The sequence below is a fragment of the Mangifera indica genome, chromosome 13 (genome assembly GCF_011075055.1).
Source record: "Mangifera indica cultivar Alphonso chromosome 13, CATAS_Mindica_2.1, whole genome shotgun sequence".
In the NCBI taxonomy this organism is placed as follows: domain Eukaryota; kingdom Viridiplantae; phylum Streptophyta; class Magnoliopsida; order Sapindales; family Anacardiaceae; genus Mangifera; species Mangifera indica.
The window spans coordinates 496,159-625,094 of record NC_058149.1 but is presented as its reverse complement, the minus strand read 5'-3'; the positions used below and the strand labels follow the sequence as shown (position 1 = coordinate 625,094).

Sequence of the window (128,936 nt, the reverse complement as noted above, 5' to 3'; positions counted from 1 at the left end):
TAATAACTATATTTAGTAAAACTGATATATAAAAATAATTATAATATTTAGTTGGCAATAATAAAATAATATCAAAATATTATTTTATTTAAATACCCTTAAAATATTGTTATGTATATATTTATATTATGTTTGGTTAAACTAATATATCATACATTAAAATTTTTGTTTTTTTGTTTTTTCTAAAATATTTTTCATGATAGTAATATATTAGAATTTTTTTATATTGTCAAATTATGAAATTAATTGATTAAATTATTTTTTTTCAAGTTGGCTCATCATTGCTAATATATTTTTCTAAAATATTCTCTATATTATTTGTTAATTTAATTGAAATAAAGGTATTTTTTTCTTTTAAAAATTTAATAAATAAAAATAAAATTATAACAAAAATAAAATTATCTTATATTAATATCTAAGTATTGATATATTGTTTGTCATGTCACTTTTTTAATAGTAAATTTTTGAAATTTTATTACCAAATAAATCATATAAAATAATATTAGTAATAAAAAATAACTTATCAAATTAATCAAATATTACCCCAAACTAGACACTACTACGTGAAATGAATATAAACTAAGCTCGGTAGCAATCTCAAATGGAGTTACACATTAAAAAAAAAATTGTTTTATATATATAAAATTTCAAAATAACTCATAAAATTTTATATTAACCTTTTAAATTTCATTATTCTTTCATTGACTCCGTTATCCTGCATGTTTATTATTTAATCTTTTACTCTTTTATTATTTATTTTAAAATTTTAATATCCAAAAATTAATGACTAATTTTCCATTGAAGACTTTGTGTTATTTCTCGTGATCTAAAACTCGGCTTAGATCAATCGAGGATTAGTGGTTTATATAGTTTTAGTTAAGATTAAAACTTGTTTTAATCAATTAGATTAGACGGATTTGAGATTAAATCACACGAATCATTGTTTCAAGTCAAGGCTATAACTCATTTTAACTATCAAACTAAATTGATTCAAAGTTAAACTGAATAAAATCACATCATATTAGATTGATTCGACTATCATGCGGGCACCAAAACAAATTGATATTAAGGATGAATAGATGTTTCTAAACACATTATTTAGGCATATACACCATGGTTCAATGTTATCAAATACATATATTTAATAAATTTGATTTAAAATTTTAATTATATCATGTTGACGTTATCAATCTGTTTGATTATTTAACCCATAGGTCTAACTATCTAGCTAGGTTAACACCTGAGCCAGGTAAAACATTGGTTATTTCTAGAAGAGGCGAAGAACTTCTTTAATTTAACATATAGTTTCGGGTGTTGTTATAGTTGAACCTACGGCAGTTGACCTTTTTAAGAAAAAAATTTAAGTGGGAGAGGTGGGTACCTAACAAAAAAACGAAAACTATCACCACCAACCCCAAATTGTTTACTATGATCAATTTCCTCAAAATTTAGAAACTAAAACATCCCCAAAACCAATGTTTTGAGAAATGTATTAGTCCTCAGACCCAATCAAAAGTCCAATTGATCTATGGGTCAATCAATTTGACCAAGCAAGCGAATCATAGACATCAATATGATATAATTAAATATTTAAATCAGATCTTAGTCAGACTATCAACTATATGATGGTCAAATCAATTTGACTCTACAGTTAAATTACGGTTTAACACAATTTACCTTATTCAATCTTAGTTTACTTTGATCAGATGGTTAAAACAGATTTTAGTCATAATCCGAATTAAAGTTGTCATTAATTCTTGATCTGACTAACTAGTCTAATTTTAAAAACAGTACCTAGAACTTAATTACTCAGTGTATCATGGAAATTAATTATTTCTTTCTATTTTTTATTTTCGAGAGAGGTGTGGGTTAATATCTTACATTTATGATGACTAACTTCATTTATTATATATTTTATAACAATTCATTTGAAAATATCTAAGGCTAGATGCGATCTAAGCCAATTCAAGTTTGGATTATGAGTCAAGTCAAATGATTTGAGTTTGAACAGAGATAGCGAGGCCTGGATATGTTCTAAGCCTGCAAAAGTTGATTTCGCTTGATTTAATTCGATTCAAATTTGAATTAAACTTGAATTAAAATATTTATCTTATTTTTTAATTCAAATCGAATTCGAGTTAAATGGTGTTCGATTTGATTTGACCCAAATCTAACTCAAATTCAAAACTCGAATTAACCGTTCAAATTTGTGGCTCGAATCAGCTCTAATTAAGTAGTTTGAATTTGTTGGCTTGGTTCGGCTCGAATAAAAACTTTTGAATATTATTTAAATAAAATGATATCATTTTGTTAATGAACCACAAACTCAAACCACAAATCGAGTTATAATTTCAAACTATTAATTCAAACTGAACTAAGCTATAAATTTAAACCATTTATTCGAGCTACAAAATCAAGCCAAACTCTAATCAAACGAAACTGAGCCATTTTTCATCCTAGTAGAACTTGAGCCGATTTAATTTTAGCTCAACAAACTCGAGCCGAAACATTTTCTATTTGAACCGAACTCGAGTCAAGAGATGTTCGGGCTCAGTCCAACCTGAATCCACCCCTAGGGATAGCCTCATCTAGAGATTGTGTTGAGCCAACTCGACTAAATAAAGTCATCGATAATTTCATATTCTCTAACAACTTTTTTTTTCTTTGACAATTTTTTTTTGTTAGATGACTTTTTTGGCGAGTTAATTGTCAATTGAGTAATCCAAACTCAATCTTAAACCCACTATTATGGCTTTGAGTTGGCCCTTATTCAAACTCAATTTAAATCAACTCCTATTTTTGTCATGTCATATCACTTTGTATGTTAATAGATATATATATACACTTTGTATGTATAGGATTATTACATTATTAAACTGTAGCGGTTGTTGATATGTATATTTTATAAATAATTGTTGCGTTTGGTTTGGAAGAATAAAAAATAATGATAATTTATTTTTTATAAATTATATTATCTTATTTGGTTTGTTAATAACGAAATATTACAAATTATAATAATATTTTATTATTAAGTCCACATGAATGGTAATGTAAAAAATTATCTGGTTATCTATCCCTTTAGGTATTACAAGATTACCAACTTAATCTTAGTCATGTCACAAATTTACCTTATTTAATAAATTTAGTTGATATATTAATTATATTTAAGTAAAATAATATATCATTGTTCAATTATTAGTATGGGCGTTTGGTTAACGTCTTTTAACATTACCTTGGTAATTTATCTTTTATTCTCTTGTTTGGTTTATCAATAATAAAAGATTACAGTAATCTTTTATTACAAATGCTGATGTGACAGGTAATATAGGTGATAATCTGATTATCATCTTCACCTTAGGTATTTAAAGATTACTGAGGTAATCTTGAGTTTATTATAATTATATTATTATTTATTAATTTTTTGAGATAAAAATAAATTTATTTTTAATTAATATGACAAATAATATAAAAAATATTTAAAAATAATTATATTTAAGGGCATTTAAGTAAAATAATTTACTAGTAATTTTTTATTACCTTTAACCAAACACAATAATTATTTATACCTACCAAATTTTATCAAACATAGTAATCATTTATACCCAGTAATCTTCTAAGTAATCTATCTTTAAGGTAATATTTCTATTTTGGTAATAAAATATTATCCAAACCAAACGCCCCCTAAAGACAATAATTATTTAACATCCCAATTTATGCAAACACATTATTAATTTATAAAATCTTATAGTTTTAGTAATTAATTTATGCTAAGGGAATGGTTGGTATAAGCAATATTTTATTACCATAAAGATAATATTTTATTAAAAAATTATTAAAATTAATAATTATTATATTTATGTAAAAATAATAAAAGAATAATAATATATTATTTTATTTATTATATGAAAAATTAATGGTTATAAAAACATTTTCCATATTGCATATTATTTTAATTGAAAATATAAGACATTTTTATCCAAAAACTTTTATAAGTAAAAGTAAAATAGTAACATAAATAATATTATCTTAATAACATTTTAATAACTAAGGTAAATATTGTAACAATAAAAATAGTTTATAAAGATAATAAAAAAAATCCAACCAAATATCCCGTAAAGTGAGTAATGTTTTATTACAAAAAACAAAAGATTATCTCAAAAATAAATTATTTAAAAGATAAGTGGATATAACGTATTACTATGTTTGATAACGTGATATAACAAATAATATAAGAGGTAATTTATTACCAATTCTATTTTAGACATTAAAAAAATTATCGATGTAATTTTGATTTTGTTATAATTATATTTTTATTTATTAATATTTTAAGAAAAAAATATCTTCATTTTTAATTAATAAGTAACATAAAAAATATTTTAGAATAATGGTATATAGATATATTTTTGTAATTTTTTTATGCATCCTTTTTACACCTATTTATACATTTTTTATACCTTACTTAAATCCTAAAATAATATTTCGATGATCTTTATTGAACTCAATTGTAATTAATAATTAATTATATTTACTAATTTTTAATTTATATTTATTAATTTTATAAATATTATATATTTATGGTAATCTTTCAATTTTTTTTTAAATAAAACATTACACAACCAAAGGCACACTAAAATCATAAAATATTAGCATCAATTTTGAGGTACGTTTGGCTATTTTTAAACTTGTTAGGGTTTCTTAATATAATGCAAAACATTAGGGGTGTAAAAATCTGCGAAACTTACAAAGTATGGAACCCCTGTCTTTCCTGGGATGACAAATTACTTGTCTTCCTCTCTCTCCTGTCAGATGCAAATAAATAAACGATTAACAGGAAACCCCCTACGCCCACAGAGAGAGATAAAGGAGAGAGGTCAAGAAATGGACCACACAACGACGGGAAAGAAGGTGGGCAGCGACGGATCCGGCTCCGACACCAGCAGCGGCGGTCATAGCCGTCGTAAGAGTGTTGGTGGTGGTGGAGCAGCCAACGTTGGAAGTGTTGGTGGTGATAAGGAGCCGAAATTGTTTGAGTACTTTGGGTGGGTTTATCATCTGGGCGTCAATTCAATTGGGCATGAATATTGCCACCTCCGGTTTCTCTTCATCCGCGGCAAATATGTTCAGATGTATAAACGTGATCCTCATGAAAATCCTGGCATTGTATGTTTTTATTTCAATTTTTTGCTAAAGTTTTAATTTTTGATGATCAAGTTTGAGTTTTTAGATTTGGTTTTGTTCATTTCTATTACTGGATTTATTTGCTGCTTGTTTTATAGCAATGTGGAGTTAGACAAAATCTTAATGGTTGGATATTATAGTTGGTTCTGTAGCATCGATATTTGTAACCTTGGCATCGTATTAGTGACATTCAACTTTTACCTTCATGGAATAGAATACTTATTTTTTTTCCGTGTAGGGATAAGATCTAAACGAATATTTGGCGGGAAACAACTTATGCCAGATTCTCAATGCTTTTATGTTTTTATTAGTGCTGTAATTTTATGTAGTGTTACTAGGATGCTTCGGAACTGATAATGATAACAGATATTTCATTGTTGCTAATATGAAGGTTGTAATCCATTACCAAAGATGTTATTCTGGTAAAATTTCTGGGGTTTTACTCCTGTTAATCCAGCCCTTTTTAATTTATTTTTTATTTAGGATTGAGACTTCTAGGATGTTTGGAAACAGAGACTTATGCCCTTCAAAAAATTACAATAACTACTCTTGATTAGGAAATTTGAATCCTAAGTCTAGCTTGTTTGTCGCATACTATGATTTGTTAGTTGTGGTCATATTATAAGAGAATTATATATAGAATGATACTCTGAGCAAGAAGCTGGGAATTGTGGATTTTTAGTGTCGGGGATTTTTCAAGACTTGAGCATGTGGCAGTCCAGCTTGATTCTGCAGAAAGATTTATGGTGTTATTTCAAGCTGAAACATGCAGGGAGCGGTTTGGTTTTACTTGACACTGTAATTTTGGATTTGGCAATTTTGTTTTTTTCCTATATAAAACGGCTATATACCATTTTAGTTTGGACTCATGTAAAAGAAAAGTGTATTACATGTTGATTTATCTTGGTTTAAATGCAAAGTAACCTCTCCCATTTACTTTTCAGAAGCCTATTAGGAGGGGAGCAGTAGGGCCTTCACTCATGGTGGAGGAGCTAGGGCGTCGGAGGGTCAATCATGTGGTAAGTTCTAAAAATGATCTGTGATATTTACTTTTATTAATGCAGTATTGGATTGATTTTCTTATCAGCTCACCTATTATAATTATTTTATGAGTCTTTCTTTGAAAAAATCATTATTCTAATAAAGTTGATTCTTTCCATGGGTAGCCTTTGGATTCTACTCTTTTGAGTAAATAGCTGGAGAAGCTAACTAATCATTTATAAAATTTCTTTTGTGATCTTTTTGTAGGATGTTTATGTTATACGGCTTTACAATCGATTAGATGAGTCACAAAAGGGAGAGGTAAATTGTACTTTCTTATACTTCACTCCTGCAATTATCACTAGGTAGTTATATCTTTTTAGTTTTGACATGTAATAACTTACAATGCGTGTAACAATGTAGAAGTTGTAGAAGATTGTTGGTCATCACTTAGAATCTTATGACTAGTTATATGCTGTTGGACTGTTGGTTGACATCCTCGGCTGGCCCATAGTCCCCCATTAGGACTTTTGAAATAACTATAGATTATTGCACATTTGTAAAGCTACCAAAGGAAGCAAATGCTAAACAGAAAATAGGTGGTTTCTAAAATGACTTAGTTGATTTGAAACACTTTCAGGGTCTTATTATTATTATTTTTTCAAACAGCATATTTATAAATGCGTTGAATTATTCAAAATTAGTCCACAGGAAGATACAAGAATCATGAGGAGATTTCACTTTCAGAATTTTGATAAAGGGGGAGAACAAATATAAATCTAGTTTGTGATTTACTATCTTGTAAACAGGAAGGATGATTATTAACTACAAATCAGTGTATAGATCTGTTTCTCTCTCTTGGCTTTTAGATTCTTGGTGCCACCTAGTCCAAAGTTGTTTCTTATCACCTAAATTAAACAGTGTTTAAGGTTTCTTGTAAAAAAGAAAGTAAATCAAATTTGTGAGTCAATTTTCTATTTGCTGATGCTTGGTTTTCTTTTCTGCAATGCCAAAGGGTCTCTCAAATTAATGAATTTTCTTTTTCCCTTCTAGATTGCTTGTGCCGCAGCTGGAGAAGCTCAGAAATGGATGGAGGCATTTGATCATGCGAAGCAACAGGTACAAGTAAATTAGATAAATTGATGTGCCTAATGCTGTTGCTTCATATAGTATGTTGGGGCTGCATCTTCTTGTACAATCAGTAATTTAGTGTTTGAATGTCGTTCTGTTAAGTCCTTAATCTTTATCCACGTTTTCTTTTTTCTTAGTTTATTGTACTATGGATCTTATGATTAATTTGAATCACCTTCATAGTTAACACAATTTTTACAGGTATTATGCTTAAAGTTTATGTGTTATAAATTTTGATAGGTTGAATTGGAGCTTTCAAGGGGAGGCAGCAACAGAAACAAATTGAACATGGAGGAAGAGTATGCTTACTATTTTTGGTTTATCTTGCATTTGGGGAGATTTTTACAAATGAGCCTGATGGATAGATTGTACCTTTCAATTATGTTGATTAAGTTGTGGTGCAAATTTTCTAAAAGATAGAACTTCATTGTGGTTGTCAACCAGCTTACTTGTTTCTCACAAAGTGAACTAGGATCATATCTCAGTAACACTAGAGACAGGGCTTTTATGGGATAGGAGAGAGAAACTCCCTGATCTATGCTCTGTAGAATCAATGAGGCCCCACCCAAACATTATTGAGCTCATCATTTAAATTGAGGGATGTTTAGTGTTGCATTTGATTTGAAAGAAATATTTTGACCTAATCAAGGAAGGAGATTTCAGTTTAGTTATGATCTTGATCTATGCAATATCATATTATGTGATAGAAGGGTACATTAAGTGTTTTTATGTAACTAGTTATACTTGAATTATGATCTTCTCATGTTTTGTTGTTGAAGGATCAATTTGGATGGGCATCGACCTAGAGTGAGGAGATATGCTCATGGATTGAGAAATCTCATAAGAATCGGGCATGGTAAGTTGGTGTTGCTTATTTTTTGTTTTTGATTTTTACATGATTTCTAGGTAAATTTTATGACCTCCCCTAAAGTTTTGCTAAAATACAGATGGATCCCTTTTTTTTTAGTGTGTTTTTATATATGTATGTATGTAGTCATTGATCTTTGTTGATCCAACAGTGATGTTGGGATATTGTGACCAATTTTTTGACTTAATCTTTTACATTCCTTGTGAGTCATTGATCTTTGTTGATCCAACAATGATAATATAAAGATTCAAGGTAGCTACATTTAATGCCAAATCCCCATTTTTCATCACCATTGGTTCAACACAGATGAAGAGTTCACCAAGGATGTGTCATCCTGACCCTATTATATATATATATATATATATATATTTATCTTTGTTACTATTATTAAAAGCATCACTATCCTCCATTACACTTCACTGGTTACTTACTTAAAGTTTCTTAGAATGTCTTATAAGCCATTGTTGTTGATGTCTCCAAAGAAAAACAAAACTAAAGAAGTCTTTCTTTATTCAACAAAACTTGAGGAAAGGTCAAGAAACCATAATTTTCTTGTGCTTTCCACATCTTTTATTGTCTGGTGGAAAGCATATTTGTGTTTTTAACTCATAGCACTTGTAAGTTTCTACATACTGTACATTGTCCACTTCTGAATTACACAAGTTAAAAAGAATGGGCTTTCCCTTTGTTTATCGTACTAATTCTTGAACAGAAAGTGATGGCATTACATCATGATGCATTTTTCTTTTCATTATCTAGGTAATGATAGTAGCTTCTTCTCATCATGCATTTCATTAAACATTCTAGACTTGGTTCTTCTGTGAGGCTTATTTGTCAGTCTGTTTGGAATGTATTGTGAGAATCTGGTTAATGCATGGCTTGTGATTTTTGTGATCCACTATAATTACATTTTCTTTTTTTGGGGGTCTGTAACTCTTTTAGGGACCTTTTTTTCCCTCAAAAGAAGGTTTAATGCCCTTGGAGGTTTTCATTGGTAGTTTGTGTTTATGATATTTGCTAACATGTTTTCATTTCACTTGGATTGAACATAAATTTAATCATTTTTCATTATTTTCAATCTTGAAATGGTGACAGGTCCAGAGACACTTTTGCGGCAATCCGCAGAATTGAGTAGTAGGGCAAATAGGTACTTTGAAGGGGATAGTGGAGATGCAATTGAAGCACATGAATGGAAATGTGTTCGTACAGTAAATGGTATATTTCTCTCAACCATTTTATGTATGGAAGTTTTTTTGACTGTCATTTATGATTAGTTACCCTTCCCAAAAATGAACAAAATTTTAGGCAATACATATATTGAAACACGAGATTCAAGTGTAAAATTAGAAAGCATTATAAGATTATAATTTGACAGTTCGTATGTTGAAAGAGGGATATGTTGCTAGTGATAGACCACTGAACAGGGCAAGACAGGTTTTGGATTATCTTCTCGGGATGCCTAATTTGTGTGAGCAATGAAACTCGCCAATTCTTGTTGGTTAAGCATAGAAATACTCTGCCAGCTGTTTGTAAGGCTATTTTGTGGCTTTAGTAGGCTAATAGACAGTATGAAGAAATTGGTCTATGCTCATAGATTTTATTGGCTGTAAATTTATGTTATATGGCCTGATATGCAAGTTAAAATTTTCCTTTCTGTGTTTGAAATTAGAAGAAAATTTTCATTAGTTCAAGTAATATTTGATAAGTTTATAGATGAACTAATTAAGATGTTGAGAATTTAGTGTTAATGGAGAAAAGTTTCTATTTTCCTTCCTGCTTGAGACATTTTCTTTTTGGTTTCAGGTGTTAGAATCTTTGAGGATATTTCTGACACTAAGGTATTTATTTATATACCATATCATCTTCCTTTTCTATTTTACAATATGGTTCCATCTCTGTGTGGAATTGAAATTGCACAGTTTTTATCAATTTGATAAATGGCCTCAGGTTCTCCTCTCATTGCTATTTTCTTATTGTAGAGTGGTAAAGGTGTTATTGTGAAAGCCGTTGGTGTTATTGATGCAGATGCAGATACTGTTTTTGAGGTGGTCCTAAACCTTGACCGGCGCCAAAGATACGAGTAAGTTTCTTGATTCTGTGTTGTGGAGTTATTTTATGTGGTTATACCACTTCATCTCTCTAATAGTTATCTTTCCAGGTGGGATATGTTGACAGGTGACTTGGAGCTGATAGATTCTTATGATGGACACTATGATGTTGTGTATGGCACATTTGACCCAAAGCACCTCACTCGGTAATGTTCTTAGAGAAAATTATAGGTTTTTTCCCTCATCATTTCTTCTTCTCCATCTTTTTTTTTTTGTTTGGGCTGACTAGTTGTAGCTCTTCACTTCTCTTCGGGCTATTTCTAAAACCTAAACCTTGATAGTCTGGACACTTGTGAGATATCCTGCCCAATTTATTGGCTCCTGAGGTAGTTCAATTCTTGACCTTTTTTACTAAACCCTTGGGGTTAGCCAAGGGTAAGAGCTTTAAATTAGATCAATTTAGTTCACAAATTTAGAAGTTCTTATTTTCATATCAATTTATAGGTCCAAATGATTCATTCTTTATATCATAAAATTCTCTTCCTCCTTTGGTGCTCATACAGGATTTTTTTTTTTTTTTATTTGATGTGTTTTACAGTTGGCAGTCCAAGAGAGATTTTGTCTTCTCTAGGCAATGGTTTCGTTGTCAAGATGGAACATACAGTAAGAGTTATAATTATCATGTTTAGCTGACTAGAGTTCATAAAATTATTAATTGAGATGTTATAGAATTAGTAAAACCAATTGCTTTGTTAAGACCATTTTTTCACATTAGGAATCAATGCGACTGTATTTATAAAGCCAGCCCCTGCTAAGTTTGACATTATTTTATATTGTTCAAGTCAAGAAGTTGAAGATAGTGCTTGCCTCTGTACTTGGCACTGACATAATTTTGTTTATGCAGCAATTTTGCAATTTCCTGCCACACACAAGAAGAAACCTCCAAGATCTGGATACGAACGTACAAAAATTAATCGTAAGTGATTTTATTTTCTAAAATTGGAGAACTTCTGAATATGTGGGTCATTCTTTATTTTATATGGCTTGACTGACGTGTCCGCCTTTCTTCTTGTTTTTTGCATGTTGATTGGCTGTTATTTAGTTGCATATTACTATTTCTGACTAGAATAGAGTTAATGGGATGCCTTATGCATTAAGCCTGTGGAATTCATGTTATCTGTTTTCATTGTACCAAATCTTGCTTTCGGACAATAAATTTAGTTCTTTTGAAATTTATATGCACATTACTAGTATGCCTCTCAAATGTTGAAAAAGAAACTTATTTACTGTTCCAGTTATATGTTCCTAATCTTTGGTGCAGATTCTGTCCCCTACCTTGCTAGTTTCTTATTTATGTACATTGGTGATTGATATGAACTTTAGGAGAACCACACCTCAAAAGGTAGCTATTGAGATGGGAGAGTCTAAGGCTATATAAACCCTACACTAGTTGCCTATACTTTTCAATGTAGGATTTCAGTCTCATACCTTGCACTTAGGATCATAATATACCACCACACTTCGCAACTATGACGCCTACGCGTGCTAGCTGTGCGCTAGCTCTCTACTAGCCCTGGGGGAACATTGCAATGTCGGCATTACCACCCGTGCTGCACGATTGCAACTGGGAGACATGATGATGACTCTGACACCAAATGATACAAATCTTAGGAGAATCACACCTCAAAAGCTAGCTATTGAGATGGGAGAGCCCAAGGCTATATAAACCCCACACTAGTTGCTCATACTTTCCAATGTGGGATCCAAGTCCCATACCTTGCACTTAGGATCATAACAGTAATATGAAATTTATGATGCAAGTTTCCACTGGTCATGTGCACCTCTCAATGGCATTTTTTTTAGTTTTGCATTTCTTCCAGGATATATTTGTATCTACTTTTGAAATTAGATAACAGATACCATGTATAAAACGAGTGAACATTCGTTGACTGATTATTTTATTTGTTCAACTTATGAATTGTAGCATCAACTTGGGAGATTAGAAGTTTAAATACACCAATGGGTTCAAGTGGTGCAAAGTGTCTTGTGACACAAATGTTAGAGATACAGTCAAATGGCTGGTGTAAATGGAAGACAAATACCAGCACAAAGTTTGAAAAGACTACCCATTTTGCATTATTAAGCCAAGTGGCAGGTTAGTTAATTATTTTCTTTTCTAATCTATGATCTAAATGGTTTAATAGCTCTAATACCATCACGCATATGTAACTCAACTGATAAGGTCTATGATCCGCATTAGAGAAAGCTGGTTTAACAGACCATGACACCTATATTCTTGATCACATTAGGCAATTGCCTTCAATGGTCTAAGGAATATCAGCATTTTGTTCAAGCAAAGTGAATGTAAAAACAATGATGTTCTGCTGCAGAGATTGTTTAGATTTTATTATTGCAGTGCCAGTTACTTTTCCAGTTCATCATTATTCAGGTCTAAAGGAATATATTGGAGCAAATCCAAATCTCAAAACTGGATCTTCGAGTATGGTTGTTCAGTCAAAGTTTTCAGATGCCTCATCTTCCATTGGTGATTATGAGGATGAAGAAGATGTGCAGGACCAGTTTTATGATGCAATTGCTGCTGACTCAGCATCCTCGGAAGATGAAGAGAGTGATGATGACAATGAAGTTGATAATAAGGTTTTTTTCCCTACTCTATTTGTGCTGTCTAAAAGTTTCAGAAAATGGACAAGAAAATGTTGTTCTCTATCATAGAATTTAAGTTGTTTGTTTGAATCCATGTTGTTAAAAAGTTGTAGAATTGATATTATTCTCTCATCTTGCTCAGGAAATGAAAGTGAAGCTAAAGAATGTCTCCTGGGCCATCACAGGCATCTGTTTGAAGCGAACTTCAGGTCCTCTCTTTGCTTAAAACTCATCTTTGGGAATGTTTATTATCCAATAATGCAATGGTTTTAATTTTTATTGTCAGGAGTCAAAGAGATTCTATTGTTTTACATTGGTAATTTGCTATTCTATTTACTTAAAAGCTGAATATTATAGATTAGATTCTACCACCTGTTTCTAGGTAAGACATGGCAAAATATAGTATTCTTGGAAAGTTCATTATTGTATGAAATAATTTTGATCATCCAACTCATGAAACTGTTGAGTCATCCCTTTTTTGTATAATTACGCAAATGTCTGTTTTTAACAAAAACTTCTGTACTTATTTTCCAGCTGCTTTACTGCAAATAGCTAAAAGCTGATTAAATTTTTTTCCCTCCTCTTTTGACTGTTGAATACTTAGTACTGACATATTAAGACATGGTTAATGCAGTTCCAGATGCAAATAAGGAATTAGATTGTAGAATACCTCCTGTTGTCATTGATCCAAGCCAGTTCCATGGTTCCCTGCAAAAAGCAAAGGATGGGACTGACTCTAATTGTTGGGCTTCTCCTACTGGCAAGGGTTTTATGATCCGAGGAAAGACTTACCTAAAAGACAATTCCAAGGTGATTTTCCTTTCCTTATACATATTCTATTCGCATTAATTCTGCAGAATGTTGAATTGTTGATAAGTGAATATAAATGTATATTTATATATATATACATATCCTATTCTCATTAATTCGCATTATATATATGTGTGTGTGTGTGTGTGTATTTTCAGGTAATGGGTGGAGACCCCTTGCTCAATCTCATTGCAGTTGATTGGTTCAAAGTTGAAAAAACTGCAGATAGGGTTGCATTGCATCCGAAGTGTCTAGTTCAGGTAGAATTTGATTCTCATTTCTGCTTTCTTTTCATTTCATTTTTTTTTTTTTTTTAATCTTATGGGCAAAAGATCTCCACAAATGAAGAGTCACTGGAGTTTGGAAGCACCTACAACATATCTTTCTGTAATTTCTGCTTTGCTGGAAATTTACGTTTCAGTTTCTGCCAGTGGCTGCTGGTTGACCTTAATTTGTAGCTTATTTCCATATATCATTAATGGAATTTGTTTCAGTTCCTATTCAACAAAATGCATTCATACTTTTGGCCTATACTGTCCTGACTTCTTTGTCACCATTCTCAATTTTGAACTTTGTTTAAGGGATGAAAAAGGATCTTTCTCTTGTAATAAATTTGCTTTTGTAATTGGAAGAGTTAAACTTGTACTTCACTTGGTTACCCATTGTAATTGTTGAGAGTTGCCTGATCAGTGATATTTGATGATTGCACATTAACTTTGTTTTTTTTCCTCTACATTCAATGTTAATTCTTTACAGTAAATTTTAATTTTCTTAAGCAATGTCTTTGATGCATAAAGAAACTTGTCTTTTCATGCTAGCTTCTAGAAAAATAACGGGAAGAATGTCTAAAATTTGAGACAATAGGCATTTCATTTAGACTTGTAGAGCATCTGAACATGTTTGAGTTTGCTGGTTACAGATTTTTTGGAATAAATTATTCTTCTATAATCTAACTGCTTTTTCCCCAATTTCAGTCTGAAGCAGGGAAAAAGCTTCCATTTATCTTAGTCATTAATCTCCAGGTACATGCTCGATATTTTGTTATTAACTAATATTTTATAATTACGATGATAGCATTGATTTTCTGGTGCTATGAATGTCATTGCTACCTTGCAAAGAATAATTTATTTTGTGTCAGGTTCCAGCAAAACCAAATTATAGTTTGGTGCTCTACTATGCATCAGAAAGGCCAGTAAATAAAAATTCATTGTTAGGTCAGTTTGTGGATGGGACTGACATGTTTCGAGAAGCAAGGTTTAAACTAATTCCTAGCATTGTTGAGGTATGAAATGCTTAAGAAGTATGAAGATCAAGTAAAAGTTTAATAACTTTTATCTGATTTGCCTTCAGGATACTGAGTACAGAATTTTATAATTGTTTCAGGGGTATTGGATGGTCAAACGTGCTGTTGGAACAAAAGCTTGTCTGTTGGGAAAGGCTGTAACGTGCAAATACCTCCGACAAGACAATTTTCTAGAGGTATCCTTGCATTTTTTTTCTTACCTTTGTTTACCTACGCCAGTGGTCAATTCTGTGATGTATATTGAAGCACAATCACTTTGGAAGGGACAATCAATATCAAATTATTTATGTCTATTTATGCATATCGGAAACTTGAAATGTTTCTTTGCTACCTTGACCCTAATCTAAATTCCCCTTTATGCAAAGAATTCTCGTGTTTTCACTTCTCTCTTAGTGTGGCATAATTATTTCTAAGTGCGTACTTTGTGCTTGGTTTAAAAGCAAAAGTTTTTTAAGATAGATTATGTTAAATTGGTACTGAACTTAATTAACGATCTCCCAAAGTTCTATCATGCAGATTGATGTTGATATTGGATCATCATCTGTAGCAAGAAGTGTCATTGGCCTTGTCCTTGGATATGTAACAAGCTTGGTCGTCGATCTTGCAATTCTAATAGAGGTATGTGCTTCTGCGTTGGTAATTAAAACAGTCTATATCATAAGAGCTGAGTTTTACTATGGCATTGTCAATTCTTGTTTCTCAATACTGTTTTCTAATTATCTCATATCTATTATATCCTATTGTATCGACAAGTTTCAGTTACTTTATAATTTGATCCGAATGACTTGGATTCTTTCAAGTTGACCCTGAGGGCTTGCACGTTGCGCAAAACTTGATGTTGACTGCTACTGCATTTGCAGGCAAAGGAAGAGTCAGAATTACCTGAGTATATTCTTGGGACAGTTCAGTTGAATCGCTTGAAGCCCGATTCTGCAGTGCCCTTGGAGGTTTGAGGATTTTTTATGTCAACTTCCTTTTTCTTTCATCATCGTGTACACAACAGTAGTGCCATTATTTTAAGTGCACTCTCATTGGGCTAAATCTTCCATGGTTTAGCGAGGCATTTTATCGTGTATTTAGATTTGACCTTCAAAATTTATGGACATACATAGCATTCCTATGCAGTTAAATTTCAAGGTTGATAAGTAGTTCATTGTGCCACTTCTTTGATGAATCCCTTAAGAATATTGGTTTAAGATCACATACTTAACATCTGTAGACAAATCTCATATCACTTGCAGATGATAAAAGAAGAGTAGTTAAATAGCTTTTGATCTCTTAAACCATCAAAACAGGTTTTGGATTGCAAAACCCAAAATTAAAATTATGATGAACTGTATTCAAAGTAGATAATGTCTTAATGGTGGGTTAAACCATTAGACCGAGATATTGTACATACAGATTGAATCATGATTAGTTGGACGTTCCATTAAAAGGAGTAAATGGCATTAAGGACCCATTTGCAGGCTACTAATATAGAAAAGAGAGTAGGAATTTTCTAAGAGAGAGAATGCATACAGTAGTAAAGTTAGAAATTATTCTGAAGAAAAAAGAATGATGAAAATGTGTCCGATTAGTATGCGAAAGAAAAAGGTTTCTAGAGAAGGAAGAAGAAGAGACATAAATGGTTTTCAATTCTTATTTTGTGAGACTTCTTCTGGAAAATGGGTTTTGCATTTTCCAAATGGCTTCTGAACTTTCGTCTGTTGAAAGAGTTCATGAAATCTTCAAAACAAATTCATTACATTTTTGAACTTGTGTTTATCTATCATGCATTCTGTTAGGACTTTGTTTTTTTTGAACACACGTTTTAATTCTAAATGTTAGGATTTAGTATATAAATAATAGTTAAGGTTGTAAATGGGGAAGGGAGGAATATGATTAGGGTTTGGGCAGCTTAGGCAGTTGGCAGCCTTCTAAAACTCGGAGGTTCTAACTCCTTGAATTGCCGATTCATCTACTGTAGATCCTCATTTATCGATAAAATAGTTTCTATCACATTCAGATCATCCTTTCCATCTATTTTCTCCAATTAACTTAATGTCCATTGTCTTTTAGGATGCTTAAGCTCTCACTCAAGGTATCGGCAACTCCAGTCCCCACCCAGTCAGCTCAATGCGCATTTCCACGACAATGATAAAACAATGCTTGCCTTGCCATGCATTTGTTATAGAGGTATACATGCAAGTTGCAAAATCTTTGATCTCTAAAGCAAACAAACAATTTCGTAGCTTGAAATGAAAGTGGTGGCCCTTTGATCTTCAATAGCTTACCTACTCCACCCGCTTTGTCTAACCTTCACTATTTGTTTATACATATGCTTTATGGATGATTGATTTTCTTGTTTGTAAAATGTTTGATTGATTTTTGTTTCTTGGCTCATTTTTTTCAGCACCAAACAACTCCTCCTTCTTTAATAATCTCTTTGTAAAATTCAAAATTACCCTTTGACCACATCTAGTTTGGTCTAGGGTTTAACCTAATCGAACAGTGTTGGATTTGAGTTTAGCTTGATTGAGTATAAATCAAGCTCAAGTTCAAGACTTTAAGTTTGAACTTGAGCTCGAGATAAGAATAGTTGTCTTGAGCTTGGTTAAGAAAACTATAGTTAAGTCATATAACTTATATATTTATCAATTATCTCTTGTATTCAAAGTAGAGGAATGAAATTTTAAGGGTGTATATGATGATTTTAAAAAATTATGAGTTTATTGATATTATATTTAAGTTGCAAGCTCATTGAGTCATGCAACAACCAACTTTGTTGGACAATAATCTTACAATTTGGCTTGTTTGCGGTCTTAGTTTGGTCATAAGGATTGACCTAACCTACCTTGAAAAAATTTAAGACCCCTAATATTATCTTGTTCATGTTATAAATCAATTTAATGTTTGATTTGAAAGAAGTTAAACTTGAGTCGAAGTGGTCACAATTCGAGTTCAAGTTTGGTCAACTCAATTTGAAAGTCGTTAATATATATATTTTTTTACAATTTTTCTTCTTTTTCAAAGATTTTTATTCGTTTTCATTTTTGACGACTGTTCTTATTCTCTAACAGTTTAAATGTTTTAGATTCAAATTGAATTCAAACATATCATTGTTCAAACATAAATTAAATCCACTCTTAATTATAACGCGAATAATTATAACTCTTAAACTCTTTGGTGTACAAGTTATATAATGTCTATATTTATACTATAGGTTTAACGTTATTCGATTGTAACTCTCTTAGAATTCAATGTTCGTTGTCATTAGCTCGATATGAATGAAATCTACATAATAAAATTGCAATAGATGACGTGAGTAAACCTAAATCTTTTGACTGAAATGGGAAGGAATCCTTTCCTTTAATTTTCCTAAAAAGAAGAGTTATAACTTTCCCAGCACACACGGCCGCATGGTTGGTGCCAAGTCCTTTTCAAAGGTGTCTCGGGGAAATTTCTGTCAAACTGTAAAAGTTTCACCATTTTTGGCCGTTGTTTGTTGTCATAACATAACTATCCGTTAATGGTCAGCCTTTTTGCCTTTTCCTCTGTTCTGGCTATTTTCGTTTGAGGTTTAATTTTTTACCTCTAGTAAAAATGTGAATTTATCTCATGATACGTGTCATGTTTAAAATTTAAGACTTACATATAAGTTTGTAATTAAGTTATTTTGAACTAAGTATTGGTCGGTTTGAGTTCAATTCGATTAAGTTTATGTAGAGCTCAAGTTCAAAAGTTACAGGTTTGAGCTTGAGATAGGAACCACTATCTCAAGCTTGGTTTAAAAAGTTACAGTTAAACTTTATAACTTGTATATTTATTAATTACTTTTATATTCAAAGTCATAACTATTGGGTAATAGTCTTTTCCCTTTTTTTTTCTATGTTTTCGGTATTTGTTTGAGGTTCAAATCTCTTGTAAAAAAGTAAATTTACCTCACAATACATATAATCTTTAAATTTAGAGAAATAGTATATACATAAATAAATTTTACAAATTTATCAATATAAACTAATGTAACGATACATAATTGAATATTTTTAAAGTAAGAGAAAAAATAAATAATTATATAACTTCATTACATATTATTGCAGTAGTTAATAAAATTTGCCTATATAAATACTTTTATTTTTAAATTTACGACATAAGGGGTTAGTGTAGCGAAAAAGAATCCAAATGTGTGGAGTATGTCTCGGTTTCTTATTTACACACTTTTAAAATCTTGAGATCCTCTATGTACAAGGCATAACTTAATTTGATTTGAGTACACATCAAATGAGTCAAGTTGGAATAAAAAAATGAGTTTGTTTTCATAAAATAAGCTAATTTTGAGTCAATCCGAACATTCGAGTTTGAATTGAATCGAAATTTAAATTATTTCTTAATTGAATTTCATTATCAATTTGTCACTCTTAAACTAAATCTTATTCAGATTCAACTCAAATTGAATCCAATCCTAATACAAGATTTAATATTTATTGTAAAATGAAAAAGATTCAAAAAATGCCAAGGGCATCTCATTTACTGTTAACACCTGCATGTTGCCAATCCTTTTCATCCCTAGAAAGGTATTACACTTTAGCAGGATTCATTCAGAATTTTAACTTTCTCAGCAACTTTTCTCTTACACAACATTAAGGGAACCCTAATTTTAACACACATTTGGACTGATTGAGCCAAACATTTTCTTCGCAGGCAAGCTTTCGAGAGTAACTTGAATGACAAAGGTGAGGATATTCGAATACGAGGGTGTAAATTCATTGTTTCCTATAAATGAACCCTAATTGCAAATTGAAAAGCACAATAGTTGTTTCAAGGTAATAAGAACAAAAGACAAAGTATTTTATGTCCACTGCAATTGAATTTTCATCATAACTTTTTAACCCTATTGTCTCGGACGATTTTGTTTCATTGTAGCCACTTCATGATTATGTTTTTAAAATACGGGTAAAATGAAAATGAAACTAGAAATCAAAATTAATTACACAAAATAAGATAGATTTATATATTTTAATTAATAATGTTTATGTTCATAAACGTTAAAAAATTATAAGGGATTGTATCTAAAATTACTTCTGATCAATTTTATGAATATATCTTTTAGGTATGATCAGACTCTATACTCTGATCTATTTGAGAGTTGGGTTTTATTTAGATTGACTTTTTATAATCCAAATACAACTTGTATATAGGTTTCATATTGTTTCGTGTCAAAATAAGTAAGGTTAAGTGAAATTGGGTCGTGGATATGTCATTTTGGGTCAAATAGGTAGTGATTTAATATAATATAACTAGCTTCTTCATTGGATTAATTCAGATCTTGTCATGTTAATATGTTCATAATTCGGATTATATTTTAGGTTGAGTGTTTTTAAGATGAATCTAATTGAAATAGAGTTTGGGTTAAAGGTCCTTTCACAGGGACATGACCCAAAGATTTTAACTGCAAGTAGCCTTTTCTATTCTTCAAGAACACAAAAGGCAAGGAAAAAGGGAATTGCTTTTATCAAAACCATTGTCTTTTACCCTTGAGCTTCCATGCGCTTGCAACTGTCACTTCAAAGCCTCGCCATTCTTCACTTTAAATTGATTCATGCAAGGTAAACCTAATTTTCTTTTCTTGGTCAAAACCCTAATTTCTAACTCCTAACCACCAGCCTCCTCCATCTTTTGCACATTATAGATATGTATTTTTTTAAATAATAGTTAATCTTAGGTAGGACTAGATTTAATCTAGTTAAATGTGAACAAGATTTAATTTCAGATCAGATCAAATCCAAAAGAATCTATTTAAAATCAATAAAATACGATTCAAACTCGTTTAAAAAATAATTTAATTTTAAATTTGATTTAAATCGACTCAAACTCAAATATTTGAATAAACTCAAAACCAATTTTTAGCTCAAAATTAACATATTCGATCTGAACTCAAATGCAAGCTCAAACAATTCATATCCAAACCAACTCTAATCTTAGGCACAAATGTTTGTATATTTTTACAATACAAACTCAGTTATCATTCGTTAGAAAAATATTTACCTTACCATAATAGTAGGTACACCATGGTTTTAAAATCTGAACCAAACCGATCGGTTGGGTCGATCTGACTCACACCCAACCTCAAAATCAGATTGGCAATCAGACCGGGGTGGACAATTGTCCAACCACTGCAACCTCTCCAGTTTACTATGTGACCTAAATTGTTGTCATCAACACAAAAAATTTGGTTTATTGTTATTATATTTAACATCTCTTTTCTATTTTATAAGGAAAATTAAAATAATTGCAATTATTAATAAAGTAATACTATATGAGCACACTTTAAGCACACAAAATATATACATAAATGATGTGTTATCATGTAATTAGATGTTATTGTATCTTTAATTAAAAATCAATTAATTACATTATGAGACATTATCTGTATACTTATTTTGTCTACTCAAAATATATACATATAATTTTACTGATATTAATGTTTGGCCAAAAGACTTGTTCCCACCTAAGGTATAGTGAAAACCTAAATTGTCACCCTCCAACTGTAAAAAATCCAAACACTTATCCATAAATTAAATTCTGTGAAAAATCTCAGTTAGGGTTAGAGGTAAAATCGTTATTTTATAATAATATTTAAAAATATATATATAATTTATTAGATTCCTCCTCTAGGTTTTAAAAACTAACAAATTCACCCATTCCAAAAAGTTTTCTAGTTTTTAAAAAAAATCACATTTCCCCCCTTCCCCAAAACCTAGGGTAGTGTGAAAACTAGTCTCGGTGACCATTTAGGGTGGAAAGGGGATGCCACCAACACCAGAGGTGAAGAGAAAAACCCAAGTTTTGGGGGGGAGGGTGTGATTTTTTAAAACTAGAAACTTTTGGAATGTCCAAATTTGTGAGCTTTTAAAACCTGACGAGAGAAATTAATAAATTATATATTTTTTAATAATATTATTAAAATAACAATTTTACCCCTAATCCTAACTGAGATTTTTAATAGAATTTAATTTTTAGATAAGTGTTTGAGTTTTTGAAAGTTAGAAGATGACATTTCGGGTTTCCACTCTACCTTGGGTGGGAACAAGTCTTTTGGCCTTAATACTTGAACCTAACGCCTCATCCATCAATATAATGTGTGCATGCATGCTATCAAACCAAATTTATTTTCATATATAAAATACTTTGATTATATATTTAATGATTAATTTTACAAAATTATTCTAAATTATTTTTAATATATATTTAAACAGTTCATCGATTCGAGTATTGGCCGAATAGAATCGACATCCTTATTGAATCAACATCTAATCCAACTCTGAAAACATTCCAATAATGCACAACAATTATCAAGTTAAAGTGCGCATGCATGGATGATTTGGGTTGGTCATAAAGTGTAAACAAAGTTAATATCATCATTATGTTCTTTATTATAAATATTTTGATATGATTCCACAACCTTACTATGTATTCTACTTTATGGTTTTAGCCTAGGTGATCAGTTTCTAATGTTCTTTAGAATTTAGATTAAGAATTCTCCACAAGAGTATTAATGATGGTTTCTAGGTTTAGTTTCAATCTAAGTTGCTTGAGTTTAAATTTGGGTTTGAATCGAATAAATCGAGTTTTAATAAGGATCTGACTTGTTTTCATATATAAATTAGATTCAAATCGATTCAAATTTGAAAATTTGAATCGGTTTAAATCAAATATAAAGTTAAATTATTTTTTATTGAGTTTGAGTCTTATTTCATTGATTTTGTACTGATTCTTTTATATTCAAACTAATCTTGAACAGGGCTAGTTTCATTCAAAATTTGATGAACTCATATCAAAATTAATCATTTTTGTGTGAACTATGAAATTGGTCCATGATTCTTCACCCAGCGGTTGATTAATTCCAGAGAATTGTTATATATATAAATAAATTTTATCAACTTATTTAACCAAATAAATATATTAATATGTGATTAAGTGATACTGAAATATCGGAAAAATCATTAATATAAAAACAGTTAACACACTACATCATCATTATCCATAAATGAAAGAGAAAGATTAAAGATATAAAGTTGTGAGCAGCTTTCATGATCCCTCACCTTTTAACTAACAATCTTACTTATACTGTTTTAGGGTTGAAATCCACATTTATAAATCAAAATTATGGTTGATTATTCCAAGGATATATTTTACAGTTTTTATTAAAAAATATATAAAATTTTATAGTGTTAATAACACCGGTTTGTCATCTCTCTATAAAATTTCTGACTAAAATTTTGTCTTTTAATATTAAATATTAATAAAATTATGTGTATATATTTTTTATACATATAAAATTATGTGTACTTATTTTAGACGTAATTATTTTTAGTTGAGTTTTTGTCTTTTAATATTAGATGACGAACAAGTTGATAATACCATATAGAAAATAGTTTTTCATTAAAAAAATTATGTTTGAATTTATAATACCCTAAACAAATTTCATATCAGGAGAGAAATGTTGAATTTGTACGAATATTTCATGTAACTTGTGATTTTAGATGAAAACCCAAAAAAATATTATGTTCAAAATAGACAATTATCATGCAGATATTTGTAAGAGAGCTAGACCTCGCAGCCTTAATGGTTGTGCAAATTTTGCTAGAAAAAACCAGGCTTGGGTCCTCATAAACATACATTTAAAATGGATATATGCTGAAAAATAGCATAGCTTATAGGATTCTCTCCAGTGAAAAAGAAGATAAAGATGCCACAGGAAAGTGTTAATTGCTTAATGGCCAACACAATTCAAATAACTAATTGCTCCAGTGTCCCCTCTTGCACCCAAAAGCACCCCAATAATATTCTCATTTCAATTTAATCACTTTCTCTAGTTCCCATGCATCATTCATCCAAGTCCATCACAAAAACATGGAAACACCAACCCACATTTTAATTTTCTTTGTTTCCTGAAAACAAAAACATTTTTCTGTAATATTTTGTGGGTGTGAGAGTGAGAAAGAGAGAGAGTGTGTGTGTTTGTCTTGGTAGTTTCAATGGAGATTTTTCATTGCCTATACTTGATTTTTGTTATCTCTTTCATGTTCTTTTCATTAGTATTTGCAAATGATCCTTATTCTGAAGCACTTCTTGGTTTTAAATCTCAAGTTATTGATGATTTTAACAGTTTGGATGATTGGTTTGTGCCTTCTGGAGAGAACCCACCTGGGAAAATCTATGCCTGTTCATGGTCTGGAGTTGAATGCAACAAGAACAACTCCATTGTCGTTGGTTTAAACCTGTCCACAAAAGGGCTTTCTGGTGAGTTACCAGGGAAATACTTGAGGGTTTTCAATGAACTTGGTGATCTTAATCTTAGTCATAACTCTTTCTCTGGTCAATTTCCAGTTGAAATATTCAGTCTTTCTAATTTGAGAAGCTTGGATATCAGCAGAAACAATTTTTCTGGTCACTTTCCAGGAGGGTTGCACAGTCTTCAAAACCTGGTTGTTCTTGATGCCTTTAGTAACAGCTTTTCAGGTCCTTTACCTGTTGAAGCTTCTCAGCTTCAGAATCTCAAGGTTCTTAATTTAGCTGGGAGTTACTTCAGTGGACCAATCCCATTTCAGTATGGTTCTTTCCAGAAACTGGAGTTTATCCATCTAGCTGGTAACTTTCTCTATGGCAACATTCCACCAGAGCTTGGAAATCTCAAGACTGTGACTCACATGGAGATTGGCTACAACTCTTACCGGGGAAGCATTCCTTGGCAATTGGGTAACATGAGTGAGATTCAATATCTTGATATTGCTGGTGCAAATCTCTCTGGTTCAATACCAAAACAACTCTCCAATCTCACCAAACTTGAGTCACTTTTTCTCTTTAAAAACCACTTGACTGGGAAGATTCCAGGGGAGTTTAGCAACATCAAGGCTCTCTCAAGCTTGGATCTTTCTGATAACTTGCTTTCTGGGTCTATTCCTGAGAGCTTTTCTGAGCTGAAAAACCTGACTTTGTTAAGTCTTATGTACAACCAAATGAGTGGCACTGTTCCCCAAGGCTTAGCCCAACTTCCATCCCTGGAAATTCTATTCATCTGGAACAATTTTTTCTCAGGGTCACTTCCTGAGAATCTTGGCAGAAACTCAAAGCTTAGATGGGTTGATGTTTCTACTAACAATTTTGTTGGTAGCATTCCACCCGATATTTGTGCTGGAGGTGTGTTGTTCAAGTTGATCCTGTTTTCAAATAATTTTACCGGCAGTCTTTGGCCATCTCTCTCAAATTGCTCCTCTCTTGTCAGACTTAGGCTTGAAGATAATTCATTTTCAGGTGAAATCCCTTTGAAATTCAGCCATTTTCCTGATATTTCTTACATAGACTTGTCTAGGAACAAGTTCACAGGTGGGATTCCCAGTGATATATCTCAAGCTTCAAAGCTTCAGTACTTCAATGTCTCTAATAATCCAGAGCTTGGAGGCCTCATCCCACCTAAAACTTGGTCTCTTCCACAGCTGCAAAATGTTTCAGCGTCAGCTTGTAACATTACAGGTACTCTTCCTCCATTCAAGTCCTGCAAATCCCTCACTGTCATTGAATTGCAAATGAACAACTTATCAGGGCCTATCCCTGGAAGTATATCAAATTGTTGGGCGCTTGAGAAAATTGATTTAGCTAACAATAAGTTGACTGGTGCTATACCTGAAGGGCTGGCAAATCTTCCTGATTTAAGTGTCCTAGACTTGTCACATAACAATTTCAGTGGTCAAATACCACGAAATTTTGGCAATTGTTCAAGCTTGGTTCTCCTGAATGTATCTTTTAATGATATATCTGGCTCCATTCCCCCAGGAAAGGCATTGAAATTGATAGGTAGTAGTGCATTTGTTGGAAATCCAAAGCTATGTGGAGCTCCTTTGCAATCATGTGCTACTTCAATGGCTTTTTTTGGAAGCAAAGGCTCTGGCAAGCTCATACTTGTGCTCCTACTGTGTGTAGGGGTTATCATGTTCATTGCAGCTGCACTTTTTGGGGTATTTTGGTTCAGAAGAGGAAGTAAAGGCCAGTGGAAAATAGTCTCATTTCTTGGACTACCACGGTTCAAAGCAACTGATGTCTTAAAGAGCTTCAATCCCACTGATGCAGAGGAAGCAATGCAGCCCCCACAGTCAGGTTCCATTTGCAAGGCAGTTCTGCCTACAGGAATCACAGTTTCAGTGAAAACAATCAAATGGGGAGCAAAGGGAATGAAAATCCTCGAAGAATTTATAACGCGGTTGGGGAATGCAAGGCACAAGAACCTGATCAGATTGCTTGGTTTTTGCCACAACAACCATCAAGCTTATCTGCTGTATGACTACTTGCCTAATGGAAATCTGTCTGAGAAGATCAGAACCAAAAAGGATTGGCCTACAAAATACAGAATTGTGATGGGAATTGCCAGAGGACTATGCTTTCTTCACCATGATTGCTATCCTGCAATTCCTCACGGAGATTTGAAGTCAAGTAACATAGCTTTTGATGAAAATATGGAACCCCATCTAGCTGAATTCGGCTTCAAACAACTAAAACAGCTAGCAAATGCTTCCATTCCAGCGACAACTTCCAGGACAGAAACAGGTAGAGTTTACCATTTGCCATTTTAGCTTCAAACTTTTATGCAAAATTTATAAGCCATACATGGGCATTATTTACACAGGTAAATTCAACAATGGCATCGAGGAGGAGCTCTATATGGACATCTACAGCTTTGGAGAGATCGTTCTTGAGATCATAACAAATGGCAGGCTTACAAATGCTGGAAGCAACATTCAAGGCCAGCCAAGAGATGGCCTTCTGAGAGAAATATGCAATGAAAATGAAATTGGATCAAGCAGTTCATTGCTAGAGAAGATAAAATTGGTTCTTGATGTTGCAATTCTTTGCACTAGAACTAGTCCCTCTGATCGCCCTTCCATGGACGATGTATTGAAGTTTCTATCTTGACTGCAGAACTATGAAGCAAGAACAATGGAAGCTTCATAGCAGCAGCTTCATATACATAATCAGATAAGAGAACATCAATACATATATATATATATATATAAAACAAGTAGATAACATATATAACGAGTGTCATTGTTATATTTAGTTTGAGTAGTGTGTTAAGTTTGTGTATTAATTAAAATGTTTGATCTGAAATAAGCTTATTTGTAATGCACGGTTTTGAAACCGGGACCAGCTGGTTCAGTCCGGACTCAGTGGTCATTCAGTCGTGGTAAAGTTAGTGGGTTCAATGATCCAGATGATAGCAGGATTTTTGAAAATTTTACAATTATTAGAGCTTGAACCAAGGTTGTCAGGACATGTAATGCACCATCATACCATAATTTCATTTAGGTATATCTTGAAGTTTTTTTATTGTATATCTTGAAGTTTTTATATCATTAAAAAAGACTTAGATTGACCTTTTAACAAAGCTAAAGCCCAATCAAAGTCTAAAAACATTGTCATTATGTCTTTATACAATTTTTGGATTTTAGTTAAGGGAGATATAGTTAAGGAAAAATTTTTGGATTGTCATTATAATGAATATCAATTTGGATATTAATGATAATGTGTTACTATGTGATTGGATAATTTTAAATTAAAAATATAATTATACTTAATTATATAATAATATATTATTATTAATACCCAAATTAATATATTTTATGTATTTATCTTTCTTGTCATGATATATACTCTTTGCCTGATTGATTTTGATCTTAATCATGTGAAGCCTTGTGAGTCCAAAGTACCTGAAGCTTTAATCATAAGAGCCAAGCCCATGAGGCCCACCAACAATTTATTGTGGTTTTCTTATACCATATAAATATTGATTTGTAATTATGTAATTATATTATATATTATTTTATTTTTAATTTAAAATTAATTAATTATAAATATGTTTTCCTTTGTTGGTATTATACTATTTTTTCAAACGGACAAATAATTGTTACCCACTTAAGGTTTGATGAAATGTCAAATTCTTACCCTCTAGATTTGAAAATTTTGTTAACCTATTATGGTAAAATTAATATCATTTCAACTTTTCTATTAGGGTTGATAGCATAGAGTTTAGGGAAATTATAATAAATGACCAAAATTAAGGAGGTTTAAACGAAATTGCTCAAAACAATAAATTTAAGCAAAAATATCCAATTTGTGTGAAATGATGAAATTGCCCTTGTATATAAACAAGGAATTTCTATGGTAATTTTCTACGGTTTCACTGTGCAAATTCAAAGAAAATCACCTTTCCCATAGTTATCTTACGGTGGAAGAGATTTTCATCGATTTTCGTATTTTTTGGCAACTGAAAATGATAAATAAGGATAGTACATTATCTCACATCTTGTTTGAATCAATTTATTGTTAGGATTATTGAGATTTGAGGGAGATTTTAAGGTTTGAATGTTTAGTGTTCCGATTTTGAATAATGCATAAAATGTTTTGATTCTTGGTTGTTTTGCTTGAATTTCTTGAGGGGTTTTGTGTTATTGGATGTGTAGATTTGATTTGTGTTGAAATTAGAGGCTGAAATGACGATTTTTTATCGGAAAATGGATTAGATCTATTGACACTATGTAATCTCCCACGGGCGCCTATGGGATAGGGGAGAAATTTAACATTTTCGAAATTTTAGGGGGAGGGGAAACAGGGGGAGATCCACGGGGGTCCATGGGAAATTTTAAACTGAACCGTGGGGAGTCCGTGAAAACCGTGGGTCGGTTGAAAATTAACTTTTTTTAAATTATAGAGTATATATGATGCAGACTTTAAACGACCATAACTTTTAATCCGGGAGGAGTTACAGGGCCTGTAATATATCAACGCGAAGCTTGTTTTAAGTTCTATAACGACAACTAGCTTCACCAGTTGCGCCTAATTTGGAGGCCAAAATAAAACTGTTTTAATGTGTATTATACAATTTTTTTATTTTATTAAATTTATGATTTTTGGTTTTTATAATTTTGAGTTTGTTTGTGACCGGGCTAGACTTTTTTGATATGTAATTTTCAAATTTGATATTTGTAATTACGATGTGCTTTTTTAGATATATTTTACGATATAATTACGAAATTTTTGATCGATTTTTCATTTTTTTCGTTCATAAATTATTTGAACATGTAATTTTCAAAATTTATATTTTTTTTAGATTTTCGTGTAATTTTTTTATTATTGACATTCTAGGATATTTCAATATATCTATTTATTCATATTATGTTATTTTCAATATAATTTTCATGAATTGATTTTTTTCGATTTGAATTCAAGAATACAAATTTTTTCTTTCTGAACGAATCCGTACTAATTGATATTGAGTAAAAATGGGAGTGAGAGTGAGTGTTTGAGTGATATGAGAAGTGTGTGTAATAAGAGTGAGTAAGAGGGTTTATATATATGCGGTGAAGGGTAATTTTGATATTTTAAAAAAATTTAAAGCATTTTTGCTTAGAAATAATGAATTTGGGCATTTTTACTTAAGAATAGTAAAATTGAGCATTTTTACTTAATAAAGAGGTAATTTGGTCATTTATTATAATTTCCCTAAAATTTATTAATATACCATAAAATTGATTTAATATCCTTATAATAATACACATGAGTATCCATGAATTAATGTCATAACCAATGCCACGTAAGATCACGACACTCTTTAAAATCTGAATCGAATCAATAAACCATTAGTATCAAATCTTATTCAAGTGATAACAAAAATTTATCTTAAATATTAGATTATGTTTGACTTAATGAAATGTATGAAATAGTAATTTGTTCGAGATCAATAATTAATCATTAAATTTAGAACATGTTTTAAATTTTAATTGACGTTAAGGTCGGTTGATTGCCTAAGAAGGCAATTCTTTGACTAAATCTATCCTTAATTTATATATAAAAATATTATGATTGATACAAAAATTAATACAACACTTTGATATCAATATATTTAATAACACATAAATTATACTCTTTATTGGAGGATTTATAACTATATCCTATGGATATTTATTAAATTTTTGGTATCATAAAATTTCCTTAAATCTTTTAAATTATTAAAAATAAAACATGAAAATAAAAATAAGAAAAGGAAAAAAAAGAATTGACTTTAAGTTCAACAAGTCCACTTCAGCGTAGAATCTAAGTGTTGGCTGGCTGGCATCAGAACAGAGATAGGCGGCCAAAGACAAGCGTATTAAGTGTCTCCGAAGTTACGGTCGCACGTTTGTTTCATCATTCGCACGAATCCTTTGTCTCTAAGCAAGGTAAGTTTCTTTAAAGTTTTTGCCTTATATTCTTTCAATACCAAATACACTTGACATATAGTTCTTTGTATTCTTACACTATGCCCCTGTTGGGTCTGTTCACTTGACTTGTTTTGTCTCGTCTTGTCTTGTTGCGTTGATAAAAAGCGACCGGAGAAAAAAGACGAAGAAGAAGAGGAAGTGTTTACTCAGCATCGCATGCCGGACGGTGATGCCATGGTTGACTCAAGTCAACCAGTCCCTGGAGTGGGTGTTGTTGGAGCCGAAGAATCCGGTTCTAGAGCTCACAATTATGCCAAGGATCCAAGGAAGATTGCTAGAAAGTATGTCATTGTGTTGTTTTACTGCTTTTCTTATGTGGGTTTGAACTTTGGATTTGTTTTTGTATTGTTGGCCAGAAAATTCAACGAAATTCTGAGTAAAGTTTGATTTTTTTGGTGCTTTTCTTTACTGTACTGTGGTTTTGCTACTTTCATGATTTGGGTTTGTTTATTGGAGGAAAATGTGACTAAAGTTTGCACTTTTATGTTTCGGGTTGCGTTTTTTTTTTTTTTTTTTACCTTTAGTAGTTTCGCTGCTTTTCTTATGTGGGTTTGTTTTTTTTATTAGTTTTTGTTTGGTTGGTCAGAGAATTGCAGGAAAATTTTAGTGAACTTTTTTTTTTGGTTCATTTTTTCTTTTTTTATGTTTTGGATTGCTTTTCTTTTCTGTGCTTTGGTTTTACTACTTTTCTTATGTGAATTTGTTGTTGTTTTTATTAGTTTTTGTTTGATCGAGCAGAAAGTTGCAGTAAACTACAGTGAAGTTTGGATTGTTGTGTGTTGGTTTGTTTGTATTTATAGAGTTATCTGAGTAGTTGGGTTGCATTGGATGCTTGACTTGGTTTTTATTTGTTGAATTAGCTTGTATGCATTCAGTCATCTGAAAGAGTTTAGCCTTCTGTTTGGTTGGTGAGTAAATGAAGGAAAAGACAGAAAAGAGAAGGGCGGTTTTTTTTTCTTGTGTTTGTTTCATGAAAATGATAGATCAACTGAAAGTAAGTGCTTGTTCAACATGACACAATAAACAAGAAATTCTTTATTTATTGATTCACATTTTGTCTTCAAAATTGAGGGTGATTGGTTTTAGGTTACATGATTCTATTAAAGCTTAAGCTTTTGAAGTAGTTCGTTGTTCCATCTGTGTCTTTTTCATTTTGGGATCAGAAAATATTTTTTTACAAGGGTTGTTCTCTTTTTAGCTGTTGGGAAAATGTGGGTGACATTTTTTTGTGTTTATTTTCTCCTTTGAAGATATCAATTGGAGCTATGCAAGAAAGCAATGGAGGAGAACATAATTGTATATTTGGGGACAGGTTGTGGCAAAACCCACATTGCGGTGCTGCTCATGCACGAGCTTTCACACTTGATACGTAAACCCCAGAAGAACATATGTGTCTTTCTTGCACCTACGGTTGCTCTTGTTCAACAGGTGAATTTCTCCGTCTTATAGACAATTTGAGCAATGTTAACACATGGTACAAATCTTAATGTCTCACTTGATACGTAAACCCCAGAAGATATTGCTGTAGGTTGATCTTAGTGTTAACATTATGTTTAATTTTACTATTGGATTTATTTGTTTCTGTAGCAAGCTAGGGTTATAGAAGACTCTACTGATTTCAAGGTGGGGATCTTTTGTGGAGGGTCTACACACATCAAGAATCATCATAATTGGGAAAAAGAGATTGACAAATATGAGGTAACTTGTTTCCTGGATCTTGGCTTCTCTTTTGGTTGTTATTAACTTAAATACTCATGCGAGCAGTCAAGTTTTATTTCTCTCTTTAGTTTGATATTGCTAAATGCAATAATTGCTGGTCATTCTCTCATATCAAGTTCATTGAATGCAAATTGTTCCATTTTACATTTTAGTTTTTGTCAACTGTTATGTGCAGGTTCTTGTAATGATCCCTCAAATATTACTTCGTAGCTTATATCATCGCTTTGTCAAGATGGAGTTAATTGCTCTTCTGATTTTTGATGAGTGCCATCATGCTCAAGTGAAAAGCAGTCATCCTTATGCCCAAATAATGAAAGTAATGCTCACATATATTCTTGTTTATTTTCTTACATAAAGATAGTTGCAACCATCTTTGCACTTGATGTATATCTTGACAAATATTATCTTTAATATGTAGGAATTCTATAAACCTAAAGAGACGAAGGTTCCTCGCATATTTGGCATGACTGCATCTCCAGTTGTGGGGAAAGGTAATTCAATTCCACTTTTTCCATTGAACTTTTGAGATAAGATGCATTACTTGTCTAAAAATGTGCGTGTACATATGCATGGTTTGTTGGAAGGTCAAGTTTAAATGAGGAGTTTGGTTAGAGTTAATGTGGATCTTTTTTCTTTTTCTTTCAAATCTTGAAAACATGAAGACACCTTGTTTCATTTTTCTTCTCTCAAATCTTCAAAGCTATCAGAGATATATTAGCTGAAGAAAACTGAAATTGAGAAAATATTTTTCACTTATTCTTTTACTGTTACAGAGATACATTTATATATACACATTAGGTATTCTAGATCAGGAAAAGGAATATTTGATTCCTATAATTGAAATTCTATAATCAATTTCTACCATAATTAAATTCCTATAATCAAACTCTATATTCTAATGTACATATTTATAGATCTTACAACACTCCCTCTCAAGCTGGAGTATCGGTGTTAATCATGCTCAGCTTGTTATAAATATAATCAACTCGAACCTCATTTATAGTCTTAGTGAAAATATCCCCTAGCTGTTCTTCAGTCTTCACATATCTTGTAGAAATAAAATTCTGCTAAACTTTCTCTCGAACGAAATGACGGTCAATTTTAATATGTTTAGTTCATTCATAAAACACAGGATTAGAGGCAATATGAAGAGCTGCTTGATTATCAAACTATAATTGCGCTGGTAATGATATCTGGAAACCCACTTTAATCAAAAGTTGATATACCCACATTATTTCACACACAGGCTGAGTCATAGCTCTATATTCTAATTCTGCACTAGATCGAGACACAACACTCTGCTTCTTGCTTTTCCATGATACCAAATTTCCTCCAAAAAACACACAATACCCAGTGGTGGATCTTCTATCTACTTTGGAACCTGCCCAGTCTGCATCTGAGAAACATTCAATAATAGTGTAACCATGATTTCTATACAATATGCCACGTCCAGGGGCACCCTTCAAGTAGTACAAAATTTGCTTTCTTACTTCTTGTTACTTCAATACCCAAGAAATATTTCAACCCCTCTAAATCTTTTGTTTGAAACTGAGTGTGAAAGAATGATTTAAGAGATGAAATTCTCGCAGTATCGTTTCCGGTAATGATAATATCATCAACATACACAATTAGAAGAATACTACTAGCTTCAGACTGTTTATAGAAAACTGAATGATCACATCTGTTTTTTATCATGTCAAACTTTTGAACTGCCTGACTAAATTTTCTAAACCAAACACGAGGACTTTGATTCAAACTATACAAAGATTTGCGAAGACGACAAACCTTTCCATACTCCTCCTGAGCAACAAAACTAGGTGGTTGCTTCATATAAACTTCCTCTTGAAGGTCACCATGCAAGAAGACATTTTTGATATCCAGTTGGTGTTTAGGCCAATTATAGGTAGCTGACATAGAAATAAATAAACGAATAGATATCAGCTTAGCAATAGGGGAGAAAGTATTAGAGTAATCCACCTCATAAGTTTTTGCATATCCTTTAGCAACCAAGCGGGCCTTAAGGCAAACCACTGATCCATCTAGATTAACCTTAATTGTAAACACCCATTTGCGTCCAATGACTTTCTTTCCTGCAGGTAGATTGACCAAGTCCCAAGTACCATTATCAGTTAAGGCATTCATTTCCTCTATCATAGCCTCACACCAACCAGGATGAGATAGAATAGAGTCGAGTGATGCAATAAAGGAACAAGAAATAGAGGATAAGTGACCATAAAAAACAAAAGAAGAAATAGGATAAGTACACTGTCTTTTACCTTTTTGAAGAGCAATTGGTAGATCAATATCATTAGGAACTGGATCTAATGACGAAGAGAATGGTTCATGAGATGTATCCGGAGGTTGACGTTTGGAATAGACCTGCATAATGGGTGTTCTGGCAGTGGTAGACTCTTCAAGTAAAAAAATTTATGGGGAACGAACAGATGTAGGAGTGTCCTTTAGAGGGCGAGATGTGGTAACAGTGTACACCAATAAATCGTCATCCTCCCCTTGAATGGTGTAAGTAGGAGAAGTAGAGAAGAAAATAATGTTTTCCAAAAAGGTAACATTAGCTGACACTAGATATTTGTTTAGGGTGGGGCAAAAACATCTATATCCTGTTTGAAGACGAGAGTAGCCAAGAAACACACATTTTAAAGACTTGGGATCTAACTTTGTGACATTAGGATTAGGGCTGGACTCGAACCGAGTACTCGCCAAATTTTTCAATTAAAATTTTTGATACAAAACGACGTTGTTTTGACCAATATGTATTAAAATGACGTCGTTTTAATAACGAAAAATGAGTTGAGCCGAGTTCGAGCTTGGCTTTCATGAGCTCGAACTCGAGTTCAGTTATATATAAACCGACGGCTCAACTCGAATCCAGCCCTAATCAGGACAAATCTCACGAATAAAACAAATACTATCAAAAATTTTTGGTTCAAGGGGAAACAAAGATTTATTGGGAAAAAGAACATTGTAAAGAGTCTGACCTTAAAAACCGATGACGGCATGCGGTTAATCAAGAAACATGATGTGGAAACAACATCAACCCATAATTGTTTGGGCACTTGCATTTGGAACAATAGTGCTCGAGCTGTTTCAAGCAGATGTCTGTTTTTCCTCTCAGCTACTCTATTTTGAGATTGTGTGGCAGCATAAGAGGATTGATGAAGGATGTCATTTTGGATCAAATACAACTGAAAGGATTTAGAAAAGTATTCTTTGACATGATCACTATGTAAGGTATGAATAGAAATATTGAATTGTGTTTTTATTTCAACATAAAAGGCACAAAAGTGAGAAAACACTTCAGAACGATTTTTCATTAAGTAAAGCCAAGTCATACGAGAATACTCATCAATGAAAGTAACAAAGTATTTAAATCCAGTTTTAGATACAATAGGATAAGGACCCTAAACATCTGAATGAACTAACTCAAAAGAGAGTTAGCTCGTTTATTGACTCTAGAACCTGAAGACAGACAATGATGTTTGACAAATTGACATGACTCACAATTTAACGAAGATACATGATGAAACTGTGGACATAGAGTCTTCAACACGGGTAGAGAAGGATGTCCCAACCGACAGTGAGCTTCAAATGGAGTTAAGGCATTGGAACATGCAATGGGTCTTGGCATTTGCATATCTGGGATATAGAGAACCCCAGATTCATGTTTTCTATCAATAATCTGCTTCGTCGTAAGATCCTGAAATAAACAATGATCAAGAAAGAATGAGACACAACAATTAAGGGTACGAGTGAGTTTACTCACAGAGATTAAATTAAAAGAAAACTATGGTAAACTCAAAACAGATGACAATGAAATTGATGGAGTTGGATTAACAGTTTTAGAACCAAGAACAGATGACATTGATCCATCTGCTAAAGTAACACTAAAAAGGGATGCAAATGACTGAAAAGTTGAAAAGAGACTAGGATTACCTGTCATATGATCTATAACACCAGAATCAATGACCCATTTGGATGAGGAGGAAACAAGATATGTATTTGATTTACCTGACTCAGCATTGGCCATGATAGGAGTCGATGAAGACTTTAGCGATTCTTGGTACTGAGAGAACTTGACATATTCGTCTGCAGAAATCATAATAGTCTCTCCAGATGATGAATTGGTAGCAGTGTTAGTCACTGCAACATGTGCTGACTGGGATTTTGGAGCCCGATTCTGCAATTTTTTACAAGTACGCTTTGTATGGCTTGACTCATGGTAGTAATAGCACATAATCCCTTCTGACTCCTGACTTTGATCATTGACTTGTCACGGTTGTTGTTGCTCCCTCCTTTATTACCATTTTTATTATATGAACGTTCAGTTTCAGGTTCACTACTTCGACTAACAAGAGTGCTATTACTCTGAAATGATGGGGTGCTTTCTGTATGAAGTACTCTAGTAAATGTGTCATTCAAAGATGAAATCTCAGGACTGGCAAGTATTTGAGATTTAACTGTTTCGAACTCAGATGGAAGACCAGCTAGGAAGCTCATGATGACCATTTGTTCTCGCTGGGTTTGTTGAACTTTCACATAAGGATTAAATGGTAATAACATATTAAGTTCTTTTGAAATCCATAAAATAATATTTGATGGTCCTGTCCTGTTTTTCTGCATGATAGAAAACTTTGCACACCTCATAAATACGAGAAAGATTACCTCTTCCAGAGTACATAAAGTCTAAATATTTCATTAGTTCTTTAACCAATTCATAGTGATTAATTAAAATTACTATCTCACTTTCAATGGAATTCTGGATCTGCAAGAATAATCGAGTATTATCTCTTAGCCATGTTTGTCTAGTACCATCCATAGGAGGAGCTTGCGTAAGGTGATTATCTTTCTCAAGGCTTAACAGATACAGTCGAACGGTTTTGCTCTATTCTAGATAATTGGAATCATTAAGCTTTTGTTCAGTGATTTTCGACATTACAGGAACCATTTCAGTCATAGTTATCGGTTTAATATCCGCCATAATAGCACTCAAAACAATGAATAGAATAAATAGCAAGAACCCGTTGGACAAATTGATTTCTGCAATAACTAGGGCACAAATACGTTGTACAAGCAACAAAGAATAATGAAAGAAAAGAGTTGAAAGCTGATTAGAAAGAGAGATTCGACGACAACAACTGTTCCGGCGACGAGATTATGGGGATCTGTATCGTCGGCATCCTCTGAGTCTGACTGTGTCGGCAGTGAGAACCAATGAGCCTCAGAACAGGAGATCTGATGTGTATGTTTGCACAATAAACGGGTGGCGCGTGTGGGTCACGCGTTGAGCTTCCGGCAACTGGATTTTGGGAAACTGACGATCGGTGAAGCGTGCTCCTTTCTAGGGTGGCGGTGAGAACTAATGGTTACTCTACACGTGTGAACTACGAATTTTGCTCACTAGGGCTGGAAGAAATTTCCGAATATGCATACTAGGGCAAACTGGGCTCTGATACCATGAAGAAAACTGAAATTGAGAAAATATTTTTCACTTATTCTTTTATTGTTACAGAGATACATTTATATATACACATTAGGTATTCTAGATTAGGAAAAGGAATATTTAATTCCTATAATTGAGATCTTATAATCAACTTCTACCATAATTAAATTCTTATAATCAAGCTCTATATTTTAATTTATATATTTACAGATCATGCAACATTAGCTAATCAATTTGCAATGTATTCTCCTTAATAACGTATACGAGAAAATTTCTCTTTTATTGGGAAAGCTTACCCATATGATTGAGTCATCTATTATTTGGATCCGTAGGAGGCATGAAAAAACGAGACAGATTATATGTGGATTGAGATTTAAAATTGTAAGAAGAGAGCGATAACTGGAAACTGCAATAAAAAGGGTGTGTTCAGATGTTGGGGATTCTTTTATGCAATAACATCTGAGCCTAAATACTTTATCTTCAGGCTTCCTTCCTCCTGTCATTAATATGGGATGGTGTATGGTTGAATACTTTCTCTGCCTATGAATCCTTGTTTCTTTATGAATCCATTTTTTTAAGGAAAAAGTAAAACATGATGTACGGCATGGTCAAGTTAATGTGATTTTCTAGATTTTTTGGATACTTGGATTCGCATGTCATGTAAACTGTATCTAGGATTGGTGTCTTTCTATTGACTGGCAAACTTAGTAGACATAAACTATGGGTTTGAAATGTAAGTGGTTACTTATTTTCATAGTTTCCTCAAATCCTCATGGTATATGTTGCTCTTTCAGGTGCATCAAATCAAGCAAATTTACCCAAAAGCATTAATAGTCTTGAAAATATACTTGATGCTAAGGTGAGTTATAGAAACTATGTATTTGGATGTAACTCAGGTTTATGAAATTCTTATTATTTTTTATGAAAGTGTTGGTAACTCACTGTACCCCAGCTCAACTGTAAATGTCTTGTCTGGAGCATGCTTAAAGAATAGATTTTGTGCTGTTGTTTGATCACCAGAGGCATTGGTGTTCTACATATATACATGGTCTTTGCCTTGGGCCTTGAAATACCATGTGGCTGCCTGTTGCTTTAAAATATAATTTTTTTCTTGTTATTTTTCACTGTACATGTGAGAATATTGTTTTTTATAATTTATAGTTACTTTTTAGGTTTTCCATCTACTTTATTTGTGCTGAAGTGTTCTATAGCTTGTGGATTGTGGGGCTGCTAGATGTAAGCCAAGTCTAGCCTGGCATTTTGGTGCTATTGTGGTGCATAGATGCACACTGAACCTTAGCAGATCTGACAGTTCTTCAGCTGAGTTGGATCCAGTCCTACTAACCCATTTAGACTTATTCCGAACTTTTCATCATCCACCCCTTTTCTCTAGTTGTTTACCTTACATCTCATGGGATTTGGAAAAAAAAGTGATAGTTGCCTGTGCACCGAAATCTATGCGTTAAAAATTACTGTTTACTGATTATTAAACTGCATTAAAAAAGAAAAGTAAATACCTATATAGACTTAAGATTTTGTGGTGCTTTGTAGCAGTGTATGAATATAATTTGTATTAGCAGACATTTCCTAATGCAAGCTGCTTAAAACCTCCTACTTAACTAATTAGTCATATGAATGGTTTAATAAGTACTTTTACAACCTTATGGATGCTCTAGAAGATTTGTTTGCTACACATCTATTGTTTGTCCCATGGTCAACGCAAACACCTTGGGCAAGCATTCCTCTGGTTAAGCCCTGCACCATAAAAAATAAAAGATAAAAAATGAAAGGTGAAAGTATTCCGAATAATATTAAGCAAGCTCTTTATGGTTCTCCAAAACACTTGCATCTCTTTTACTTTCTGAAGATCTTTTTACTGGAGTGTGAACTGATATAAGCAGTTTGTTATTACTTCTGTCTTAAATTTGATATGTACAATGGCCCATTTATAAGCCTCAAAAAGTGGAACATGTCTAAATGTGATTTTCAATGTCTACCCTAATTCTATTTACATGCTTATAGCTAGGCATTGTTGGACTTTATTGTAGCAAGTCATGTGATTATACTAATCTAGTTGCTTAGGTTTTCCATTGTTGACCTCTGAGCCTTTTACTTCTATCATGTAGGTGTATTCGGTTGAAGATAAGTTAGATCTGGAAACTTTTGTATCATCACCTGCTGTTAAAGTATATCCATATGGTCCTGTTGTAAATGGCAGCTCTAGCTCCTACACAACTTATGTTGAAAAACTTTCAGAGATAAAACATGAGGTATATTGTTGTAGCTGGTCATTTTATAAATTTTCTTCTTTTTGAAACAAGATTTTTACTTGTTGCTAATGCTTTGTTGTAAGAGCAGTGCCTATCAACACTAAGCAGGGAGAAACATGATGTTCAAAGTCTTCGGAATATGAAAAAACAAATCAGCAGATTGCATGAAAACTTGATTTATTGTTTGGAAAATCTCGGAGTTTCAGGAGCACGACTTGTAAGCTCTTTTAGCATCAAAGCTGATTTCTTGATACTAATTATTTGGTTTTCTTCCTTTCTCCTTGAGAACACTAATTTATTTATTATAGTGATATTCCATTGTAGATTTGTATTCTATTTTATCAAAATCTAGTAAAGTACAGGTTTTATTCTTTTCAGTGAATTCTAGTCAGCATAATATATCTAGAAGATTTCAATGTTGTGTCTCTGTGTGTGTGTGTGTGTGTGTGTGAGAGAGAGAGAGAGAGAGAGAGAGAGAGGACTGGCTGGTTTCAAATAAGAAGCAAAAATACTTCATCTATTGGATTTTTTTTCTTTTAATCAGACTTTTTCAATTCTCCACCATCTAAAATTCTGTCACTGTTGCTATTTTTCTAATTGCAGTTGGTGGTAAACTTTAATTTATCAGTTTTATTTACTCCTTTTGAAGGCTAGTGACAGTCTTTTGAGTGGTGATCCATCTGTGAGGAATGAGTTAATAGAAGCTGAAGGAAATTCAATGGATGACACTTTATGTAGATATTTATCTCAGGCTGCAGAAGTCTTTGCTTCTGCCTTTACAGGAGGTAAAATAATCTATTTAGAATTTGTTTCATTGAAGCTTCAGCTATCTTTTAGCAGTTTCTCTATTTATAGCTTTCACATGGATTGAAGTAAGATTGTTTTTCTTCAGTTTCGATTCTGTGGAATTAAAAGTTCAGAAGTGATACTGTATCAAATTTATGGATTATGTTTGGATTAACTAGTCATTTGAATCTTGTTATTGCTACTCTTGTAGATGGTGTTGCTTATGAACTGTCTTGTATTGAGGTTTTGAAGGAGCCGCTTTTCTCACAAAAGCTTTTGCGTCTGATTGGAATTCTCTCCTCCTTCAGGTTGGTATTTATGTGATTTAAGCTTTCTTTATTATATTGTTTATTTAACATGTTTCTTGGGAGATCTTATCTAACATCTTTTTGCTTTGCTGTGTTGCTTGTAAACAAAAACAATTTTTGCTTGTGTTCTACTTAATGTTGCAGTTTATGCATATTTAAGATGATTAAAAATTTGCTTGGTAACATATATGAACTTATTTATCTATGCATATGTCTATGTGTTGTGCATATATCTATGGGCTTTTCTTCTGATGATTCTTTATTTTTTATATTCCAGGCAACAACCAAATATGAAATGTATAGTTTTTGTAAATAGAATTATTACAGCAAGAACTTTGACATATATACTGCAAAAGCTTAAGTTTTTAGCTTATTGGAAGTGCCATTTTCTTGTTGGTGTCCATGCTGGATTGAAGAGCATGTCACGGAAGGCCATGAAGAGCATTCTTGAGAAGTTTCGTTGTGGTGAGGTAATGCTAATGCTTCTTAATTCACATTTTTGTTAAGTCTTGTCTACTTGGCTTTTCTAATTTTGATTGTGATTTTGATAAGATTGGATTAGGATTAGCACTACCATATTAAATTAGGGTTAGAAGAATTGGGGAATGAAACCAGCTATTTAAACTGGGAAGGTTTAGATGGAAGGGCAGTAAGTATGTATGTAACAGCCAAATAGCTTGTTTGTAGAAGGTGTAGCACCCACATCCCAATCAGGTCTGGCATCTAATTGAATCTCATACTGCTGTATTTCTCATCAATAATCAATAAAATTATCTTCCCAATATTTCAAAATTTCATTCAATAACTTGAATTACAGTTGGAGTCCTATCATCAAGAATGTTCATTTAAAGGCTAATAATTACTATAAGATGGTCTTCAGAATGTTCATTTTAAGGTTAATAATTACTAGAAGATGGTCTTACGTGGCTTCTCCGAGGAATCATCATGAGTCCTTCACCTGAGTACTTACAAAAGACGAGGAAAATTGGCAGTCTTGGTTGCTAATTTTGTCATATATGTTATCATTCAAGATGTGTAAAAGAACATGTATTGCTCATAACATGCACTTCCATTTTTGATATTTGACCAAGAGACTGTTGGCCAAAAAATCAAGGATCCATATCATAAATAGCTGTCATGAGAACTTATAAGAAACATATAGTTCATGTCTTATGGTAGTATGGACCATCCTATCCGTTTCTGCATCATTATGTGGATAATTAATTCACATTTGCTGATTGTGCAGTTGAATCTTTTAGTTGCAACTAAAGTTGGTGAAGAAGGACTTGATATTCAAACATGCTGCCTTGTCATACGGTTTGATCTTCCAGAAACAGTTTCTAGCTTTATACAATCCAGAGGCCGTGCTCGAATGCCTCAATCCGAATATGCATTTTTAGTGGACAGGTGTTTTTCTGAAGTACATTCTGTATGCAAGTCCAATCATTCAATACTGCTTCACTCTCTCAACTTGAATTACCTTTGTTCTTAATATTGCAGAGGAAATCAGAGGGAGCTAGAATTGATAAAAAATTTTGAAAAAGATGAAAATCACATGAATATGGAAATTTCAGGCAGAACGTCTACTGAGATTTTCAGTTTTCCCGAGGAAAGACAATATGTAGTTGAATCATCTGGCGCTTCTGCTAGTGCTGGATATAGCATCTCTTTACTTCACCAATATTGTTCAAAACTCCCACATGATGAGTATGTCTTTCAACATTTAATTAGTACTTATGTTTCAAAATCATTGTTTCAACCACTAAACTTCTATAGGCATTCAATTGTTTGTGTGTGTTGTGTGGGTAAACTTACCCCTCAAGAATTGTACCTCAAGCAGTGCCTACCTGCCAAGTGGCAGATATATGGTGATGCACCTAGCCTCCTAGTGACCTGCTATGACATCGGAAGCGTATAGATAGCTCATGCTAAGAGTGTATAGAAAACTAATGCTGCATTGATGCATGTCACTGCACCTTACAATTGTGCAGGTTTCTACCCCTAATATGGTGTGTAGATAAATCGCAATGGGGCCAACCATTGAAACATTAATCCATTATTTAAGAACTGTTCTAGCGGAGTCATGAAAACCCCAGCCCAGGCCTGGTGTGCAAACAATTAACATCAAGTGTGACATGTAGATAACTCACACCAGGATCGACTTGCAGACTTGAACTCATGTCAATTGTGGGCTCCCTTCACGTGCGGAATTCAACATCTCCTTTGAGCTAGGGCCACAAACAATCTGAGCAGTTTGCAGCTTGACTCAACAAGTGAAGCTTGATGTTGGATGGCTTGTTGAGTTCATGAGTTCATGGCTTGGCTTGCGCAAAATTCCAATATGCCCCAAAAAGTTTCAAATTTTGCATTCTCACCCTTGAGATCTTATTTCTTAGCTTTGAATATAGGGGGTAATTAATAAATATATAAGTTATAGAGGTTTAAATGTATCTTTTTTAGAAATAAAGGGGTTAAAATGTAATTTTTGAGTCAATCTCGAGTCAGTAATTTTTGTCTCAAACTCTAGTTGAGATCCTACTAGCTCAGTGAACTTGAGCTGTATATGTATGCAATCGAGCTGAGCTTGAGCCAAGCATTAGTCAGCTCGGCTTGGCTCTTTTGCACCCCTACCTAGGTGAGGAGACTGTGACCTAACTCACAATGACCCTCTTTGTAATTCTTTCCTCTGAACATATTGTAAAAAAAGAGTAATAACAAAACAGTGGAGTTAGATTTTGCCCAGGCAACCAAACCACTTCAAGGAGTCTCTCGCATTACTGTTCCATTGTCTCTTGTTTTCAGCTCACAAACATTTTACGTTCCGACATCTTTGGATAGTTATGTTATCATGTTGATGTAATTTCCTGCATCAACATTATGTATACTTATTAAGTTGTTTGATTTATTTTTGCAGGTATTATAACCCCAAGCCAAAATTTTATTTTTTTGATGATTTAGGGGGAACTGTTTGTCACATTATTTTACCTTCTAATGCGCCAACTTACCAAATTGTTGGTAAACCTCAATCATCAATTGAGGCTGCTAAGAAAGATGCTTGTCTGAAAGCAATTGAAGAATTGCATAAATTGGGTGCTTTAAATGATTATCTTTTGCCGGATGAAGGCAATGAAATTGAGGAGGATGGGGAGCTGGACTCTTCTGATTCTGACAGCTGCGAAGGTTGGGCGGTGCTATTCTCTTTCAAAACAACATTTTTTCTTTTTGCATCAATTTCAAATCAATATCTGTTATTTTGTCTGTTGGCAGGAGAGATTCCAAGGGGAGAACGGCATGAGATGTTAGTTCCTGCCTTACTTAAAGAATCCTGGTCCACGTCAGAGAATCATGTCTGTCTTAACTCATACTATATTCAATTTTTTCCGGATCCTAAGGATAGAATCTATAAAGATTTTGGACTTTTTGTCAAGTCACCTCTTCCGCAAGAGGCTGAGAAAATGGAGCTTGATCTTCACCTTGCTCGTGGTAGAATTGTGAAGACAGAGTTTGTCCCATCTGGAGTTGCAGAATTTACTAAAGATGAGGTAACAGTAGTTCTGATATGTTCACAGTTTTGATGAACTTATTGCAAGTATTCACATTTTATATCCATACAGATTGTTCAGGCGCAGCATTTCCAAGAGATGTTCTTGAAGGTCATCCTTGACCGATCAAAATTCATTTCTGATTATGTTTCCTTGGGAGAGGATGATTATGAATCAAACTCATCAACCTTCTACCTGTTGCTTCCTGTCATTTTTCATAAAAATGCAAGCACAGTTACTGTAGACTGGAAGATTGTCAGAAGATGTTTATCATCTCCAGTGTTCAGTAAGCCACCAAGTTCTGTGAGCACGAAAAAATTTCCTTCTGATGAGTACTTGCAGCTTGATAATGGTTGCTGGAGTATAAGTGATGTTGAGAATAGTTTGATATATGTCCGACACAAGGAGTCATTCTACTTTGTCTCTAACATTGTTAGGGAAAAGAATGGTTACAGCCTATACAAGAATTCAGGCACTAGAAATCATGTGGAGCACTTGGATGAAAGGTAGGAAACCTATAACCGTGGAGCTCTACCACTATCATAATAATTATTTTAGTTAATCAGTTTAATATCCTCCAAAACGGTTGTAAGTGTTATGTTCGATGCCTGCCTATCTGCTACACTTTCATGTATATCTAATGACCATATAACTCTGATAAAGGATATAGAAGCGTGACTTTCGTCCATTCATGCTTGTATTATTGAATTTCTTTTTTTAACTAAATGTTTCACATCAGGTATGGTATTAATCTTATATATCCTGGACAACCTCTTCTCCATGCAAAACCACTTTTTCGATTGCGCAATTTGCTTCACAACCGAAAGCTAGAGGACGCGGGTACTTCTTTAATTTGTTTTGCTTTCTTGCATAATAATTTTATTAAGTCATTGTCCAAATCAGTAAATTGTACTTTTTACAGAAATGTACCCCAAGTAAGCTACTGGGTGGAGAGTGATGGCTGGGGTGAAATTTAATAATCTGTTTCCTGGCCCCCTTCTTTTTAACTGACGTTTCTCTGATTGTCCAACAGAATCACATGAACTAGACGAATACTTCTATGATTTGCCTCCAGAGCTTTGTCTACTGAAGATAATAGGGTTCTCTAAAGATATAGGGAGTTCAGTATCTTTGTTGCCATCAATCATGCACCGCCTGGAAAACTTGCTTGTGGCCATTGAACTGAAGCAAGTATTATCTGCTTCATTTTCTGCGGGAGCTGAAATTAGTGCCGACAGGGTAAGGCCTAAATACTTGGGGGTATTATTTTGACTCCCCAGTATTGGCTTCATTGTGCTATGTAAATAATGCCATGATATTTCTTAACTGTCTGTAGTGACTTAAACCTTATCTGTTGCTGATGGCTTAATTGCATTTTAGGTTCTACAAGCCCTAACCACAGAGAAATGCCAGGAGCGCTTTTCACTTGAAAGGCTTGAGATACTTGGTGATGTTTTCCTCAAATTTGCTGTTGGACGACATCTTTTTCTCTTGCATGACACCCTCGATGAAGGAGAGCTTACTCGGAGGCGCTCTAATGCTGTAAATAATTCCAATTTGCACAAGCTAGCAACAAAAAGTAATTTACAGGTAGGATTAGATTGTCGGATTTGAACATTTTTTTATATGACTGATTGACCTGTCATTTTTCCAATTGCTTAATAATCACGGCATGCCCATGTTCTAATTCTACTTTATATGACATATTATTCTGCATATATTTTCTTAGTTTTGTGGCTACCTGAACAATTGCCGGTGGTGTTACATGATTCTGCAAGGTCTGCAAACTAGTGAATGCGAATGCTGACTACAGCATCAACCATACTGTCTCTCTAAGTATAAGATTAAGTTTCTGTGTGTCCATGAATAAGTCTTTTGACTTTCTAATTTCAACTGCAGTGTGTTACAATTTGATTTTTTTTTTTTTTTTGGGTTTCATAATCGTGGTAGAGGTTTGAACTAAAGTCTTTTACCCAAAAGTTCTAATGCTCCACCAATTTTGCTAACCTTTGTTTTTACAATTTGAATGTTATTGTTGGATCTTTTCCTGTAGTCCAAGCTTTTGGTATGAATTGTTACTCAACATGATAGCATCTATGTGATTGAGAGATTTTGTGATTAACTTCTGAAATAAGTTTTGTAGGATATAGCAAAGGTTTATAAGAGTCCATGTAACAGACCATTAATTAAATTTGACCCTGCATATGAGGGACTGTGTCAGAGTTTAAATATGATTTTTAGTCCTTTCTGCGTAAACTTAAGCTTTTGGAGTTGATGGTTTTTCTACATGGAATGGAATAATTTCAACTAGGACGTAAACTTAAGTATGTGTAAATTGTATTCTGCATTATAAGTATTTGTAACTTGCACCTTTTTCAGGTGTATATTCGTGATCAACCGTTTGATCCCTGCCAATTCTTTGCTTTGGGACGTCGTTGTACTACTATTTGTACCGAGGAAGCAGAAAGAAAAATTCATTCTCGAAAAAAATTTCGTGCTGCAGATGATGCAAATTCTGCTGAAATCAGGTGTAGTAAAGGCCACCACTGGTTACATAAAAAAACAATTGCCGATGTTGTTGAAGCTCTTGTTGGAGCATTCATAGTTGAAATTGGCTTCAAAGCTGCAACTGCGTTTCTTAAATGGATTGGCATTCAAGTAAACTTTGAAGGTTCACAAGTTACTAATGCTTGTTTGGCAAGCCGAAGCTATTTATCGCTGACTCATGCCATGGATCTGGCTGCCCTTGAAAATTTCTTAGGATATCAGTTTCTTCATAAAGGTTTGCTTTTACAGGCTTTTTTGCATCCTTCTTACAGCCAACATGGTGGAGGCTGCTATCAGGTATGCACTGTACCTTTTATCTCCTCTAGTAGTGTGACTTGATTTAATATGCTATACTTCATGCCTTGCCTGTTTGACTAGCTCTACATTTTATGCTGCGATGCTGTTATGTGTAATACTTTAAAATTTATCTCCAGAGATTGGAGTTCCTTGGAGATGCAGTCTTGGATTACTTAATTACTTCGTATCTTTTTTCGACCTATCCAAAGTTGAAGCCGGGTCAGTTGACAGATTTGAGATCAGCTTTAGTGAACAATAAGGCCTTTGCAAATGTTGCTGTGGATCGGTCCTTGCACAACTTTCTTTTGTTTGATTCAAGTGGCCTCTCCGAGGCAATAAACAATTATGTGAAGTTTATAGAAACTTCTCCATCATCAAAGAAATTTATTGAAGGGACAAAATGTCCAAAGGTAGACACTGTTACCCCCTCATTGTTTGTATTTCTTCCATATATCAGGATGAATTTCCCCATTACACTTTAAAGCTTTATCAATATACAAATAAAATTGCAATTATATCTAAATGAATGGAAACAACCCCTTCCCAAAATCAAGACTAAAAACAGGAAGTGTAAAAACTAACCTAGATATTCTTGCCAATTGTTTTGATTTTTGACTTTTAATTTTTTGTTTCAAGTATAACTTATTCATTTTATGTTTGAAAAGGCTTATTATAAATTTCAGCATGGTTTCATTTGTTGATTCAGGCTCTTGGTGACTTGGTAGAATCTTGTATGGGTGCCATCCTGCTCGACTCTGGGTTTAATTTGAGCACAGTGTGGAAAATAATGCTATCCTTTTTCAAACCAGTCTTGAGCTTTCAAGGCATCCAGCTTAATCCTATTAGGGAACTACAGGAAGTTTGCCAATATTATGATTTGAAGTTGCAGTTTCCAGCCACAAAAAAGGGAACAACATTTTTAGTCGATGGAAGAGTAACTGGGAAAGATCTACAGCTTTGCATCGCTGCCTCTAATCCAAACAAAAAAGGTGCTATTAGAATCGCTTCACAAAAACTCTTATCAGAGTTGAAGGTAAAAGCTTTATGCTGATATCTCTGGTTCATTACAGATGTGGTGTCTCATCCCCATGAAATTAGTGCGTCTGTGATGATTACTTATATATTTGACACTCTTGGGAATGAATATTAATGGTTCTCAATTCACAGTTGATGAACAAGAAATTTCATGTTACTTTGCCCTTTAGAAAAATCATACCACAGAGATGGTAACCAGACTGCACTAACAATTGATGTATCAAATCGTCTTTGTTTGTCAGTGCATGTGCATATTGATTTTCAAACTATGTTTTCATTGAAAAAATTTCCATTGTAGGGAAGAGATGAGTAAAGTGATGCGTCCTTAAGTGAATTTTAGTGTTTGAATGATAACATCTTTTTTCTTATTAGAGCAAGTTCGATTAGTACTAATTAGTGTACAAATCGTATGCTGGTATTAGCACATTCTGGGTTTTATTTCTTAACATATTATTTAGCTAACATCTGAAAAATCTGTGGCTATTTCCGATAGAGTCGTCAACTTTAAATTTCATTGACTATGGATGTGCAGGCAAAAGGTTACACACCCAAGTCTAAACCTTTGGAGGAGGTTTTAAAATCCATTTGCAAGATGGAAGCTAGACTGATTGGATTTGATGAAACTCCCATAGATGTTGTTCCTGCTGACAATGGGTCTGAATCTTGTGGCGGCAATGTTGACTCTGACATCTTTTCTGACAGTGACATGTCTGATAAATCTTCACCTGCCATTACTCAAGTAAATAGATGGACCTCACTTGCTTCTAAAGAAGTCAGACAACAGCCAAGTGAGACAGTTTCGGATCCTAATGGTGACAATGAATTGCCGGCTTCAGGTATATATAAAAATTATTTCACTTGCTTTGTATCAATTTTGTGAAGCACTGCCCATAGTCTCTGACTTACGATTTATCAGGTGGGCCAGCCAACAAATCAGCAAGATCCCATTTGCACGAAATCTGTGTCGCTAACTGTTGGAAACCCCCTTTTTATGAATGTTGCGAAGAGGAAGGACCAAGCCACTTGAAATCGTAAGTCAAAGTTATAACCTTGATGCCTATATTTTTCTTCTTAAAATTAATTGACAGCAAGGCTTCATAGTTCAAATAGAAATTGCTGTTTTGAAGAGTTATATCCATCTTTAAGCTGCACATTGAACCGATTTGTTTTGGCATATTTCTTCATCGGTGCTAGTGAGAAATAGTAATGAATCTCTCTATCGCCATTTTGAAGAATGTCAGACGTCTATTGAAAAAAAAAAAATGTGACTCCAGGATCTCATTAGCTCAACACGCATTGATTGCCTGTTCAATTCCTGCTCTACAAATCATATCCTTAATTTTTTCTGTTTTGCATAGCATTGTAAAGTACACATACATCAGTTACCTTTCACCATTAAGACTTTATGGGCAAGAGGAAGAATTTGTATAGAGCAACCCTGAGACTCTAACAATGAAATTTGTTTGCAGCTTGGTATGTTCTGAAGATTCTGAATCTGAATTTTCTGCAGGTTTACTTACAAGGTTATAGTGGAAATAGAAGGAGCTCCGGATATCGTTTTGGAGTGCTTTGGGGCACCTCAGACGAAGAAGAAAGCCGCGGCAGAGTATGCAGCAGAAGGTGCAGTTTGGTACTTGAAACAGGAAGGCTATTGGACCTAGAATTGTTGACATAGATGTAACAATTTTCCCCCATTAGATTAGAGGAATTACTTACCCGGGGAGCTAATCAAATGGATATACTAGTCTATGTATGAACTAATATATATGTTATCTTAATATGAAAATATAGATATGGTTACAGCTGAAAGCGAAATTGGGTTTAGTCCAAACAAAACTCAATTTGAGATCAGCTTGAGAACGGCAAATTGAGGCTTAAATACAATCTAAAAACAATTTTATTCAAGATTTAACTTAAACTAACTCGAGCTTGAATGTTTGGTCAGCTTGTATTTTATCATTAGCTCGAATTTGGCTTGTTAGATCCCAGTTTGGATTCAAATTTGAGAACAGATCAAATACAACCCTACAAAAGCATATGATCTCCGTGTATGACCTGTTTTGTGGTGAAGAATAGATCAAATCCAACCCTACTTTGACTTATCAGAAGGTGGATAGAGCGATAAATATCCCGAAAAGTGTTGAGCATTACTGACCGTTGTAACTCCAAAAAATGATTAAAATTGGAGGATTTAAAAAAAAAAAACATATGAATTTTATTGGTTTTGGGCATAAATTTTAAGGATTCTCATTAGGATTATCTATCTTTAACTCATAAGATGGTGGATAGTGCAAAAAAGTCTTGAAAATAGTCAGATATCCCCTTTTAATATTCTCTTATTATTTCTAAACAATCTAAGATGACAATATATATTTAATATCTTTTATGTATTTTGTTGATGTGAGATTTCAATAAAAGGCACGTGATGCAACATTTCATCTAGGTTAATTTCATCATTGTTTAAGATTTCATTTCAAATCACTTTGATACTATTTATAAAATTGGGTTTAATAGCTCGACCTATTATTATAATATCGTTTGCTTTGGATAATGATTCGTTACGATGTTAATTTTGAATTTTACAGTCTAGAACATGAACTCACAATTTAGAAGTTTGCTAGTTATTTAATTAGTTTTCTTTTATCACCCTCAAATAATGTTATGCATATTAATATTTTTTTTATGCTTTATTGATATGAAATGTCAAATTATTATTCTTTTTTTTAAGTTTCATCAAATTTATCCTAAATGTCTATGAAATATTTTAACAGATTTTTTCATTAAATAAATTAAATCTCAAATAATATAAATATAACATTTTGTGCAAATAATTTATATGTTAATTTTATTTATTATTTTCTAAAAAAAAAATTCACATACTATGATTTGATAATATAAATATTATCATTATTTATATTAAATGGAGTTTTTAGAAAATAATAAATATATGAAAAATGCGGGGTTGGGTTAGTCACGTGCCATTGCGCCACGTCATCAACATTTTCCCGCGAAATCTTCCCGCCAAAAACAACAAAGCAACCCATATTCCCACTGTTTTTTTCTAGGCAGAGAGACAAAGGGCAAGTCTGTTTCGCCGTTCCAACCACTGAAGCGCTGAAGAAGAAGAAGAAGAATCTCAAAAGATTGCAAAAACGATGTCGGGATGGGATGAAGGCGCGGTGTTTTACAGCGATCAGGCGCAGTTCCCTGAGGACGCTGCGGGAGGAGCGACGACGGAGGCTACGCGGCGCCACTCGGTCCAGATCAAGTTCAAGGAGTTCATCAGAAACTTCGAGAGAGAAAAGAACGTGTTCCCTTACAGAGAAAGCTTGATCGAAAACCCTAAGTTTTTACTGGTTCACCTTGAGGACCTACTCTCCTTCGATGCCGACCTCCCCTCTCTTCTACGCTCCTCCCCCGCCGACTACCTTCCTTTGGTACTCTCTCGCTATTTTTTGATTAATTTTTAAATTTAAACTTATTTTGTTGTATGCATTGGAAAATTTTCATTTTTGTGTTTATTTATTATTTGATTCTGCATGAGAAATCAGGGTTATGAGATTTATCTGACACGATATCGGTAAATCTTGAAAATTACAACGTCTTTTCAGTGATATATAATGGGACTTGATAGATTTTCTATTTTGCTTTGTAATGGTTTGATAATTGTTAAGTTCTGAGTGATTGAAATGGGTGTGTTTAATAGTTTGAGACTGCGGCAGCTGACGTTTTGGCGAGTTTGAAGATGAAGGTGGATATGGAGGAGCCGAAGACAGAGGAGGTGCAGATTTTGCTTACTTCTAAGGAGGATTCTATGTCAATGCGGTCACTGGGGGTTAGTGCGCTTGGAGTTTTTAAACATTTTGTCAATTTTTTTGAGTGGTGAGAAAATGCGACAAATTAAGGGAAATGATGTTTTCTTAAAATGATGGGCAGGCTCAATGCATATCGAAGCTGGTTAAGATATCTGGGATTACTATTGCTGCTTCCAGGGTTAAGGCGAAGGCAACTTATGTACATCTATCATGCAAGAATTGTAAAAGTACAATTGACATCCCTTGTCGTCCAGGCCTTGGTGGGGCAATTGTTCCTCGATCGTGTGGCCATGTCCCTCAGGTTAATATCATAAAATCTTGTTTTTAATTCGAGGTTTTTATAATTAGGATTTAGAGGAATTACGGATATTTTTTGCAGGTGGGAGAAGAAGCTTGCCCAATTGATCCTTGGATTGTGGTTCCTGATAAGAGCCAGTATGTTGATCAACAAACCCTGAAACTGCAGGAGAATCCTGAGGTAATGAAAGTTTCATTTGATGGGTGCGATTTTGGCATTAGAGATTTAATCTTCAAACACTTGATGCCCTCCTTTGATAATTAAGGATGTCCCCACTGGAGAGCTTCCAAGGAACATGCTTCTCTCAGTTGATCGCCATCTTGTGCAAACAATTGTACCTGGGACGAGATTGACCATTATGGGGATATACAGTATCTTTCAAGCTGCCAATTCATCTGCCTCGTAAGAGTCATTGCACCTTGAGAGATGGAGTTATAATGTATCTGAACTGTATTATATTGCTGATTTCCTTGTTTTGCTTTAATTTATTCAGTCATAAAGGAGCAGTTGCAGTTAGACAACCTTATATCAGGGTTGTAGGTATAGAAGAAACAAATGAGGCCAGTTCTCGAGGTCCTTCTGCTTTCACGCCAGAGGAGGTAAGGAGTAAAATAAAGTTGAACATTTTTTCTAGATTATACTATCGTCTCTACATTGCAGTAGCTGTTCACAGTTGTGCATTCCAATAGTTGGAATACTCTTGGTGATATATTTTCTTAGTTGAGGAACTTAATTACAGGTAATTATTTTTCGGGGGGTTGAGAAAAGCAAACTCTAAACTAATATATAGCTGATATTTGTGGAATTTTCATTTGAAGAAAACTACAATTTGGCTGGTGGTATGATGCAGACCAGATATTTTTATTTTTGGTTGGTGGTTATCTTAATTAGATCCCAACTTCTCAGAGCTTGTGCCTTTTTATTTTCTAAAAATTTTTCATTAACTCTGTCCTTTGTTGGTAGCATATCCTATTCATACCTAGTATTATCAATGACACCCAGAAAGAAAAGAGAGCCAATATTTTTTGAAGAATGATATGATCCTGTTGAGTCCCTTGTTCATAATGTAAGTTGCCTTAATAATTTTACTGTTTGCAGATAGAAGAATTCAAAAAATTTGCTTCACAACCAGATGCCTACAAAGCAATATGCTCTAAAATTGCTCCCTCCATATTTGGGCACGACGACGTGAAGAAAGCTGTGGCTTGCCTTCTGTTTGGAGGATCAAGAAAGGTATATCTTGAACTTTTTGACAGTTTGATGCTGATCTTGTTTATTTATTTCATAACTAATCTATTTGTGAATACAGAATCTGCCAGATGGTGTGAAGTTAAGAGGTGATATCAACGTCCTCCTTTTGGGAGACCCATCTACTGCTAAATCACAGGTTAGTCTTAGGCATATAGCTTTTTAAAGGTACTGTTTGGTGGTTGCTTTGTGGTCTTTCCCTTCTCACATTGAAAGGTTTCAACTTATACGTAAGACTTTTTTGTCTAGGCTGGAAAATTCTTAATTTAAGAGAATTCATTCTCTTGCTTCTTTTGCCATATGAGTGTTGATTTTATGGTTACTTCTTTTAGTTTCTCAAGTTTGTTGAGAAGACAGCTCCTATAGCTGTTTATACTTCTGGGAAAGGTTCATCAGCTGCTGGTCTTACAGCTTCAGTGATTCGCGATAGCAGCTCTGTAAGTTCGTGCTCTTCTGTCTCAATATAATTTATACTGTTTATTTTATTCTTCCCCCTTCACGGCAATTATTTTCTAATTGATTAATAAATCGCTGTTAACTTGAATTAATTGGTTCCCTGACAATTTTTCCATTCAAATCAGCGTGAATTTTATCTTGAAGGCGGAGCCATGGTTTTGGCTGATGGTGGTGTTGTCTGCATTGATGAATTTGACAAAATGAGATCAGAGGATAGGTAATTCAAAATATAATTATTAATATTTTATGATACACAATACGTATCATATAATACAATATATATAAAACAATACGTATTAGGAGGTGTATTGAATTAATACAATACAATTGATATATCGTACGATATGATACATTTTTTAAAGAAAATAATGATGTAGTAAATGTGTATATGAGAAAATTTAAATTTTCACATGTGTTTGTGATATTTTTTAAAATGATGACGTATCAATTTTATTTTTTGATTAATTTATTTTTTAAAAATCGTATCATACAATGATACGGCATTCAATATAAGATATAAAAAATTAGGTATTTGATACACGATATAATACACGATTCAACTACCATGATTCAAAGTATAATTAGATTTTGAAAATTACATTTCTCTATCTTATGATTATGCTTCCTTGAGAGTTTTATCTTGGTGTGGCTTAGGGTTGCCATTCATGAAGCCATGGAGCAACAGACTATATCCATTGCCAAAGCAGGAATAACAACTGTTCTCAATTCAAGAACCTCAGTTCTTGCCGCTGCTAACCCTCCGTCAGGACGTTACGATGATCTTAAGGTCAGTGCACTGTCCGTCAATTTATTTGGATTTGCTTCTCACTGTCATACTGAGGTTTCTGCTCAGGAAGCTAACAAAGTTTTTCTCCATCCAGACAGCTCAGGATAATATTGATTTGCAGACAACCATTCTTTCTAGATTTGATTTAATCTTTATCGTGAAAGATGTCAGGATGTACAGTCAGGACAAGGTAATATATGAACATATTGCTCGGCTGTTAGATTTCCTTTCATAAGTTACTGAAAATAAATTTCTGTTTTGCAGCTTATTGCTAGCCACATCATAAAAGTGCATGCATCTGCACATGCTGTCTCAGGTGACAACAAAGCTTCTAAAGAAGAGAATTGGTTGAAGAGGTATAAATTCTGAAGCAACTCCGGATTTTTTTCTTCCAAAAACTTGCTACCTAAATACTTATGATATGCTCAACTGTTTACAATTTTGACAGGTATATACAATATTGTAGAGTTGAATGCCACCCTCGTCTATCGGAATCTGCATCAGCAAAGCTTCAGGATCAGTATGTCCAAATAAGAAAGGTATTCCTAAATTAGCTCATGTCATAATTCTCTTTATTAACTGGAGCAGAAGTATATTCTTTCAAAAATATTGGTGTATTTTCTTTGTGAGAAACTTGGGAGATTACCATTAATTATTCCAATTCTGAAGCAGGTTTGGGTGTTAAAATAGGCATTTATAGGATGGTTAGAAAATTATGATGTTAAAATCATGTGTAAGACTGATGGCCCTTATTTTGCTAACCAATAATAGCTTTTGTCATGGTTGTTATTGTAGGACATGAGACGGCAGGCAAATGAAACTGGTGAGGCTGCTGCAATACCCATTACTGTCAGGCAGCTTGAAGCTATTGTAAGGTTAAGCGAGGCACTTGCTAAAATGAAACTGTAAGTACTGGCTTTGAACTTGAGATTTTATCAAATTAAATCATATACCCCAAGAGGCTTTTTCAAGTTTTTGTCATGCCCTTTTGGTGGTTACCATCTCTCTAACTGATTTACCACTCTTTCATAAACCATGATATCAGGTCCCATGTTGCAACTGAGAATGAAGTTAATGAAGCAGTGAGACTTTTTACTGTTTCCACAATGGACGCAGCGCGGTCTGGAATACATCAACAAGTGAATCTTACAGGCGAGATGGCGAATGAGATAAAGGTTGGTCCACATGCATTACTACCTTCATTCATCTTTCTTATCCGAAACCACCAGCAAGTTCACATTAATCATTGGCTTCCTTTAAACAGCAAGCTGAAACTCATATAAAGAGAAGACTAGGCATTGGAAACCAAATATCAGAGAGAAGATTGATCGATGATCTCACCAGAATGGGCATGAATGAATCGATAGTAAGTATTCTCTTAAATGTTCATGTCCTTTTACATTCTCATGCTAGGAGAAAGACATTATGAGTATGTGACTTACAATTGTTGGATGACTCCTTTATTATTGTAGTATGATGCCAGACAAAAGTGTATTTAAGAAGTGATACTCAGATCAGTAGATAGACTATCAATTTTTATACTGAAATCTCTACTGAGTTTAAAGTTTTGGTGTTAGAATTGAGATTGTGATTCACATTTTCGCAGGTAAGAAGAGCTCTTATAATTATGCACCAGAGAGATGAAGTTGAATACAAACGAGAAAGGCGGGTTATTTTCCGGAAAGTTTAATCAATCCTCTGTAAAATCCATCTAAATATATATTCTCAGTTTATAGTTAATAGTTATTTGTTATACATTTCTTTGGTTTGAGGATGAAAAATGTATCGGATTCTTTTATTTTAGTTGGTTGTGTTTGTTGTACATGATTATTTTTAGGACATAAACGCATGAATTACTTTACATGAATAATTATGGGTGGATTTGGAGTGAACAAGGGCCAATTTGAGCTCAATCGAATCAATAGTATCCGATTCAAATTTGAGTTTAAAGTTTGAACTCATTCGAATTAGTGAACAGTATTATATGAGAGTTGTTAGGATAGGATTAGATTTGATCTGAGTTGGGTTTGAACATACACTAGTTTGAGTTTGACTCAAATCTATAGTAGTTAGTTTGAGTTCATTTCAGTTGGTTAAGGATGTCATTAGAGGAATAACAATGAGATGTCATTAGAGTGTTGATTGGAGAGGGATATGAGTTGAATTCAATCAGAGTTGATGGGTTGAAATTTAAGATTGAATTTGGTTTGGATCAAGTTGAGTTGGTTTTATGTCATGAATGAGCAGGTATTCTAAATGAAATTGGAGTAAAAATGTTCAGGTTTATTGATCTTGTACTTCGAGACCCACTCGACATTGCATCTTGCATAGGTATAATTGGTCTTTCATTGAAGCTTGGGCAGGCTTGAGAGCAATACCTTGATGTGTGCCGCCGTTGAAACTCAAAAACAAGAATGGAGATCGTAGAGAACTTGAATCAAGAGCAAGAATTACAGAGGGTTTGAGAAGAAGATTCAGGAAACATTTGCAAAGGCCTGCCTCCCACCAATATAATTTCAGCCTTTAAAACTAACTTTTACAATAAAACTACAGCATACATAAAATGGAATGGAATGATAGCCAATTTCCAATCCAAATAAAACGACAGTATATCACTAATGTTTATTACAAATAAATTAAAATGGAACAACATTGTAATGGAATCCCACTAATTCTCGTGCTCGCGCGTTATTCAAACGATTTCCTTTGAAATGCCTTGCCCCTGCACTTAGGACTCATTGATCAGTTCCACTTCTGGTTTGCACTGAAGGCAAAACTTGGACCTGTGATACCCGCTGGCTTGGGAAATTGATGGCACAGGCTGTGCTTTCTTTTAATGAACATGTAGTCCCACCTGAACCAACCGCACTGCATGGAAGAATAATCCCGATCCCAAATTGCTCTGCTCAGTTTTAAGATTACATACTTTCTGGGGACAAATTTTGATTTCCATTGCAATTAATCAGATCTCAAATTTACAGATTACATGAAACTAATATTATACTTCCCCTCAAAAGAGCAGTTTCAAAACTGCAAGTATAATGGCTTAACAAAAACAGTTGTATGTCATTTAGTAACAATTAAAATTACTCTTCTGCAGATTCCTGGCTTGATGTCCACACATAAACCTGGCCTCCACCTGTGGCTCCTGCCAGCATCCCCAGTTCATAAGGGTGTGCATGAAATCTGCAAGGAATTGCACTCATATGTGGGCTCTGTAAACTCATTATTGTTCTTCTTTGAGCTGGAGATATTACATCAACTCCTCTTTTCATATTGCCGGTGAAGACGTGTGAATCGTCCCAGCCCCATACTGCTCTGCTCCCACACAAAGAAGCAAGTTGAGTTGAAAATGTACTCAGTTTTAATACACAACTGCAATTTATGTTCATTTTTTGAGAAATAAGCAAGAAAATGTCTGAACATAGGCCTGTTGTATATGGCTTTCCAATTACAACTTTTTCAACCTGAAAAGCTCTAATGGATTGATCATAAAACATCAACCAGATAATTTGAAAAGAAAAACCTGAGTTGGCATTATAGGAAAGAGGAATACCTGAAAGATGATATCCATCTGCCTGTCTGATTATTGTGGTGTATCATGGAACCTTCCTCAAAGTTGACTCCAGTCCATATTCCAACCGTATCATCAGAACTACAGAACAAAACTTGAAATTAGTAATTATACAATAAAGTTAAAACAAAGGGAACATATAAAGTAACAAACCTTGTTGTTGCAAGGGAGCTCCCAGAGGGTGAGAAGTATGCGGCATGCACAGCCTTCTTATGACTTGCTATCTTCAAAGGATTGGGTTTGTGTGAATTCATACTTCTCAAGTCCCAAAGACAGGCAGTCCCATCTGATGAACTAGTTGCCATGATGCTATGGTTTTGTGAGTTAAAATCAATCGTGTTGATCCTAGCTTCATGAAGATGACATTCAGTTAAGGATTTTTTAGTTCTAACATCCCATATATTCAATCCCCCTTGACCTTCACTGAAATATAAGGTGTTTGCGTTGTTTGGTTGTTGAGAAAGAGAATATATGCAGTACTCACTGGAGTGAATCAAATCAAATACCTCCTTTTCAACATCCATCAACTGGATGAAACCATCATAACAGCTGGTAAAGATCTGAAATTAAAATCAAAACACATAAGATTACAAAATATGCGAAAGACATAAGAGGATTATATAGCAAACTTGAAACTGCAAAGATAATGTCTGGGACTACAAATGTTTCAGGCAAGTACCTTAGAGAGGCAAGATTGCTGAGCTACAATTCCTGATATAGGACTGGAATGAGGGTGGTACAAATATGTCCCATCTTCTTCTTCTTGAATAGGATTTAAATTCCAAAATCCTATATTCCCATACTTGTTCCCAGCCATAACCATCCTCATGTCATTAGAAGGAAAAAATTTCACTACCAGTATCTTGCCTGGCATAAGTCGTGCTATATTGTTTGGCTTCAAAGTCAATGATCCCAAATCAACATTATTCCCAAGTTCAATATTCTCTTTCTTAACCACACTCTTTATTACATCAGAAGAACAAGTGCCATGCTTCCTATTTAAATCCTGATCTTCACAAGCCTTATACCGATCGAAATCTTTAACTAAAGAACCTGAATAAAAAATTTCACCAAAGTTCTCATCACATTCTGGTTTAATTGAATCAGGCACTGGGGGTTTCATTTCAATATCCAAAATACTATCAGATTTCTCATCAATTGAACCACCACTGTGTTTCTTAGCAACACTCAAAATGGCATCAATAAGTGGTCTATCAGAATCAGACCAACTTCTATCAGTATAAGCATCTTTGAAACTAAGAGAACCATTCTTATCAGGAGAAGAAGACACCTGCAAACTGAAAGACATAGTAGTTTTTTTATCAGAATCAACAAAATCATCACTTAAACCGTTACAATCTGGAGGCATCCCTCGAGTTCTTAGAGATCGCCTGATCACAACTGGAGTCTCAGATTTGAGCTTCTTCTGCGGACTGATTTTATATGACTTTGTCTCAATTCTGCCATCAACAAATTAAGAATGCATGTAAACATCAACTTCAGGTTTACACATCAATACACAAATAAAATATTAAAATCTTATTTCACAATAAAACTATATCTTCAACCTAGACATCAAATTTTGTAAAATTTCTAAGTCTATTTGCATTATTCTATGTTATAATTAATGTAACAAGTTTTAAATATTTGTGAATCACCAGTCAATATCATCTTATCATTACCTTCATTCACTCTCAGTAACCTTTAAATTTTAGCATATCTATCTCTTAATGCCTAAAATATTAAAAGAAAGATGGGTTTGTTCTCTTACCCAGTTTTGTATATATCAAGCATCAATGAAAGAGAAACACAATAATAGGTTTTGAATAAAATTCAAATGACAATCACAGGCCTTATTCATTATCAATGCCCACACAATTACTCTTAAAAATGGTGGCTTTTGGGCAAATTTGAGTTCTTGTTTCCATTTAATCCAAGTATAATCCCACAAAATCAGAAAAAGAAATGGAAGTAAAAATTCAACAAAAATCCAAAACTGGGTCATAAATAAAAATTGAAACCCAGAAACAAAACTGATATATAGACAGAGAGGGAAAAAAATACATACTTTTGCCGCTTTACCGCAGCAGAGAGGTCGGAGGCCTTCGAGAGTATCTTAAGAGAAGCCAAGACCTCGTCATTTCGTTTAATGTTTTGAAGTCGTTTTCGCTCGTATTCAGTCAGTTGTTCAGACGCCATTTGAACTCAAAGTCGAAGAGATTCAGACTGTTTGTGGGTTTTGATAGACGAAGAGTCTTGTTGTATTTTCAATGGCGGTGGTGAGTTTTTATATGGTTGGTGGTTTCAGGTGGGCGGGAAATGGAACCGGACGGAAATTTTGAAGGAGCCACGTGGCTTGATTATGGCCGTTAATATGAATATATGATATAGTTATGATCTTGCAAGCATTTAGAGAAAGAATATATATTATTTGTTTAAAAGTATTTATATTGAAAAAATAAAAATTGCCCCAATTGTAGGGCTGGATGGCTCGGCCTCAACTTAAACAAACTGAACTCAAGTTCGAGTCATTGAATATTTGTCAATAAATTCATCTTTTTTAACAAAATTTTTATTTTTTTTTATTGTCTTCAATAAATTTTCCTTCTTCTTTTTAATAATTTCTCCCTCTAGTTTAAATTAGAATTTTTAAATTTAAATCAAATTCGAGTTAATTTTTAGTTAAATTCGATTTGGTTCAAATCACCTTATCCAATTATTGGATTTTAGTTTTTTTTTAAACGAGAAAAATATAGTTGGTAAAAAAAATAGGGTTTTCAAGTGATATCCACATTTGAAGTTCTAAGGTTTAATGTTTTCGTTTTTACATTTTTCGAGGACTTTTCTTTAATAAATTTTTTAAAATCGAATTGGTGAATTTTAAGGCTATATTTGTTAGCCAACAATAACTAACAGAAACTACTATTAATTAAAAAAAACAAAAATGGTAGTACGAATAATAGTTATATTATATATACAAATGATGAAAATTAAAATATGTAAATAAATCAATATGTTATAATATAATGGAGTAATTTAATTATTTTATTTCTAATTCAAAATCACTTAATCATATGATAATACATATATATATTTGTGCATGTTTAATACTATGAGTATAAATAAGCCAAGTCGCTTGCAAATTATTTGTAGCTCAGCTCATATTGAGTGGGGCTTGCGCTTGAGCTTATTGTTGGTTGGTTTGATAAGATTACGAGTTTACGATTTGATTCAAATACAATATTAATAAATATCTAAAAGTTTAAATCTTTGCAATTTCATTTTTAAAATCTTACTCGTCATATTGTTAATTAAGATATGTATAAAATATAAAGTGTAAATGTGACGTTTGAAATTAAACTCAAGTTAACTTACCTTTATTTCAAGCTCGAACAAAAAACTTTCTAATTCGATAGCTCAAGCTTTGTTTTAATGCAATCAACTCGAGCCTAAATTAATACCCATCAATTTTTGTACATTAATAGTGTTTATTATAAGAATAAATGAATTGAATAATATAATGTTTGTGTCCCTTGAGGCCTTTGTGATTCTTCCATCTCTTTAATTTGTGTTTTCTCCCATTTGAATGACATTCTATTTCAAACACTAACAGAAAAACAAATCTTATTCTCAGTAATTTCCTCTTCTTTCTTTATAAAATAATTAAAAAATACAATTCAAAAAAATTAAAAAATGTACAAAGAAAGGAAAAAACATTCATGACCCCTTTGTCATTTTCCCACTTTGTTCTTCCTTGTCCATCATCTAGCCCTATTTTCACCCTTCTAAGCATTTTCATTCTTTTTTTTTTTTTTTTTCTGTCGAGTAATATTATTTATATTTATAAAGATTATTAATTTGAGTATTAATGATATTATGTCACTATATAATTAAATGATTTTAAATTTAGGATAAAAATTATATTCAATTATATAATGACACATCATCATTAATATCCAAATTTAGTATTCAATATAAATGCTCTTAACATTACCATTTTTCTCACACTGTGTAGTGTTGTTGGATGGTTCGATATCGAGACCCTTCAACTTCATCACTGATTCAACGTGCCTCTTAAGGGTATAAAGCTCTCTTACTCTGTAACAATATCAATAATTTGCTTGTAAGAATAAATCTTTTTATCAGAGAATGATCAATGATAAACCCAAGGGGTTATGGGGTCTTGACTTTAAAAAATTTTTGGTTTGTATATATATTATCATGGCAGACCAAGAGGGGTTAACGAGGCGCAGCTAACCCCCCTTGAGTTTAAAAAATATGAATTGCTCCCCTTAAATATAAAAAAATAAGTATTTAATACATTTTAATATATTTAAAATCTCAAAATAATCTATAAAATTTTACATTGACCCTTCTTAGATTTTATCATTTCTTAATTGATCAATATATTTTTTCTTTTATTCAATTTTAACTCTTTTATATTATATCTCTGGGTCTGCTACTCTTATAATATTATTATAAAGCCTAAAATTTTTATTGGTTCTCTTTATATTTCATTATTCTTCATTGACCTTTTATATTTTACTTTTATTCACATTGACCCCTAAGTTTTAAATATCAACGATGATGTGTCACCATATGATTGTGTGTATTTAAATAAAGAATAAAATAACACTCAATCATATGATAATACAAAATCATACACAACTTGATACTCTTTATAAGTACACATAGCATCATTCATATTATGATACCTTGCAACTTCAGCCCGCCTCTTGGCCTACTCTGCAAGCTTATTCAATTCATGGTGATTGCCCTTCTCTTTGCCTTTCACCTTCACTGGAATGTGAACCATTCATGCTGCGTTGTGCCATGGCCCATTGTGCCTCCATTTCTTCCTTGCTAAAGTCTTTCCTGGGTGAAAATGCAGTCTAGATAGATAACACAAAACAATTAACTTAGTAAAAGAAGAGGTTTCATAATCCAAGAGAAAGTCTTTGATGAGAAAAGCGCTAGGGTATAAACAAGCCGAGTTTGAGTTGCTCAAATTCGACTTTCGAATTGAGCTCAAGTTTGCATTTGATTGGATTCAGTTTGAGTAAAATATTAATAAATTCTTAAAAGTTTCAAATCTTAAAATTAGAATTAAGAAGATATTTGAAAAATTATATAAATTACAGAGTTTAAATATATTTTATTTTAAATTTTAAGGAGTTTAAATATGATTTTTCAAATCAAGTTTGAGTCAATAATTGTTGTATGGAGCTCAAGCTTGAGCCAAGAAAGCGAGCTCAAATTGGTTCAAGCTCTAGTTTTGTCTTTATGTCATCAAGTTGAGTGTAAGTCAAAAAATTTTAAGCTCAACTTAATTACACCCTTAATAGGTGCATCATAACTGCATGAAGATAATCAATACATTTATCTCAGAGCAAAACTATGTGTACAAAAAATGAATATTAATTTATATACTAACAATAATTTGTCATTATATGATTAAATGTTATTTTATCTTTAATTTAAAATAATCTAATCACATCATGATATGTTATCATTAGTACTCATTTCCGATGAAGGTATAATATAAAAACCTTGCTCTCAAGCATGTTATCCGAAGCCCTGCCAGTCAATGCATAGCTTGTGAGGAACTTGATGACATCAAGAGGGAAGTAGGTGACAATGCTGAACAGCCAGATGACTCCAGCCCATTCCCATCCAACACCTTCAACTCTTGCAAAGCTCCAGTTTGCATATACAGCAATGAGAGTGGCAAGCTGAATGGAAAAAGCACCAAAAACTAATTAGAAACAAATATTGATTGAAGCATTCATTTGTTTTTAACTGAAAATTTACAAGAAATTTTCTGACCATTTGTGCTATAAGGAAGGCAATAATAAGCATGACACCAGGGCGCTCCAGGAAGGACCAGCTTCTTGACCTTGTTACAAAGATAAGTGCTTGACTGATGATGCTCACTTGGAGATAGAGAGCTGATGCAAGCTGATTTGGTTTGTCATCAATTGGCCTCACTCCAAAGTTGTCCTGCAATTTTTAGGCCAATCAAAGTTCAAAACTGGATTTAGCACATACTATAATTTCGTGATATGATTACTTACAGAGAAGAAGTCGGTGTCATGGACAAGCCAGAAAAAGATTGCAGTCCAAATTGCCATGTAGGTTCCGAGGATGATTCCAGTGGCAAAGATCTCATTGAGCCTCCATGAGTCTGGCTTTGGCGATGGCTTCACTCTGTCCTTGGAGATGGTCATGATGGTACCATCATTGAGTATGGCAATAATCAAAACCATGAATGGAGGGAAGTCGAACTTCCAGATGAGCGTGACGAGTAAGAATCCTAATACAACTCTGATGGTAATTGAAACTGCATAGATTGTGTAGTTCTTCATCCTTTGGAAAATGGCTCTGCTTGTCAACACAGCACTGATGATCACACTCAATCCGGGCTCAGTTAACACAATATCTGAGGCACTTCTGGCAGCATCAGTAGCATCTGCGACTGCAATGCCAATGTCTGCCTTCTTGAGAGCCGGGGCATCATTCACTCCATCTCCTGTCATGCCACAAATGTGGTTCCTATCTTGTAGCTTCTTGACAATTTGATACTTGTGCTCTGCATAAATTAAGGCACTCAAATGAGGAATGAATCTGTGTTTAGTCAATGAAAATGAAAATTACATACCAGGGAAGACTCCAGCAAATCCGTCAGCCTTCTCAATTAGTTCATCAATTGACATGGAAGAAATTGATGCATCGTTGCTCTGTTCAAGGAGGGAGGATGAGGGGTACATATTTGTGCCCATGCCAAGTCTGCGACCAGTTTCTTTGCCGATGGCAAGCTGATCACCGGTGATCATCTTAACATTGACACCGAGGTCAATGGCACGGCGAATAGTTTCTGCACTGTCATGCCTTGGAGGGTCAAAGAGAGGCAAGAGACCCACAAACTCCCATGGACCTCCTGGACTATCCTTGTTCTTCTCTGGGACTTTCTACAAATGAAGAGAACATAAAACACAATTCAGTTAATTAGGAATTTATAAGTAGAATCATCATGAACAAGTACAGCATATTTAGGACACTACACCTGTATGGCAACTCCCAAGGAACGCAGCCCGCGATCAGCGAAATTGGCAATGATCTGATGAGCCTTTTGAAATGTCTCGCCTCTGAGTTGACATAATTCAATGATCTGCTCAGGAGCACCCTTGCTGCTTCTGTGCCAGTCCCCTTTGCTGTCAATGTAGGTGATAGCAGTGCGTTTGTCCACAGGATTGAAGGGTAAGAAATGCACCTCAGTGATTCCAGCTCTTGCCTACAACACCAAAAAAATAACACTAATACAAACAATCATATGTCATTGTGCAATAAAGATAATTTTAAATTTAAAAAAATAATACTCAATCATATATTGACACATCAACATTTGTACCCTTTGTTAGTGCATACCAGTTAAATTTGTCATACATCAATTTTATATACCTCTTGGGGGTTACTCAACATTCCAACAATTGAAGCATCTATGGCATCCTGATTTTCAGTCCTGGAAGCCCTTGCTGCATACAGAACTAGGCCATCTTTGTCTAAGTCCCTTGAAAACACCTGCAATTGTAGATATACACCATTACCATAAGAAGTTAAATGTAGATATACCAACCAATGTTTTCAGACTAGCCCAATGGCTAATATGAGTTTAAACATTGACCCGGACTGGATTGAGCACTGGGTTTTGAGCAGCCAATCTGGTCTAGTTTTTAAAACACTGATACCAACCTCAATAAGGCTTTTATCCACTGTAAGCTTGTTGAGGGTGAGAGTTCCAGTTTTGTCACTGCAGAGAACATCCATTCCAGCCATTTCTTCAATGGCAGTCATCCTCTTTGTGATGGCACCTTGCTGTGACAGCCTATGCGATCCAATAGCCATTGTCACAGACAAGACTGTTGGCATGGCAATTGGGATGCCTCCGATAAGAAGTACCAATAGATTGTCAATGCCATCTCTATAACTCCTGTGCTGGATTGGGTACATCACTATGATCTCAATGAACATTCCCACCCCAATGGAGCAGATACAGAAGTTACCAATGGCTGTCAACACCTGAACAATCAAATTGAAACAAAACAATGAGTTTGCAAATAATTTTATGCGTGAAAATTTTGATCATCAGTATTGATAAAAGTCACAAAAGAAAGCAAATTCATGTTAAAAATTGTGGCTCATATTCGAAGAATTATTTGTCACTTAAGGTTTTCATAAAAATTGAACGGATGTTCTAGATGAATAAATTCAAAAAAGGTCATTCCAAGCTAGTAACGGTCGTTCCAGGCATTATAAGAGATCAAACAAGTCACTCCACAAAATTGTTGTTGGTTGTACCAGAAGGCCAGTAGTCATTCTTCAACAGAACGATCCATTCCAAGCATGTTTGTAACATCTAATTTCCGGGTAGTAGAATGGGGCGTGAAACGGAGTTGTTTCATGCATAATGATTAAGTCTCAAGAAGCAGAACTAATGTTCCATTGAAAGGAACAATCGTTCCATTGAGCGGCCTGAAAATTTTTAGTTGGGGCATCATTGTATTTCTGGGTTACTCAAGTTATCGGCTATGCAAGGAAACCTAATATGTATCATGTATACAGTTCGAAACAGATTTTCTTCAAAATAATAAAAAAAAGAGCAATGGCTCTGTAGAAGTAGGCACATTGCCGTTCCACGAAAATATCGTGTGTTTTGTGTTGATTGCTTTTCTTGCTTTGAATTTCTCTTTAGTTACCGTGCAAATTCAAGTCAAAATCTTACAAAATCAACAACACTTTACCTGTTGGAAGTGACCAACATTGTCGGTGCTATCAACAAGATGAGCAGCTTTGCCAAAGAAGGTATTGACACCGGTAGCAATGACAACAGCCTCAATTTCACCTTGCTTGCAGGTTGAACCAGAGAACACTGCATCACCGGGGTTCCTTGTAACCGGTAGGGACTCACCGGTGAGGGCAGCCTGATCAATCTTCAGCAGATCTCCTTCCAAAAGACGAGCATCAGCTGGCACAATATCTCCCAACTTGATACTGATTATGTCTCCTGGTACTAAAATCTCTGCATCCTGCTCACTCCATTTCCCATCCCTCAACACCTGCAGCACAAGTCATAAGATAGTTGCCATAAAACATTTAGACAAATCTCACATCAACGGAATATAACAAAAATGTTGAGTATGTATGGTCATTTGATCTCCGAATGTGTATATAGTTATAAGAACTGAAAGTAAAACAATGATAGACAATCTATTTAAAACAGACAATATCTAAATAATAAATTTGACTATTGGACTAGAATATTACAAATAATATCAAGGTAACTCCGTATATGTTAATGGTAGACTGGATAATCAGCACTGATAGTCTGGACTATTGGACCAGAATGTTACATTTGCAACGTCAAGAAAACGTTTTTGGCTTCACAAAACGCAGTATTACCTTAGTTTTAGGGGCAAGACCAGCCATCAAAGCAGCTGCAGCATTGCCAGCATTGTTTTCTTCAATAAAACTAATAGTAGAGTTGATAATCAGTAGAACAACAATACCAACAAAGTCAGGCCAGTCGGGCAGTCTGCCACCTCCATTTGCTAAAACAATGGCCATGATAGCAGCAGCCTCCATAACCCATGACAGAGGGTTCCACATAAAAGCTAAAAACTTGAGAATTTTATTCTCCTTTTTCTCCTCAAGCTTATTCCTACCAAATGTTTGAAGCCTTTTTTCTCCTTCCTCGGTTGTGAACCCTTTTTTTGAACATTTTAGCTTCGCAAAAACTTCCTCTATTTGAACTTTCTCCTGCGCACAGAAGACACATTCATCAAACACTACTCATTCAGCTTCATTTAACAGAACACCCCTATTTAAATCCTACGTCCAATGTGAATAATATCTTGACAACGGATCAAAATATTGCCAGGATGTTACAAAACAGACACAGACACAACAGGGTTGTTAAAGTTACTTACAAGATCGACATCTTCTTTCTTAATGTCGTCTAATGTTATATCCGCCATGCTGGAAGTTTATTTAAAAAAAGAAGGGAGAAAATAATAAAACTGTTAAATGATGAAGAAAGAAGAGAGCTTTGATCTGAAAAAACCACCCTTTTGCGCTCTTCTTCTTTCTTCTAGTATTTTAATTTATTCAAGTTCTAGTTTGGTCTTTCCTCTTCATCCATACTCTAAAACAGAGAGACAGAAAGAGGAAGAATGAATTTTGTTTATTTGAAACCAATAATATTATTGCTAAGGAGGTGGCTTCAATTCAAATTAGTGCTACAACTAATCTTTTTGTATGAAGATCAGAGGGAAAGAGAGGAATGCGGGGATGGGTTTTGCCTCAGGCTTCCAAAAGTATCTCCTCATTTTTCTTAAAATTGTTGAATTAGTTCCTTCTTTTCCTCTGTTTTTTCTTTTCTATATCTATATTTGTCAACTGGGATCAAACATTTGCATTTCTGTGTTGAAAATTGTTTGGTTTATGCTGATTAATTTATGTCAAGAACTACCAAGTGTCAAAAATTGGTTTATTTTCCTTATTAAAATTATTAGGCAAACATTATTCAATCATCCGAGTAAATCTGACTAGGTTTTGCCTGTACCAACAGAGAGAATCCTATTATTATATATAGCGCTAACTCTAATACCAAATCAACCTTGAATCCCCGTATGTCTAATTATTGAAATCGAAGAATTAAAAAATAAATAAATCACATATTAAAAATTATATTGTACTTTGAATCTTAACGATTTTTTTATGTGATGATTCTTTTTCTTTCTTGATGACAATTTCATATTATCACAAAAAGTAATAATATGTATATTTATTTCGGATACATAAATATATATATTTATATATATTATTATATGATTAGATATTATTTTATTCTTAATTCAAAATCATCTATTCATATGATGATATATATAAGTGTGTATATATTTATGTATATAAAATAAGTACACGTAGTTTTATAATAAAACCATGTGTACACACTTTGGATATACAAATGTATATACATTTATATGTGTCATCAAATAATTGGACAACTTTAAATTAAAAATAAAATAATACATAATCATATACTAACATATATAAATGTGTAAATATTTGTGTACCTAAAATAAGTACACATAATAAAACTATGTGTATACACTTATATGTATCATCAAATAATTAGATAACTTCAAATTAAAAATAAAATAATATTCAATCATATAATAGACATATATAAATATATTAATATTTGTATATTTAAAATAAATGCATATAATATTACTCATAATTTTATTGTATCAGAAAACCCATGATATTAATCAGCTCACTTGTTTCATATGATCAAAACTAATACAATAATATGAATAATCTCATTATAATAGCATTAGGAAAATTTTATTATCATTATTTAGTGGCTTCAATTCCATTATTTGAGGTAAACAACATGCAAAAACGGTTGGCAATTTCTGGGGTTGGAGTTGAAATTTTAAATGGTCGGATATATTAATTTTTTCTTGTATATTCATTTTTCAAATAAAATACTGGAGGAAATTAAATTTCCAATTGTTAAATGATGAAGATAGAAGATAGTTCTGATCTGACAAGACCACCCTCCTGCGCTTCTTTTATTTCTTCATCGAGTTTTCAATTTATTCAGTTTCTAGTTTGTTCTCCTCTTAATCCATACTATATATTTTATACAAGAACAAAGAGATAGGAAGAGGAGAAATGAATTTATTCAGTTTGGTTTATTTCTATCTCTAGATCTAGTTGGATGATTCGGTTTTGAATTTTACCTGTCCAATTTCGTTAAAAGATGTATATTGATTCAGATCATTAATTTAATCGATACGGACTAAAACATATTATATTATATAATATATATATTGTATTGTATCAGTTATTGATACATCATAAAATACATATTGTATCATATAATCTATACTATGTGTCATACGATAATGAAAACTATAGCCCAAACTTTCCCACCTTTCTGGGTGAAGACTCTTTTTCTTCTAAATAAAATCGCACATGATCACAAAACCCATGATATTAATCAACTCACTTGTTTCACATGATCAAGACCATACGACAGTCTGAATAATCTCCTTATAACACCATTAGGGAAATTTTGCTATCATTATTTATAAGCTTGAATTCCATTATTTCATGTAAACAAATGATTGACAATTTCTGTTGTTAGAGTTAGAACTTTTAAATGGTCGGATATATTAATTCTTCATTGCATATTCAATTTTTAAATAAAATACTGGAGGAAATTAAATTCCCTAATATAAATTTAAGGGAAATTATAAAAAACGGTTAAAATACCCCCTTATTAAGCAAAAATGCCCATAGTTTTTTCTAAAATACCAAAATTACCTCTCCCCTCATCTCATTTATATAAACTCTCTCACTCTCATTACATATATTTCTTATATCACTTAAATACTTACTTTCACTCTCATTTTTATTTAATATCAATTACTACAGGTTCGTTCAGAAAGAAGAAATTCATATTTCTGAATTCGAATAGAAAAAATCAATTCGTGAAAACTATATTGAAAATAACATGTTATGAATAAATAGATATATTGAAATACCCTAAAATGTCAATAATAAAAAAATTATTCAAAAATCTAAAAAAACATATCTGAATTTCGAAAACTACACGTTCAAATAGCTTATGAACAAGAAAACTGAAAAATCGATCAAAAATTTCATAATTACATCGTAAAACGTGTCTAAAAAAGCACATTGTAATTACAAATATCAAATTTGAAAATTACATATCAAAAAAGTCTAGCCCGGTCACAAACAAACTCAAAATCATAAAAAACCGAAAATCTTAAATTTGATAAAATAAAAAAATTGCATAATACACATTGAAACAGTTTTATTTTGGCCTCCAGATTCGGTGCAACTGGCAAAACTAGTTGTCGTTATAGAGCTCGAAACGAGCTTCGCGTTTGATATTTTACAGGCCCTGTAACTCCTCCCAGATCAAAAGTTATGGTCGTTCAAAATCTATCTTATATAAACCCTATAGTTTTAAAAAAATTAATTTCCCCCCAACCCACCGTATACACAGTGACAACCCACTATCACGTGACAAATTTCAAAAAAGCCCACAGTGGACTGAGGACTCTCACACAACTTCCTAATATTTTGAAAACACTATTAAGCCCCCTAACCCACAGTCGACAGTGCCGATCACTTCGGAACGAATTTTCGACCAAAAATTCGTCGTTTCGGCCTCCAATTTCAACACAAATCAAATCTACATAGACTATAACACAAAACCCCTCAACCAATTCAACGAAAACAACCAAGAATCAAAACATTTCAGGCATTGTTCAAAATTGAAACTCTAAACCCTAAACCGCAAACTCTCACTCAAATCTCAATACTATGAACAATAACTTGATTCAAACAAGATGACAGAAGATATTCTAATGTGTTGTGCCATTTTCGTTTGCCGAAAACCACGAAAATCGCCGAAAATCCGACCGACAATGCGATGACAGTGGGACAGGGGAAATTTTCGAATTTTCCCCTGTTTTTGAACAGTGATTTCACAATGAGAACAGGGGAAATTTGCTAAGTTTATATATAGGCAATTTCGACATTTCACAAAAGTTGGATATTTTTGCTTTAATATGAATTTTTTGAACAATTTCGCTTAAACTCCCTTACTTTTGCCTATTTTTTATAATTTCCCTAAATTTAAACCCTAAAAATATTTGGGCCAACAAGTTATAAAACATGATAAATTTTCTGGTATTACACATGGGAAACTTGACAAATATTTGAAGAGAAATTGAAGCTTCAATTAGAATTAGTGTTATAATTAACGTATTTGTAAGAAGATTAGAGGAAAAGAGAGAAATTTAGATATGGTTTTTGACACTGGCTTAGGACTTTTTCTCCAAACATTTGGAACTTCTTTATTGAAAATGAACTAGCCAGTGTCAGAAATGTATATAATTAATCTAATATCAATCGACTTAAATTTCTAATAAAATTGATCCATACAATGGTTTGGATCAAGGTAGATTCGAGTTAAACTAAACTCAAACTTAACTCAAATCCATACCTTTCAATTCAAGCTCGCTTGAGCTAACGAACAATAACACTTGTGGAATAAATAGTAACACTGCTAAGTAAACAAAATCATATTAATCTGCTTAGAAACCACACAAGATGTACATCGTGGATAGAAAACATTGATCTGAGCATACACCACAGATGATGCACACCTTGATTAACCAGACATTGTTAACGATGCACATGATGTACTTTCTTTGGCTAAATGCACGTTGATCCATGTCTGGACACCATACAAATATGATAGACTAACCAGCATAGGGAAGTTGTTTCCATCCAATTGAAACACATCAAGAACTCCACAAGTAAATTTAAAAGTCACATATTATCAATCCAAATAAATGGAAAATTTAAACAAATGAGAAGGCAAGCAAGCATGTATCTCTAAGCATGCTATTTTTATGACATGGTTATAAATGGTTCATAAAAAGGCTGTCGATAGTAGCCATGATTATGTCTTCACTATAACTGGCACATAAAAACTGCATATGATCAAATCACAATTCATTCTGTACATAAACCATGGGGTGAAGATATATTTTTATTTCAGGACCTTCCGGTACCAGGCAGTAGTAACAACAGCATATGTTCCTACAAGAATATCCTTAAACATCAAGTCAAAATGGTTTTTCAAACTCTTGAGGTATCCCAATCTCATTGAAACTAGCCCATATGCTAGTAAGTGATATAACAAGTGTTCCATTGTTAATTAATATATCAACTAACCTTCCTTACAAAAGATGATGCATTAACAATCAACAATAATGACAAATTACACCTAGCCGAATAGATTCCAGAGGCTTCCTTAGCTCACTAATTTAACATATGCAAATTTCTGGTCATAAGACCACTGTCTCTACACCTACCAACCTCAAATAAACAAACTCAACTCTATATGCTGAATTTTTTGTCTTCAACATAAACTAACTTCACAAAATATCTTCTACATCTTCAGTCTCCTTGATCCTCCCTGAACACACTCCAATTGTTTCGCACGAACACCTACTCAATCAATCGATCATAAATAAATGAAAAACAACCTTCTGTCTGACATTCTAATGCACTGTGGCACTCAAGTACAACTGGCAAGACTCCTCTTACGCTAAGGCTAATAACCTCTACCATAACCAAGTTCAGATTCTCAAGCGAAAAATAAAAAAAATTACAGTTCTTATGCAAAGATGATGTTACCAAAGAAAACACGCATCCATAAAAACCATACAAACCTGTTAAAATTTACCTTACTTTGAATATCTCGGAAAAACCCATATCATAAGATTAAAAAACTTAACATTGAACACACTCCAATAACAAAATGACGGAGAAAGGCATTAGAAAAGCAACTTGAACATCTCACATTGAAATAGATAGATTAGTCAGTATCAATACCATAACTTGAAACGATTAAACATAAAATAAATCTCAAATTGGTAATCTATCAGTTGCTTCAAAAATTAAAACAAAACTCAGTCTTGCAATTAAACTAACAACGCTTAACAAAATCAAATGCTTAAACTAACTCATCCATCTTAGAATCCTAGCTTGGTGCGGCGCCAGTGCCTCCGCTTCGCATTATACCTGCAACAAAAAAAAAATAAAAAACCATCAACTAAAATGCCTTCAACCCATAAAAACTAGAAAAAAAAATGTAACAAAAAACAACAAAAATACTCATCAATTAACATGCTTTCAACTGAAAAATCTCAAAGCGATATCATGAAAAATGCTGAGATATAATAACACCTGATAGTGTTGTCTGTCCTCATTCGGATCCAGTGAGGGATGGGCCTGTTCTGTCTCATCTTCTTCGCCAGCTTCTTCTTGATGATGAACGTCTTGTGTGACGGCTACGCACATCAGAAAAAAAAACAAACAAATTCACGTAAAAACCCTAATCTTCTGTCAAAAGAAAAAAACTATAAATATCTAAACGGTAATAAGCTAAAACAAGTTTGGCCTAGTACGAAAATATAAAAAATGAGATGGGATTTTACCATTTTCCCCTGTGAAGCTTCGGAGACCAGAGGTTGACGAAGCTGAAGCTGCTGCTGCTGCTGCTGATGGAGAATAAAACCCTAGAAGCAGATGGCTAGGTCGTCCTTAAATAGATCACAGTTATTTCAGCGGTAAGCAATAAGTTGGGCCTGTGGGCTTTTTGGTAGGATTTTAAAGGCCTTTATTGGGCTGTAATTATATTTAAGCCTTGTTTTCTTACTCTTTAGCCTCCCTCCTATCCAGGGTTGAATTCGATTTTGAGTTATTTGAGCTCAATCTTGAAAGTCAGTTTAATTCAAATTTAAATTAAATCCAAATAAAAAGAGTCGGTTTTTTAAATAGAACCAAATTTAAATTAGAAAGTATTTGATTTGAGTTTGATTTGAATTCATAATTTGGATTAGCTCAAAATTTATAGTTCGAATTGTTGATTTGTATTCATGGCTCAAATAAGTGTTTTGTATATTATTTGAGTAAAACGATATTATTTTGTTAATGAACCACAAATTCAAACTTTAAATTTGAGTTTAACTAAGCCGCAAATTTGAACCATTAATTCGAACTATAAATTTGAGTCAAACTCGAGCAAATAATCTTTTATTTGAACCAAACTTGAGTCATCTTTAATTTTGACATAATAAACTTGAGTCGAACTCGAATCAAACTATTTTTTATTTAAGTCAAACTTAAAAAAAGGGATGTGCGAGCTTGGCCTAGGTTGTATCCACCATTGCTCGAATTACAAGTTAGATTGAATAAGCTAAATTTAAGTTGATTTGAATACTCAAATTCAAAATGAATCGAATTGAATACAAAATAAATTACTCTTAAGTTAAGTTTGAATGCAAAATAAATTGTTTTCAAATTAAATTTGAGTCTTAACTCGTTAATCTGAAATTGAATCTTTTAAATTCAAACTTATCTTAAATTGAGCCTTTTTTAGGTTTGACCATACTCTTATCCTTTATATCTAATATTTTTTTAATAATTTAACTAGACTAAAAGACTTATTCCCACCCAAGGTCTAGAGAAAACCCAAATTCACATCTATAAATTTTAGAAAACTCAAATATTTATTAGTTTGTTAAATTTTGTTGTTACCATCAAAGATAAAATTGTTATTTAGAAATTTTATTTAAACTCATATTTTAATATTATCCTTAAGTTTTGAAATTTTTATTTTTGCCTTCTAATCTCATTTTTTTAGATTTAAAAATTAACTTCCCCCCACCCCTCAAAGTCTAGGGTTGCAAATTCTCATCTTTTTCTCACATACAACTGCCCCTCAAATTTCTAGAAAATTTCAATTTCACCTCCATTTTGCTTGAGTTTCCAAATCTTTATCTTCAGTGACCATTTGTCATCTCTAGTCGTTGGCTCTCTCTCTTCCGCCTTCTCTTTCCCTTCCAATCACTCTTTTTTCCCTCTCTAGCTATCTTCGTAGAAGACGAAGACAAAGACGAAATTGTTTTCGTCTCAAATGAAGACGTCAGAGAGAGAAGGGAGAGTGACAAGAAGAAAGAGAGAAGGTAGAAGAGAGAGAGAAAGAGAGCGGGAGGGAGAGTGTAGACAACTAGAGATGGTGAATGGTCACTAGAGAAAAGGAGAAAACAACCTTATGGGGAAATGATTACTTTTCAAACTTTGAGTGGAGAAAAATTATTAGATTTTTAAATTAAAAGAGGAAATGTAATAAAATTTTAGTTTTTTAAAAATATTTTTAGCTAAACAACAATTTTACCCTTGATAGTAACAGTCAAATTTAATAGATGAATGAGTGTTTAAACTTTAAAAAATTAATAGGTGTGAATTTAAGTTTACACTAAACCTTAGGTGGGAACAAGCTTTTTGGCCTTACCTACAAATGATGTTAAGACATAAGTGACGTTTGTGCTTAAAGTTGGTAGGTATAGTGTGCTTAAGACCCACAAGCCAATATTTCATTTTAGGTACGCATTAATTGAATTGTTTAAGCAACAAATTAAAGTCCTTTCCATAAACAAATAAAATTTATATTGGGATAGATTAATTATAAAATTAAATTATTTTTTACTTAGTTGGATTTAAATATCAATTCTTTAATTTTGAATTAACTCTTTTATATTCAAATCGATTTTAAACTTTATCTTAATTGGATTCAATCCAAATCAAGTCTTCTATTTTAAATCATAAAAATTATTTAAGCATAATATCCGCATCAAGTGCTATTTTTACCTAAAGTTTTACTACTTTTACTTTGGGGTTTTAACCAAAATGTGTCAATCCAAAACATTAATATCTATTCGACAAGCCCAATAGTTAATGATGCACGTTAGTTCGATGGTGTTAACTTATGCAACTTTTTTTATGTCTATCATTATTATTTAGACCTTGTCTAGACATTGCATTTGGAAAAAAATTATAAGGATTTTTTTAATAAAATAGTTAATTTATTAAACTTTACGCCCTAATTTAGATAAGATTACGAAAATTTTAGTAATTGGTACTCATAGTAGGTAATTTTTACCGGTAACAGGTAAACTTACCATAATAAACAGGCAAGGAGACCAATAAGAGCTTGTGAGGAAACTGTGTACGTATGAAAGAGGAAGATAAGCTTGCATGCATAAGCCTTTAAAGACAGGGCCCCCTCTCACTGTCAAATGTCTGTCAACTGTTAGTCAAACTGGGATTTTTTGGTAATCGGATCCAGCGGTTGTGGTTTTTCATCTCCAAGATTTTTCAACTAAGATATATTCTTTCAACCACCACAATGCCTCCTTCTAGCAAGAGAAAAGCTGCGGCCCCACCTAGCCCTTCACGTGCCAAATCATCCTCTGACCCTCGTTCTGGTACCTTTTTTTTTTTTTGAACTTTTTGATCTTCAGAAAATTCTTGGCTTTCATGTTTGTTTGCCTAGAGAGCGCGGGAACGGGAAAAATGGATGAAATATTGAATCTTCTATTAATTTTATAACTTGTCGTTGAGTAGAGAGTCAATGTAAAAAAATCGTTCGGGTTTTGTTATTGTAAAGCAGGAATGAATTGCGTGCTGAAAAAATTCGTACTCTTTGTTTGGTTGCCTAGAAAGAGCGGGAAAAGAGAAGAATGTTAGAAAGGAGACAAATAATTGAAACTTCTAGTTAAAGGAAAAAACAAAGATTGAAACTTTTAGGAGATGACTTGAAACTTGTAGCGTTTTGTTTATTCATGGACAGTTTTCAGATGAAAATTGTTTGTTAAATAGCGGGGAAAGTTTTAAAATTTTGTGATTGATTCTCTTCATGTTTGTTATTGCTTAGAAGTGGAAATAATTAGATCTTATTGCTGTTGTTGTTAATTTTTATCCATTAATTTTATTGCAATAATTAGAGAGTTACAGAGTTCATAGTTTCGATTTAACTAAGAGGGTTTTGGATCTTCAGATCTGGGGTTTTCCGGTTGGTTTTGAGATTGAGTTCATCCCACTTAGTAGGTTTTATAGTAGACAAATGAGGCACTTGGCGAGGCCAATGATTTGGGAAAAAAGTACACGTGTCATGTTTTTATTAGATATAAATTTAGCGAGGTATGTGTAATGTAGGAGTTTTTTCATATTAGTAGTGTCACCTTGTAATATTATTATGCAAATTCTTATATGGAAGTTAATGTGATTTAAACATAATCCAAAGGGAAATTAAAATCAATGATACGACAAAAAATTAGTTTCTATGTATAAGTAGTTATGATTAGTTTGCTGGTAGAATTTGCTAGAAGTTGAGTAAAAGTTTTATGTTAATCTGTTTAATCATCCATCGCCTGGTGTTCTAACCAATGATGCTTGTTTTCCATGTTAGCTAAAGCTAAAACAAAGGAGAGGGAACAAATAGCCTTGTTCAATAGATATGCTAATGATGGTGTAATTGAGTAAGTATCTACATTTCTAAAACAAATTTATCAACTGCTATCATGCTAGGCAATTTCTACTTTCATTTGTGTGTGACACGTGTGCTTATTAATGATTTTTGTCGTTACTTGTTAGTTTCATGTTCATCTGCCAAAATGGCTAATGTTTCCCTATATAAAATACGGAAAGCTCTTTATCCGTGTATATGGTAATGAAGAATTCTGTCCTTAGTATGAGCATTATTAGAAATTATTTAAATGTTACAACTGTCTGAAAGTTGACGTGAGCACAAATGGTGGTCGATGAAGTTGATATTTTCACTCTTGCATACTTGATATTATTACTGAATTTTTCATAATATTATGTTTTGATGAGCAGCCCAGATGGAATAATGGCACTTTGCAAGGATCTGAAAATGGAGCACACTGATGTCAGGATATTGATGTTTGCTTGGTATATCTATTCTTATGTGGAATCAGTGCTTGGTTGTACTTCATACCGATTAAGTTTTCGGCTTATCTTGTAATTTTGATTTTTTGTAATTACAGGAAATTGAAGGCAGCAAAGCAAGGTTATTTTACCTTGGTAAGCCATAGCAGTGATTTTAGAAACTTGTGGCTTATGCCACTATCATATATTTACTATTGATCTTGTGGCATTGTACGAGAATAAATCACTTTACAGATAATGTCTTATATATGTATATACGTATGCATGTATGTATGATGTTTTGCATGCAATTTGGAGTTCGTTAATTCACTATGTGACAATTGATCCTACTTTTGTCAGGATGAGTGGCAAAATGGCCTTGAAACCTTACAGGTTGACACTTTTTGCTCACTGAAGAAAGCAGTTTCAGAACTGGAGAAAGGGGTATTTTCATTCATTTCTTATAAATTCTTGACTCACTTGGATAGCTTTCACAGTCATGTTTTGTAAGTGATATTTTATGCTTCTTAACAACGGGCAATTGGGTGACAATACTTCATCTTTTTGCATCCTGTAAAGGTTATTAAGGAGCCATCACAATTTGCGGATTTTCATGCTTTTGCATACCGCTACCATTTAACGGGTGAGATACTTCTTTTAACTGACATGGAATTTCCATTTTTGGTTTCACTGAAAACTCTCTCTTTAAATTTATATTTCGATATCTGCAGAAGAGAGGCAGAAGTTTATAGACATTGAGACCACCTGTGAATTGCTAAATGTTGTTCTAAGATCCCAATTCTCTCACCAGGTTGATTCGTTCATTGAGTATCTAAAGGTTGGTAGCAAAACTAACGTCGCATTTCTTTTTCCAGAGCAGTATTCTTTTGAGATTTACTGATAAGTTTGTTGATGTGGAGTACATATTGTCTTCTCAATATTTCCTTTAATGCTACTTTTTCGCTGTGCTTGGGTTTGTATCTTCGTTCAGGTCCAAACTGATTACCAGGTGATAAGCTTGGATCAGTGGGAGAATTTTCTTCGCTTTTGCCAAGAGGTATGCTAATTGTTTGCAATATATGTCTTTTTGGAAATTTTGTTAAGTTTGCTGATCTAATCAATGAACCTTTCAGATCCTGATCGGATTAACAAGCCCACTAAGTAGCTCAAATTTAAACAATAAAACAAAATAATGAATTTCCATTTCAGGAGGATATATGTGACCAGGATCCTATTATTGAAAAACATAAAGCAAACACGTTTTTCTCGTGTGGCATCATTCTTTTAACTATGTTTTAACTATTAACTAAATTTCATCTTTCCGAAGTTTTTCTAAGCACCGGGACTGTATATGGCAGGAAAGAAACTGTGTTTAATAGTCAAAGTTGTATGTGTTAACTTTTCACTTTCATGATGTACTTTCTCAACGTAAATATATGTGTACTGCATTCTACATGGGAGAAAATTCATGGTGGAGAATTGTCATAGGCCAGTTATTTGCAATATTCAAGCCATTCAATATTTCTTTGCAGGTTAGCTTTCCTGATGTTGAGAACTATGATGAAACTCTAGCTTGGCCTGTGATCCTTGACAGTTTTGTCGAATGGCTGAGAGAAAAGCAGTAGATGGTTTCGACTTCTGATTCTGACTCTGCTTATTTACACAAGGTAACCGCCTCTACGTAAATAACTACTTCTGAAGTCTACATTTCTAGACAAGTGTAAGAGAAAGGATTCCGAATTCTGAATGACTTGGTTTCAATTGTTGTCTGCAGCACTTTGCAGAATCCCTTACCATTGAACTTATAATGGACAAATACATGGAGACAGCACAGTTAACTATTCTCTGCAATACATATATATCAATTGTTTCTTGATATATCTCCATTAAACTGTTTAAGTTCAAATCGAGTCCAAAAGACAGTTTCAGTTTGAGTTTTTGCTGTCAGACTAAATTTTCAATTTTAATTGCTAAAACATATTCTATGACATTCTTTGTTCTGTTTTACTTTTTATCTGCCTGCTTCTGTGTTTATGTTGTGTGAGATTGTATGGCCATTTTTATTACTGAACAACAGATTTACGAACAACCACCCAGTTTTACGATAGGTTTGCTCTGTGATTCTTTCCATAAAATGTATCTGGACTATACATTTATGGAGTCTTTCTTGAAGAAAATTGCTATGGTTGTTAATAGTCATGAACAATTTGGAAAAATTTTTAACTATAAATTTGAACCACTTTTATCTAGCAAACTCATGCATTCAATCTAGTTTTGAAAGTGTCAAAAACATTTCATGCTAGAAATTATGCTTTTCTTTTAAATCTCTTTCTGGGTGTTTAATACACACATATGCTCTCAGAATGAAAGTTTACATCTAATATTGAGTTAGCAATTTTCACTACAGCCTGTTAGCCCGACGTTACATGAAATTTTAGAAGGTGGGTCTGAGTTGAGTATTTTTTATATGAATTTTAATTTGAATTGCGTTTGAATAAACTTGTTTGCAAGTTGGGTCCTGTTTGAGTTGATCCTTCATAACCTGAACACAACTCATATGCAAGTGTCATTTCATGTTAAAACTGGTCAGGTTTGGTCACTTCAGGTCATGTATATATGGAAAACATATAACACATGTTGTTTCGAGTCAAAACAAATTGTGTTAGGTTGTGTTCAAGTTTAGGGTTTTCTAAGAAATTCTAATTTAGTTCAGGGTTGGACTGAGTCTTTTAACTTGAAATATCATGACCCAAAGACACAACTTCTAGTACAAATATATTACTTGATGTGCAGAACAAATTATAAACCATATTGTATTTATTGTATAAGATCTATTAAAGTATGGGAGGAAATTAAGGTATAAACCAATTCATACTCTCCAACTTTTCCTTTTATTCAATACTAGCCAAATATAACCAAAGCTGAAATCCAGTAATGAATACTCAAGTTCATGTATTTAGTATGAAACCTAATATTTTGATCTAATGTAAAGGGATAAGCTAGTGATAAGGGTGAATTCGAATCAAATCGATTCAAGATTAACTTGATATTAACTTGAATAAGTTGAATTCAAGCTGGGATAATTTCAGCTTGAGTTTGAATTGAGTCAGCTCAACTTGAGCGAGTCTTTAGGTGGTCATCGAGATACGTTTTCTCTGACAACTTCTCATCTTCTTCACGATTTTTCAGTTTTTGGTTTCTTTTTTACCAATTTTTATTCTTCATCTTCAACTACCCTTCTTCTTTTCCTTCGACGCTTTCCAGTGGTTTCTTTAGCCAACTTATCTCAAGTTCGAGTTTTAGAGTCGGTTTGAATTAACCCTTAGCTATTGATACCCACAAATCTAATCTTTATGTTCATATTGATATTACCATAAATTTGAAATATAAATTTATAAAAATATCAGGAGTTTTCAATCACTATCTATTCTCCATAACCAAGAAGTCGAGATGGAGATCCGGATTACTGGTTGAAATGACGCCTGACACCAGGAATTGTTTGATAATTTTAGGAAGCAAACACATTTTTATCCATCAAAACTGTAACATGTTAGGTAAATGTCATGTTGGCAAAATAGGAGGATGCTAGACATGTATAGTCATGTCACATTGCTTAGAAATGCGAAGATAAAACTAATTAAATAGTTTTGAGTTATAAATCTCTACATTTGTACCGGCTTGTTACAAAAACAAGAAACAAAAAGATTCAAAGAGATTGAAAATGGCAGGACCAGATCAAATGGCACAACATGAATCAGAGGTCCTTCACGGGCGTGAAAGCCTCAGCCAATGTCCAAGAAAATGGCTATTACAAGATTTGCTTTTGCCGATGCGATTGGCTACTTTGTGTGGTACTCCAACGAAAAGCCTGAAACCTGAGCTCTTGATGTTGCCAAGGTTACGACTGGTGTTGCAAATTCTGATAACACTAGACTACCCAGATAGATTTTTCTGCCATTTCCAGGATCATATTTAGTTTTTGCTTTTGCTGGTTCAATCTGGTTGGCACTGTTAGGGATTTTCATGATCCCATTTTCGTTGTGTAGTGTTATGATTCTCAACAAATAAGAATGTATTATTGCTGCAGTTATTAAACAAAAAGAAAAGATACCCTTGGAAGTTCAAGAAACACAGTTTGATTGAAGACTAGATGGAGGGAGGGGACCAATTGTAGAAAACAACCAGAGATTGTGTATGAGATTAATAAAGTAAATAGTTAAAGAGAAAGAACATGCGTCATTTATCCTGATTTATCAAAAATTGGATTATGTCCAATAGGGTCAATATTTTTCAATATTTTTTCACTTTTCTCTTTAGAAGTGATGAGGTTTTCCATTACACTTATATACCAGCACCCAATCTAATTTTTAACCAACGTGGGATGCTCAACATGTCTCCCCCATCAGTCATTGGTCCATCAACAACCTCCCCTCAATCGTGCAGGTCAACCGAGGAGTAAAGCTATGGAACCTCCCTTTCATTTTAGCCTCCTGAAGTCAATTGGGAGTAAGAAACAACATCCCCTCCACTGGGCGTTTGGATTACCAGCTTGAAACTTCGAAAAATGGACTTATGTTGTGGATTTGGATGAAGTCGTTCCAAACCTTGGGTTCTAATACTGCATGTTGGACCTACCAAAAGTGATGTTGGGTTTCTCCCACTCAAAAACTAGTTCAAATGTGAGATTTTCCAACACAATTATATATCCACACTCGACCTAATTTCCAACTAGTATAAGATTAATAAAATTATATATATTTATTTTAAATATATAAATAAATATATATTTGATATATATTATCATGTGATTGAGTGATTTTAAATTAAGGATAAAGTAATATTCAATAACGTGATAATACATATAAGTATATACTTAAAGTGGATAGATATTACATTGCTCCTATAGGATACTCACCACTTCACCTCGTGGTTTCTCTATTAATGCTAAGAAAATGAAACTGCAATATGATTATAGGGCAGAACGCTGCCTTTTCAAAAATTACGAATGAAACTTTGTGGAACAACTAAATTAGAATGAATCGATAACATGTCAACGGCTGTCCTATAGTTTATGAAAAATCAAGAAACTGCGAATGAAACAAAATCTTATTGGAATAATCGGCGATTTACTATGACCAGTCTTTGTCAGGCGGATAAATAAATTGCTGTCTTCGTAATTGTAGTTGCTTTATACTAGAACAAAGGAATATTTTTATCAGGATAATAGCATCTGTAATTATCAAATTATCATTTTTTATTTATTAAATCGGCCGATTTCCATTTTTATTTTTTCTATTGAAAAAATCGAACTCTAATAGTTTTCTTTTGAAATGACTAAACTATTAGATTTTATTCATTAGTATGATTCTTTCGATTGAAAATAGTGAAAGTTTATTACTTTTAGTAGGAAAATCTGAAAGCTAATCTCTTCAATCTCTTTAATGAAAAAATAAACTTCTATTCTGTAAAAATATGATAATTCGATATTTTCAGGTATTGTTACTTTTAGTTTTAATACTGGAAGCTTGCAGTTTTGAAATCAAATATTTTGTCTGGCTTATAGTACAATCCGCCCATAATGAGACCAAGTACGTGCATCAGCATCCAACAGAAAACTTTTTATATATATAAAAGTTATCTATTCATCTCTGAATTGAACCAGTTAGTCCTTCAATGGGATCCAAGACGATCATTCTTGTTCTTCAGGTTTTATTTTCTTTACAATTTAGTCCTTCAATCGGGGAAAATTGGATCAGAGCTGGATATTACAAGTATGATTCACGATATGAGTCTGAGCTTCATGTTTCTGAAATAAAATCCTCCCTCTTTACTCACATTATTTGCGCCTTCGCTGGCGTCAATTCAACCTCCTACGAGCTCAGTCTGTTCCCTGAAAATTTTTTCTCAACCTTCACGGAAACGGTCAAGCAGAAGAACCCATCAGTCGCTACACTCCTGTCCATCGGAGGAGAGGGAGTAAGTAATTCGACATTTTCTTCCTTGGCAAGCAACCCTTCTTCCAGGAAATCTTTCATCGATTCCTCGATAAAAATAGCCAGGCACTATCACTTCCAGGGCCTGGACCTGTCTTTGTATCCGGGGCCATCAGGCTCTGATATGGTCAATATGGGTGTACTCTTTGAAGAGTGGCGAATGGCTATCGCTTTAGAGGCAACAATCTCAGGAAAGTCACAGCTTTTTTTGACAGCATCGGTTGGTTATACGCCATTGACACCTTCAAGAAGCTACCCCGTAGACTCAATAAAAAAAAATTTGGATTGGGTTCATGTTGTAGCTGCCAGGTTCACCATGCCCGAATTGAGCAATGTTACAGGCGCTCATGCTGCTCTATACGATCCAACTAATTCAACCAATACGGATAACGGTATAAGGGAATGGATTGAAAGCGGGTTAGCAGCTGATAAGCTGGTTTTAGGTTTGCCTTTCTATGGATTTGCATGGATTCTGAAGAATCCTGAGGATAGTGGCATTGGTGCAGCAGCAATAGGGCCAGCTAGGAATTCAACGGGTGGGTATATGACCTACAAGGAGATCAAGAATTACATTGCGGAATCTGGCTCCAATATACATGTTATGTACAATGACACTTATGTGGTGAATTTCTGCACAATCGGCACATATTGGATTGGTTTTGATGGCGTTGAAGCCATCAGAAGAAAGGTTTCTTATGCCAAGGAGAAAGGTTTACGTGGTTACTATGTGTGGCTTGTCTCCTATGACTTGAATTGGGAGCTTTCTGAAGCTGCTGCAGGTAATCAGCATATTCCATCTTCACTTGTTCTAATTGTAACACCCCAGGAGAGATGTGGGTATGTATGAGCATTCCACCTTGTTTGGGAATAATAACAAAATATTCACATTCTAGGTTACAAAATCAAAAAACAAATTGTGACAGATTTATCTCTAAAATGATAATATTTTAACAGTGGACCGAATTATTGAACCATTTGAATGGTAGTAGAGCAAATTTCAATAAAAATGTTAAGTTTTGTAAGTTTGATATTGAGTATATATAAACATCTTATATCGTTTGAGAATGATATGTTGAAAGTGACACAAGAGAAATGCTAAGTATGTGTAAGCATACTAAGTTGATTAAATTAATTAATAGTCTATGACCTACTAAGTTATCAAAATGGGTTTTAGGTTGCAAACCACATTACAAACTGCGTCCAAGTTATTAGACCATTTGAACAGTGGTGGGACAAACTATTAGACCAGAATGTTACAATAATCTTCTTAACCATTTCATCACTTGCACAAATTGTATTGCTCTTCTTTGATTCTTCAGATAGTAAAAAGAACGGACAGAATAAGAGGCGTTTGGTGGCTATCGTTTTGACTACAGCAGCCATTGTAATTCTTCTGCTAGGGAAAATGTCCATGATCTATTATTGCTGGAGGAGAAAGATGATCAAATTGCCTTGTAAGTTTCAAATTTTCAGATCAATCAGTGAGCATTTTTTTCAGGTTTTTTTTTTTAAACAATTATTTTAAATCATCTTGGTTGATAGTTATAAGGAAGATTGGGGACACGTTTAAAAGATCCAAAGATGAAGCAAAGGAAGGGAAAGCTAATGAAGATTTCGGTAGCAGTGTTCCAAATCTAATAGAGTATACTTGGACAGATATAGAGGCAGCTACTAATTGTTTTTCAATGGAAAATAAGCTTGGACAAGGTGGATATGGACCTGTTTACAAGGTACATTATATAGAACAAACAATCTATTTATAAATTTGGTGCTCGGGACTGTTCACTCTTCCATTAAATGTATAATGGCAGGGTTAGGTTGGGTTTTATGAAATAATTAAGAGTCTGATGGTTTAGTGTTAGACATTGAAAAGTGCTATTGAGTCTTTCACACATGAGGTCATCTGTCTAACACCAATCACAATAAGCCCAACAACCTCCCTTTAAGCAGGGGAAAGGGAATAAGGGTGAAACCTCCCCTCATTTGGGGACATGCTTTTATATATCCAACATTTCTATCGTGTTAGTCAATAAACACAATAACCTCCCTTTAACTAGGGGAAGGGGGAGTAAAGTGGAAACCTCCCTCATTTGGGAAGGGGTACTTAGAATCATACGAACATCCCCATTCGATATTGAATGTTCATATATATTTAACATCTTTTTTGTGTTTTGCCAAATTGAAATTTGTCTACTCAACATACTCATTGAGGTTTGCACAATCATCTTTGGTTCTACACTAGACCTATAGTTAAGATATTATCTATTATAGACATACATTTCTCTCGTGCTTTGTCAAAGTGAGATTTATCTACTCAACATACTCATTGAAGTTTGCATAATCATTTGTGGTTCTATACCAAACCTATTGTTAAAATATTATCTGTTATAAACATACAACTTATAATAGTTTTGGTTTTGGTTTTGTTTTTAGGTTTTACAACCCAAAACATATTTTGACAATTTAACAGTTTGCAAACTATTTAAACACTATTGTCTTAATATCTTAAAACGATGTGAGATACTCATATACGTAACATTTTTCACATACTTTGCTAATGTGAGATTTTCGTAAGGGTGCTGTAAAGAATTATTATTACGCATCTGTCAACCCAAAAGTTAGCTCAAGAGATAAAGTTTTTCCTTACAGTTATGTATCCACACCTAACTTATTTCTCAAACGATATACAATACTTAACAATTAAACTATAAAAAATACAAAAGAATCCTATAGTAGATACTGACTACTAGTGTGTTTGCTAGGGTGTACTACCAGATGGACAAGAAATTGCAGTGAAGAGACTTTCACAAACCTCAACACAAGGATTCAAGGAATTCAAGAACGAAGTTATACTTACGGCAAAGCTCCAACATGTAAATCTTGTTGGAGTTTTGGGTTATTGCATTGATAGAGAAGAGCATATGCTGATCTATGAATATTTGAAAAATAAAAGCTTGGATTATTATCTTTTTAGTATGTGCTTTCCAATAGTAATTTTTTTTAAATTCTTCTGAAATTTCTTCATGTTGATTGTTCATATTTAAATTAATGCAGGTCCTTGCAATCAACATACTTTGAATTGGAAAAAGAGGGTTCACATCATTGAAGGAGTTACTCAAGGACTCTTGTATCTCCAAGAATACTCAAGATTTACTGTTATTCACCGAGACTTAAAAGCCAGTAATATTTTGTTAGATGAGAGCATGAATGCTAAAATTTCAGATTTTGGTATGGCTACAATTTTCGCAAAAAACAATCTTGAAGCAAACACAGGAATGATTGTGGGAACATTGTAAGTACATTTCCTCTTTATGTCGCTAGGGGTGGATATTATCTAAGCTGGCCTGGATTGAATTTATGACTTTGCTTAAATGAGTCGATTTTAGGTTAAAACTCCAATTGGATAGCTCAACTTGAAATCAACTCATTTGTCCATATGATGATATTATTTATCTTGCCGACAATATTAGATTGTTTTTCCTACATTGCTTATTTACTAGATTTATATGAGGGCATTAATTGTTTTGTTTTAGGTTGGATTATCCCACAAAAAGAGACACCAATATGGTGTAATTTTGTTTTACTATTTGTGAGCACTTTAGTATGAGTGCCTTTTAGGTTTGATCAAATTTACGACTCGATTCAAATGAGTTGATTTCAAATTGGAGCTTCAGTCTAATAGCTCAACTTATTTGTCCATCTGGTAATATGATTCATATCGACAGTGACATTGTTCACTCCTTAGATGACACATTGTTCATCAGTTTGAAAGAGCTCGAGCTAGCCTCTAGCTCAATTCGATTTGGATTAGATCCACCCCTAATATTGTCACAAGCACAAGTTTTAATTTGCCTTACCTTACATTTATGTAGATAGTAATTTCTAGTTTTGTTATCATTTAATGCAGAGGCTATCTTCCTCCTGAATACCATAAAAGGGGCATATACTCTACCAAATCAGACGTTTATAGTTTTGGTGTTCTACTCCTAGAAATAATAAGTGGGAAAAAAGTTTCCAATTTATTTTCCATTATGAATGGAAAATTTAACCTTCTACAATATGTGAGTTTCCATTGACCCTTACCAAAATATTAATTATAATTCCCAGCTTAACTAGAGAATAACAACATTTGAAGTTATTGAACTATTACTTTTATTCTATTAAAAGAGTTGAACTTTGTTTTTCTCTATTGAAATAATCAAACTCTCAAATTTTCCTATTTAGGGTACTAAACTAATCACCTTGTTTTTTAAACAAAACAAAAGAAACAATTATAATTGTATTTGTTTGATACTTTCAATAAGAAATAGTAAAAGTTTGATTTTTTCAAAAAAAAAAGTTGAGAGTCTAGTTTCTTCAACATTTATAGTTTGATACTCTAAGTGTTGTCATCTCCTTAGTTTGGATTACAAGATTGCTGAGATTGGACATATCATTTGATTTCAGGCATATGAGCTGTGGAAGGATGGCAAAGGCATGGAGTTTATGGATCCATCACTTGATGATATAGATTCGCCTTGTAAATTAATGAGGTGCTTGCAAATAGGTTTGCTTTGTGTCCAGGAAAACCCTAATGATAGACCATCCATTTTGAAGGTTTTCTCCATGCTTAAAAATGAAACCACAGATTCTATGATCCCAAACAGGCCTGCCGCATCTTGGAATGCTACACCACAGTTGGAGTATTGTTGGACCAGCTCGGTTAACAATGTAACATTGACTGATATGATAGCTAGATGAATTATGTTTAAATATCTTGATAGTGAATCGAACTATTAAACCAAGATGTTACACATTCTTTTTACATACATTTTAATACAACTTTTGTATATAAACTTTAGGTGACATGTATTTAATATATGTGCTCATTGGCCGCATTTTTATAACACCATACTTGTACCACAGTAGATTGTTCTAGTCCAAAGGTTGTACTTAATTTGTTCGGCTAGGGTAATAAGCAGATAAAATCCTATCTACTACATTTTCTAAAGTGTACTAGGAAATATAGATATATAATAAATGAATTAATTAATTATAATGTTGAATTCACTTATTGCCATGATATTGTTCATATAAGTATATTTATGTAATATTATGATTTAATAGTCTCACCTATTATTAAAATATTATCTATTTTGAATATATAATCTATCACATCTAATAATTTAGTCTATTATTAAAATATTATTTACTTTGAATATATATTGATAAACTCGAATGCACCCCTACCTCCAGTGACATTGAGCAGATCATTTGAAAATAGTTTTAGAGTTTGATCCAAGCTCGTATCCCCCTAACACCGAACAAATGATTTTAAAAATAATTATGTATGCGCCGATTCTTTGGCATATTTTCCAGATTAAATTGATTACAATGAAAATTACAAATCAGAACAAATAATCATAGTGAACAAATCTTCAATGTAACAGATATATGTACAACCAATTAACTGATATACCTAATAATTTATTTATAAAAATTAATGTCATAACAACAGTCAAGCTTGTCAAACTCAAGTTTCACATAAATATAATTGAGCTAAATTTGAGTTAAACAATACTCAATTCGATTTAATTTGGATATAACTATGACTCATTCCAAGCCCAATAAAAGTTCTAGAATTTGTATTGAAATACTTTTCTTCTTCTAATATTTAATATTCATTTACATCCTATCATTTGAAATTGACTTTAGCACCCCTAATAGAAAGCACAACTTTCTAATTTTACCTTTCATTCTCCGACTCCCACTCGATTATTAAACGACGCACTTTGGCTTAGAGTTGCAAATAGTTCGTTATTCAACTCATCTCGAGTAGAGTTTAAGTTTAAAATTGATCAACTTAATGAGTTTACAAGCTTATAACTTGAGTCAAATTAAAAATTAATAAACTTTGTAAAAGTTTTAAATTTTGCTCACTTACACTCTTACAATTTTATTTCTTAACTATGAATATATGAGATAATTGAAAAATATAAAAGTTATGGGGTTAAATGTGAGATTTTTAAAATCGTGGGATTGAAAAAATTTTTTAAGTCAAACTTGAGTCAACTGTTTCTTTTTCAAGCCCAAGTTGATATCTTACTATCTTAACTTGACAAACTCAAGCTCAAGCTCTACATATCTGTTGTTGAGCTAAGTTTGAGTCAAATATTATCATGCTTGGCTTGTTTGCACCCTTACTTTGACCACAATATATATTTTCTAGTGCTTACATTTCACCAATAACACAAACTTTCATAATATAACTAAGAACTAAATGAGTATCAATTTCGTATTAATGATAATATATTACAGTATGATTGGGTATTGTTTATCTTTAATTTAAAAATTTTTAATCATATAATAATATATTATTATTAGTATTCAAATCAATATTCATTACAAATACCCATAGTTTTATTGAAATAAATAGAACAAACCTGTCTGGGAAAGAACCCAATGGTCATCCGCTGCAACATGCCAGGCAAAGTAACCAATATGTCCATTCTCCATACGAAACCTTGGCAGAAATACTCTCCGTATCATTGAAACCGATCCAAGTTGTTCCAGAATAACAATAGTTCGAAATCACAGTTGAATTATACACGGTGGTCGCACTGTTTTCCGATATAAAATCCTCAGTCTGGTTTTAACTAGCTGACCCATTTGAAGACAAAGCCGCCCCAACTGATGGGGCAAAAAATCAATGGTTATTAGCATCAGCAGGCTGCCAAGCGTAGCCATAAAACGGAAGGCCTATCACAATTTTACTGGAAGGCACTCTAGCTTGTATCCACCTTGTGACTCCTTAATTTCCGCTAAATTGATCGTTTCCAGGATTGTATAAAGCAGCGGGAGGCCCTGTAATACTCGAACAAAGTGGACCGTAGAAGTCATACGTCATAGCATTGATCCAATCCAGGTTGTTTGCTATAGCTTGAACCAGGTTATCAATGTGTAATAATCGGATGAGCAAAAAACTGCGGCGGATAGAAGCAATGATGTGTTGCCGATGCTTGTGGATTCGTTGTCAAATGGCTGCTCTCCACTCGTTGAGTAAAGCTACGTTGGCCATTGCAGAAGCTGAGAGGAGGGTACTCGCAGTTGAGGTCTAGGCCATTGAAATTTGTATTGCCTGGCAAGATTTATCGAAGAATCGGTAAATGATTTCCGGGAGGGGGATTCGATTGCCATTGAAGCAAATTCTGCCTGGTTTGCACTGTCTCCTTGGATCGACAGTAGAGCTTTGACTGACGGGTCCGTCTGTTGAAAAGTTTGGGTGAAGGTCGAGAGCTGAGCCTAGTTTTATGATGCATTGTCGACTTGGTTCGTTTTGGGATCGAGATAGGTGAAAGCATAGCAAAGGAGAGTGGAATCTTATATCGGAAACTGGAAACCAGTGGCCAGCTCTCACAGCATCTTGTCCGGCTGGGAAATGGAACTGAAACAAGGGAAATGAATAAAGAAAAGTTTTAGGAGCCATACTGAGATTTGGAAAAACTTGTTGATTTTTTTTTTTTTGAAGCACCAATTTATAGTAATACATTAATTTTTTAACTCCGAATCCAATTGGTTTCTTGAGAGCTCTTTTAAGATAGATTTAAACTTTGAATTACAAGATGTATGCTATATTCCGTAGGACTTTTCAAAGATTATGTGCGTGTGTTTCCTTCATACTTGAGATGAACATAGAGGTGAATTCAGTCGGAGCTACTTCTTCTTAACTTTATTGTTTGGCTAGAATGAGTCAATTTTAAATTGGAGTTCTAATTCAATAGTTTAAATTGAGATTGGTTTGTTTGTTTCTCCAATTATACTATTTACCCTTTTGACAATTTTATTCCTCTTATAGACATCCTTTTAGTGACATTTTATCTCAATTTAAGTTAGACATTATAAATACAATTTGGGGTCAAACTGGTCCCAAATTTAATTTGATTAGGATCAGATCCACCCGTAGATAAACCTATAAAAGGATAACAACACCTGCAAGTATTGTACTATCACATTTGTTCCTATTGAACGGATCAAAATTCTTTTTTTTTAATTGAAGAGACTAAACTTTTAAATTTTCCTATTAAAGAAACTGAACTTTCAAAATTAAGATTATTTGTTTTCTCTTTTTTAGGAGGTGAGATGATTACTTTGGTACTTTTAATATGAAATAATGAAAGTACAGTTACACCAATATGAAAATTTGAAAATTTAATCATTTTAATAGAGAAATTTGAAAGTTTTAAGTATTTAAATTAAAAAAATATGATAGTTCAGTATCTTTAGATATTGTTATCCCAAAAATTAAGGTTTTATTAAAAGTAAAAAAAGAAGAAAAGCATTTCAATATCATAGAATGCCTTTTTTCTATTATTTGGTGCTAATTAAGATATAAATTGTAACACGAAAAAGTTATTGGGTACATATGGGCATCCCTTATCATTTGAGGAAATCAAGAGAACACTGTTTAAACAACTTATAAGTTTATAAACTACCAAGACACGTTTTGGTATTTATACATCAAGTTATTTTTGACATTTTCACCAATGCTGCATTGCATAACATATCATATAAATTTTGTTTAGAGATAATTGATTTGATATACAATGGTAACAGGAATTTCAACTTGGTAAATTGAACATTGCATTGACAAGTTAAAGTGGCTGATTACACTGCAAGAAACATGAGCTTAAAAAGTTTAGTCATGGCTAATGCGTCAAAATTAACATTTTAGATGATCAAGAAATCAAGTAAGCTTTGTTTATTAAGGATTATGAGGTGAATCCGATCCTTACTGTTCAGGCGTGTATAATTGCATGGTTCAACTCAAACCCTCTTGCCTTGTCGATATCACCATACGGAAGTTCATGAGGAGCAATTTATTTTTGTTATTTATTGGCTTCAATTCCATTATTACATGTAAACAACAGATAAATGGTTGGCAATTTCTTTTGTTGGCGTTTGAAATTTTAAATTGTCAGTTTTGAATAAAATACTGGCGGAAATTAAATTCACTATTATAAATTTGAACCTTATAAACATTTTGGATAAGCTCACAAGTCACCTAACACAATTAAATTGTTTAAAGATAAATTGGATGATGAACATTTCTTGATACATGGCAAATGATACATAAATGGGATTTGAATGGTCAGATTTGTGGACTTTCATATAAAATAAGGATAAGTAGACTCCATCTAGCCAGTCTAATTCTTAAAACTTGATCTAGAAATTTGAGTTCGAAGTAGGGTCAAAGAAAAGCTTGAGATTTTGCATCTCATATGGAAAATGTGGGGTTGTAAAGATAACTATGAATATATCAATTATTTGGCTTATTTTCCATATTAAATTTATTGCGAACATGCTCACAAATATTATTCAATCATCTACTTAAATATGATTAGATTTGTTCGAATCCATATGGACGCTCAACTAGCGACGAGTATTCAAGCTCCCCAAGTATCCGAAGCTGCCACACAATGAAAATTACAAATTATAACTAATAATCATAATGAAAAATCTTCGATCTACGTAACAAATTTGAATACAACCAGTTAATAGATTTATTGACTAATTTATCCATATAAATTAATATAACAATATTGACAATTTATCAAACTTGACTTTCACATAAATTTAACCAAACTGGTAGTAATTGCCAAGCTTATCAAGTTCAAACTTTATATTAATAAAATTAAGTTGAGCTCAAGTTAAGTAAGATTCTATTTGACTGTAGTTTTAACTCATTCCAAACACAGGAAAAGTTTTAGAATTTATATTGTAATATTTTTCTACTCCTAAGGGCAGTTTAGTTTTAGGGATTTAAAGATTACTTTAGTAATTTATTTTTTATTACTTACATTATCCTGTTCGGTTTTTCAGTAATAAAAAATTATAGTAATATTTTATTATTAATACTGACATAGTAGGTAATGTAGGTGGTAATCTGATTACCACTTTCACCTTAGGTATTAACAGATTACTAAAGTAATCTTGATTTTATTATAATTTTATTATTATTTATTAATTTTTTGAGACAAAAATAAATTTATTTTTAATTAATATAACAAATAATATTAAAAATAATTATATTTAAAGGGATTTAAGTAAAATAATTTATTAGTATTATTTTATTACCTTTAACCAAACACAATAATTATTTATACCTATCAAATTTTATCAAACATAGTAATCATTTATACCTAATAATCTTTTAAGTAATTTATTTTCAAAATAATTTTTCTATTTTAATAATAAAATATTACTCAAATCAAATGCCCCCTAATATTTACTATTCATTCCCCCCTCATTAATTGAACTCACTTTAACACACCTCATAGTAAGTACAACTTTCTAAATTTATTTTTCATTCTCTAACGCCCTGTTTATCGAACAACACACTTTGGCCTAAGGTTGCAGACAACAAGCGGTTTGACTCATCTCGAATTGAGCTCGAACTTGATGTTGGTTGATTTAATGAACTTAAGACCTCATGTTTCGACTCAAATAAAATATCAAAAAACCTATAAAAAATTAAAATTTTGCACTTGTACCTTTACAATCTTATTTCTTAGCTATAAATATATATAAGACAATTAACAAATTATAAGTTATGTAGTTAAATGTAAGTTTTTCAAAGTTAAGGGATTAAATTTTTTTTTGGTCAAACTTGATTCAACTATTTCTTTCTCAAGCTCAAGTTGAGATCTTAACTCAACAAATTCAAGCTTAAGCTTATAAATCTATTACCGAACCAAATTTAAATAAACTATTTCTCAGTTTGGCTCGCTTGCACCCTTACTTTGACCCCTAATGTATATTTCCCGACTTTGCCCTTACATTGCACCAATTAGATAAACTTTCATGCATATAAATAATAATTATAATTAGTATCAGTGATAATGTATCATCATATAATTAGGTGTTGATTTATCTTTATTTTAAGATCATTCAATATAACTAATTATCATGAGTATAATACTCATTATAATTGCATATAGTTTTACCCAGATAATTATAACAAACCTGTTTGAGAAAGAGCCCAATTGTCATCCGCTCCAACATGCCAGGCAAAGTAACCAAGAAGTCCATTCTCTTTAGCATACGAAACCTTGGCAGAAACACTCTCCGTATCATCGAAACCGATCCAAGTTTTTCCAGAGTAACAATAGTTCGAAACCACAGTTGAATTGTACACGGTTGTGGCACTATATTTCCCTATAAATAACCCAATCTGGTTGTAAGCAACTGACCCATCTGAAGACAAAGCCGGCCCAACTGATGGGGCAAAAAATCCATGGTAATAAGGATCAGCAAGCTGCCAAGCGTAGCCATAAAACGGAAGGCCAAGCACAATTTTGCTGGCAGGCACTCCAGCTTGAATCCAGCTTGTGACTCCGTAATTTCCGCTAAATTGATCGTTTACAGGACTGTACAAAGCAGCGGGAGGCCCTGTAATACTCGACCAAAGTGGGCCGTAGAAATCATACGCCATAACATTGATCCAATCCAGGCTGTTTACTATAGCTTGAACCGGGTAATCAATGGTGTAATGATAGTCGGATGAGTAAAAAACTGCGGCGGACAGAAGCAAAGATGTGTTGCCAGTGCTTGTGGATTCGTTGTCAATGGCTGCTCTCCACTTGCTGAGGAGTAAAGCTAAGTTGGTCATTGCAGAAGCTGAGGAGGGGTACTCCCAGTCGAGGTCTAGGCCATTGAAATTGTATTGTCTGGCGAGATTAATGGAAGAATCGATAAATGATTTCCGGGAGGTGGATTCGGCTGCCATCAAAGCAAAGTCTGTTTGGTTTGCACTGCCTCCTCCGATGGACAATAGAGTTTTGACTGAAGGGTTCGTCTGTTGAACAGTTTGGGTGAAGGTCGAGAACTGAGCCTGGTTTGCTGATGAAATGACGACTTGGTTCGTTTCGGGATCAAGATCGGCAAAAGCACAGAAAAGGTGAGTGAAGAGAGTGGAATTTATATCCGAAACTGGAAGTCCACTGCCTGGAAACCAGTAGCCAGCTCTCACAGCATCTTGTCCGGCTGAGAAATGGAATTGAAGAAGCGAAATGAGGGTAAAAATGAAATACAGAAAAGTTTTTGGAGCCATACTGCAATTCGGAAAAACTTGTTGAGTTTTTTGAAGGACAAGTTGTTTTGGATATTACTAATTTATAGGATGCTTTATAACTACACATTAATTTTTTAACTTCAAATCCAATGGGTTTGTTGGGGCTTCTAAGATAGATTTGGACTTCTAATTATAAGAACATATATGCTACATTCCTTGGGACTTCTCAAAAGATTATTTGCGTGTATCCGATCAGAGCTAGCTCGGGTTGAATTTATTGTTCAACTCAAATGAGCCGATTTTGAATATGTGCTCTAGTTTAATAGTTCAGATCGAAATCGATTTGTTTATCTATTCAAAGATATCATTCACCCTTATGACAATATTATTTTTCTTAAAGGACATTGTGCATGAACTCAATCTAAACATTATTAATTCAATGTAGGGTCAAGCTGATCCAAGCTTAGTTTGATTCGGATTGAATTATCAATTTTTTTCCTATTGAATAAAACAATCTTTATTTTTTCTATTGATATGATTAAATTCTTATTAATTATATATATTAAAATTGCTGAACTTTTAAATTTTTGTATATGATATTTAAGTTATAAATTGTAATACTTCTAGGCATACGATAAAAATGTTAAACATATGTATGAACATCTCATATTAATCGGAGATACTAATATAATATAAGACAAAACTGGTTACATAAATTTTGTTTAGACATAATTGAGTGAAGGCTGATTCCGTGCCAACATACACAAAGACAGAAATTTAAACGTGGTACATTGAATATTGCATTAATTGGTTGATTACACTTCAAGAAAGATAAGTTTAACATTTTAGTTGCATTGACAAAATTAGCATTTTAGTTGATATCCAGCAAGCTTTGTTTATTAAGGGTTAGGGTTGGATCCAACTCAAACTGCATGTACTCTTGTCATTGTTTGGCTAAGCTCAACCTCTCTCGCCATGTTTGTATCACTGTTCAGAAGTTCATCTGCCAACAATTTCCCTTTTTTAGGATAATTCTTTTTCTTCTTGAATAACAATCTCACATTGTTACGCAACCCATGATATTAATTAACTCACTTGTTTCATATGATAAAAACTAATACAATAATATGAATGCTCTCATTATAAAAACATGAGGACTGATTTATTTGTATTATTTATTGGCTTCAATTCCATTATTACACGTAAACAACAGGCAATGGTTGGCAATTTCTGTTCTTGGAGTGAACATTTTAATGGTCGGTTTCATTAATTCTTTCTTGTATATTATTTTTTAAATAAAATACTGGAGGAAATTAAATTCACAAAATATAAACTTAAACGTTGTAAAGAATTTGGATTGACAAGTTATGATACATGAAAAATTTTCTGATAATAACACATGGTAAGGTTGGGAGAACCTCACAAGTAACATAGCACATTTAAATTGTTTGAAGGGGAATTGAATGTTTGACATTTCTTGATACATGGGAAATGATAAATAAATAGGATTTGAATGGCCAGAGCTGGGGAATTTGCTTGAATAAAGGATAAGTAGAAAACATGTTCATCTAGCCAATGCAATTTTCTAATTTTCATAAACAAAATTTCTCCCATTTTTCAATTTTTTTTCTAGTTTATACCATTCCTATGTACTTTTGCAGTTCGGATTTAGTTAATATTATAAAAAGAACTTGAACAGATGAATAAGATATAATTTTGTGCGATCTTCAACTTGTTTTTTTCATTCCAGGCCTAATTTTATGAGCAGAATTCCAAACTTATAAAATGCGGCAGGAGGTCATATTACAATCTACCAATTAGGGCCATAAAATCATGGATCCAACCCAAGCTATATTCTGTAGCTGAATGGATTAATCTTTGGTAGACTGAAGTGTAAATGCCAGAGCAAGCACTTGATTTGTTTTTTTTTTTAATCTTTTTTAACCTAAGAACTTGCTTTAGAAATTTGCGTTCAAAGTGGATTCGAACAAACCACATATTCAGGCACAAAAGAACTTGAGAATATGCATAATCAAATAAAGAGAATGTTACAATCCCAGAGAGTTGGGTATAAAACTTGATCCTGCATTAAAAATGTGGGCTTTTAAGGTGAAGTTTATATGTTTGTAGACTCTCTAATCTTAGAAGTTAATTTTTGAAATGTGATTCTCCCAACATTTATATCATAAAATTATGAGCAAGTAAAACTTTCTTCAAACTTTCAGTGACACCGAAGAAGAAGACCAATTAATTTACAATATTCATAATAAAACTTTCTCCTAAAAAAAAGACCATTTTATACTTTTTTCAGATAACTTTACAATACTAAACAAAGTGAGATGTCATTATATGATTGAATAATAAGATGATATCATATCAATTTATTTATACCCATTGGTAACCATTATTTGTATATATAATATTATTCAGAGAACTGACAAAAATACCCATAGGGGAGATAAGAGTAAGTTTTAGAAACTTAGCTGGCCAAGTTTTCTTTTCTTTAAGACATACAACAATAAATGGTGTTGTAAGACTAAGTCTTTATATACACTTCTTGTTATTTTATTAATCTAGAAACCCCATCAGATTAGTTGAATAGATAAACCCTATAATTCATATGTATCTTTTTTCATGAAAGCAATTCAAACCTTAGACATTTGTTGGATACTCTATATTATATACATCACATTTTTCTTATTTTCCACACAAATTTTCTTAACCTTTTGTTGCTACACCACCCAACAATTTCCTTGAAATTTGAAATCATTACCCCCACTTCCTCTGAACTGGCCCAACTAGCTTCTTACACCTATATATTTATGGGATTTTTTTTTTTCTGAATAATTTATTTGTGTAATTTTTACACTCATAAATTCAAGGAACTACATTTAATATTTATATAAGTCTATGAGCAATGTATCACGTCCAGAATCAGAATTCATATTAAAATCATGTATCGAGAGGTGATTTGATATTCATGAATATTTAGTTTTACTATTTAATTGAATATCCAAGTTCCAAAATGATATCTAGTTATTAATAAAATTATATTTATAATTTTTATATATAATTATATATATAAATAATAATATGTTATTTTATATAGAGTATCCAAGTTTCAAATAAAATTTATCCCAAAAGACCGATATAATACTGTAGCATCATAGCCCAACCCATGGATCTTTTAAGTTAGACTATAAGTTTTAATATTAGACTTATGAGCTGATCTAGCTTAACCTAAGACTATTTAAAAATAAAAAAAGAAAGGCGAAAGCAAGGCTGTTAGGCCCATTTGTATATAGGAATATTTTAAGCTGTTAGGCCGTTATTTGGTTATCTTCTGATAAGATGTCAAAATATATTAGGTTTATCAGTGTGAAAATTAAAAACTCATATTATACAAAATCAATTAATTTGTGTTAAAGTCTAATCTACACATTTATATATAATTTATTTTACTTATTTTAGTAGATGTAAGACTCTCTTTATTTTTTATTTAAGTCTTCAACACCCTCGTTTAAATGTAATCATCATAAGCTATTTACTCAAACCAATACTTATTATAAATATACATAATTTTATTGAAATAAATAGAACAAACCTGTCAGGGAAAAAACCCAACGGTCATCCGCTGCAACATGCCAGGCAAACTAACCAAGAAGTCCATTCTCTTTAACATAAGAAACCTTGGCAGAAATACTCTCCGTATCATTAAAACCGATCCAAGTTGTTCCAGAATAACAACAGTTCGAAATCACAGTTGAATTATACACGGTGGTCGCACGGTTTTCCGATATAAAATCCTCAATCTGGTTTTAACCAGCTGACCCATCTCGATCTGGTTAAATTATTTAAAGATAAATTGGATGATGAACATTTCTTGATACATGGCAAATGATAAATAAATAGGATTTGAATGGTCAGATTTGTGGACTTTCATATAAAATAAGGATAAGTAGACTCCATCTAACCAGTCTAATTTTCTTATTTTCATAAATAAAATCCATCCCCACTTTTTATTCCTGTATAATTCTGCAGTTCAGTTTTAGTTAATATTATCTTTTACATGCAACGGATGAAGCAACCCATTCCATCAAAATTATCTCTGACCATCGTATAAACACCGAAATTTGATCATCTCGTTTATATTTTATCAGTAGTGAGACTCGCACCTCAAACGAAGTCAAGACCATACATGAACTACATAGATAGTAAATCTCTCGTTAAACAAATTGTTCTTCGAATTTTGGGTTTTGGTACCACTTTTTGGGCTTCTACAAAAAAGTACTATTGATTCTCACTAACTCACTTTCCAACCGATGTGAGATTCTTAAAAACTTGATTTAGAAATTTGAGTTTGAAGTAGAGTCGAAGAAAAGCTCGAGATTTTGCATCTCATATGGAAAATGTGGGATTTTAAAGATAATTATGAATATATCAATTTTTGGCTTATTTTCCATATTAATTTTATTGCGAACATGTTCACAAGTATTATTTAATCGTCTACATAAACATGATTAGATTTCTTCGTACCCATGTTGACGCTCAACTAGCGATGAGTATTCAAGCTGCCCAAGTATCCGAAGCTGCCACACAATGAAAATTACAAATTAGAACTAATAATCATACTGAAAAATCTTCCATCTATGTAACAAATTTGAATACAACCTGTTAACAGATTTATTAACTAATTTATCTATATAAATTGATATAACAATATTGGCAATTTATCATGCCCGACCTTCACATACATTTAACAAAATTGGTAATAATTGTCAAGTTTATCAAGCTCGACTTTTACATAAATAAAATTAAGTTGAGCTCTAACTAAACAAGATTCGATTTGATTATAATTTTGACTCATTCGAAACACAGGAAAAGTTTTTGAACTTATATTGAAATACTTCTCTACTCCTAAAATTTACTATTCATTTACCCCCTCATTAGTTGAACTTGACTTTAACACCCCTCATAGTAAGTACAACCTTCTAAATTCATTTTTCATTTTCTAACGCCCTCATTGATCAAACAACACACTTTGGCTTAGGGTTGCAAACAGCTTGTGGTTTGACTCATCTCGAATTGAGCTTGAACTTGATGTTGGCTAATTTAATGAGCTTAAGACCTCATGGTTCAACTCAAATAAAATATCAAAAAACTCATAAAAATTTAAAATTACTTGTTCATTTACAATTTTATTTCTTAGCTATAAATATATATAAGATAATTGATAAATATATAAATCATATAATTAAATGTAAGTTTTTTAAAATTAAGGGATTAAATTTTTTTTTTTAATCAAACTTGATTCAACTATTTCTTTCTCGAGCTCAAGCTTTATAAATCTATAAACGAGCCAAATTCAAATGAAATATTTCTCAGTTCGGCTCATTTACACCCCTACTAGTGTATATTTCCCGGCCTTGCCCTTACATTGCACCAATCAGATAAACTTTCATGCATATAAACAATAATCAAAATGAGTACAAATGATAATGTATAATTAGGTGTTTTGATTTATATTTATTTCAAAATAATCTAATATAACAAATTATCATTAGTATAATACTCATTATAATTGCAAATAGTTTTATCTAGATAATTATAACAAACCTGTCTGAGAAAGAACCCAATTGTCATCCGCTCCAACATGCCAGGCAAAGTAACCAAGAAGTTCATTCTCTTTAGCATACGAAACTTTGGCAGAAACACTCTCCGTATCATCGAAACCGATCCAAGTTGTTCCAGAATAACAATAGTTCGAAACCACAGATGAATTATACACGGTCGTGGCACTATTTTCCGATATAAATTCCTCAATCTGGTTGTAACCAGCAGATCCATCTGAAGACAAAGCCGGCCCAACTGATGGGGCAAAATATCCATGGTTATTAGCATCAGCAAGCTGCCAAGCGTAGCCATAAAACGGAAGGCCAAGCACAATTTTACTGGCAGGCACTCCAGCTTGAATCCAGCTCGTGACTCCGTAATTTCCGCTAAGTTGATCGTTTCCAGGATTGTATAAAGCAGCGGGAGGCCCTGTAATATTCGACCAAAGTGGACCGTAGAAATCATACGCCATAACATTGATCCAATCCAGGCTGTTTACTATAGCTTGAACCGGGTAATCAATGGTGTAATAGTCGGATGAGTAGAAAACTGCGGCGGACAGAAGCAAAGATGTGTTTCCAGTGCTTGTGGATTCGTTGTCAATGGCTGCTCTCCACTCGTTGAGGAGTAAAGCTAAGTTGGTCATTGCAGAAGCTGAGGAGGGGTACTCCCAGTCGAGGTCCAGGCCATTGAAATTGTATTGTCTGGCGAGATTTATGGAAGAATCGATAAATGATTTCCGGGAAGTGGAGTCGGCTGCCATCAAAGCAAAGTCTGTTTGGTTTGCACTGCCTCCTCCAATGGACAATAGAGTTTTGACTGAAGGGTTCGTCTGTTGAACAGTTTGGGTAAAAGTCGAGAACTGAGCCTGGTTTGCTGATGAAATGACGACTTGGTTAGTTTCGGGATCTAGATCGGCGAAAGCACAGAAAAGGTGAGTGAAGAGAGTGGAATTTATATCGGAAACTGGAAATCCACTTCCTGGAAACCAGTAGCCACCTCTCACAGCATCTTGTCCGGCTGAGAAATGGAATTGAAGAAGCGAAATGAGGGTAAAAATGAAATACAGAAAAATTTTGGGAGCCATACTGGGATTCGGAAAAACTTGTTGATTGTTTTGAAGGACAAGTTGTTTTGGATATTACTAATTTATAGGACGCTTGATAACTCTCAACACAGTAATTTTTCAACTTCAAAATCCAATTGGTTTCTTGAGGTTTCTTCTAAGATAGATTTAGACTTTTCATTATAAGAAGACGTATGCTACATTCCTGATGACTTTTCAAAAGATTATTTGCGTGTGATTCTTTCATACTTAAGATAAACAAAAGATGATGTATCCGATCAAAGCTAGCTTAGGTTGAATTTATTACTCGACTCAAATGAGCCGATTTTGAATATGTGCTCTAATTTAGTAGTTCAGATCAAAATTTGTTTATCTATCCAATAATATCATTCACCCTTCTAACAATATTATTTCCTCTTAATGATATTGTGCATGAACTCAATCTAAACATTTTTTATTCAATTTAATGTCAAATCGATCCACACTCAGTTTGACTTGAATCGAATTATCATATTTTTTCTATTAAATGAAACTATCTTTATTTTTTTCTATTGGTATGACTAAACTCTTACTAATTATATATATTGAAATTACTAAACTTTTAAATTTTTATATATGATACTTACTAAATAAATTGTAATACTTATATAGGTAATTTTCATATTAACAAAATAAAAAAAATATTAAATATATGTATGAACATGGAGATAATAATATAATATAAGATAAAAACTGGTTATATAAATTTGGTTTAGCCTTAACCGAGTGAAGGCTGATTTCGTGCCAACAGATACACAAAGGTACAGAAATTTAAACGTGGTACATTGAATATTGCATTGACAAATTTAATTGGCTGATTACGCTTCAAGAAAGATAAGTTGACATTTTAGTTGCATTGAATATCCAGCACGCTTTGTTAATTAAGCATTAGGGTTGGATCTGATCCAAACTGCATGTACTCTGATCATTGTTTGGCTAAGCTCAACCCCTCTTGCCGTGTTTGTGTTACCGTTCAGAAATTCATCTGTGAACAATTTTTTTTTTTTTAATGATAATTCTTTTTCTTCTTGAATAACAATCTCACATTGTCAGGCAACCCATGATATTAATTAACTTGTTTTAATGATCAAAACTAATACAATAATATGAATGCTCTCATAATAAAAACATGAGGACTGATTTGTTTGAATTATTTATTGGCTTCAATTCCATTATTACACGTAAACAACAGGCAAATGGTTGGCAATTTCTGTTCTTGGAGTGAAAATTTTAATGGTCGGCTTCATTAATTCTTTTGATACGAACTTTAGGAGAACCACACCTCAAAAACTAGCTATTGAGATGGGAGAGCCCAAGGTCATATAAACCCCACACTAGTTGCCCATACTTTCCAGTGTGGGATCCAAGTCCCATACCTTGTATTTGTGATCTTAACATACCATCACGCTCCGCAGCCCTGGCGCCCACGTGGGCTGGTTGTGCGCTAGCTCCCTGCTAGCCCCGGGCGAACACTGCAATGTCGACGTCACCACCCGTGCCGCACGATTGCAACTGGGAGACATGATGATGGCTCTGATACCAAATGATACGAACCTTAGGAGAACCACACCTCAAAAGCTAGCTATTGAGATGGGAGAGCCCAAGGCTATATAAACCCCACACTAGTTGCCCATACTTTCCAATGTGAGATCCAAGTCCCATACTCATTTTAACAATTTTTCAATATACGTTGATTAATAGATGAGTATTCTATTTGAATTATACTCGATCTGTAGACTAAGACAATATTTTGTTTTTCTCAAATCTTTCATCTCAAATTTTTTTTCTAAATATTCAATAGTTTTTTAAAGCTTTTCAGGAGTCTTAAATAAATTCATATCATCAACATAAACTGTTACAATGACAAATTCTGATTCTAACCTTTTGAAAAAGACACATGAGTATATAAGATCATTCATATAACCCTCTTTTTTCAAATATTCACTGCGGTGATTGTACTACATTCTTTTATATTATTTTAATTCCTACAATAATCTTTTTAATTTAATTGAGTGCATGCGTCTTAAATGAACCTATTTTGTTTTAGACAATTTAAATCCTTTAGGGAGTTTCATATAAATTTCAGTATTCAAATTTTCATATAAAAAAACAGTAACTACGTCCATTAGATGTATATCTAGTCCTTTAGAGACTGTTAAACTAATTAAATATATGAATATAATTATATTTATAACATGTGCAAATGTTTCATTGAAATATATTCTTGGCCTTTGGGAAAAACATTGGGCTACAAGCTTTGCTTTAGATTTAGTAATATCATTTTTCTCATTTCTCTTTCTTACAAATATTCATTTATATCCAACGGGTTATACGTCTTTAGGTGTTGGAACTACAAGCCCAAACACTTGTTGTTTTGCAAGTGAAGCTAATTTTGCTTAAATTGCTTCTTCCTATTAGGCCAATAATGTCTTTGTCTACACTCAGTCACAATACGTGATTCAAAATCATCATCATTTATAATTTTAGTAGCTACTGTAAATGAGAATATATTATCAATGTTAACCATTTTACGGTTCCACATCTCTTGTGTGTAAATATAATTTAAAGATAGTTTAGTATTCTCATTTTCTTGTTCTTTAGAGGTTTGTGTCACTTTTAGGGCTCGTGTCTCTTTACGGACCATAACCTTTTTGGGGAAATATCAATGAGTGTGGACTTTTCAATTATTTTCGGATCATAATGATTGATATTTGTTTGATTTTTTGTCTTTCTTTTTTGAGGAATAGTACCTTTTGATCCAGCTAGTCTACCATGCTTCTAGCATGTAGTGGATTGATTAGTTATGACTCTAATGGGCTATTCAATAGTCACATTAATTCTTGTAGGTGTATTGGCAGTTGGTATGTGTGATCTTGTCACTGTTGTTGTATCTACAAATGCATCAGATATTTGATTGACAATAATTTGTAATCACATTATCTTTTGCACTTAAGTTTCACGTTGAGATGTGTGAGGATCTAGATGAGATATGACAAGTATGTACCAAGTAAGTTCATATCTAACTTCAGGAGGCATTTTCTTGTTTCCTAACAGTGGAAACGTTGTTTGATCAAAGTGATAATCTGTAAATCATATAGTAAAAAGATTACTTGTTAATGATTCCAAACACTTGATAATAGATGATGAATGATATCCAACATAAATTTTCAAACAACGTTAGGGTCTCATTTTTATGTGTTGAGGAGATGTAATAGGAAAATATATTGCACAACCAAATATTCTCAAATGAAATATATTAAATTGGTGACCAAAAATCAATTGTAAAGGAGAATATTGATGATAAGAGGAAGGTCGTAAGTGAATTAATGTTGTAACATGTAATATAGCATATCCTCATATAGAAGTTAATAATTGAGTTTTTAGTAATAAAGTTCGTGTAATTACCTGGAGTCATTTGATAAAAGACTCAACTAATTCATTCTGAGTATGAACATACAAGATTGGATATTCAATATTAATTCTCATAGACATGTAATAATCATCAAATGTTTTAGATGTAAATTCGCCAACATTATCTAGTTATATTGACTTGATTGAATAATTTGAGAAATATATCTTTAATTTTGATAATTTGTGCTAACAATTTAACAAATGCAACATTTCAAGTTGGCAATAAACAAATATGGGACTATCAGGCAAATGCATCAATTAAGACTATAAAATACCGAAATGACCCACTTAATAGATGAATGGGTATATATATATATATTCCCTTAAATCCTTTGTAGGAATGATGATGATTCAACTCCAATTTTAGAGGAAATAGTTTTATTACCAATTTGCCTTATGTACAAGCGGTGTATAATTTTTCACTGAATAATAAAATTTTATAAGTATTTAATGTATGTTTATGTGAATTTTTAATAATTTTACATATCATTATAGATCTTGTGTGACCTAGATGGTCATATTAAAACATAAAGACTTTTAGATCAAAAAACTTCTGGTTTGATACTGTATAAGTTTCAGTTATCTTTATGATTGTATAATACAATCTAGATTATAAAACAGGCAATCTTTCTAGTACATGTCTTCTTCCCAAGGCATTATTAGTTATACATAGATATTTTACACCATTTTCATTTATGGTTTTAATATGATAACTATTATTTCTTATATTTTTAAAACTAAGTAGATTTTTTCTAAATCTATTCGAATATAATGCATTATTGATGTTTAAGTTGTCTCATTTTTTAACAAAATTATGACTCTTTCAAAGCCTTCAATCAAATTTATTGATCATGATATGATGTTTACTTTAGCTTCAATTGGTGATAAAATTACGAAGAATTCTTTTTCCTTCAATATTGTGTGTATTGTTGTATTATCAATCAGACACATGTTTCTATCATCATTTTTTAAAGTTAATATTTCAATTTTGGAGTCCATTTTCTAAGTTGATCGTCCTAAAAACATGTTATAAATATAACTTAAACAAAATAAAAGAGAATTGAATCAAAGGACGAATTGAGAGAAAGGTAATATTATTTAAGTAAAGGCGTGAGAGGAGAGGAACAGAATTTTAGAATCCGAATGATCTTGCAAAGGGAAATGAGGGGATTATTTATAGGCATGATCCTACACTATATATGCCCAAAATTTTGACTCACCCTTAATTGCCTTAAATGTGTCCACATATTTTGTTCTTAAGGTCATAATCGGAGGCTTAGACAATAAATATAACGCCTAATCTTCTTAACCTTATCATGTGGGAAGCCACCATTTCACATCATTTATATTATTTTTACACTCCTAAATTCAAGGAACTAACATTAAATATATCTCAGACCATATATGTCACTAAATTCATTTATCTAAGTCTATGAGCAATGTATCAGCATCCAAAATCAGAATTCATATTAAAATCCCATATTGAGATATGATTTGATATTCATGTATATTTAGTTTTACTATTTAATCGAATATCTAAAATCCAAAATAATATTTGGTTATTAATAAAATTATGTTATATATAATTTTATATATAAATAATATGTTATTTTATTATGGGGGTGTTAATTTATATTTAATTTTTAACTATAAATCATTGTTTATATATAAAAAATATGAATATAATATTATTTAATCGATGCATAATGGCACACCTTTTAGATCTCTAAACTGAGTTGTTATGATGAATCAAACATAATCTACCAACAACTAATGCCTCTGACTTATGATTTTGGAAGAATGTTGGAGATTGATCATTTTATTTCAGTTTATAACTGAGCTCACTTAGATTTAAATGTTTAAATTGATTTAAACTCAATTCATATAATAAAAACAATCTTAATTTTTAACTTGAACTTGATTGTTTTGATTCAAAGATGAGTAATTCAGATGGCATTCAAATATAACGAAAGATGCAAGCTGCAAATTTTTTTTTTCAAATATATATATATATATATATATATATATATATATATATATATATATATTTTTAATATATGGTTTATTTTTGTTTACCCAGTTGACCCATCTTGAGACATGAAATTGAGCTTCAGTGAATGGACCACAGGCTTTTCCAGACCAAGTTAGGCCCAGGATGACCAGCTTCCCCAGAAAACCCTATTGGTGAGGTCGAGCTTGATTTCAGGGAAAGTTCGACTCATTTAATTTATGAATACTAATTCTGAAAATAAAAAATCATCAAGAAAGATAAGTTCTGAAACAAACATCACTCTTAAACTAATTTTTTTTAATAATATTATATGTATTTATTTTATATATATATACATAAATATATTATTATGTGATTGAATATTATATTATTATTAATTTAAAATCAACTAATCACATAATGTTATATTCATATATGTATCTATTTATGTACTAAAAATATATATGCATAATTTTATTGTATCTAAAAAAAATACTGGAGAATTTGCTCACATAGAGAACAATGCAATCTTTTTATTTAATATAAATAAATGATAATTATGTTTAAAAAAACAATATTAACATTTAATTTTGAGTATTTAATTGAATATTCAGATAATATATTATTAATTGATTGAATATTATTTTATCTTTAATTCGAAATTACTTAATTATATGATAACATATTTTCTATATATCTATTTGGGTATTTAAAACTAAATATAAATAGTTTTATTTAAAAAAATGTAATGATATACATTAACTAACCTCTAAATGATAGCTTGAATAGTAAAACAGAGGGACTCTAAGCATGAAAACAAAGTTTAAGTCTTTTTTAACGATATTTCACCTATTTAGTATAGTCTACGTTAATTGATTCTGTTTTTCTAAATGGGTTATAAATGTTTCCAGCCCAACAGTGCATCTATTGCCTCACACTCGGACCCCAGTTTAACTTCACCATAAATTTTATATAAATGATGCTGATGGATCCCATCGATTGATCCAGCTCGGGTTTTAAAAAACTGGCTTGAACAATAAACTCATCTTCAATCTTTCATTTGCTTTCCAAATAAAAGAAAACAAAAAGAGTAAACTTTTTCCTTGATGTAGGGTCTTCTGTATGCTGAAAAACTATCTAAATTAGTAAGTTGCAACTAATTTTGTAATCATCATCATGTTGTTCTTTCTTTGTAATCTGCAATTATTCTTACTCTCACTTCTCACTTAATGACCCCAAGCATTAGCAAAACTGGTAGAATATTAGAACTTTCAAGATAAAAGTTTGGATTTGAACTTTTACTATGTTTGTGAAACTTTGACTTACCTGATACAGTTGTTACAATAAATGCAGGTGGGGTCCCTAGTTAAAAAAAAATTATTCTCGCTTAATGTTGATTAATTAGGTTAATCATTTTGAGTATCTGGTAATTGGTATTGTCATTACATTTTGCTAATCCACTGGCAAAATCACTTCCAATAATTGAAATTATTCAATGAAGCAACCTTCTAATATAGCAAGTGAACAAAAAATATGGGTAAAGCATTGGCATTAAGATCATGTCCCATGGCCAGCTATTGTAAGGCAACCGTCACCCATTCGAGTAGTATTAGATATGCACTAACATATACAAACATAAATATTTTATCATGTAATTAGATATAAACACAAGTATAATTATTATCATTTTATCATTTAATTAGTTATAACTGTTTGTAGGATTGATGAGACAATGACACTTAATAATAACGTTGGACCGGAATAGAGTTGACTTGGTCTCAAAAGCCAGCTTAATTTGACTTGGCTCGACTCAAATTGGTTTAGATAAAACTCCAGTCGAGCTCGAATTGAGAGGGTCAACTCATTTTTTAAACTGAATTAAACTAGAACTAGAAAGAATTCGGTTTGGTTCGACTCATGAGTGAGGCAGTGGCTTAATTTGGGTCGAGCTTGACTCACAACTTAATTCGAGTAGTATTTAATAATTATCAAAACGATATTATTTTATCATTATTAGGTAAAACAATGTGATTTTATCAATAAGATGTAAACTCAAGTTATAAATCTAAGTCATAAACTCAAACTGTAAACTCATATTGAGTTTCAAACTTAAAACTTAGAGATAGTGTCAAACTTGAGCTACTTTTAACTTTGGCTCGATGAACTTAAACCATTCTCAAGTCACTCCAGTTTTCATTTAAACCGAACTCAAACCTTAAACTGTTCCAGCTTGGCTTAGTTTATATCCATCCCCCATTAATAATTCAAACTAGTAGTTAGAACCAATTAATTATCTTATTATTCAAAAGCAAAATGATGGGTTCTATTTCAAGGCTGGCCAAGTAACAATAATACGAAGGCAATCAAAACAAATTAAATAGAAGAGTTTGACCAACTTAAGTTGATAACCACAAGACAAATGAAAACGATGACTTCAGTCTGAAGATAAGTTCTAGTTAAGTAATCCAGAAGCTCAAGTAATAATTATAATATTGAATACTTTTGAGTAATCTTAGCTAGAACCTTCCGATATTATTTATTGACCAAGTATTAATCATAACCCTTAACAACCCACTAATTTGATAATATTAAGAGACACGATCTTATTATTTATTGACTTTGTAAACAATTTACTCATTCAATCATACAAGGTGTCACTGTCAAATGAGAGTTTGCATTAAGCTATAAGTGTTGAATCCATTTAATTGCGTAGATGAAGTCGTTTTATGGTTGAAGGATTGCTTGCATGAAACTTGAAATTCATTATTTGCATTGATGAGATTTTTCATTGCCAACTGAAGACATAATTTCAAGACTCTCACAAGTTAGGTTATGACAATATCAATAAAGATTCAATAAAATGCCCTAATGTATACTAACGTGTAGATAAAGCGAGCAAAAAACAAAGAGACAAAATTTTTAACTTGGTTTGGTGTCGGATGATAAGAAAATTTGCATTCATAATAATACTATTAGTTGATGTTACAAAATATCTTGAAAATTACGTATATAGGAGGGAGTAAGTAACTAGATGACTTAATTACTGAAAAAAAAAAAACTAGATGACTTGCTAGTGTGTCTCTATATTTGTTCAATAAAGTTAGTTCCTTCTTCCTCTGGTATTAGTCATTTGAGTAATACTATATATACCTACTTTGAGTATATAAATATATATACACTTATATGTGTTATTATATAAAAATAAAAATATCATAATGTAAATATTGAGTGGATTTACTAATAAAGGGAGATATTTTCATCGCCACGAGATGAAAGGTCTATCCACGTTATTTGATGTAGGGTAGATAGGTGATGTATTTGATAGTGTGTCTTGCAATTAATCACTAAATCAAAGTATAGATATTGAGTGGATTTACTAATAAAAGGAGGTATTCTCATTACGACGAAATGAAAGGTTTATCCACGTTATTTGATATAGGGTAGATAGGTGATGTATTTGATAACGTGTCTTGCAATTAGCCGCTAAATCATAGCTGTTCGAACAAGTTCTCTTAAGGTAAAGCTTCTTACTTGTAAAAAAATTAAGGCTTATAATAGGACAACTTTTGCTTCATATGATAAAAAACCTACAAGATTAATTAGAAAAAACTTCAAATTTTCCAAACAACGAAGAGAGTTATGCTTATTGGCCCAAATGTCAGCTTTCATTACAATTGAAAATAAAAATAAAAATTAAATTATTAATTGATAACGAGGGCAAAGATATACAGCAGCAAATAGAAGCAAGAGAGAAGGAGAGAGTAGCTTTAAAGGATGGATAAATAAGTAGCATTACTTCAATTTTATTACTTCACAAAGCAACCTCTCTCTCATTATTTGCCCTCCATACTTCGCCATCACTCTCTGTTCATTAATAATAGGCCAAAAGAGTTGTTCCCACCCAAAGTTCAGTGGAATCCTAGCTCATACCCTCAAACTTAACTATTCCATAAACAAATTTATTATGAGACACTTTATAAACCTATCCCAAGAGTACCTCCACCATCAAATCTTCGCCGTTAACTTTGGCTTCAAATTGTACAACCATCTAAGGGTAGATCACAACATTCTTAGAATACAAAGATCAAGTTTGGTTCGTTCCAATGACACTTTTATCTTTACAATGATACTATTTACTCTTCCAACAATACTATTCTCTTTGTCATCACTATTTTAGTAATATTATGTATCAACTCAAGTTAAACATTATAGATTCAATTTGTGGTCAAGTCACCCATAGATTCAATATTTCTCAAACTGAATCCACCCTTAGACAAAGATATATAAGGTAACGACATATGTAAGCATCAAACTATAATATTTTTCTAGTGAATTGATTAAATTTTGTTTTTTTAATTGAAATAACTGAATTCTCTAATTTTTCTATTGAAGAAACCGAAATTTTCTCATAAAAAAGACTAAACTTTTAATATTTTATATAAAAAGTACTGAATAAACACAATTATCACTATTTGTTTTATTTTGTTTTGAAGGCAAAGTGATTGGTTTGGTAATTTTAATAGGAAATAGTAAAAGTATAGAATATTCAATAAAAAAATTTAAAAGTTCAATTCTTTCAATAAAAAAATATAAAATTTGATCATAGTTTAATTGTAATAATACAATATTGTTGTCATAGTATATAAATATGTAAATTTTGTTTAACTTTTTAAAGGTGAGAGAGAAGAAATTAAGATTATGTTAAAAATGGGGAAACAAAAAGCATTTCGATATCATAAAATACATTTTTCATATTATATGATGCTTAAGTTAAGATATAAATTATGACATTTTTAGATAAATCTTATATCAGAATAATACGTTAAACAGCCAAAAAATTAAATTTGTTTAAATAATGGATTAAGTAGATAACAATGTTCATCTAGCCAATGTAATTTTCTGATTTTCATAAATTAAATTTGTCTGAATTTTCACCTTTTATTCCTATTTATATACCATTACCATATAATTTTGCAGTACAGATTTAATTAATATTATAGTACAGGCTTCCAATGTGCAATGAATTTACCACATTCATATTAAAACTTTCTCCATTAAAAACTCATTTTAAACTTTTTTAAGATAATTTTTTATACTAAACAAACTGACATATAATCATATAATTAAATAATTATACGAAAATATATTAATTTATTTGTACCTATTGGTAACTAATGTTTCCGCATTTAAAATTACGCAATTAACTAACAAACGTAACCATAAGGGAGATAATAGTGAGTTTTAGAAACTTGGGTGGCCTTTGGGGGGATGCTCTCTATATTATATATTTTTATATACATTACACATTTTTCTACATTTTCTTGGCCATTTCTTGCTACACCCACCCAACAATTTCCTTGAAATTATATCAAAATCCCTACTTCGACTAAGCTGGTCTAACTAATTTCTTACACCCATATGAATAATTTATAGATACAATTATAATACTCCTCAATTGAAGGAGCCAACATACACGTATAAGCCTTATAAAATATTTATATGATGCCCATAATTTTATTATAACTCTAATTAATATGTCATATCAATTGATCTTTCACCCTCTTTGAAGTCTTGGAAACATTTGCCTTTTTTTTTTTTTTTGGCCAAAGGACTATTTCCCACCCAAGGTATGTTGTATTCCCAGTTTCCCCCCTTTAACTTTGATAATATTAAATACCCACCTATGAGCAGTTAAAATTAACGGTAGTAAAAGTAAAATCATCATTTTCTCTATAATATTAAAAATAAACTAAAATATAATCTCTTTTTACCCTCCTAAACTTTAAAATTAAAAGTTTCTCTCAGCCTAAGTTTTAAAAAATGGCAGTTCCACCCTAGGATTTTGTTTTGGAATCTTCGGCTCCATTGTCAACGGTCTCTCCCTCCCGAAGCATCATTTCCTCCGCCAGTCTCTCTCCTCTCATTTGGACACCTGATCGACATTATAGAAGCGATGGAAGACGAAGAGCTTCGTCAGGGAAGACCGCCAGAGGGAGAGGATGCTTCGGGAGGGAGAGACCACCGACAATGGAGCTAGAGATGACGTAAGAGATTTCAAAACGAAACCCTAGGATGAAACTATCATTTTTTAAAACTTAGTCTGGATAAAACTTTTAGTTTTTAAAGTTTATGGGAGCAAAAAGAAATAAAATTTCAAGGAGTTAGAGTTCTGTTAATTTAACTGCTCATGAGTAGATATTTGGTATTATCAAAGTTAAAAGGGGGAAACTTGGGAATCCAGTATACCTTGGGTGGGAAAGAGTCCTTTGGCCTTTTTTTTTTTTGAATGTTGCCTGGTCAACATAAGTTTCTAGTCCATTTTCTTAGCAAAAACTTGTGATGAACAATACATAATATTTAAAATCTACCAACACCCAATGACTTTGACTTGTGAGTTGTGAGTTTGGAAGAATGTTTAAAGTCTTGAAGAAGTTTCAGTTTGAAATTTATTCGAATTTATAAGAATTAATTTAAGAACGATGAGTTATATTTTGAATTTGGTTAAAATGAGTATAACTCTTAATTTGAATTTGGTTTTTTTAATTCAAAGTTGAGTAATTTCGACCAAATTCAAATATAAGGAACGATGCAAGCTACTAATTTTTATTTTTATTTTTCAAAAACATATTTTTTTTTTTCAAAAACATTTTTTTTTTTTAATGCATGGTTTTAATTTTGGCTAGTTGACCCATATTGAGTCATGAGCCACAGGCTGTTGCATGTGAACGGCTGATGTTTCCGTTCCAGGTTGGGCCCAGAATGAACTACTTCAACAGGAAAAAACTATTGGGAATTTGGTCTGCTGACCTTGACTAGGGCTGGATTCGAGCCGAGCCAGCTCGGGCTCGAGCTCGGCTTGGCTCGGTTCGAGCCCGAAACGAGCCGGGCTCAGCTTGGCTTGATCAAGCTCGAGCCGAGCCCGAGCTGGCTCGGGTTGGCTCGGTATATTTTTTTAAAAATTTTTTTATACAAAACGGCGTCGTTTTGATTTTTATATATATACAAAACGGTGTCGTTTTGATATAAAAAACGAGCCGAGCCGAGCCAAACTGAAAACAAGCCGAACTCGAGCCGGCCCTCAAAAAGCCGAGCCGAGCCCAAGCTGGCTGCGAGCCGAGCTCGGCTCGGCTCGAATCCAGCCCTAACCTTGACTTTAGAATCGTTCGATTTCGGAGGAAAGTTCGACTTATTTAACTTATTAATACTAGCTCCATTGAGAATCAAGAATTGTCGATAAAACAAATTTTGGTGTGAAAACGTTGACAAAATGTCAATATTAAGTTTAAAAAAAAATTAATTTAAATTTAATTAATTTAAATTATACAATAATATAATTTCAAATCAGTTGATATGATACCCATTATTAAAATCAATAAGAAGTTTCCTTTTTAATTATAGGGTTTTTTTTTTTAAATTTAAATCATTAATTATTATTGTTGGTCAATGCGCTCTCTCTCTCTCTCTCTCTATATATATATTTATATATTTATATATGAAATAAATATGGTTGAATTTGCCCGTATAAATCATTAATTATTATTATTGGTCAATGCTTGTATATATGAAATAAATATGGTTAAATATATTTATATAAATATATATTTATATACTTATATATTTAAATTTAGATTGAATGAGATTTTTCGTTTAAAAAAAAAGTTAATTTAAGTGTTAACCTGATCAAAAAAGTTGATTTGAGTTTTAATTGGTTTGACTGATAATATTAAAATAATATAATTAAAATTTTAAAATAAATTATAATATCTCCAGCCCAAAAGTGGACATGATACCCTACATTTTGATCCTAAGTTTTAGTATCTTCATCATGAATTTTAGATAAATTCATAGGCTTGAACAATAAAACATTTTTTCAATTATTCTTTGAAAATTTAAAAAAAAAAAAAAAGAAAGAAGGAACATTTTCCTTCAGGTATGGTCTTTTGTATGCTTTAAAACCATCTGAATTTGTAAGTTGCAACTAATTTTTTAATCATCCTCATGTTGTTCTTTCTTTGCAATTATTATCACTTAATGTTGATTAAATAGGTTAATCATTTTGAGTATTTGGTAGTTGGTATTGTCATTACCTCGCTAATCTATTGGCAAAAGCACACTCAATAATTGAAATTACAACCGTCTAATTTAGCTATTCGAGTAATACTACGTGCATTAACAATAAATACAAATATTGATATTTTTATCATATGATTGAATACAAACACAAATACAATTGTTGACGTTTGTTTATACAACTAAGAGACAATGACACTTAATAATAAGGTCAGACCCAAACAAAGCTGCTTTGCTCTCGAAAGTCAGTTTGATTTGGTTTTGTTCGACTCAAATTAGTTTATATTAAACTCAAATCGAGTTTGAACTGAGAGGATCAACTCATTTATGAAATTAAGCAAAACTCAAACTAGAGAGAATTCGATTTGATTTGGCTCACGAGCTAAGCGATGGTTTAATTCAATTCAATCTTGACTTATAGCTTGATTTGAATTATGTCAAACAATTACCAAAATAATATCGTTTTACCATTATTACGTTTAAAAAAACATTATAAACGATGTTATTTCATCAATAAATCATAAATTCGAATTATAAATTTGAACTACAAATTGAAACTATAAATTCGAGTCAAGTTTTAAACTTTAAACTTAGGGATTGAACCAAAAACTTAAGCTACCCTTAATTTTGGTTCAACAAACTCGAACTGACCTCGAGTCATTCCATTTTTCATTCAAATACAACTCGAGTCATAAGATGTTCTGACTTGGCTCAATTACTACCTACCTACCCTGAATTATTAATTCAAACTAGTAATTAGCACCAATCAAATATTTTATTTCTTCAAATGCAAATTGATGGGTTGTATTTCAAAGCTAGATAAGTAACAATAATACAAAACCAAACAAACAAATTAAAGAGAAGAATTTGATCAACCAAAGTTGATAACCACAAGACAAAAGAAAACAATGACTTCAATTTGAAGAGAAGTTCCAGTTAAGTTATCCAGAAGCTTAAGTAACAAGAATAATTTTAAATTCTTTTGAGGAATCTTATCAAGAACCTTCCAATATTATATCTTGAATATATATTAATCATGAGCAATATCAAAAATACCCATTTTTTAAATATATAAATAAGTACTTATATAATATTTTATCGTTTATATTATTGTTATTTTACCATTAATTTAAAATTATTTAATTATTTAATGACACATATCAAATATATATTAATTAAAATGAAATATTTACCATAACAGAATTATCTTGATTGGGAAGAAAAAAAATAACTTTCCCAAATTGACACAAATGAAAATAGGAATATCATATTGTAGATACGAAATAGACTTATTATTAAACGAAAGTCTTTCTATTGCTATGAGATGAAAGGTCTATCTGCGTTTTGTTCTTTGGTATAGAGCTGACCGATGATGTACTCGATTGCATGTTTTGCAATAGTTGTTGATTGTAGTTGTCCGAACAAGCTCTCTTAAAGTGATATTTCTCAGGGAGACATCTCATGCATAGAAGAATACCCGTAAAAAAATTAAGGCTGTGGTAAGATAATTGTTGCTTCATATAATCAAAATACAACAAGATGAAGTAGAAGAAACTTCAGTTTTTCCAAACAACAAAGAGAGTTATACTTATTGTCCCCAATTTCAGCTTTCATTACGATCGAAAAGGGCAATTAAAAATCAAATTATTAATTGATAACAAGGGGAAAGATAGCAATAAATTGAAGCAAGAGAGAAGGAGAGAGTTGCTTCAAAGCTTGGATAAATAGATAAAGTAGCATCAAAATTATACACTTCAAGTTTATTACTTCGCAAAGCAACCTATTCTCTCATCATTTGCCCGCCACCGCTTTAGGCTTATTAATAATATAATAATGTTGGAATTTAAATTGATACCCATTATAATTATTCGTAATATTGTTCTAAATATAAATATTAGACAATTTTAAACAATATAAATATTTCTGAGTTTTGTGATATTTGTGTTAAATCATATGTAAGAAGACTCAAGTTTAAGCGACTTTATCCTTAATAATTGGTTTTAGTTACAATGATGGTTTGGATTGAATTGATTAATGAGACTCGTTTTAATTGATTATTTTAATATAAGTGGGTTTTTTATGTGTTAAATTATATGATAAAAGAGTAGAGTTGATAATTTACGATACAACTAATTAACTCAGTACGATGTAATACGTAAAAAAAAAAAAAGGTTTTGATAGAATAGTTTTTACACGAATAGCTAACATGTCAAAATTTATATCAACACGTTTACAAAATAAGTCATGTTTAAGTTAAGTTTTATAACTCAAATACTACTTATATAAAAGTGTCATGTTATATTCAGTTTATATAGTTTCATGTCAAAACGAGTCAATTCAGATCATGTTATTTTGAAACACAATCTATTGACATGAGTTGCCGGCTCTAACGGGAGATTGATGGTAGCTGATCAACATATTTGTTTTATGCAAATCCCAATATGTGGTTCAAAATTAAATAAAGAAGCATGAAGACAAGCTCTCTCCTTACGCCCGCAAAGCTTGGCTTCTTCTTATGACTAAGTCGTGGACAACCTCGCAAGGGCCTTGACAAATTTATTAATTATGGGACACTTCATGAACCAATCTCAAGAGTACCTCCACCATTAAATCTTCACCGTCAGATCATCTTTGACTTCAAATTGTACAACCATCCAGGGGTGGAAGACTCTTTTAACTTGGATATTAAATCAAACTTAGATCACCAAAGATTCAATAATACTTTCTGTAAAATTGTTTTAGTACTCACATCTACAAATAAATTTACGAATTATCATATTATCAAATCCGTTGAATTAGAGATCAAATAAATAATTAGATCACATTGATTTATTTATATAATGACAAATTAATTATTTATACATATTATTAATGTTAGATTTAAATCAAATTAATTTTAAATATAAATTAATTTAAATTTGATTCGAATCTTATATAAATAGTTAGAGTTTTAGATCGGGTTTGTTCACATTGATTGAAAATGTTATCAAATATCGTAAATAAAATAAATAATATTATTGATATGAAATACAATATTATTAAAGAAGAATTCAAGTCTAAGCTATCAAATTAAACAACTAATTTAAATTTAATTCGAGTCAAATCAAACGCTAACTTGAGTTATGCTAGTTTGATTCAAGTTTAGTCTTATACGGTATTATCTATTATTTGTACATATGGTACATTACTCATTATTTTAAGTTCAAGGACAAATTTGGTATTGTAATCACCAAATGATGAAATCTACACCGTCCGATCAATCACAAGGTGGAAAGAAAATTTTAGATGGAGCCCACCACCAAAGAGGGCTTGACATGTATGAAGTATTTCCTCAACCATGTTTGGTCTAAGACGGGCCAGAGACAAGAAAGAGAAAAACATGGAGAACGCAAAGTGAAAATAAAAAGAGAGAAGAAGAATCGAGCCAATTTGTTTGAAATCAAAACCCTCCAAATTTCTCCAATCAAACCAAAAATAAAAAAATCCCAAATCCATCTATAAAATCCTTCTCTCTCCAATATCCAGATCTTATTTTCTCATAATCTCATCAAATTTTGCATCTTTTTGATTCATTTCACTCCCTCTGTTTCCTCTGTATTTCAAGTTCAGGTTTTGTTCATGATCTTGTAGTATTCTTCATTTGTTTTGTTTGAAATCTTTTTTTTTTAATCCCGTTTTATTGATAATATGTAGAATTTTCTTCAACTTTCTTAGAAGCTTGAAAAAGTCCTCTGCTTCTTGTATAATAATCTGTTAAATTTGTATCAGAATCCAATCTTCTGGTTTGTTATTTGTGTTAGTTTATCAAATTTGGCTGAAAGGGCCAAGAATCCAATATGGGAATTCAAAAAGATCGAGTCAAGTTCAATGTAGGCGGTAGAATTTTTGAAACGACAGCTACGACTCTTGCAAATGCAGGGCGAAACTCATTCTTTGGAGCATTATTTGATGAAAACTGGGACTTAAACTCACAATTCAACAACAATTCTAGTGAAGCTCTCTTCATTGATCGAAACCCTGAGTGTTTTTCAATCCTTCTCGATCTTCTCCGAACAGGTGATCTCAACATTCCCCCAAATATCAATGAAAGACTCCTCTTTAGAGAGGCCTCATTTTATGGTCTTCTAGACCATGTCCGCACGGCCAGATGGGGTCCATTTGATGGCAACAGGTTAAGGCTATCCCAGTCTGTAACAGGTCAGGCTCCCGGCGATGGAACTGCCATCCGGGCAGGCCCAGATGGCGGCTGCTGTGTGGCTCATGGCAGCATGGTTCATGTTTATGATTGGATGTTGGAAGAACACCCACCAATCAATCTTGATTATCAAAGAGTCAATGATATTGGGTGGGTTGACTCTGAGAACGTTGTGGTAAGTGTTTGTGAAAGATTAGGTAGCAAAGATGGAGGGATGGGATTGTTTAGTGCCTCAACTGGAGAGTTGAGGTATAAGTTTCAGGTCAGCCATGACAATCAAGTGAAGAGTTACACAGCTGGGGCATTGAGTTTTAGTAATGATTATAAAATATTTTCAAGTTGCAAAGGGAGGAGTAATGAGTATGGGATTGGAGTTTGGGACCAGGTGACAGGAAAGCAGATAGATTTCTTTTATGAAAGTCCAGTTTGGTCTCTTGGTGATGCTGATAAGCTGCAATGGCTAAATGGGAGCAGCTGTTTGTTGGTTGCAACTTTGTTTCCAAGAAAGGACAACTGTTACATTAGTTTGTTGGATTTTAGGAACAAGAACATGGTGTGGTCTTGGTCTGATATTGGAGCTCCTTTAACAGTGGATGAGAAGAGGGTTAGGGATGCCATTGCAATGGAGGAGAGTAACTCCATTTGTGTAGTGAATGAGTATGAGGATTTGGGGTTCATTGACTTGAGAGTTAATGGAGGAAGTGTAAGGTGGAGCTCCAGAAGCCGGTTGATGAAAGGCAAAATGCCTGATGAGCCTTGTTATCCGAAACTGGCATTGCACGATGGACAGTTGTTTTCATCAATGAACGATTCAGTTTCCGTGTTTTGTGGTCCGGATTGGGTGTTAACATCCAGGCTTCGACGAAGTCATGGAGATTCCATTTGTGATTTCTCAATCGGTGGTGATCGACTTTTCACTCTACATAGTGAGGAGAATGTGTTTGATATATGGGAATGCCCTCCTCCTCCAATCATATGATTCAGTTTGTTATGGTTTTCTTGCTCTTACAGTTTTGTTTCTTACAGTTGGATAGGTGCTTTTCATTGTAGAAACATTGAGATATAATATACAGTGTGTGATTTGTATGGAGATTTGCTCTCTGTTACAAAGAAATGAAATTGTCTGCTAAGCTACCATTTACCGTACCAAAAAGAAATGAACTCAATTGTTCAACAACCAGATTGTTTGTTCAGTTTCTTCCTTCTTCCTTTCTTTTAAAAATTGTTTTTTTTTTTGACAGTCTTTTCACTTTCTCTTTATTGGCACATTTACTTAAGTTGGATTAGTCATTACGGACCTGAATCGATCACAAGAAGTCAAAGAAAACCCCCACACCACCAGTTTCAAACTTATACCCTCTTGTTTGGTACCTCTATATTTCTCACTTAAACTACCTTTGGAGCAACGTGTCAGTGATTTTGATGATATCAGTGGTCTTGGTAAAAGATTCTAGATTCCATTTGTGTTTGTGAGATGCTCTTGGCATGGCAGAATGTGAGCAGTTGCAACTGCTACTCAGCTGAAAGGTTTATTCTTCTTTTAACTTTGCATAAAGAAAGTTGTTTTAAGTCTTGCTTTAGTTTCAGTTGAGCCTTCTTTTCCGGTAGCAAAGCTAGTAAAGGGTCATACCCACATCAACAAATCTTATCATCATTCTTTTAAAATCTTTGGCATTCTCAAAAACCCTCAATCCAAACCCTAATCTCATCAAATTTTGTTCAATATATTAATACTAATTCAACAAGATTCAACGCAGCCATCCCCAGGAAGTATTCCCGGTTTCACCCTCCAACACTCATTTAAGAGCCACATTTGCTCCAAGAAAAAAAAAGAACAGAAATGTTAGCAACAGATTAATATATATGAGGATATACTCAGTGAGCGAAAATCAACTTCAGTCGTTCGTCAAAATCCATTTCACCAGCTAATTTTTATTCTAATCCTGGATTTTTTATTCATTATGTTACTTGTTTAGCTGCAGCGGTCCCTAAACATGATATTATATTAAAATTCATTAACTGAGATCTGATCACAATGCAACTCGTATAATGTAACAGAGGAATACTATCTTGGAGGATTTGAAAATTGAAAAAGAATCAATCATGAGCAACAGTGAATTTCAAGGAAGCTTCATTTCAAATTTTCAATTGCTTTCTACTATTCAATGTGAACTGATGGAAAAGATTTATTATAAGATAAGTAAAAACATATAAGGAATGAGAAAAGAATACCCAGCTTGACCCAAAAAGTGAATGCTAAGAGATAAGAAAGCACCAAAAGGCAAAAGAGGGGGCAAAATTTTAAGCATTATCAGGCATCATACTTTTAAGGAACTTAATTGGTTGAGATTCTTCGGGGGCAAGTTGATCAAAAGCAATGTAGTTTTGCTCCTTGTCATAGACATGGCATACTGTCATTATTGTCTTCATTAAGCGCCAGTTCCATGACGCCTCATTCAGATACTGTTTAACAGCATAAAAATAACAATTCAAGTTGTCAGCAATTTGTTTGAAGGTTTGAAACTCATAATATATCATTTCACGTTTTCACAAAGCACTTTATCGAAATTGCATTAACAGTAGAGAGAAAAAAACGTATATTTATTGAACACATAATGAATGATAGCAACTCCTACCTTTCCCCAATTCTCTTGGATAGATTTATGAGCTGCTCTTAAATTGTAGCTTGGTATCTTTGCAGAAATATGGTGTGGTATGTGGACATTAATATCATGACAGAGTATCTCAATCCTGTTAAACATAAAATTACAAAACTTCAGAAGTTAGGCTCCATTAAAATCCTGTTCACAGACCATATGTGTAACATCTTGGTCCAAGAGTCTAAACCACTGTCAATATATTATCCGCTTTAGACACAATTCATCACGATTTTGCTTTTGAGCTTTGTAACCCAAAACACATGTTAATAGCTTAGGAGCTCACAGATAATTTATCTAATTTTTTGTTAGCATTCCCAAGATATGTAGGATGTCCATACATTCTCAACATTTCTCCCATGTTTTATCGATGTGAGATTTGCCTAAAGGTGTAAAAATATAGTCTTCAAAAGTGGCTCATAAAACCTGCTGTTGATCTATCGCAATATAAAACAGGTTTGAAGGTAACAATGTGGGGAGGATAAAACATTTGCTTGTAGGAAAGAAAACCAAAAGGAGCCTTCAGCAACTCAAGGCTGTCCAATAAAGCTAATTTTATTATCTACTTGTGTTGACTTCTGGAGTATTTTTCCACTCATATATCAAGTCAAAACATAACAAACAACAGAACATAAGCGTATTTTGCGGAGAAATACTTATTACCATCTCGGGTAATCACAATGAATTGTTCCATTAAGTTGGGCTTGAGCTGCATTCCACTCATCAGAAGATTTGAAAGGTATGTGCGGAGCCGTATGATGCACCATTGTGAAAGTACTCATCTATAAATTTCAAAACAGACCAACTTTCAGATAGAAATACAGCAGTGATAAATTTAGAGAAAACATCGGCAACTAAAAGGATTGTTTAGCTCACAACAGAACATTTGATTAGGTTATTTATAGAATGTATAAAATCATTTTATACGAATATCATATTAAGTAAGAGCTTCAAGAAAGGTGATACATATAGTGGTATAACTGCAGAAAAACTGTTTAATATCCACCACATCATGAAACAAAACATGACCATAAGACATGAAGAAGTAGAAATACCCAGAAGTGATAGCCCAACCATGGCATTAACCAGTACTTAATCCACCCCACCATTCCAGTCTTATATATAATCAGTGGCCATCCAATTGCCATAAATGCAAAAACACAGGCCAAACTGATCTTCACCCTTTTAACTTCATTCGGTCTGAACTTCTTCACATCAAAGTGCCACATCAACCTGCAATAAAGCTTACAAATGTTGAGACACAAGTCCACTAGAAACCATAGGCTTGCTAAAAAATGGATTAGCGAAATTAAATACGAGGAGTTCAAGTTATATAACTGTGCAGCCGTCAGTTGCATACCAGTGTGCTATGGACATCCAAGGCCGGAATGGGCCATATCCATATATTATTGCCTTCCGCAAAAGAGGAGATGATTCGAACTCCTCTTTCCAGATAGGATGCCAAGCTGTATCTTCAACCAGCCTATACACACACACACACACTTGCACATATAAGATGAAGAGAAAGCAATGAAACTAAAGAGTTGGGATGAAGAGAAGAATAAGAGTAACTTAGTACTAGTAGAAAGCACACCTAACTACCAAGCAAATAACAGTAAAATCTTTCATTCTAATAGTATACACATAAGCAAATGTATATAACACAATTTTATGCAACAGATGACAATATTCTGGCTTAACCAAGTCAAATTCTTCCTATCACAGTAAAACAGCATGCATACAGAAAAAATTTGTGTATAAATATGTAATACAATAAGTTTTTAAGTGTTATATTTTAATACTGAATATGCTAGTATTTGGCAATGGAATGTTATATTAAACCAGTTAATCAGGCACATTTCCTCCACTCAATTTATTCAACAAATATTTAAAGCTCAGAGGATGCTAGGGAGGCAAGACATCAAATAAACCAGGGAGTTTAATAGATGCGCTGCAATAAGAATAATTTCCAATTAACAATAAATTGATCGAAAAGAAGTATATCAAAAAAGGAATCCATACAGACATGTTTGTTTTTGCATGATGCCTGTCATGCTTAAACCGCCATGGCTCATATGGGTATATCAATGGCAGAAAGGCCAGAGTTCCGACAATGTCTTCCACTAACTTGTTCTTTGAAAATGCTTTGTGAGCACAATCATGGCCTATAACAAAGAACTTAAAAATGGGAAGACAAAACATAAAAAAAAATGTTGGCAAAGATGTATTAATAAAATAGAAGCTAGCATAGCATAACGAAAGATGTATTTAAAACTAACCCCTGTGACTGCAGTCCCTGTCCATGCCCAAGCCCAAGGAAGTAAATACCACGGGGCCTTTGAGATCATTAAGAGTCCCAATGCATAGGAAGTGACAGATATTAAAACTGACTTCCACGCTTTCACATCATCAATCTCAAAGACCTTATAACACAAGTAAGGAAAAGAAGCAGAATAGCATCAATATTCAATTAAATATTTTTAGAGCAACCAATAAGAAAGTTTTCTTAGAAATAGTTTCAATCTATTTCTGGAAAACCAAGGTATGAAAGAGTGAAGCATCATTAACACCTCAGCAGACTTTTCCTATACATTACAAAACATCTACTCATTCTTGATATTTTATCAGCATATATACATCTCCAACACTGGAATGAGGAACAATAAGACAATCTTCCCTAGCTGAATAAACACACAAGTTTGGCCAGAAATTTCCCCAATGACAGGTGCAAAATATCAGATGTTAAACAAGAGACTAGATTCAGTAAGAAAAGAATAAAATAATGAGTTTGCTAGATGCAGCTGTCAGAAAAAAGTACCTCTTTTGGGAGAGTATCAATGACATTCCTCAATGTAACATTATCAGGAAGTGGTTCCCCAATTTGCCTGAAGCCATAGCTTTCTGCTAACTGTTTTCTGTACTCAGTACTATCACTATCTCCTGAAGATGGTGCGACTGGAACGGCCACAGCCCGTATACATTTACCCCTTCTCATAGGAATAGAACATGCTTTATGTTGAATTCCCTTTATGACAATGTTCTCCAGATTCCGCTGAGAAAGGCCTGTCTATCCAATAAAGGCATTATACGGTGCCATTATGGCTAATGGTAATAAAATAAGACTTATCGTGCGCTAGAATGTGAGGTAATCCTTATAGAAATTGCAGCAAACAAAAATATAATTCGAAGACACATTTTTGGCTGCTAACTTAAATGTATGAAACGATTGTGAGCCACAGCAAAAAAATTTCGATAATGGCATAGAAGTGTCATGATAACCACGTTATTTCTGCTCGGTCTTATCTACTTAGGAGTAGAATTTCAAGAAGGCAAAATTTAGCTAAATGCTTTTCATTTGCATTTTATCAAGAAAACTTAAATTAGATATCAACTTCACCATTAAAAAGAAAAAAAACTTCTCTCTAATTCACTAAAAGTTTTTAGGCTAAATACCTACATTCAGGGAAATTAGCATATTATGCGTCATGAATTCTCCAGCTTATAACTATATAAAGCTAAAAATAAATAAATAAATAAAACTCAAAATTTTACAAAGCAAAATAATTACACCTTAAAAGGAACCAGCTTTGAACAATAAAAAACATTAAAAAAAGAAGCAAAAACTAGATTTCACATACCTGGAGAATGAAGGCAAGCAAGTTTCTGACTCCCAGGAGGCCTTTGATGGGGTCCCTAAAATGAAAATTCAAAAAACCACAACAACCAAAATAAAAATACAAACTTTATACCAAAATTCCAAAAAGCAAACAAACCCAATTGCGAAAAACCATAAGAAAACAACAAAGATAAGATTTTTGAGCCAATTACCATGAAAACGAGCATAGAATCCGCAAGTCTGCAAGCCATTTTCCAGCAGAAACTCCAATTCAAAAGGCCCCCTCTTGGAGTTTGAATGAGCGAAAGAAGATAAAGAAGGGTACAGAGATAGGCTTGAGCTCTGTGGCTTTATAGGACAAAGAGCAGAAGCTTTAAAGGCTGTCTCTCTCTTGCGGCGGCTTCATACGTGTGATGTCAGCTGGTCGGTAATCCTCTGTGGATAATCAATGCAATCGCCACCATTTGTTTTTGTTTTTGGTATTTTTTTAATTTGAAGGATATTTAATTTGGTTAATATTTTATTATCAAAATAAAAAGATTATCTTAGAAATAGATTATTTAAAAAATTATTAGGCATAAATGATTACTATATTTAATAAAATTTTATAGATATAAATAATTATTATGTTTGATTAAAAGTAATAAAAAATTACTAGTAAATTATTTTACTCAAATATCTTTGAATATAATTATTTTTAAATATTTTTATATTATTTATCATATTAATTAAAAATAAATTTATTTTATCTTAAAAAATTAATAAATTATAATATAATTATAATAAAATAAAAATTACTTTGATAATCTTTAAATACCTAAAGTAAATGTGGTAATCAGATTACCATCTATATTACATGTCACATTAGCATTAGTAATAGAAGATTATTGTAATATTTTATTACTAATAAATCAAACAAAAAAATAAAAGATAAATTACTAAAGTGATCTTCAAAAACTGAAATCAAACGACCCGTAACAATAATGTTTGATTTTATTTTCTTTTTTTTTTCCTCATAAATTCATTTAGAGTATAGAAATTAACGCAAGGTTGGTGACAATTATTTTATACATACTTTTTTTTTGCAAAAATATGTTTAAAACATTACTAAATTTAAATTCGATTATATTTTATTTAACAAAAATTAATTAATAAATTTTTGTTCTCTTTTCATCTTTTTTTTTTTTTTCATAATTGGTTATATGAAATTTACCATAATTACTTTGTTTCGAAAAAACAAAAGTGTACAAATTTTAAAATTATTATTATTTTATTATTTATTTTCATTAATGAATCATCTAAGGGAATGCTTTTTTTGGTATTTGTCTATTATTTTATATGTGTATTCTAGTGTTTAAAATCCGGAGTGGATTGGATTAGTTAATCTCATTAGGGATCGGTAGCAAATCCGATTTGAG

General features: G+C 32.7%; 12 protein-coding genes and 2 pseudogenes across 18 annotated transcripts; 7 read left to right on the top strand and 7 right to left on the bottom strand.

The window, feature by feature from the left end:
* The first annotated feature begins 4,768 nt into the window (after positions 1–4,768).
* Positions 4,769–17,355, top strand: LOC123194769 (protein ENHANCED DISEASE RESISTANCE 2). Of its 4 annotated transcripts, none has more exons than XM_044608166.1 (24): positions 4,769–5,160; positions 6,126–6,197; positions 6,427–6,480; positions 7,213–7,278; positions 7,531–7,589; positions 8,070–8,146; positions 9,254–9,373; positions 9,962–9,996; positions 10,138–10,238; positions 10,317–10,412; positions 10,548–10,592; positions 10,805–10,869; positions 11,111–11,182; positions 12,191–12,361; positions 12,656–12,864; positions 13,013–13,079; positions 13,505–13,680; positions 13,839–13,940; positions 14,655–14,702; positions 14,819–14,962; positions 15,064–15,159; positions 15,500–15,601; positions 15,844–15,930; positions 17,042–17,355. In XM_044608166.1, the coding sequence occupies exons 1-24, from the start codon at positions 4,771–4,773 to the stop codon at positions 17,048–17,050; spliced, it is 2,463 nt and encodes an 820-aa protein (XP_044464101.1). In that variant the 5' UTR covers positions 4,769–4,770; the 3' UTR covers positions 17,051–17,355. The 4 variants fall into 4 exon arrangements, with proteins under 4 accessions (XP_044464101.1, XP_044464104.1, XP_044464100.1 ...); XM_044608165.1 differs by having other exon boundaries at positions 4,770–5,160; positions 6,123–6,197; XM_044608167.1 differs by lacking the exon at positions 10,548–10,592 and having other exon boundaries at positions 4,771–5,160; positions 6,123–6,197.
* A 6,421-nt stretch (positions 17,356–23,776) lies between these two features.
* LOC123194251 (leucine-rich repeat receptor-like protein kinase TDR) lies at positions 23,777–27,348 on the top strand. Its single transcript, XM_044607405.1, has 2 exons — positions 23,777–26,563; positions 26,643–27,348. Exons 1-2 carry the CDS (start codon positions 24,001–24,003, stop codon positions 26,927–26,929), a joined length of 2,850 nt encoding a protein of 949 aa, XP_044463340.1. The 5' UTR covers positions 23,777–24,000; the 3' UTR covers positions 26,930–27,348.
* A 2,739-nt stretch (positions 27,349–30,087) lies between these two features.
* Positions 30,088–50,039, top strand: LOC123194798 (dicer-like protein 4). Of its 3 annotated transcripts, XM_044608225.1 has the most exons (26): positions 30,088–30,231; positions 30,379–30,554; positions 31,524–31,701; positions 31,861–31,971; positions 32,168–32,308; positions 32,411–32,483; positions 38,245–38,309; positions 39,577–39,720; positions 39,809–39,937; positions 40,370–40,505; positions 40,718–40,814; positions 41,092–41,284; positions 42,061–42,221; positions 42,315–42,521; positions 43,729–43,994; positions 44,082–44,356; positions 44,429–44,862; positions 45,096–45,192; positions 45,386–45,595; positions 45,737–45,946; positions 46,736–47,200; positions 47,338–47,610; positions 47,907–48,233; positions 48,768–49,071; positions 49,152–49,266; positions 49,746–50,039. In XM_044608225.1, the coding sequence occupies exons 2-26, from the start codon at positions 30,430–30,432 to the stop codon at positions 49,894–49,896; spliced, it is 4,887 nt and encodes a 1,628-aa protein (XP_044464160.1). In that variant the 5' UTR covers positions 30,088–30,231; positions 30,379–30,429; the 3' UTR covers positions 49,897–50,039. The 3 variants fall into 3 exon arrangements, with proteins under 3 accessions (XP_044464160.1, XP_044464159.1, XP_044464158.1); XM_044608224.1 differs by lacking the exon at positions 30,088–30,231 and having other exon boundaries at positions 30,287–30,554; XM_044608223.1 differs by lacking the exon at positions 30,088–30,231 and having other exon boundaries at positions 30,287–30,554; positions 45,096–45,196; positions 45,390–45,595.
* Positions 50,040–51,308: 1,269 nt separating this feature from the next.
* On the top strand, positions 51,309–56,789 carry LOC123194291 (DNA replication licensing factor MCM5). The gene is made up of 18 exons (XM_044607463.1): positions 51,309–51,672; positions 51,942–52,070; positions 52,172–52,351; positions 52,430–52,528; positions 52,614–52,750; positions 52,842–52,947; positions 53,447–53,581; positions 53,658–53,735; positions 53,929–54,033; positions 54,178–54,269; positions 54,707–54,839; positions 54,934–55,029; positions 55,104–55,195; positions 55,288–55,378; positions 55,635–55,744; positions 55,885–56,014; positions 56,104–56,205; positions 56,446–56,789. Exons 1-18 carry the CDS (start codon positions 51,391–51,393, stop codon positions 56,527–56,529), a joined length of 2,181 nt encoding a protein of 726 aa, XP_044463398.1. The 5' UTR covers positions 51,309–51,390; the 3' UTR covers positions 56,530–56,789.
* A 627-nt stretch (positions 56,790–57,416) lies between these two features.
* On the bottom strand, positions 57,417–60,704 carry LOC123194516 (WD repeat-containing protein 76-like). The gene is made up of 5 exons (XM_044607743.1): positions 60,482–60,704; positions 59,093–59,873; positions 58,567–58,973; positions 58,396–58,494; positions 57,417–58,157 (listed from the first exon to the last, which is right to left on the bottom strand). The coding sequence occupies exons 1-5, from the start codon at positions 60,610–60,612 to the stop codon at positions 57,926–57,928; spliced, it is 1,650 nt and encodes a 549-aa protein (XP_044463678.1). The 5' UTR covers positions 60,613–60,704; the 3' UTR covers positions 57,417–57,925.
* A 1,668-nt stretch (positions 60,705–62,372) lies between these two features.
* Positions 62,373–68,444, bottom strand: LOC123194333 (annotated as a pseudogene).
* Positions 68,445–73,862: 5,418 nt separating this feature from the next.
* Positions 73,863–74,661, bottom strand: LOC123194395 (60S ribosomal protein L39). Its single transcript, XM_044607584.1, has 3 exons — positions 74,526–74,661; positions 74,275–74,378; positions 73,863–74,109 (listed from the first exon to the last, which is right to left on the bottom strand). The coding sequence occupies exons 1-3, from the start codon at positions 74,526–74,528 to the stop codon at positions 74,061–74,063; spliced, it is 156 nt and encodes a 51-aa protein (XP_044463519.1). The 5' UTR covers positions 74,529–74,661; the 3' UTR covers positions 73,863–74,060.
* A 2,543-nt stretch (positions 74,662–77,204) lies between these two features.
* On the top strand, positions 77,205–80,809 carry LOC123194356 (DCN1-like protein 4). The gene is made up of 10 exons (XM_044607538.1): positions 77,205–77,357; positions 78,341–78,410; positions 78,769–78,843; positions 78,939–78,975; positions 79,180–79,263; positions 79,399–79,462; positions 79,551–79,657; positions 79,811–79,876; positions 80,352–80,486; positions 80,594–80,809. Exons 1-9 carry the CDS (start codon positions 77,279–77,281, stop codon positions 80,442–80,444), a joined length of 675 nt encoding a protein of 224 aa, XP_044463473.1. The 5' UTR covers positions 77,205–77,278; the 3' UTR covers positions 80,445–80,486; positions 80,594–80,809.
* Positions 80,810–84,492: 3,683 nt separating this feature from the next.
* Positions 84,493–89,552, top strand: LOC123194903 (probable LRR receptor-like serine/threonine-protein kinase At1g53420). The gene is made up of 7 exons (XM_044608407.1): positions 84,493–85,591; positions 86,132–86,266; positions 86,355–86,542; positions 87,575–87,785; positions 87,867–88,104; positions 88,720–88,774; positions 89,259–89,552. The coding sequence occupies exons 1-7, from the start codon at positions 84,493–84,495 to the stop codon at positions 89,550–89,552; spliced, it is 2,220 nt and encodes a 739-aa protein (XP_044464342.1).
* Positions 89,553–91,211: 1,659 nt separating this feature from the next.
* LOC123194902 lies at positions 91,212–92,277 on the bottom strand (annotated as a pseudogene).
* Positions 92,278–94,103: 1,826 nt separating this feature from the next.
* On the bottom strand, positions 94,104–96,980 carry LOC123194449 (class V chitinase-like). Its single transcript, XM_044607645.1, has 2 exons — positions 95,814–96,980; positions 94,104–94,257 (listed from the first exon to the last, which is right to left on the bottom strand). Exons 1-2 carry the CDS (start codon positions 96,898–96,900, stop codon positions 94,235–94,237), a joined length of 1,110 nt encoding a protein of 369 aa, XP_044463580.1. The 5' UTR covers positions 96,901–96,980; the 3' UTR covers positions 94,104–94,234.
* A 4,313-nt stretch (positions 96,981–101,293) lies between these two features.
* On the bottom strand, positions 101,294–103,618 carry LOC123194089 (class V chitinase-like). The gene is made up of 2 exons (XM_044607234.1): positions 102,478–103,618; positions 101,294–101,450 (listed from the first exon to the last, which is right to left on the bottom strand). Exons 1-2 carry the CDS (start codon positions 103,559–103,561, stop codon positions 101,428–101,430), a joined length of 1,107 nt encoding a protein of 368 aa, XP_044463169.1. The 5' UTR covers positions 103,562–103,618; the 3' UTR covers positions 101,294–101,427.
* Positions 103,619–120,386: 16,768 nt separating this feature from the next.
* On the top strand, positions 120,387–122,335 carry LOC123194590 (BTB/POZ domain-containing protein At2g24240). Its single transcript, XM_044607870.1, has 2 exons — positions 120,387–120,659; positions 120,851–122,335. The coding sequence occupies exon 2, from the start codon at positions 120,887–120,889 to the stop codon at positions 122,222–122,224; it is 1,338 nt and encodes a 445-aa protein (XP_044463805.1). The 5' UTR covers positions 120,387–120,659; positions 120,851–120,886; the 3' UTR covers positions 122,225–122,335.
* A 1,024-nt stretch (positions 122,336–123,359) lies between these two features.
* On the bottom strand, positions 123,360–127,891 carry LOC123194591 (omega-6 fatty acid desaturase, chloroplastic). Of its 2 annotated transcripts, none has more exons than XM_044607871.1 (10): positions 127,731–127,891; positions 127,541–127,595; positions 126,721–126,965; positions 126,182–126,325; positions 125,929–126,080; positions 125,263–125,385; positions 124,958–125,135; positions 124,566–124,684; positions 123,882–123,996; positions 123,360–123,708 (listed from the first exon to the last, which is right to left on the bottom strand). In XM_044607871.1, exons 1-10 carry the CDS (start codon positions 127,767–127,769, stop codon positions 123,547–123,549), a joined length of 1,332 nt encoding a protein of 443 aa, XP_044463806.1. In that variant the 5' UTR covers positions 127,770–127,891; the 3' UTR covers positions 123,360–123,546. The 2 variants fall into 2 exon arrangements, with proteins under 2 accessions (XP_044463806.1, XP_044463807.1); XM_044607872.1 differs by having other exon boundaries at positions 126,721–126,969; positions 127,731–127,840.
* Positions 127,892–128,936: the final 1,045 nt, after the last annotated feature.

Coding starts and splice junctions, on each gene's coding strand:
- LOC123194798 (XM_044608225.1), top strand. CDS start 30,430: ATGCCGGACGGTGATGCCATGGTTGACTCAAGTCAACCAGTCCCTGGA. Junction 40,815..41,091: donor GGAATTCTCTCCTCCTTCAG/GTTGGTATTTAT, acceptor TTTATATTCCAG/GCAACAACCAAATATGAAAT. Junction 49,267..49,745: donor GGACCAAGCCACTTGAAATC/GTAAGTCAAAGT, acceptor AATTTTCTGCAG/GTTTACTTACAAGGTTATAG.
- LOC123194769 (XM_044608165.1), top strand. CDS start 4,771: ATGACAAATTACTTGTCTTCCTCTCTCTCCTGTCAGATGCAAATAAAT. Junction 10,593..10,804: donor CCAATTTATTGGCTCCTGAG/GTAGTTCAATTC, acceptor TGTGTTTTACAG/TTGGCAGTCCAAGAGAGATT. Junction 14,703..14,818: donor TCTTAGTCATTAATCTCCAG/GTACATGCTCGA, acceptor ATTTTGTGTCAG/GTTCCAGCAAAACCAAATTA.
- LOC123194089 (XM_044607234.1), bottom strand. CDS start 103,561: ATGGCTCCCAAAATTTTTCTGTATTTCATTTTTACCCTCATTTCGCTT. Junction 101,451..102,477: donor TTGGGTTCTTTCTCAGACAG/GTTTGTTATAAT, acceptor ATTGTGTGGCAG/CTTCGGATACTTGGGCAGCT.
- LOC123194449 (XM_044607645.1), bottom strand. CDS start 96,900: ATGGCTCCAAAAACTTTTCTGTATTTCATTTTTACCCTCATTTCGCTT. Junction 94,258..95,813: donor TTGGGCTCTTTCTCAAACAG/GTTTGTTATAAT, acceptor ATTGTGTGGCAG/CTTCGGATACTTGGGGAGCT.
- LOC123194395 (XM_044607584.1), bottom strand. Junction 74,110..74,274: donor AGGACAGACAACACTATCAG/GTGTTATTATAT, acceptor TTTTTGTTGCAG/GTATAATGCGAAGCGGAGGC.
- LOC123194903 (XM_044608407.1), top strand. CDS start 84,493: ATGGGATCCAAGACGATCATTCTTGTTCTTCAGGTTTTATTTTCTTTA. Junction 85,592..86,131: donor GCTTTCTGAAGCTGCTGCAG/GTAATCAGCATA, acceptor TTGATTCTTCAG/ATAGTAAAAAGAACGGACAG. Junction 86,267..86,354: donor AAAGATGATCAAATTGCCTT/GTAAGTTTCAAA, acceptor CTTGGTTGATAG/TTATAAGGAAGATTGGGGAC.
- LOC123194516 (XM_044607743.1), bottom strand. CDS start 60,612: ATGGCGTCTGAACAACTGACTGAATACGAGCGAAAACGACTTCAAAAC. Junction 59,874..60,481: donor GCTGCGGTAAAGCGGCAAAA/GTATGTATTTTT, acceptor TGTTGATGGCAG/AATTGAGACAAAGTCATATA. Junction 58,158..58,395: donor AGATGGATATCATCTTTCAG/GTATTCCTCTTT, acceptor GTGTGGGAGCAG/AGCAGTATGGGGCTGGGACG.
- LOC123194251 (XM_044607405.1), top strand. CDS start 24,001: ATGGAGATTTTTCATTGCCTATACTTGATTTTTGTTATCTCTTTCATG. Junction 26,564..26,642: donor AACTTCCAGGACAGAAACAG/GTAGAGTTTACC, acceptor TTATTTACACAG/GTAAATTCAACAATGGCATC.
- LOC123194356 (XM_044607538.1), top strand. CDS start 77,279: ATGCCTCCTTCTAGCAAGAGAAAAGCTGCGGCCCCACCTAGCCCTTCA. Junction 79,658..79,810: donor CGTTCATTGAGTATCTAAAG/GTTGGTAGCAAA, acceptor ATCTTCGTTCAG/GTCCAAACTGATTACCAGGT. Junction 79,877..80,351: donor TTCTTCGCTTTTGCCAAGAG/GTATGCTAATTG, acceptor ATTTCTTTGCAG/GTTAGCTTTCCTGATGTTGA.
- LOC123194291 (XM_044607463.1), top strand. CDS start 51,391: ATGTCGGGATGGGATGAAGGCGCGGTGTTTTACAGCGATCAGGCGCAG. Junction 52,751..52,841: donor GCTGCCAATTCATCTGCCTC/GTAAGAGTCATT, acceptor TAATTTATTCAG/TCATAAAGGAGCAGTTGCAG. Junction 56,015..56,103: donor AGATGGCGAATGAGATAAAG/GTTGGTCCACAT, acceptor TCCTTTAAACAG/CAAGCTGAAACTCATATAAA.
- LOC123194590 (XM_044607870.1), top strand. CDS start 120,887: ATGGGAATTCAAAAAGATCGAGTCAAGTTCAATGTAGGCGGTAGAATT.
- LOC123194591 (XM_044607871.1), bottom strand. CDS start 127,769: ATGGCTTGCAGACTTGCGGATTCTATGCTCGTTTTCATG. Junction 126,326..126,720: donor TTGATACTCTCCCAAAAGAG/GTACTTTTTTCT, acceptor TTGTGTTATAAG/GTCTTTGAGATTGATGATGT. Junction 123,997..124,565: donor CATTGTGATTACCCGAGATG/GTAATAAGTATT, acceptor TATGTTTAACAG/GATTGAGATACTCTGTCATG.